A 144,179-nucleotide genomic window follows, 5' to 3' on the forward strand; every position below is an offset into this window, starting at 1 on the left:
GTGCTGGTTCCCAATTTTGATCCGTATCATCAGAAGGAGGTGTGCTTGAAGAAGATGTAGACACCACCCTTGATCTCTTCCTTGCTAGGGGTGTGGAAGACAATGAATGATCATCAGGAGGAGTGTCTTCCTCAAATGATACCTCACCTTGATTGTCGATTTCCTGATGTGCCCCTACTTCGGGAGGAACAACTATTGTGGGCACTTGTGACCCTCCATGCACCTCTGCTTGCGCATCTCCTTAGGCTGCCTCTCCTTCCACATGTACTTGGGCTTGTACTTGCACATGTGATAGTTGTTGCGGCTGTCGTTGTTCAACACTCGTCAGATGAGCTACAACAACCTGTGTTGATTGAGGGACATTGCTGCTGCTTTCTTGCGATGAGCCAACATCACTGGTCGATGGTGATTGAACAACTATACTGGCTGCCTCTGCAGCACTCAAGGGCTTGGACTTAAGTTGGCGTGGTGGTGGTGGTGGCACTGAGCCCAATGGAGCGGGGGTGCTGCTCCCAGCTTGGTCCCCAGCAGATCCCGCTGCTGCTGCAGGCATACTTTTTTTTTTACTCCCAAAAAAAGGGGCGGCCGGCACACCAGTCTCCTTGGTAACTTGCTTCTTCTGCTCCTTACTGGCACCTTTCTTGCTAGAGGAGCTACGGGTAACTTTTTTTGGGGCCATCTTCTTCAGAGCAGGTCAGAACAGCAGGCAGCAGTTGCACGAGTTGCAGAGTTGTCTGTGTCCAGACGTGACGTCGCGTGACGTTATGCTGCACACACACACCGCTGCAGGACTTATTCCTGGCACTGGTGGTTCTCTTGAGTCTTGTGCACCTAAAAGCAATGAAAGACAGAGGAACATCAGTTCAGTTATACGCCCCAAAAAATCGACAAAACACAGAAAAATCAGCACAATCCCACGCCATCCATGATGTTTACATTGAAGACACCCCACAGAAAGACTAGGGCCATGCAAGTATGCAACACTCACTACCCCTGGGCATAATGGATGAAAAGTAGGCAAAATAAGTGCAGGCCTCAGACACTGCCTCTCTTCAAAATGGCACCTTACACCCCAAGCCAGTCCACATCAACAGTACACCCCAAAAAAACAGAAAAACAGCCAAAAATCACCACAATCCAATGCCATCCAGGATGTTTACATTAAAGAGAGTGAGACCCCACAGGCACACTCAGTCCATGCATCACTACCCTTTGAAAAAGGCCACACCAGCAGCCCCAAAAAAACGACAAAAAACACAAAAAACAGCACAATCCCAGCCCATCCATGGCCTCAATGGTGTTTAACTTCAAGAGGACACCCCACAGAAAGACTAGGCCCATGCAACACTCACCACCCCTGGTCAAAGGGCCCCACCAGCAGCCCCAAAAAACGACAAAATTCAGCACAATCCCAGCCCATCCATGGCCTCAATGGTGTTTAAATTCAAGAAGACACCCCACAGAAAGACTAGGCCCATGCAACACTCACTACCCCTGGGCATAATGGATGAAAAGTAGGCAAAATAAGTGCAGGCCTCAGACACTGCCTCTCCTCAAAATGGCCCCTTACACCCCAAGCCAGTCCACATCAACAGTACACCCCAAAAAAACAGAAAAACAGCCAAAAATCACCACAATCCAATGCCATCCAGGATGTTTACATTAAAGAGAGTGAGACCCCACAGGCACACTCAGTCCATGCATCACTACCCCTTGGCAAAAGGCCACACCAGCAGCCCCAAAAAAACGACAAAAAACAGCACAATCCCAGCCCATCCATGGCCTCAATGGTGTTTAACTTCAAGAGGACACCCCACAGAAAGACTAGGCCCATGCAACACTCACCACCCCTGGTCAAAGGGCCCCACCAGCAGCCCCAAAAAACGACAAAAACGACAAAATTCAGCACAATCCCAGCCCATCCATGGCCTCAATGGTGTTTAAATTCAAGAAGACACCCCACAGAAAGACTAGGCCCATGCAACACTCACTACCCCTGGGCATAATGGATGAAAAGTAGGCAAAATAAGTGCAGGCCTCAGACACTGCCTCTCTTCAAAATGGCCCCTTACACCCCAAGCCAGTCCACATCAACAGTACACCCCAAAAAAACAGAAAAACAGCCAAAAATCACCACAATCCAATGCCATCCAGGATGTTTACTTTAAAGAGAGTGAGACCCCACAGGCACACTCAGTCCATGCATCACTACCCCTTGGCAAAAGGCCACACCAGCAGCCCCAAAAAAACGACAAAAAACAGCACAATCCCAGCCCATCCATGGCCTCAATGGTGTTTAACTTCAAGAGGACACCCCACAGAAAGACTAGGCCCATGCACCACTCACCACCCCTGGTCAAAGGGCCCCACCAGCAGCCCCAAAAAACGACAAAAATGACAAAATTCAGCACAATCCCAGCCCATCCATGGCCTCAATGGTGTTTAAATTCAAGAAGACACCCCACAGAAAGACTAGGCCCATGCAACACTCACTACCCCTGGGCATAATGGATGAAAAGTAGGCAAAATAAGTGCAGGCCTCAGACACTGCCTCTCTTCAAAATGGCCCCTTACACCCCAAGCCAGTCCACATCAACAGTACACCCCAAAAAAACAGAAAAACATCCAAAAATCACCACAATCCAATGCCATCCAGGATGTTTACATTAAAGAGAGTGAGACCACACAACAGGCACACTCAGTCCATGCACCACTACCCCTAGGCAAAAGGCCACACCAGCAGCCCAAAAAAAACGACAAAAAACAATAAAATAAGCACAATCCCAGCCCATCCATGGCCTCAATGATGTTTAAATTCAAGAAGACACCCCACAGAAAGACTAGGCCCATGCAACACTCACCACCCCTGGGCAAAGGGCCCCACCAGCAGCCCCAAAAAAACGACAAAAACAACAAAAATCAGCACAATCCCAGCCCATCCATGGCCTCAATGGTGTTTAAATTCAACAAAACAGTTGTATCATGCACCCATAACCAACCCTGGTCCTACTGGATACTGTGGCTACCCACAATATAATTTATTTAATGTTCTGAACAAGTTCCAAAATTGTAGTTGCAGCAACTGTAATGCCCCAAACAAACTTACTTGTGAAAGTTTATTTCTAATCCAAAAGTGATCCAAAGAAAGTCAAAAAGGCCTCAAATCCAAATATCCAGCAGCACCCACAAAAAGTAATCCTTCCAGCTCCAGATCCAAATGAAAGTGACCAGGAGATGGACAAAGCACTGGGAGGAGCCTGCTGGACAGGAACAGGAAGTTGGAGACTGTGGGGCACTTCCTTCCCCCCCCCCCCAAAAATGGACTCCTTGCAAAAAAAAAGGCCATGCAAATGTCAACTTGAGGAGTGATTCTGATAAAAATCATCATTTTCTGAAGGTTTATCCTGTTTGCTGGTGGATTTCTTGTGCAGAATTGCAAAATCTCTATTTCGCGAGTGCGAGATTGTTCCTTTCCGCCGCAACTACGTGTTCGCAATTGCGAACTCTCGCGAGGTGTGCTGTGCAAGGTGGCAAGCTGCGATTACGTATTCGCGGGCGCCAAACTCCCGCGGGATCACGCAGCAAGATCCAAAATGGCGCTGCACTCGCAAAATATGATCGAGAAAAACAACTCGGCAAACGCTTATTGACGGAAAGTGAACTCCGTGCACCACGCCGCGCGCCGCAACCAAGCAAAAAATCCGCCGCGAGCGGATTCACGGATTTTCGACAAATTCGCGAGAGTTCGCGGATTGCGAATTTGCCGAAAATCCGAAAAATACGCGAGCGGAGCGGATTTTACGCCCATGCTTATGCACATCCTTCTCGCTCACTGCAATATAGTTCAAACTCCTTCTCATAATCAGGCATTCCCAATGCTGGTGCTTCACACAAACTGGTTTTTAGTTGTTCAAAAGCTTCCATTTCCGTTTTATTCAGTTGTATGGGGTCTTTCACATCTGCTCTTCTCAGCCTCTAAAATGGTTTTGCTATCAGTGAAAATCCTCTGATCCATTGTCGACAGTAACCTACCATTCCTAGGAACATTCTCACTTGTCTCTGAGTTTTAGGAGGTTTCATTCCCTGTATCTTTCTTATTCTCTCTATAGTGACTTGTCTAATTCCTTGGGCAATCTTGTGACCTAAATATTGCACTTCTTTCTGAAAGAACTGTAACTTTGATAGGGACACCTTATGTCCTCTGTCTGCCAAATGATTCAGTAATGCAATGGTATCTGAAACACATGCATCCTTAGTTCATGATGCCACTAATAGGTCATTAATGTATTAAACCAGTACTGAATTTCCAGGCATGTTCAAACTTTCAAATGTTTTCTTTAGCAACTGATTAAAGATGGAGGGTCTCTCAGTATACCCCTGAGGAATTCGGCACCATGCCAAAATACTGTCTCCAAACCAGAAAGAAAATATTGGCTGGCTATCTGGGTGTGATGGAACAGTAAAGAACGCATTACATAGATCAATGATTGTATACCAATCTGCATCATGTGGAATTTGGTACAGGATCACTGCTGGATTTGGTACAATTGGACAACATGGGACAACAATTTTATTAATTCTTCTCAAATCCTGTACTATTCTAAATTTTCCATTCGGCTTTTTCAATCCCATTATAGGTGAATTACATGGACTGCATACTATTTCTCTCAGAATTCCTTGTTCAATCATCTTGTTTATCTCTGGAGTTATTCCTTCAATTATTTCTGCTGTCATTTTGTACTGGGGAGTGTTTGGGTAACTCACTCCTTCCTTTACAGAAACTTTCACAGGATCTACACATTTCATTAGTCCAATATCCTCTCCTGTGAAATCCCACACTTTTTCTTTGACTGACTCTTTCAATTCAACAGGTATCTTCTCTCTGTCAAATACAGGAAACATACTACTTTGTTCTGAATCTATCAGTGACATAGTCATTTTACACAAGCTGTCTTCATCTGGGGTTTGATGTTCATTGCCATCTGGTGAACAGTAATTGGAACAATTCATTTTACACAGTATGTCCCTGCCAAGAAGGTTAACATGACTACTGTTACACACTACAAATCGATGCATATCTTTGACATTTCATATTTCCACTTCAACTGGTTCTGTCAGAGATATTTTGATCTGTCTGTTTGCTACACCTACAACTTGGATGCTTTCTCCAGAAAGAGAGGAAGATTTTGAACTTCTGATGATCTAAGAGTAGAACGGGTAGCACCTGTGTCCACTAGGAAAGTCACATTTACATCATTCACCTTTCCATTCACAAAAGAACCAGATTGATCGACCTCTAGAGTTGTGCCAAGTATGCACTCTTCTCCCTCTCTAAGACACCGTCATAAGCTGTCATCCGACTCACTCCCATCTTCCTTCAACCAATACTTCGAACTCATATGCACTCTAGGTGATCTTGTTACGTGTTCTCCTCCGAAGAATCCTGTCTCTGCACTGTATTTCTGTAGATTTACACTGTGTGGAAGTGGTGGCTGTGGCACCTGACTCTGTTGGGTAACTACCTGCTGCTGTGGCGATAGCTGTTAAATTACCTCATTCTGCACCTCTGGATTCAATGATGTATTTTCGGGATTAACTCCTGGTGGACACTCTTTCTTCTAATGCCCTAACCTGCCGCAATTGTGACAAGGAAACTTTTTCTTGGCCTCATCCAAATTACCTATTACTTTTGTTTTGTTATATTTTCCTTTCATTCTTGCCTGACCTACTTCTGAGCTTTTATTTTCTAATTGAGCTACTTGATTTTCAGCCACTTTTACCTGTGCCCACATTGCTTTCTCTTTAAGCTTTCTTTGCTTAACCTTAATCTCATCACTGCAATATTTTGCATGCCTCAAAACTTCATCCACCGAGCATGACTGCATCCCATCAAATTATGCTTAATCATGTCTCCTAACTCTGGTCTTAATCCAAAAACGAAGCGATACACAAAATGGCTCATGTCATTTTCATTTAATTCCTCATATCCATTGTATTGCTTAAATACTAGCAGCAATCTCTCATAAAAGGCATCTACTGATTCTTTAGGTTCCTGCAATGTCCTGTCAATTTTTACCCAATCTGTCTCTTTTTGCGGAATTTTATTCTTCAAGAATACTATTACTTGTTCATACTTTCGTATTACTTCAGGTCCAGGAGCACCTGTTCTAGTGTCTCTAGGATATTCAGTTTTTCGCCAGTCCACTGTAATTTTACACTCAGACTATAGGTCTGCTGGTACTTCTATGTCCATCTATATCTTCCTATAGTACTTTTGAAACCTTTACAAATCGATCCACTTGTCGGTACCATTCTACTGGTTTCTCTCTCAATCTAGGGAAATCATTTGTGAACGACAATATATCCTGTCTAGTCCAGGGAACATGTACATACCCTCCTCCCGGTATTTCTCTCATAGGGAATTCATTTGCTACAGACTCCATTTCTCTAACTGGGAACGCTAACAATGTTTTATCATTGCTCTCTTCCCTTTTCTTTGTCCATTTAGCCTTATCCACATCTCTCCACTTTCTCAGCAGCACAATTATTTCTTTTATCTGGGTTAATCTTCCAGAAGTATTCATGTTGTCAATATCCTTTTTAGTAAAATCTACTCTGTATTCTTTCTTTCTTTGCAAAGTCTACATTGAGTTCACTTGCCAAACCTTCTAGTGAATCATTCAGGTTTTTTCGCTCTCTATGTAATGCTTTTACACATAAACATTAATTCATCATCTTGGTATGCTTTAACCTATCTGTTCCATTTGTTCCAATTATTAATTTTTCCAAATCGATTTTCAACCTGACCTCATCTAATACTTCAGGTTCTTGGTCTTTTACTTTTAATGTTTTAGGCCAATCACTTAATTCCTGCTCTGTTGACCCTACTGGATTTTGTGACAAATTGAGTTTCTCTATACTTCTTTTGGGTGTCGCAGAACCTGATTCCGCACCCATTGGAAACTTCCATGGGAGACTTTGATTAAAAGTCAAGTCAGGCGGTGTCATATGACTAGTACGCCGAACCTCACACAAGTCTGGATAAACCTTTTCTCTTACTTTCTGTAAACTTTGATTCAAAGGGATAGTTAACAATGGTTCTTTTATTTTCTGGTTTTCAAACACAGGAATTACAGGACCTATTGTTACTGGGGTAGTTACAGCTTCTATATTTTTAGTGAGTTCCTGTATCTTTTCAGTCAATTCATTAGTAGACCGCACATATTCTGAAGTACTTGGGTGTTCTTCAATTCTCCTCTCTACTCTAGCCACACTGCATCTAATTTCATCATTTTGTCTGGGAGTACCAGCAAGTCTGGTTTCCATTAATGGGGCATTAGAATCATATCTCATTTCCTCTTTTTCCGGAAGGTCTTTGAATTCAGAAAATCGCCTTGGGGTACCATTAAATCGGGTCTCCATTGGCGGAGCATTTGGAATCACAGTTACAGAACTCGGTTGATACGGAGGGGGTCTTCTATTTAATATCTCCTCCAGTACAACATCCTCTGTCTCACAATCCTCATAACTCTTCCTTTCTGACTCCACATTATTTCTTTTCTCCGTACACTTCTGTCGTACCATTTCTTCAACTGCCCTCACCGGATACATTCCAACACACATATCTGGGTTTCTCCATCTCCGCATCCTACTCTCATGAGTCGTTCCCCATAACCCTCACAATCTGCCTCTAGGTCCTCTGAACTCTTCAAACCTTTCTTGCTTTAATTCATGTGTTTCATCTTCCCACTCAACCAATGCCTCAAATTGAGTCGGTCTAGGTCTTGGTTCAAGCTTAGTCATATTTTCTCTCAAATTTTGCAGTACAGCAGTGCTAAAAGATCCTACTTCTGGAAATGCTAATACACCATCCTTCTAAGTATATTTAGACAAATTTTCTAACCATATACATGTATGGTAGCCATATTTTGTCATCATGTACGATGCATGTGTTTGAGGCGGAGGAAGCAATTTTCCCTCTCTCGTCATTATTTCCTTATCCTTTTTTATCACATTCTTTAATTTCTTAAACCTTGTAGTTTTTCTCTTACTTCTCCATGATAAAACTCCATTTTCTGGATGTTTTCCCTGACTTTGAAACAATCACGCACTCTTCTACAAACTGCTTTGCTGCACCAACCTATCGCAGCGCTGTTCACACTAACGCACTAATCAGAACAAGATGCGTTTCAATCACTTACAAACAATGCTTGTACAGCCTTTGCTAACGCACCAATCAGCGCTTACTCCGTTCTAGCCACGTGGACCAATCCCAGCGCGACACTTCTTACGTCAGCCCTGCTCCAGTTTCTGCAGCTTCGGCTGACCCCTCCTTTACAAAACATATCGGCACACTGTGTTTACACCTTTATACAACTAAATTCGGTTAGTAACCACATAAAACATCTCCATTCGTCTGTTTCGCTAAAATCCAAAGTCAAACTCACAAGTATTCTGTATTTCCGGTAGACAGCGCTTACCTCTTCTCTACCACAGAATATTAGTTTTGCCGACAAAGTAGCACATCTCTCTACCTTACCCTTCTCTCAAGCTTAGATGAAAACTCTATTACTCTCGCAGGGATAAGTTTTAATTCAGAATACACATTGATTCCCGTACTTAAGCCCAACATTGTATAGGTTGCCTTTGTTATACATTCACCACTTTTACACGTAAAGGACCCTCACTTGTAACATACGACGATGTCACTACTTTGAAACAGATTATGTGATGTGTGACTCACATGCGACACTTGTTTAACTTACATGACACACGTTCCTCTTCCTAGGCAGAGTAACCAGCATCCTACTTCCCAGAAGCCTCAAATTCCAGACTACATATAACGCAATACAGACTCAACATATAATGTTAGTCTATATACATTGCTCTACTAATTCTATACATTACCTATCCAAGTTAACCTACAGCAACCAACCTCTGCTACCTAGAAAAACTGATCCAGCGCAGCTCACAACAAAACTTCCAAACCGTCACTATACTTCCGAAGAGCTAATCACACTTTACTAGTCAGTGGAGGCCATAACACTGCAAGTCATTCATACAAACAAAATCACCCTGCTCCCAGGATTAGTAAAGACAAGAGGTAAGGTGCTGGATTTTAGCGGAGTGTCTTATTTCATTCTAAAAATGTATACACTATATACATCTGCAGACTATCAATATTACCATGGTTTTATTCTTAGAGAAAAACACCCCACCATTTGGTCAATGGATCAGCTAGTAAAAATTAACTAATGAACAACAAGACCAGCTTAATTCTCCATTTATTGAATCTTAATTTAGAGACTAGATCTCCTAGCATGACCTTAATTTATTTAGCTTTTGTTTCAATAATCAATAAAACATTTAATAACCTGAAAGAGAAAATTAAATTCAAACAGTCACATTTATTAGCAGAATAGTTCAGAAAAAAAGTGGAGACCATATTACCAAGATTTCGATAAATGAACATCAGAGTAAGGACTGCATACTTCCCAAAAACCACCTCTCTATTGTTTCTTGATGTTCACCTCCCATCCGTACTCCGCACCCATCAAAAGTTAAAGTCAAGAAAAATTTCAAAGTCTTTGCACCATAGGAAAAGTTAATCAGTCCGACAGCATGTCGTGGTGTGAAAATAAAAGCAAGCTTTTTTCTTACTTCCAAACGTCCTCTTTTATACCCTTTTTCCCTAACTTATATATCTAAGATTTGAAAGTTTTAGGGTCCTTGTTCACTCTCATTGGTCCTTGTAAGGGGTGGATGAGCATAACCTCATCTCCTCATTGTCCATATTTCCGCCAAGTCATCGTTATAATAAAAAAAATAAGGTCTTGATTGTTCTTTAACAGTTTATTCACTTGTGTCCTTTAAATTGTCACTTCAGGCTTGTTTCCCATGCTCACGATGTGGACATACAAATTTTTGGCACACATCTACTCCAAAGGCCACGCTGACATTGACCCACGCTATATAGGCACTTCTCTCGAGCACAGTCGCGCATGCGTAGATCACCACAATTTTGGAGTCTCGCAAACTTCTATTTTGGAACAGGACTCATGGGCCATAATGGGAACTATTATGTTATATGTTATATGCTAGAAATGCTTATATAGCGCTCTATTGCCGAGGCGTCTTGGCGCTGGGGTGTGCAGTTAAGCCATAGTCGAGAAACCTGATCATTTAGCCAGCATTGAAAAGATAAGTTTTAAGCTCTTTCCTGAAGTGAGTATGACTAAGCTGTAATCTTAGGTGGACCGGCAACTTGTTCCATAGTAGAGCTGCCTGGTAAGTTAGCCGTAGTCCACCCTATCTCGCTAGCCTAAACTTTGGGACACATATGAAACCAAGCCTAGAAGATCTAAGTTCACGCGGTGGAGCATATGACAGGAACAGTGTCTCGGCAGAAGGTGGAGATAGCATTGTCCAAGGCAGACAAGGCCCATTCAGGTGCAAGGTAATTTCCTCCCACTACTCTAAATGCAGCCCAAGTCTATTCAGCCCAGCACTGGCTCATCCAGGAAAGGCAGGACCACCTCAACCCTCCAGTGGTTGTCTGAAGAAACTGCATATCCCCTGCCCCAGTCACTCCAAAGCTAGACAGTTAATTCACAAACTCAGCTGAGGCACACAGAATGGCTGAGCAAAAAAATACCTACTTTCTAAAACTGGTATTTTCAAACACAGAACATAAAATTCATCTTTACTAAAAGGTGCATTTTTATATTCTGAGTCCAGGCATGCTAAACTCAATTTTAGTATTGTGTCCTAAAGTGAAGTTATGCTTATAAGATGTTATAAGTATACCCCCATTCAATCCCATGGGACAGATGGCCTATCCATAGTGAAAAACGAAATACACTGTAGTTCACTCCCAGGACATGTCAGACACACCAGTACATGTCCTACCTTTAACTTACACAGCACCCTGCCCACAGGGGTACCTTGGGCCTACACTAGAGGCGACTTATATGTACGAAAAGGAAAGATTAGGGCCGGCAAGTGGGTGCACTTGCAGGTCGACATGACAGTTACAAACTGCACCCAGACACTGCAATGGCAGGTGTGAGAAACCTTTTCAGGGCTGCTTGTGTGGGTGGCACAATCAGTGCTTCTGGGCCACCAGCAACATTTGATTTACAGGCCTTAGCACTCTCACTAGCGACTAGGGACTTACTTGTAAATCAAATATGCCAAACATGAAAACACAAATCCTTAATATAATTTACAACAGGAGCACTAGCACTTTAACACTAAACAGCAGTAAGAAAGTGTGCAGAGACACTAAACCAGCAAAAACAGTCACAGCCAGGAGGTCAGAAAACAAAAAGACAGGGGAAACACGGAAAAAAATGTCAGGTCTAACTTGGAACCACACTGGTCCTGTAAAGCATATTACGGCCTCAAGACCACCATGCTACTGCCAGGGAATGGCAGTTCCCTGGCAGTGGTCCCATGAAGATCCTTCCGCGCAAGTCATATTGGAGTAGTCGGAGTGCCAGTGTGGCAGTGGCTGGAATGCCACCGCCATGCATACACGAATCTGGTGGTCCTTTGACTGCCATTCATAATGGATCCTTAAAACATACCACTATGACTTCTGACCTCTCACTCAGGATTTTTGATAGTGGGTAAGGTATTAGAGGTTTTGAAGGGAAGGCATACAACTAGCACCTTGGTGTCTGCCTTAACAGACCGTCTGTACTCATTGATAAATGATTCTATAAACTTGAGGTGTACTGATGAATGAGGGCATTGTGATCATTTGCAAATAAATTTACTTCTGAATTCTTTAACCTCTTGCACATTTCCAGAAGCAGCTTTGGTAAAAGATTAAGACTATTTGACGAGGGAAAAATCCGATTCATAGAATCAAATACTACATTGAATTTCCCTTGAATGTGCCATAAGAGACTTCCGTTTTCTTTCTAACCACTTCAAAATCTGCTGCCCTAAAACAGTGAGGGCAGGTACTTGTCCCAAACTGGTGGTTCAAACATGAACATTCTGTAGATTTGTCTATTCTGATGACCAATGCTGAATTATGAATGTCTTTCAAAAAAGTCTAAAAAACCATCCATTCTGCCATCAGTTTTCTCCACTTGGTTTGAACCTGCAGATCGGTTGAACATTGACCTTGTGCTGTCTTTGAATCACAAACATCAACCCATTCCATAATGCTTGCATCCATCATCATAATCCTCACTAAGAAGGATTCAGAAATACTTTCAACTCTAGAGTTCCCCATTCCGACCAACAATGTAGTTGCTCTCTTACCACTTAGCCCTCAAGGATTAAAACATCATAGACTTGAAAGATTGGGTTCTAAAGCTAAATAATGCTCTGAATTAAAGGACTCATTACTTATGGTACTGAAAGAGCCAAACTACCTGAAGATCCAACATAACACTGATATGAGGAGAGCTATAAATTCATGCCATATCCACTTGCATCTGAAGCCACTCTCTGACTGAGGCTTGCTCCTTCCACAACTGTTCCAACCTCACTCTAATTTCTTTCTCCTTGTTAAAGGAACATATACTTTTCCTTCATCCTCTGGGAATCATGAACCTCTGCATTCCAGTTTCTGTGATGGCTTCATGTGAGAGTTCTGAATATTTATTATAAATAGAAATCCTCTTGAAGGTGAACATTCCTCACTGAGTCTCCTGGAGCCTGTGATTTGATGGGAATTAGTAGATCATCTAATTTTTTCATGAATAATCACCATCAGCTCTGCCAGAACCTGGTGAATATTGTGAGAGATGCTTTGAGAATAAAGAAAAGGACCTGCATTTTCCAATTCAGGCCCCCTACTACGAACATCAGGTACTTCTGATAATCTCTCTGTTTCAGTATGCGTGTTGTAAAGCTATTGATGTTAAATAATTACCCCTTGATACCAATGGAATCACTTGCTACAATTGTTCATCTTGAAATCCATTGTCTGAGAAACAAATTCAAGTATTTTAAGTCTGTAACTAGTCAGTATTGACCTGAGGATTCTTTCACCAGAGAGTATTACAGTCGCTTTCTCTTTGAACAGGAACTATGCATTAGTGGTAGTACATTGGTCTGCAAAGGACATTTCTTGCCTATGTCTCTGGGAATCTGAGGGATATGAAATCTAGAATCTGGAGGGTATACCTAAAAGTCCAATGTAAGTAAAACTTTATTGTTTAGTTAATTAAAACCATAACAAACGGGCTAGTGAAAATTGTCTTTTGCAATAAGAGAGAACAGTAAAATTCATCAGAATACAATTTTAAACACAAGATTTAAAAAGAATATAGCTTTTTATCAAGCTACATGTTAGTAAGACAATTAATGATATCAAAAACCTTATTATTTTAAAAGTTCATATTGCTTTCAAGCGCTTTTCAAAGGCTGTAAGGAACTTTATCAGCTTGCAGTTGATTATAGGGGCTGTTGGGTCCAGAGCACCAATATTAGCAGACCTGAAGGTACGTAGTCTTTTAATCCTGAAAAAGCTCTTTAAAAAGTACGTGCGCTCCTGGTTCAGAAACTTACAGTGGCATATAATATGGATTAAGTTCTCTTTTGAGGAGCCACATAACCGACAAGCGTATGAGACTGAACGTATCCAGGACGGTTCGTCTGCCAAGGTTGGCGATTTTCCGAGTCTCAGGGCCATCAGCCTTTTTTTATAAAAACCGAATATGTTGTGTCAAGATACGTAGCAGGGGCGAGTTTTTTATAACTGTTAATCACAGACCAGGAGTGGGAACGGCTTGAAAAAATTGCTTTGTCTGTAATCAGCGAGTGAAATTTGGCCGCCTTATTTAATGTCTGTTTAAAGGAAGTGAATGGCAAGTTTTTTTCCCACAGGTTGGCAGTACATGTTTGCTCCAGAGCGCCAGTCAGATATTTTTTGGCTACTGAGTTTTGTTGGCTTTCTAGTTCCTGCCATAAGAATCTGTTTATAGTATTGTTTGTGGAGTTCATTTTAATTTGGTACCATACTCTGATGCATGTATAGAGTCTTCCCAGTAACTCGTTCGTTAGACCAAATTCTAGTCGCATCTGCGCTGGTGAAGATGAGCTCGGGAGTTGTAAAACCTTCTTATAGATTTTTGTAATGAGGTTATTTAACATGATTGCGTCCTTGCCCTGCATTGCAATACTAGCATACGATAAAGTAGGAAGTACTTTGGTGGCCATCACTGCCAATAGGGGTTTAAATGAGGGGCCTTCCAGTTTTTTTGCCAGTGTACTTAGCGCAAATGTTAAGGCTCCAGCTCTTTGCTTCAAGTAGTTTTTTTGGGCATTTAAGGTGAGTTTGTCGTCGATATAGTATCCTAGATATTTATAATTTGATACTCGTTCCAGCTGTTTACCTTCAAGCATGATCTTAAGATGCGCCGAACGACGGTTGGTTATTAGCATTGTTTTTGTCTTAGACAGATTTAGAGCAAGATTGTTTATCGCCAGAAATTCTGTCATTACTGCTAATAGTCGAGATAGGCCCACTTTAGTTAAACTCAGAAGCACAATGTCATCAGCGTAAGCCATGTGAGTAAGTAAGAGGTTGCCAAGTTTCGGTGCATGAGCATTGCAATCGTTTAATTTACCCGAAAGATCAGAAATGAATAGGTTAAATAAATATGGTGCTAAAACGCAACCCTGTTTTAGTCCAATTGATGTATATACTTTTCTTGATAGATGTGAGCCGTCCCCTATCTTGATTTGTGTCCAGGTGTCTGAGTAGAATAAGAGTAGGCCCCTAAGTATGCTCTCCGGTATAGACCATGCTTTCAGCTTTGCCCATAGTATCTTGCGATCCACACTGTCAAATGCCGCTTGCAGATCAATGAAGCACAGGTTCAAGTCCTGTTTAACGCGCCGGCATTTCTCTGCTATCATGGTTATTGACAATATGTTCGACGTTGTTCCGATACCGGGTCTAAATCCAGTTTGGTTAATTGGAATGAGTGCTTTGTCTTCTGCCCAATTTACCAGGTCTTTTAGGAGGAGAGAAGCAAAATATTTAGCTTCTATGTCCTGGAGTGTTATTAGACGGTAATTTAGAGGGTTAGCTCTGTCTCCTCCTTTATATATAGGTGTAATAATAGAGCCTTTCCAGCTTTCGGGGATGTGATTACAGGTTCGAACATCTGCGAAAAGTTTTTCGAGAGGTGGGCCCCAAAATTCTGGTGCGTGTTTGAATGCCATTTGCTGGATACCGTTCGGGCCCGGCGCTCCGTTGCTTTTACCCTTTCTAATGATGGTGATTATCTCTTCAGCCGAGTAGCAGCCGTCTGTGGTTTGAGGGTATGCAGTATTCCTTGGGACTAATGTTGTTAGGTGGCTACAGTGCTGTTCATCGTTGCTGTATTTTTGGGGAACCTCAGGAGGGAATTGCTGCCCAAGAGCCTTCTTTGGATTGTCTTTAAACTTTGCCAACAAAAAAGTTGCCCATTCATTTTCTTGGATGAACGATGTTAGTACGTTTTGTGGTCTTATTAGTTGGTTTATTATTTTCCAAAATTTGCTTGAGTCCTGGATCTTAGAGCTCGCCAACAGGTTGATCCAGAATTCATCATTCGTCTTCTTTTTATATTCCCAGATCCTTTTTTTATATAACTTTCTTTGAACAAGGAAGGTATCCAAGTATCGCCGGTCATTTGATTTTAGTTGCAGGATTTTTTGACTTCTGCGTAAAACCCTTCTTAGATCTTGTAACTCCAACGGCAATTTCTTTGTTGGGTGCTTTCTATTAACCGTTATTTTGAATGGTTTCATTTTTGTCTTCAGTTTCTCTAAAAAAAGGGACCAGGCTTGTGTCTTATCCATTGTTGTCCTGCCCAATTCTTGCAGTGTGGCCTCTATTATTGAGATCCACTTCTCTTTATTGGAGCTATTCCAGTATATTCGTTTTAGGTTAGTTATACCTGGTTGGCCCTCTAGGGAGTACGCAGGTTGCAGTGTTTCTGCAAGAAAATTAAGTTTAAGGTGTTGCATGGCGTGATCACTCATTGGTGTATATTCGATGTAGAAGGTGAGTAATATTGGAATCAATGGTAGGCTTACAATGGTAAAGTCCAATATTGAATGATTGTAAGGACCATAGTAAGTTTTTTTCGGTGGTCTGTCTTCCTCTGTCCTGCCGTTCAGTACCCTCATACCTAGGTACTCTAGCTCCGTTACTAAGTGTATGGCTAAGATGTCCTTTCGACTCCTTGTCACTCCATGTGACTGCTCAGGGACGTTCCAGTGCGTATTCTCTGTGGTTAATATCTCGTCTTCCTCTGGTGTGTATATCAGGTTGGAGTTGAAATCTCCAGTTAATATAATGTTCCATGTTGGTTCTGTACTTCGTAGATGTAATATTTCCTTGCATAACAGAGCGTTTTTTATCTTTTTTGCTTGAAGATTAGGTTGAATATAATAATTAATCAGAATTATCGTTTTATGGTCGTGTGGGTTTTGTCCTGATAGTTTGATTAGCTGGATGCTTGGATCTGGAGATTTGAGTTGTTCTGTATTAATTTTTAGAGCGGTAGACACATAGACTGAGAGACCTCCTATAGCGCGGCCATAGGTTTTACACTTTTTCGCGGGTACAGTGTAGTGAATGAATCCGGCCAGTGCGATGTCTTCCTGCAGCCATGTCTCCTGAAGGGCAAATATGTCGGCATTGTCCCAATCGTCCAGTGCGAGACCATCCTCCAGCCATCTTTTTGCACCAGCTATATTCCATGAAATTATATGTATATTCTTATTGACTGCTTTATTTCTTTCTAGATCGTTCGGTCAATTCATCCGGTGGTTATTTAACACGCTGGGAAGCCATTTCCAGGCATCGGGTGGCGTTGGCAGGTCCCCCGCTCTCTCTGTATCGGGTACTTTGTATGTAATGGCCGCCTCACATCTGCCTTTGGCATTGTATAAAATAGAATATACTGTTTTTTTCGGGGCAAGGTCCGCCAAACTCCTTGTGAGTTGCGGCCGGATGTTTTTCTTTAGAGGAAGCGGATATCTTGGGGAGATTGGCTGCGATAGTTGAATACCCCACTTTTGAAATGCGGCCGATTTCCCAAGTATTAATTGCACTAATGCGGCAGTTTTCCAGGTTGTCATCGTTTGTTCGTTCTCAGTTTCATTAGTGCTACTTAGGAATTGAACCTGAACTAAGTCGGACGATTTGATGGCACTCAGGTCCTCAATTTCCGCCATCAATTTTAAGATATTACTCCTGTTTAGAATATCGTGTCGGCCTTCAGTCTGGTACTCCGGGGTGAAAATAATTTGGAAACTGACGTCTTCTAACTTAGAGCTATCTAACGTTGGCTTTTTTGCCGCCTCATGATTTAGTTGCGTGTTTTCATTATTGACTACGCAGAAGCTCAATTTTGTCTGGACCAGATGGCGCCGTGTGGCTGTTGGTGGGTTTTGAGGGATTGCCCTGGAGTTTTGAGGAGTAACTTGTATTCCCCTTTGGGGAGCTGTTTTTAGATTGTTATCTTTCAAGCTCGAATTTACCGCTTCGCTCTGTGATGGCTTTTGCAATTGGCTGCTAGCGCATTCATGTGCTTCTTTGTTTTCCTTGTGATGTGCCCCCGATTGGGCATTTACGAGAGTTGATTTTGGTGATATGTTGATCGAATAACTGTGCCATTCTGCGTTTTTTGATACCCGGACTGGCACCAGGTCTTGGGATTTTAACCCGTTTAAAATGTTCTTAGACTGATCGGTAGCCTCTTGATCGATAATATTGTTGTTATCCCTTGTTGTGGGTGTTTTGTGTTCTATCCCTTTTGCCAACAGGCTGGTCAGTTTTACAGCAGCGTTTTGTTTGGGTATTGGCAATTGGGGGCTGTTAGTCGGACTTCTTGGTAAACCTGGAGCCTTGGGGTCCTTTGTTGATGAGGTATTATTAGTAGGATGCCTACTGGCTCCTGCTATTGGGTCTTGACTTGTTCCCCTTAAGCCAGGCTCCAAAGTTTTTTTGTGTGTGTTGATTTGAGAATATCGGATACATACTGGGACATTGATGGGTGTCATTTTCAGTTTTTTTGTTTCTCGCTTTTCGTTCTTTTTTCTTTTGTCTTTTTGTTAGTATTTCTTTTATTGGCAACGCAGTGGTATGTTCCGTCGTTAAGTCGTCCAGAGTGTCATCGCTACTTATATTGTTCACGTTCTTAGGTGTCAGATCTTCGATCTTTTTTTCCGAGCAGAACTTGTTACTGCCTGTTTGATGTTCAACGGATATTGCGATATTCGGGCAATCTGTGGCTCTTTCACGGTTAATAGCTTGTTTGTTTAGATTAATGATCTGTTCTAGAACCGTTGGTAAGGTGCTTATTTTGTCAAGGATTGGGCCGCAGGGGCAAGATGGTGTCAGATCGGTGGTGTTAGCTTGGGCTCTTTTAATTAGGGTGTTAGGATTATCTAATTTAGTATTTATCCCAGCTATGTAGGAGGCAATTATATTCATTAAGTCAATTTGGATGTCCAGCTTGTCGGATTGCATTATGAGCGTTGCCGTAGCTGTTTGTAGAGCATGCAGAAGGGGAGCTACAAGGATTGGCGAATCTTCGTCTTTGCATGATGTAATGACTGATTCATTTGTTGAAGGTTTATCTTGCCGCCTTGTGTTTTCTGCTAGGGCAGGGGCCATTAATCCGTGTGAGAGTATGTTATTACTCAAAGCTGGTAAGTGTAATACCGCGTCCTCCTTGAGCGCTACAGGCTCTACAATATGCACTACCTGATTCAACCGTTGGTCTGGGCCTGTTTCAGGCAGTTGATCACTCTCTTTAGATTTTTCATGCAATTTGTTGGTATCAGACCATAGTTGTGGTAGCTCGTCATGGCTAGGGAGGAATGGATAAATATGATTTTGTGGTGTTGTATCCGTTATAACCATACTTAGGATGGGAAACTCTCTTATTTGATTGCCTTGAGGATTTTTTTGTTTACAGGTATCTAAGTCTACGTCATCCGGGCGGGAAGAGTGTATTAATGCTGTTGTGATTAAACTTGTTTTTCTGTTAGGCGAAATTTTATTTTGAGCTCCGTTTAATTGATGAACTTGAACTTTTATGGCAGGGTTGTCTTCGCTGGCTTGAGCAAGTAAATTCACGTCTGCCGTCTGATTGTTAGCTTCAAATTCCCTAGAGGGGTCCAGTGGGGATAATAATCCCTCAACATCAGCTGTCGTGGAAAACAGTGCTGAGCCCGGGTCTTTCAAGAAATGGAAACGTAAGTCCTGTAAAGAATTCTTGTTCGCTATTGATTTTTCAAAAAGCGTTGCAATTGGTGAAATTAAAGGGTTTTTTAAGGTTTTGTTAGCCTTATTTGCAGTTGTTCTTTCAAGTTTTCTCCGTTTCGCTGCACCCTTCAATGTTGTTGATTTCTCGCCAGGGGCTTTTCTAATTTTGCCGGACCTCATGTTTAGGCTGGGACAGCTACGGCTTGATACTAGCTGCTCCTCAACGCTATATCCCCTTGAGGAGCCCCTTCGCTATTAACCCTTAAACACTGTGGCTTCAAGTGTCTATTCCTCAACGACTTTGCTCCCCGCTCGCCCTCCCAAGCCTGTCTGCCCCAGGAAGGACAGCTGCCGTCGGGGAGGGAGAGGAGGTCGGTGTCGCGGTAACGTGGTGATTAGTGGGTCTGTGTGACTGCTCTTGTTTGTATTGTAACGGCTACTGAATGAATGCTTTATTGGGTATACGATGGAGCTCGGATGTGGCTCAGTCCCACTAGCGTAAGCAGCTAAGTCACTTTTGGATTTATTGTTTAGTTGAATTAGTTAGAGTTAGTTTATTGTTTATTGTTCGTTGTATGTTGTATGTTGTAATGTTGACCTCTGCTGCGGGGGACAATGCAACATGCGTGGTTAGGCTTGGCTGGGCTCCACTCCTCCACTTCCTTATGACGATATTCAGTGACCAGCCGCGGCTTCTGCCACCGCGTCAGCCCTTGCTTCAGTCTATTCCCCAGTCTATTCCCTGGCCCCTCGTGCAAGTGAGTGGGGACCCCCCTGAGGGTTAGTTGATCATGGGGCGATATATGATGTCTAATGTCTGGCTGGTAGGCTGGTGTAGGTGGTGGGTACAATCCTCTTCTTCTTCTCCCACCCACTCAGCTCAGATCAGCTGCAGCGGCACTCTGCTAACCAGGACAGCCAGAATAGTGTCGCTCTGCGAGTCCCCCCCCTCCCCCGCAGCTCTCACCGTATCTTAGCAGCAACAGGGCGGGGGACTCGTGCAGGTCTCTCGGCACTGAAGTCCGCTCGCGGCTCTCAGCTTGCTCTCAGCTTTGCTTGACTCGGCTGTAGCCCGGGATTTTATAGCGTGCTCCTCGCTCCTCGCTACTCGCTCTGGGGCCGTCTCGCAGGGTGCTGCCTTTGAGGCTGTTGTTTTTTTCCGCAGAGGCGGCTACGGGGTATGGCGTACACAGCTGCGGTAGCGGCCTTTCCCTTTACCCTCGATGCTGGTTCCAGGCCGCACTGACCGCCGTCCGCTAACCGCTAACCGCCGGCCGCTGACCGTACTCCCGTACTGCTGCTGACTGACTCTCTGACTCTCTGGCGCCACCGGAAACTCAGACTCCTGTGTGCGTTCAAGATTGACATTTGTTCAAATGCCTACCTAAATGACCCAATTGTATTTGACGATCTTCCTCCACTTTTATTGAAATAAAACGTACCCCCACCCTCACTTGTGGGCCCTACACTTTCTTAAAATCGGGACTACTGGGGTGGCTTCTTCTTAGAATCCCGTTGACCTTTTCCCATGTTTCCTTGGATTTAATCATGACTTAAGGCCTGATTACGATCTTGGCAGATGGGCTTACTCTGTAACAAACGTGATGTTCCATCGTATTACAATTCCATTATATCCTAAGGAATTTATAATACAGTAGACAGGATATCTGTCATGTTTGTGACAGAATATCTCATTCTCCAAGATCGTAATCAGGCCTTACTAAATGTTGAATGAAAGTTCAGTTGTTTTGATTGATCATATGATTTACTTTCCCTAATCAATAGCCAAAAGGCTGTGCATTGTTTTCATTTTTAAATGATTTGTGAATCGCACTTTCTATCCCCTCTCCAAACTGGAAATGAAATTTTTAAAAGACCCAATTTTTGGGCTATATCCACGTTTCATCCCCTTAAATAAAGTTGCCTTCGAGATGCTACCCAATCCATAGCTGCCATTAAAAATAGCTCCAAATTGTCAAATTGAATACCCCTAAAATATTTTGCTAGGATTTCCAGAGCCACTTATAGTTGTGCTGCATCTTCCCTTCTTTGGAGATTATGTTATGCTAATTGTATTTAATATAACGCTCAAATCACTCATTGGGCATCTTGGAACTGTCTACAGTTGCAAGCAAGCAACTCCAAGGACAGGTCACTTTAAAATAGCCACTGACGGACATTTAAAATGCTTTAAAAAGGATTGTGATGTGTCCACTGCATCTCGAGATTAAGGCCAGCAAAACCTTTTTTCAAAGAGGCTTCTACCTTCATGTCTAATCATCTGTAATTATCACAGTCTCAGTTAACATGAATTGATATCTGCCCCGCAAGTTTTGCCAATAATGGATCTGTTACCAGTTTTTGAGGAAGGTCTATCTCACTATTCAATAATGGATACATTCATTTCATGAATCTAATAAGCGAAGCAGTTTCAGGGTCTCTCCATTCTCGTTTCAAAAGTCCAGATAGAACTGGAATTTGTGGTAGCTGAAACGTTTTTTAAACTGTCTAAAAACATTTCTCATATGTTTCCCATTTGTTGAAGGTTGTTCATTATTTTCAGGAAGTTGAAGATTTTCCGGCAATTAAGAAAGTAAGCCTTGCCTTTCCGCTGTTTGAGTATACTTCCCCCAATGGAACCACAAACTCATCCTTTTCACCATCATCATAGTTAGACCTGGAAGAAGAAACCGAAGACGGTAATCAACATGATTTTTAGAATGAATCAGATCTTAAAGGAGCAACATATTCCCACGGTTCTTCTGCTATCTATTAAAGGCCTCTGAGACAAGATAGATTCCAGCAAGGCCTGTGATCTCTTCTCTGACATGATGTTTTCTTTCCTTTTGTTGAGTGAGCATTCTAAAGAGCCCTACGATGCTTCTCTTCTGCATGCAGAGGATGCATAAATCCCTCTGCTTCTGAAATTGCTTCCCCATCTTATCAGTTGGACAAACACTAACAGGCTCACTTACTAAATTTGTTAACTGCAGCTTCTCTCTCGCTCTCTCCTTTGTCAAGGAACCAACATATGTCAGGGTAAAGTGCCCTCTTTTTTACCCAACATATTAATTTGTAAATCACAAAACATAAGGGCCATGATAGGAGATCAAAAGGTAAAACAATGTGTAAACTTTACTTTTATTACATGCATTCCTTAAGGCATTATCCCCCAAAGTTGTATAGTCATTGTAATGACCAATACAAAAAAAGGCTACTGCCCCAGCTCTCTTTGAGCCCCGTGCTGCCAGGAGGAATCAGAGGCAACTTAGAAAGGAAATGCTTTCCCTCCTGTGAAGACAAAGTGTTTTATTTCAGAGGGCCGCTACACCAACAAAGATTCAAAGGTAGCCACGGCCCATGCAGGTAAGAGCGGTAGGGCGGTGGGGCTGGGTTGTGGGGGGATTCGACAGATAACCACAAGGGCAAATTAAATAAAGAATTAATTTTACCTCATCATCTGTTGAAATCGCCCCCACCCTGCCAAATCACCCCACCGCTCTTACCTGCATGGGCCGTGACCGTTCAAAGGTAATTGCCAAAATAACACCTTCTCTCTGCATGCTCTGCAGGATAACAGGATCAACCAGACAGCATCAAACATTTGAAATATTTGTGAGCCAATGCACTGTCAGCATCCAAACTAACTTGCACATGCACTGTATCTTACAAACAGGTAGGACAATGTTCCTCTTATAGCTTATTGTACATAGCTGTTGTCTTATAGCTGCATTGCATTTACAATAAGGAGACCTGACACTCTATTTATCACTATCATATGGAAACATGGGCTCTTGCAAAATGTATATAAAAAATTGCGCCGATATTCACCTATACAATGAGAAAGTGGATTATTAATTGTGAGTAATGAGATCATAGTTCTTATTCGGTATAGTAAAGGTTTCAATATTTTAAACCTGAGCTCAACTCCCACTAGTTGTGGCACAGAAATGACAACTTAACTTAAGATAAAGTGTAAAGCATTAAGGTGTATCAAACAATTAAAAAAATTAAAGATCCCTGTCCAATTAGAAAAATATATAGAATATTCTGATCATCAAATTGACACAAAAAAAGCAAAAAGTGTAAAAATTCACAAAGCGCCAACCACTTGCAACAGGTCGTGCTAGACCAGGACCAGGGTAAGGTTTGTGGTCTGCAGAAATGGAGTGCAGGGTGGATATGAGGAACAGGTTGGTACTGGTTAGCCAGTTACCCCCGACGTAGAAGCTTTAATGAGAACAAAGCTGTTGTCAACAAGTCATCATGGGGAAAGCTGAAGTTGGACCGAAAGCTGAGCTCCACAATGGTAGGCTGCTGAAGTGTGGGATTCTGGTATGGTCGTCGATGAAGGCATGAAGGTTCCGAGCAAGCAAAGTCTGAAATCTATACCCTGGAATGCCTTGACATGGTTTGGATGCTGATTGGCATCAGTCGTGGTAAAGTCCTCGTACGCTCGGATTTAGAAACCTTTCTGGATACAGATTTCCTTCAGATGGGCAAACCAGTAAGTTGAGTTAAAGTAGGAGGCTGTGGCCTCAACAGAGACCCTAGTTTCCATCGGTTCTCCAGGCAGAAAGCTAGCAAAATGTTTCTAAATGTCAGCTTTTGCAGCGTAGACAGGATGAGTACACTTCATAACCAACCAAGATTTCCAGGACCTTAGGAACAGCACTTGGAGGCCACGACTTACTCTAACAGAAACCACCAGCAAAGTTCAGGGCAGGTCCAGTTGAAAATTGGCCAGATGGGCTCTTCACAAAGGTGGACTTCTTGTAGCTTTTATGTCTCTGTAGCTTACTAGCAGGTCAGTCAACTGCCCTTTGAGTTCACTTCTTTGTCCTGTTTGCAGGTGGTAACTGGTCCTGCCATAGTGTTCTCCTTAAAGGTCACAAAATCAGGTGCAGTCCTTCCTCTGACTTCCATAGGCCCTGCAATATTCTGAAGCAGTGTGACTCCTGGCCTCTTCCTAATCAATAGAGAAAAAGTTCAAAGGGGAAACCCAAACCACCTTTGCAACAGTTCCTATTTGCCTTATTGCAAACACCTCCACAGTATCCCTCTCGACCTAAAGCCAATTATGACACCTTTCTTCACCTGTGCAGAGATCATGTGCCAAATCTAGAGCTCTGGTCACTTAAAACTGTTTCTGAGCGCAGCTCCTGTACCGCTGGGATTGGTACCTTGGTAACTATAAGGACAGTAGAGGAGCAACTGCCAGTGAAAGGGAAGGTATCCTTTGAAGATATGCAAGTGGCTGAGCATGGCACACAGGCCAACCTGTCAGGGCAAATTCACCTTCTCTCCTCACCCAATGCCTTCATTTCAGCTGTGGGAGCCAATTCTCACTTAATGAGGGATCTACTCTAGTCCTGGGTGAAAATTGGAAGCTCAGGAAAATGGACTTCTAGAAGATTTAGGCAGCCTAAAGGTAACTTAATAAAAATAATTTCTGAAATATGTGCAACAAATCTTACTTTACCATCAAATTTGATTTGCAATAAATATTTTACAAAGCCCAAGTCTAAACATTTTATCTGGTTTCTAGATTATGATAATAGTATTAACTTTATTAAAGTATCCCAATGCTTTCCTACAGAACAGCTTACGCTGATATATAGAAAATTATTTTTAGGACATAGTCACTTTAAGGATATGTTTTACTAAAATAGTACATGCACTACTTTTTTATATCATGCACCCTGCCTTATTGGAGTTCAAAGGCTACTTAGGGGTGAAACATTAATATTTAAAAGGAACATTTAGACATCTCAAAAGGAGCTATTTTCACAGGTTGAATTCGCACTTTAAACCTGCAAAGGCAAGTTAGTGGTGACAAGCCTACAGTCCTGTTTTGCATTGTCTCTTCAGTGGAGGCTCAATATGTGCCACAGTCCATATTACTGACATTTAACTTACATTTTCAACCATATGTGTTGAATATGTTAGTTAAGAGTATAGTTTTTCTGACATTTTTAAGGATCAAAGCACATGCACAGAGGTAAGGTTACCAGGGCAGGGTTTCTCTGCACTGAGGGAGAACTGCAGCATCATCCAAACAAATTAGGGGTGATTATGCCAAAAGAGGCAATGCCCAAAAGAGGCATTTTTTTACATACATCATCAAAGATGTGTGCATCCAATTTTAGCTAATTTGGGTGTTAAGAATGGGGGTTTCTGTTTGGCAGGTTTACACCCTGTCCAAGTTGGGAAGCTTCCTTCTAATCAGGATAGGGGGATAAACACTTCTAACATAACCCCTGTTCACCCCTTTGGTAGCGTGGCACAAGCAGTCAGGCTTATCTCAGAGGCAATTTTCAAACCATTTGCACATAACAGAAAAGTAATACAGTGAAAACACTCCAAAAGGACACCACTACAGGTTTAGTAAAAAATAACCAATATTTATCTGTGTAAAACAAGACCAAATAGATAAAAATCCAAGATACAGTAATAAAGATATGAATTGTGCAATAATCAGCTTAAAATACAGTCCCTTGAAGTCGATAGCTCCGGCTGGGCTATCACTGCGTCGTGAACAAACAAATCCCAAAATTCAGGCCGACTGCTAGGTCGTAGGCTGTCTATGGTGCTCGGAAGACCCACTGGTAGTACCCTGATAATGCAGGGCATCATTGACCTTGCAATGAGCTCTGAAGAGGCGGTGTGTCGGCGTCGGTTCTGGACGTCGGTACAGGAGTTGTCAGGCCCTTGAAGTCCCACTCGTAGCAGATCAAACTATGTGACGTTGATGTCAGGAGCACTGACGTCAGCAAGCATTGGGGCTGTGGTGCAAAGTGGAGCAGTGTGGCATGCGATGTCCTCAGGTTGCGGGGCAGGCAGCTGCTTGGTGATGTTTCCATCAGCATCGGTGAGACCAGGGCTGTGGTGCAAAGTGAGGGCAGTATCCTTGCAGTATCCAAAAACTCGATCAGTAGTAATTCATTATCAATTTCCATTAGACAGCCAACAGTGGTGTTTCTGGACAGCACTGGTCAAATATATCAATCTTATAGTTCTCTTATGCCCACACCTGGAGTTCTGACTGCGCACAAGACTCAATCCTCGGTAACTGTTTTCACAATATTACGAGGCAACATCATTTCTTTGTTCATATTGAACTTTCCAATTCGAATTGCATGTATCTGTAATTACTCTTTTATTTTTAATTACTTTCCATATTTCGTTTTTCAATACATTTCAAGAAGGTGTCTTTTTCCATGAAGTTCTTTTCTAAAGTATCCAATTCCATCACACTTAAAACAGACCCATCCAACGTGTTTCATCCCTTATAGGGACTTCATCAAGGCCTAAACATTTTTTTAAAAACATGCAATCAATACATTTCACTTATTAAAATCAATAACTCTGGTTCTTATTTTTACATGAAATGTTCTAAATGTTTCTATTTTTTTGTGTTATTTTTAATCTAACATGAACCACTTCCATTTCATGGAATGTATCGATCAACATTTCTGTACAAACCTCTGTGAGGTATTCAAACTAATATATACACATCATCTCCAAAAATGAAATTAATCTGTGTGAGCCTTAAGCCAAAGGACACAGCTTTTTAAAGAGTAATTGCAGTTACCAAGCGCATACTGCTGAACTAACACCTCTAGTACTCCTCAAATGCGCATACAAGAAGATCATACCTTTACTTAAAATGTTATTTATATTCTTTCTCAAAATTCTTCTCTTCCGTTCATTTTTTATTTAAATGTCTGGGCTCCTATTGTCAAGAAAATAGTTTCTGTGTCAATACGCCTAAAGCCATTCCATCTCTTCCTCTTGATTATTAAAACAAGTTTCTCCCTGTTTCTTTCTAACCTGCTTGACCCAGTGTTAGCGAGCCAACCTCTGATTAACTTCCAACCCCTACAACAGAGTAAACCAATATTCCGGGCAGACCTAAAATTCCCCAACTCTCATATCCTGAATCATTTCTCCAACATATCATTAAATTATACTAGCATCATCTTATAAAGTCCCTTTAGACCCCATACTCCTTCTTTTGATCCTTGTCCCTCTCATGTAGTAGCTCACATATCTCCCGAGGTTTCTTACCTTTCTAGCAGCCTTTTGGCGTGTGTTTCTTAGTCCTAGCTGATCAATCTGAATTAGGTGCTCTCATCCCGACTACCTCCAATTTCAGTAACCAGTTTCAGCTGTGCCCTGTCTGAGTCTCGACTGGCAATCCATTATTTTATGGCAGCCATCTTGAAAGTTCTTCCTCCTGCACTCATCCTCCATAATCACATTCAAGTATCCTGACACTCCAGTCTATCATACCTTTCATTTAAAAAACTGAGCGTCTATCTCTAGCCTTTACTGGGCGTTTATATATTTGCTGTATATTATAATGCCAGAGCCCACGCTTCCGATACTTATACATGGTCGCCATCTTGTATCGGCTATTTTGATAAACTCAAGAGTGGCTGCCATCTTATAATGGGTTTCTTGTTATTAACCTAACACTACCCAGAGTCACGACTGCCAATCCATTATTCAACGTCAGCCATCTTAAAAGTTCTTCCTAAAGTATTTGTCCTCCATAATCTCATTCAATATCTTGAAACTATACCTTATCGCTCCCTTCCTTACAAAAACCATGGGGCATATTATCAACAAACATATTGCCGCTTTTGCGGCACATAGTGCCGGAAGAGCAGCAATTTCAGTAAATCTCTATTTACAAGGGCTCACTAAAGCCAGGTTCCTTGATTTAGCTGCTTTTTTTCCCCCACTTTGCATGTCAGCGATGAACATTGCTAATGACACAAAGCGGGCATTCCTGCCCACAACCCCATGTAAATACTAGTGTGCATGGTTTTGCGATATTTACAACCCTGCTTTAGATCCGCGAACCGATTTAAAAAACGCGCTAACAGCGGTTATCACTGTAATTTAACATCTCCTTTCAAATTGACTTAGCTATACTGATAATGGGAGGTGGATTGCCTGGTTAGGTCCACACTCCCCTATTAGCAAACATTTCAGTAGCGCTTTGAAATCTTCGCTGGATTTCACGCGCTAATGACGATTCTCACCGTGTATCGCTGGAAATCACATCACCTGTGCACTAAGCATTGCTAATACGCCTCTAACACAGCGATGTCAACCAGCGATACATGGTGATATTGAAAAACGTGCTATTCTAGTTTAGCGATAAATATCGCTACTTGTTGTTGCTATACCCCCAAGAGTTTACCTTCGTCCGATGATTTGATAACTGCCTGACCCCCACTTATGATACATATATGTGGCTGACATCTTAAAATGCCTATCTCACTACTCTCAAGATTGGCCGACATCCAACAACGGGTTTCTTATAATACATATATGTGGCTGCCATCTTGTAATAGCTGTCTCAATACATCTTATAACGGTGTGACTGTGGTGAAGCAGACAGGGACAATATATAGTGAATTACAGGCTTTATTGATACTAAGCAGTCAAACAATAAGGTATTCGTTCAAATATTCAAAAAGAAAATATTAATAATTGTCGGGTCCAATGTCTTTCCATCTTTCCGTCAGAGGGAGCTCAGGGGTATCCGATAATGCAGTCCTAGCGGCGAAGTTCTCTCAAGTTATATTAGGTCAGCCCAGGGACAGTAGTTGTAACATGGAAAAAAGAAAAGAAAAGAAATGCTTTATAAGAAAGCTATCCGGGTTTAAATTAAGTGAAGAAGGATTGGGGAGTGCAGGGAAATCACCCAAGACCTTCACCAGTGAGCGTACGCAGCTTTGCCCGAACAGCCCCTCAGGTGGCTGGCCCTTCCCCACCCTCGTTGGTCTTTGTAGCTGTGGCACCCTTTCCCCAAGAGAACCCAAATCGGCCCCGTACCTTGGAAAGCCACGTCCTTCCAGGGACGTGGCTGGCTCCTTCACGGTACCGAATAAGGTCTGTTTCCAACACGGGGTCTCATCAGGCGGAGACAGCCTCTTCTGGTGGTTGCTTCTTGGCTTCGCTCTCGAGTATTCCAGGAAACGCCGACCCTGGGGGCAAAACAAAGGTCTCGGCTCTCCTCGATTCTTCTTCCCGCTTCTGCTCCTGGGTCGCATAGACGTGTGTTTGATGAGCCGCGTCTTGTACCACCTCTTCCGGTCTTATTTCCCCTGGTGGCTTCGCGGTGGTCATGTGATACGGGAAAGGAGACGGTGCTGGTGCGTTCTTAAAGTGATAGGGCCACTTTTCTTCAAAGGGGGGAGCCTGAAAGTAAAGTAGGGAAGAGGAGGATCGGGAAGTGGGGACCGATGCTGGTTTTAACGCTGGAGCATGACTCTGAAATGGTAGCGCTTCCTCCCGAACGGGTTTCTTGTTGTTAGTCTAAGACTATCCCCATCCTATTCATATGAGGCATACCTCTGACCTGTACCTTATCCATTATATTTCTAATATTTATTTCCCATTAACATTGTCTTTGGCCTTTATACCAAGCCCTGTTCCTACCTCATATCTTAATGCTAGCACATAATGCACGGTAGTATCTTCCCTATAAAGTTTCAAAACTCAATGTGTCATTTAGCTCATTACCCTCCCTTACTGTTATTGAGCAGTGCTCTGTGCACACAAAACGGTGTATTGTACCATATCATGCATTTTTAAAGGAAGTAATGAAGTTCCTATTCAGTATTCATCCCCTTCTCTACAGACCGCAATCTCGCTATCCATTTGGCCTCTGTTTGTCTTACTAAAAGTTCCCGATCTACTCCCCTCAGCCTCGGGTGCAGACTTTGAATACCATGGAAAGTAAAACCAGTCACAAATGAATAGCCAGATTGCAGTCTTAGGTTGGTACAAACATTGTGATTGATAGACTACTTGAAACTGAAGTGGTTCATGATATACTGCAAATTACACACACAACATATAGAACTATTAAAAAAATGTAATGTAAAAATACGAACCGGAGTTGTTGAATTTACTAAGTGAAAAGTATTGATTACATGTGTTTTTTAAAGTTGTTTAGGCACTGATGAAGTCCTTATAAGGGATGAAGTGCAATGGCTGGGTCTATTTTAAGTGTGATGGAATTGGATACTAAATAAAAAGAACTTCATATGAAAAGACACCAATATCTGGACATAAATTGAAAAACAAAATATGGAAAGTAATTGAAAACAAAAGAGTAATTATAGATACATGCAATTCGAATTGGAAAGTTCAATGTGAACAAGAAAATTAGGTTGCCCTCCTAATATTGTGAAAGTCCTACCTTCACACAGACTGAACGTTGGCCACAGGGATACCTTGGGCCTACATTAGGGGTGACTTATATGGAAGCACAGGGAAGGTTAGGGTCCTGCAAGTGGGTGTACTTGCCAGGTCCTTATGGAAGCGAAAACTGTGCAGAGACACTGCAGCAGCAGATCTGAGACACCTGTTAAAGGCTATGTGTGTGGGTGACACAGCCAGTGCTGCAGGCCCACTAGTAGAATTTGATTTACTGGCCCTGGGCACACACAATGCACTATACTAGGGAATTAATTGTAAATCAAATATGCTAATCATGGAACACCAATCAAACACAATTTATAGTAGGAATACTTGCACTTTAGCACTGAATAGCATTGAAAATGTAGACAGAGATATTAAACCAGAAAAAGCAAAGTCCAGCATACTAGCAAAAAAAAGGGGACAGAACGCAAAAAGACAGGTGAAACACGCAAGAATATGCCAGCTCTAACATATGTACCCTCCAGCTCAAAGTAGGGAGAACTATCCCACCACCTGGGGGTTCTCTTCACTGAGGAGGAAAAAGTTGGAAAGATCATCAGTGTTAGATGATCTGTGCCAGGGCAGTGTTCCACCACAAAGTCCATTTCCTGTAGGGAGATGGACCACCTCAACAGGTTTGAGTTTATGCCCCTCATCTACATTAACCATCTGAGGGGCCTATGGCCTGTCTTTACTCGGATCTGAGTCACAAACAACTAGGGTCTTAGCTTCTTCAGCGCTAAGACCACATCAAAAGGTTCTTGGTCATTTGCATGCCACCTCTGTTCCCTGTGGTGTAGTCTCCTGCTAAAGCACATTACAGTTTTACCTAGGCCCTCTTATTTCAGTTGTTAGTGCACTGCTTCCACACTATGCTCTGAAGAATCTGTCTGCGTGACAAATTCTGTTTGAGAAACCGGTTGCCTTGAGCATGGGTGCTATGCACATGGCTGTAATCAGGGCATCAAAAGCTGTCTGAAAGGCATCAGTCCAAATCACTTTCCTTGGATGCTTAGTCAAGGGGGCATCAATTGTACCATAGCCCTTGACAAATCCCCTACAATAACCAGTGATATCTGAAAAGGCTCTCACCTCTGTCTGATTCTGGGGGTGAGCGGCTCCAAAGCCAGAATGGTATCAATCTTAGGTTGTAGGGGTACCCTAAGTACACCACAGACCCCTGCCCTATCTGGCACTTACTGGCCTTGATAGTGAGGCCTACCTTCTGTAGAGCCTTCAACACTATCCAGAGGTGGTGCAATTGATCTTCCCAGCTGTAACTGAACATTGCAATGCCATACAGGTAGGCAGCACTGACATCCTCCAGCCCAACCAACACCTCGTTGACCAACCTCTGAAAGGTGACAGGGCATTCTTCAGCCCAAAGGGAATAACCCAGGACTGGTAGTGGCCCTCTGAGGTTAAGAATGCAGATCCTTCCTTGGCCCCATCTGTCAAGGCAATCTGTCAGTAACCAGATGTTAAATCAAACGCACTGAGGAACTTGGAAGCTCCCAACTGATCTATGAGCTCATCAACTCTGAGGATGGGATGCACATCATTCCTAACTGAAGTTCAGGAGTTATGGACCAAGACCATTGGGCTGGCCCAAGCAATGTTTGAGGGCTCTATCACCTCTAATGCCAGCATCTTATGAACATTTTCCTTGATTTTGGCTTTGACCCTGTCAGTCAACCTGTAAATTATGTGCTTTACTGAAGGAATATCCTCAGTGTCTACATCATGACACCAGTGGGGCACACCTGGTGTCAGGGTGAATAAAGTGGCAAACTTCCCCAGAACCTGGTGACAGTTACTCTGCTGCTCTGGAGTCAGTGTAGGGGAGAGGGTCACACCTTCTACTGACCCGTATTGCTCCTTGGCAGACAGAAGATCAGGGAGAGGTTCACTCTCCTCTTCCACCCATCTGTTGCCAAGAGCATGCTTACTTCAGACCTCTCAAAATGAGATTTGAGGCAGTTCACATGGGTGACCCTCAAAGGGTTCCTTGGAGTCATGTTCACCAATTAGGCAACATCACTCTTGCGCTCCAACACGTCAAAAGGCCCAGTCCACTTGTCCTTGAAAGCTCAAAGCTCTACTGGGGCCATGACCCTCACTTTCTGGCCAGGGTAAAACTCAACCAGAGCGGTATTCTGGTTTTAGCTGCATTTTATCTCTACCTGTCAGGCTTCAAGTTTCCCCTAAGCAAGTTTTCTGAAGCACGCAGTCTGGTTTCTAAGGGGCAGCATGTAGCTAAATAGATCCTGGGGGTTTTCTTGGGAGCTGGCTCTCAGCCGTCTTTCCCCAGACTAAGCGGTACTCTTACAGGGAGCCCAAACAATAACTCAAATTGACTGAATCCTAATGACTTCTGTAGCACCTCCCTGTAAGCAAGGAAAAGGTGTGGCAAGATGACATTCTACTTATGCCTCATCGGGTTGGTCAGACCCTGAGTAAACCATTACCTTGGGGATGGTGAACTTGTTGGTTACACCACACTCCTCCCACAAGGATGTCATATACTTGGATATGAAATTAGTACCCCAGTCAGGTAACACCATGCTGAAAAATATCCCCATCAATACCTGGCCCACCATGGGTGCTGTCGTTATCCAGAGATGGATATTATCTGGGTATGGGGTGCCATGGTCCACCAAGACCAGGATGTATTTCTTGCCCATGGCTGTCTTGGGTTCCAGAGGTCCCAAAATGTCCATCCCCACCCTCTAAAAAGTGGTGCCTAGAACTGGAAAAGATAGGAGAGGAGCCTTATACTTCCTTCCACTCTTTCAACTTGCCAGGCAAGGTTAGCAAGACTTGCAATGTGCTACAGACTACCTTTGCATGAGTGGCCCAAATAAGTGGGTGACAATCCTGTCAAAGGTTATGTTCTGCCCAAAATGTCCTGCCAAAGGCACACCATGATCCAGACCCAGTAGTAAGATCCTGAAGGGCTGGTGTACCACCAGCTCACGGGCTGACCCAGGCTCTGCGACCTTATGCTTGCTGTATGGAAGACCATTCTCCTAGTAGATACAGTGTGATCCAGACTGATGAGTAGCTGCCTGGTCTGCAGCCTGCTGCTGTAAACCCACCAGAGGAGACCATTCTCTCTACTCCCTGCAGAACTCTTCCCTGGTCGGACCCCCGTCTTGCTGCCAATGGGTAAGCTCAGATAAGTCTCCCAGTTCAGCCACTTGTTCCTTTGTAGGTTTCGGGACGTACCCCTTGAGGTCTGCCTCGTCCCAGACCATGGGCACTTCAGAAGCTGGTTTCCACTGCCGCTTGGCCTTTCTCTTGGCAGGCAACTGGGGTACTGTTTCAGGCTCCGAGTCCATCTGATCTCCCTGTGTGACTGCCATGGACCGAGTGGTTATGCAGACCCACTCTGGCAACTGAAGCATCTCCAAGTGAGACCTGAGCTCCACATACTTCCACAAGGACTGTTCAAGGTCATTTACCAGCAGACAATCTACAGGCATGGTAGGGATCACAACCCTCAAGGCTCCTGAGACCCCCCACTCAAATGGAACCTGCGCCTCCTTACCCCGGTGCACAGAATTGTCTACCACAATTACTTGGTGGAATGCACCAGGACTACTTGCTCCTCAGATACCAGGTGACACCGGACTGAGGTTACACTGGCTACAGTCCCTCAGAGAGCCTCTACCTGTCTCCCATTGATGGTCATCAAGGCGCCGTACTTCTTAGTATTTTCAGTTACCTGGCTTCCTGGGACCATTTCACAGTCCCCTAGTGAGACAAGGGTAATTTCTGTGGGATCCCCACCTTCCTCTGGCTCCTCCTCCTCCCCAAATGCTACACTATCCATCACCTTGGACTGCCCACAGATGGGTGGCTGTGCCACATTTGGGCACTTGGGATCCTCCTTCAGGTGAACCACCTGCTCTCATGTTTAGCACTTATGGGGCTCTGTCCCTGCAGGCTTTCCTGAAGAGACCCAAGGATTCTTATCTCCTGCGGGGGGGGGGGGGGTGAATCCTTACCCTGGATACTAGTTTGGGGCCCTTTAGAGAATTCCTTCCCTTTACCCTTGCCTCCCCATTTCTGCTGTGGACCCTACCCACATTTTGCAAAATCTCCCCCATACACCTTCTTGTGGACCTTTGTACTCATCCAGCTGTCTGTCTCCGCCACAGGCTTCCTGGAGTCAGACAGCTTACTATCTGTTAAGTGCTGGCACAGCTCTGCAAAACATAGGCTGGACAAATGCTCCCACACATTCAAATTTCACAGCCCCTGAAAATCTGCCACACTGCTACCCTTCATCAAACCATCCAGTGCCTGCAAAAAGAATCTACACATTCTAGCCATGTCTGGGACTCCGTTGTCTTGCTGTTTCTACACTGATCCCTGTACTTTTCTGGAGTTAGATCACACATAAGGAGAAGAGCCTCCTTCATGTCATTGTAGGTGAGGATGTACACCCTACTCAAAACCAAAAAAGTGTCCTTTCCCTCTTCTTAGAAATGAGGCCTCAATCCTGCTCCCCAACTCTTTTCAGGAACCCCTTTCATGTGAATAGATGCCTCATAGCTCTGAAACTACCTTTGTACGTCATCCCCCATCTTTTACTCTTTTCCTACATTCCTGGGGCTGTGCACTATCTGAGTGCACTGAGGAATTGTCCAAAAGGATGATAGGCAACACACTTCCAAATCAAATTGTTTTACTTATCAATCCAATTTCCATGTAATGTGCAATTTCGTCCATTATTCTGATCTTTGATGAACAAATTGTAATTTTTATTGTTCTTCTTTTTCTTCTTTTCATACTTGATTCTTCACATACGATGCAGCCAATGCATTTTGCCCAAAAACGAAGGCTTCTTCAGGGCACCACAACTCTTGCTTTAAAACCCATTAGAACGTACAGAGTAAATTAAGGAACTAATCACGTTCCCCACCTTTCTTTGCTTGCTTCCATATGTCATCCAACAGGTGTCCACAATCCAATGACACATTTTCAGTAGTCATTAATACCTTGAAAAATAACATATGTTAATTTTCAATCAAAAGCGCTCCATGTCTATTCGAGAAACAAAATCACATAGCAGAGAGAACTGTGCATAGGCCCACGTCCTGCTCCTCCTACCTGCCTCTTATTGCTCCTTCTCATGGGACGGGGAACTGGGGGTTGGGCATGGGGATTTAGGCTCCTCTTCTGGGGCAAGGATCCTCAAATGGCTGTTGCTCTAGAGTCAGGCTTATCGCAGAGGCATTGTGTAAAGCATTTGTACAAAACATAACGTAAAACAGTGAAAACACTACAAATGGAAACCACACGAGTTTTAGAAAAATATCCAATATTTGTACAAGTAAAACAAGACCAAAACGATAAAAAATCCATCATACAGTTATTTAAAAGTACTCTTTTTTTGTCAACAATATTTTTATTAAAATGTATCATTACATAGTGCCATTACAGTCCCATCTCTTATATCATATAGAATCAGGCTATAAAGTGGTACAGTTGCTTCTTGTCAGAGACAATATATATAAACTGTTGCAACAAACACAGTACAGTAGCACTGCCAATGTTCATCATGCATGAATCAAATAAACGCCCAGTCCCTCACAACCCCCTCACACTCCCCTCCCCCCAAACATAAAGGGTACAGTAGTGGTGGTTAATGCCCACTTAGGTGCAGGGACTGCACAGCGTGGTTAGGGATATCCTTGAGAACTCCAACCCCGGTCCCCTTTCCAACACTTTAAGGCCCGGACCGGTTTAGGACATGTCAACAGGGGGAGGCCCTGTGACAGGTATTCCACCAATGGAACCCATGTATACTCAAAGATCTCGAAGGTGTCTGTTAACACACTTGCCATTCTTTCCATAGTGAGACCCTGCCATAGGCGAGCATGCCATTGTGTCTGGGATGGGGCCTCCTTCGCGTCCAAGCTGCTACTACCACTGTTTTGGCTGCCCCTAGACACAGCCATAAAATGGTTCTGTCACTAACTGCCTGGCATTTGAGAGCCTCAGCCTGAAGCCCCAGCAGGGTCACCCTAGATCGGAAGGAATGGGGTAAACCAGGATGTAACCCTGGGCGTAGGACAACAATACGCTCGCGGAGCGTGCGCAGTTGCTCAACTACGCGCTACACTAATTACACTTAGCACGGTGCAAAAACGTGTAGCGTAGCAGGCATTTTTTGCTTGCTCGCGGCCCTCAACCACAAGTTGGTGACCGCGAGCGAGCAAAATAACATCCCGGCGAGACTTTTTCCTCGCTTTTCGATCCGCAACATCAAGTTGCTGATCGCGAGCATGGAAAATAAACCTCCCAGCGAGATACTCAACACAGGGGAGGTCAGGTTTCTCATTGCGAGTGTGCAAGATGCGGTTTGCAATGATTGCACAGAGCAATCAGTGCAAACAGCATTTTCCCTACCGCACTACGCAGTTCGGGTAGCTACGCGTAGCTTGCATAGTGCGAAGTGCTCTTCTCATAGCTACACGTAGCGCTACTACGCAAACTATGCCCAGGGTTACCAGGATGTCCTTAATTGGTGCCAACATTTCCGACTAGACTGGCCAGATTGTTGGGGAGTCCCACCAGATGTGTCTGAAATCTCCACGTAGGCCACAGCCTCTCCAGCAAAAATCAGTAGTCTCAGGGTAAATTCTTTTGCGTTTCGAGGGATAGCAATATCAATCAGTGAGTACTTTATAGTGACCCTCCTGTGTTCCCATCGAGTGATTAAATTTGTGTACATCCGTATATAATTTGTCCCACTGTTTATCTGTGGGGATCACCCCCAAGACCTACTCAGATAAGACTCTGTGTCTGGGTTGTTCGGTGTGTAGGGCTGCCTGGAGTATTTTGTAGAGATCTGAGATCAGGCCCTTTGTACCTTTTTCTAATTTTGGCAGTTTCTCTATTGGCGTGAGCCTCCCAAATACCCCTCATCAGTACCTAATGTCGAAGTTGGGTGTAGTGGTACCATTCATTTGCTAGGAGATTGAACTCCCTCTGGCAATTCTCAAATGTGAGGATGTCCCTTCCCTTGGAACAGATTAGAAATCGTGAGGCACCTCCCTCCCCTCATGTGTCAAAAAGGCCGGGTTCTCTGCTGGAGGAAATGCTGGGTTATAGTGTATGGGGTAAACAGTGAGGGGAAAGTGGTCAGGGCCGTAAATGTTAGGCGGGCGGTCCACTTTAGGTTTCCAGAGGAGATCCCAGATGCTTCTCACTGTTGCTGCTCTATCCATTGGGACCCAGTGTTTATCTGACTCTCTAGAGGACCATTCTGTGATAACCTGGACCTGGGCTGCTTAATAGTATAGGTTTATATCCGGCAGTGCCAGGCCCCCCCTTATTTTTAGGAAGTCAAAGTTAGCGATAAGATAATCTTGCCCTTTTCCCTCCCCATATGAAGCGAGTGAGCACTGATTTTGATGCTGTGAAATACCCCTGTTCTACTTCAATTGGAAGGCCCTGGAAGAGATATAACACTTTGTGCGTTATCATCATCATAATCGCCTGGATTCTGCCTATCCATGAGAGGAATGCGGGGGACCACCTTTAAAGCTTCTTTTTCATTTGCTGGAGACGTGGGGGGTAGTTTGCCCTGTAAAGGCCTTGAAGCTTGGGGCTCATTCTAATTCCCAAGCAGACAATCTTGTTCTTACCCCATTGGAAGGGCGTGGAATCCACAAGACTCCCCATATCCCTCTGCGGCAGTGTGAGGTTCAGCAGGTATGATTTAGACAGGTTAACCGGCAGACCTGCTACTGGTTAAAACCCCTGCAGTTCCTCAATTACCCTGGCCAAAGACGTCTCCGGTGCTGTGACTGACAGGAGCATATCATCCACAAAGAGAGAAATCTTATGTTCCTCTCCTTCGAACGGGATGCCTCAGATCTCGGGCGTCATGCGAATTCTAGCAGCCAACGGCTCTATTCTGAGAGCAAACAGCAAAGTTAGAGGGGGCATCCCTGGCGAGACCCCCTCTCTAGACCGAATACCGCGGAGCTCACCCCATTGACTAGAACCCTGGTGCTAGAACATGCATAATTCACTTTTATCATGACTATGAATCTATCATTGAACCAGAATTTTTTTTAAACCTGGAAGAGAAAGGGCCAGTCCACATGGTCACAGGCCTTCTCGGCATCTAGTGCCATGAGGACGGCCAGTAACGATCTTTTATTAGCTTTTTCCAACAGGTGGAAGATCCTCCGCCAGTTGTCATGGATTTGCCAGCCATTTTATTTATGGATGAACCCAGGCTGGTCCAGGTGGATAAGCTCTGGCATCAAGGATTCCAGCCTATTGGGCGGATGTATGATGTTACAACGCATACTTTTACAACGCATACCTTTACAACACATTTTTTACAACGCAACATCCATTACAACGCATTCCATTACAACGCATGCCATTACAACGAATTTTTAAAAACTACCTTTACAACGCATTCCATTACAACGCATACTACCTTTACAATGCATACCATTGCAACGCATAACATTACATTGCATGTATGGTGAGTATTGGATAGTGTAGGGGTAAAAATGACTATTCTAACTCCAGGGGGGTGCAACAGTAGGGTAAGTGTTGGGTAGTGTAGGGGTAAAAATTACTATTCTAACTCCAGGGGGGTGCAACAGTAGGGTAAGTGTTGGATAGTATAGGGGTAAAAATTACTATTCTAGCTCCAGGGGGTGCAACAGTAGGTTAAGTGTTGGAAAGTGTAAGGGTACTATGCATTGTAATGTTATGCGTTGTAATGATATGCGTTGTAATGACATGCGTTGTAGTGGTATGCGTTGTAGTGTCATGCGTTGTAATTGTTGCGTTGTAATGACATGCGATGTAATGGATGTTGCGTTGTAAAAGTTTTGTTGTAATGGTACTGCGTTGTAAAAGTTCATTGTAAAGGTTGTTTCCCTATTGGGCAATATCTTTATATACATTTTTGTATCTATGGTACGAAATGCTATTGGGCGGTAGGACCCGCACAGTTGGGGATCCTTCCCTGGCTTGGGAAGCTCCGATATGATAGCCTCCCCCATAGAGTTTGTCACCCTCTGCCATAGAATTGTATAAATTCACCAAGTCTGGTACAATCTCTGCCCCGTATGTCTTATAGAATTGGGCCGTCATGCCTTCCAGACCCGGTGATTTGTGTGGTTTTAAATGAGCTATAGCTTTATTGACTTCCTCAGCTGTTTTCGGACCCCCAGGTCATTGTTCTGGGACGACAAAACCTTAGAGAGAACAATCTCCTTTAAGTATCGCTTTTGTGCTGCTGCATCGTAGCGGTCCGCTTGATAAAGTTGTTGGTAAAAGTGGCCAAAGGCTTGCCCCCTCTCAGTCTCCGTGGTTAGCTTATCCCCCATTGTGTATATATATATATATATCTCCTATATAGACTTGTTACCTCTTGATCCTCAAATGCCTAGCCAGATGCGCTCCCACCTTATTACCCTTCTCATATGTGGAACACTCAAGGAGTAGGAGGGCCCGTTCTACTCTGTTGCTGTGTATGACGTTTAATTTACCCCAAAGGGCAGTAACATTTCTTTGCAAGCTAAAAATGGGTCCCTTTTGTGTTCCCTTTCTGCCTCTATCAATTCCGCCTCCAGCATTAATCTCTCCTGTACTCTACACCTGGTCGGTTCCGCATACAGGTTAGTGCATTGTTCTCTGAGGACTGCTTAAAGGCGTCCCAGTTAGTGGCCTGGGAATTGTACCAGGGGTCATTATTTAGAAAATACTCCTTAATAGGCCTACTTATCTCATCCCGCAGTAAGTGATCCCTTGTGATAGCCACTGGAAAGAACCATCTCCTGTATTTGGAGCGGGGACTATCCCATGTTAGAATAAGGATGCACGTGCGTGGTCTGAAATAGTAATGGGGTGTATGGATGTAGCCTGCAGTGCGGAAGTTAAGGTTTTATTCAAGTAGATATAATCTAGCCTAGAGTAGGATCTATGCATATGAGAGAAGAAAGTGCAATCCCTGTCATTAGGGTGCATCGATCGCCACACATCCAGTAGCCCCAGCTCATTAAAATATTTTTTCAAGGCGTTGGTGAAGGTGCTCGATGTTGCCCTTTGGGATTGTATGCCTCCATCTTCAAATTAAAATTATCTTGTAAGAAGATGTCTCTTTCTGCGACCCCCCTCCCCCTACCCCCAGCTAGTACAAGACCTTGGAGATAAATGTAGTTTGATTTGAGTTGGGCACGTAAATGAAGGCAAATGTGCAGATTTGCCCCCGTAGTTTCCCCTTAATCATAACTACCCTGCCCTCCTTATCCATTTTACTGTCCTCTGGCTGAAAACCTGAGGAGCTATGAAAGAGCAGTGCAACCCCATTGTTCTTTGTTGTGGCAGATGAGCGGTAGACAAATGGATATGCCCTGTGTTTCAGCCTATGGTCCTCTGCCCTCTTCATGGGCATTTCCTGCAATGCCATGACACCATGCCTTTGGTCCTGAAGATATTTCTAAGGTTTCTGGAACTAAGGGGCCGATTATGATGTCGGACGGACCTGAGTCCGTTCGCCACAATAGAGAAGGAGGGAACCTCCGCATGGACTGCGGAGTTCCCTCCTGTGCATCCGCCGCAATGGCTGACGGTTTCTGAGAGACACCGTCACCATATTAGAGCTTTTCCGCCGCGGTTGTAAGCCAACCGCGGCGGAAAAGCTGCGGACGGAAACCAGGACCCACCAGACATTCTAATGTCACGGTGGGTCTTTGGTAGGTCCGCTGCGGTTTTTCCACATCCTCTGGGCTGGTGGTGGCTTCCGACGGCCCGGAGGATGCGGAAAACCCGCAATCGTAATAGGCCCCTTAGTCTGGGAATTAACCCCCTTCACATTCCATGTGAGTAATGTGAGCACCATTGGTGATGAATATGTAGGAGTTGATACTCGATGTACAGCCATAGGGTATGCCCTTCTCCAAGGCCCCTTCCCTCACTGTCGCATGGGATGTCTTGTTCAGGCTCCCCTCCCTCCCTGCAACTGTCCCATAAAGTGGTAATGTCCCCAGTGCATCCCAAACAGAACAACAAAAGAAACCCAAACATAAATATTTAAGGTCAACTTGACCCAACATCTTGGAAAAGAAATTTGTGAAGTACATTTGCGTGTACCTACCATGGACGTATTGGTCCATGTCCGCTTATGGCAATCTATAAAAAGCTGAAATCAAGTCACCTGCTCCTGAGCGGGTATCCTCAGGCCTCCAACGAAGCATGCCCCCTATCAGAGACCCCTCAATCTTTGTGTGGTATCCCAATTTGATAATGATAAGTCCCATCCACCCTCTCTTCAATTCTGCCCCATGGCTCCAGTCCCAGTTATTCTCTTTTGGCAGCCCTGTTGACCGCTAGGGCTCAACACAGCCCCAGGGGGGCTACTCCTCCACCTCCAACATCTCTAGTCCCCCAGTGAATATCAAGTCTCGCTGCATTCTAGCCCAGCTCCAGCATCATGGTCATAGTAGAACAATTGCTAGTAAGCAAGGTCTGTAAGCCAAGGCTCGGTGGTCAGTTAACACACAGAGTTCCCCTCTGGCATGTTCCGTCTCATCCCAGCAATGTCACTACCGTTTTTGTGATTTTTCTCTTCTTTGTTGTTGCCACAGCCCATATCCTTGAGGTTCCACCGGTCCTGACCTTGCGTTGTCTTGCAGGGCACTTTCTTCCGGATCTTCAGATGAAGCCAGGCCTAGTACCTCTTCTGCTTTGACATATTTGATACAGTGGTGCTGCTTATTGTGTAGAGAGAAGGCAATGCCAAATGGGTAGGTCCACCTATATTTTATTTTATCTTGCCTCAGATTTTCTGTAATTGTGCAAAGCATATGTCTGTGCACTCGCGTCGCTGGTGAGACATCCTGATAGAGATCACATTTGAAGCCTTTTGACCTAGCGACCATGAGAATAGCCTTCCACATCTTGCGAGAGTGTAATTTCGCCAAGACATCTCTTGGACACTTCTGTCCCTCGGGTTGTGGTGAACCCACCTATGTATCCTGTCAATTTTTTATCTTCATGCCTCCCGGGCACAACACCTCCCAAAACATTCCCATGATGAATGCCTCCAAGTCTGGCCCCTCTACCACTTCTTCCAGATTCCTTAAGCGAACATTGTCCCTAAGGACCCTGTTCTCAAGATCTTCACATTTGAGGCTATTCACTTGTAACTGCTCATGGAGTACGTTTGTCTTGTTTTCCAATGCTGCCATTTTGGGTTCCAGCTCCTGCATCTTAGATTGCACCTCGAGAGTACGGGTGCTCACCGAGTCGACATCTTGTTGTAGCGTTGTCAATTTGCCCTGAATGTCAGAGCATAGGGTCTCCATTGACCCCTCAAACTCGACCTTGATTTCTTCCCTGAGATCCTTCTTAAATTTTCTCAAGGAGGCCAATAGGTCCTCCTTGATGTGTGCTATTTCTCCCCCTCATCCGCCATCTTGCGGACTCCCTCTCATTTCCATGGGGGTAACGTAGCTTGATACTATATTTGTCTGCGTCTTTTTAAGTGGCATAACGTCCGCAGTATTTTCTGAGCATCCCCCTCGAGGCAGAGTGATGCTTCTGGAATCCTTCACCTGGACAATACCACTGATACCTGGTCTTCTTAGTCGTCTCGCAGAGAACTCCGCTGTCAGTGACCGCTACACGTGGCTGCAGGCTCAATGTCCATCACTAACTGCTTATGAGCTCTCATGAAGGTCCCCTCATCTCCGTTTCTGCTGGCAATGTGTAGATGCACTGCTAGCCTTCACATGTTGAGAGGCCGAAAGTGCCCCGGCAAGTCTCCCAGGTGTGCTGTCACTTATACAGCCTGTGTATCCATGCTAGATTGTAAGGCCGCTGACCATGCTGCAGAAGATGGAGGCCCACCCTCTCTGCACCCCCAGTGCTTTTTAGTGTGATCTGTGCAGCTCTAGGATTCCACATGTTGAGGTCAGTCGCAAATGTGCTTCTGACCAGTGTTGTGGTGCTATTTGGAGCTACCCACACTCCTTTACTCCTCATGCAGGCCAACCCCGTCTTACTGCTGGTCCTCGCCTCAGTGTGAGCATGCCTCAAGACCTTTGTCTCTCTTACTGGAGCTCCTCTGTACACCATCTTGAAGTCAGGCAATTGCCCGTCGCCTCCACATGGCCTCCAGGTGGTTGACCCAGTAACCAGAGGTGGTCAATGGGGGACAACCCCTCTCACAAGTATTTTGGTGACCTGGTTCCTCTACTCACCGCGGAGCCTCGGTGGATTAAGTTCACTCGGCAATCTTGATTGGCCAGGCCCCCCCATTTTTTTTCAAATACATCTGTTTATTGAGTTTTCAATTGTGTTGTAATTACAGATAGTTATGCATGCACCATTCTCATATCATTATAGAAAATTGGCATCACCAGGAAATTTTGGAAGTTCTTTGTATACATGCTTGACAGTTGCCACAACTGTTCCTATAACATTACATTCCTGTAAGCTTATCAAGTCTAAATTTGAGTCCAAACAGTTTCTTGCACTACTTGGTCTGTAACAGATGGTTGTTATGACAAAGTTTAACACTAACAGCAACAACTTCTGAGCATTTTCCAGTAATGACTTCTCTGGACCTATTAGATAGTATCTATGGTGCTCGATTCTCCCATTGGGATGCAGAGTGCTATGTCAGCTGGTTAGGAAGTGTGTGCGGCATAGTGTGTATGGACATCTGTTGGCAAGGTGCACCTTTGTGATGCATGCTGTATAAATGTATGCTGGGTGTGTGTGACAACACGCACTGCTACCACAAGTCCCAACCCCCTCTACGCACTGTAGAGATGCTCACAGCAAATATCAGGAGTGGAGAGGGGGAGTTCTGAGCAACACAGACCCCTCACTAAGTGAGATGACTAATCAACCCATGGTTCCCTTCTCTCGACCAGAAAGAAGGTCAGAAGAGGCTGCTGCTTATGCCGCTCAGTTACCTGCCTGCAGCCCCTGGAACTTGTGCATGAAGGCCTCAGACTGTGCTGCAATAGATTTTTTGAAGACCTCTAATATCTTTGATATGGAGTGCTTTAACCTCTGCTCTGCCCCACGCTAGCAGTGACTTCAGCCATGTCATTGACACAGGGGCATCAGGCTTCTTCTACCATTTTGTGATCATTAGCATGGCAGTCAACATACCTAAATCAAGGAAGCTAGAGGTGACTTTCAGTCTCTTACCTCGAGGGTAGAGATGTAACATGCAATCCTCCCATGTGCATTCCAGTGGACGTCTCCCTGGCCACCACCAGGGCTGCACAGATTTGCTACCAGTAAGTATGCAAGGCTGAGCAGGACCACAGCTTGTGCAACAGGTCAACGTCTAATTGCTGACATCTGGGGCACACCACATCTGTCCTTCTATAAAACGTATACATTGTTGCTGAAGTGAGATAGGCCCTATGTATTACATACAATTGGATGAGCCTAAAATGTGAGTTACGCAGGATGTATGTGGGGCTATTCAGTATCCCTGTCCACTCCTTATCTGTGAATGGGTGTTCCTTGTCTGCTTCCCACCATTGACTGGTCGGTGCCATTATTGTTGCTGTGTGAAGTCATAGCGAGTCTGCGAACCACCTGGTAAGATGTCTGCCCCTGCCCATCATATGCAAGTATTGTATGGTGAGGTACGTAGGCTGCTCTGCACTTATGTCACCCCATTTACCTCTAAGGGCCGCTAAGACAGAGTGGTATCGTGTAAACTGGCCAGGCGGTAGACTATTTATTTCAACCAATTCCTCATATGGTAGGAACACCCCTTTCTGATTGAGCTCCCCCAGCGTCTGCACTCCAACAGCTAGCCAGGTTGTCATGGCCGCTGCAGTCACCTCGCCACTCCTATGGGGTTTGCCTTGTAGTGCCTGGGCTGGGGGCATGCGGATTTGACGTACCTGTACTGTACAGACTTCTTTGATAAGCTTTATGCACAAGGTCAAGAAGGAGTTGCACAGGCCGCTTACATCTAGCACATGGATGGAATATGCAAAGTATGTCAGCTAGGGACCACGGTGGATCTGCTGTGGCAATGTCAGATAGTTGCAACCCTGCCATCCACTTCACCACCCATTTAAGCTGTGATGCTTAGTAATACTGTTACATGCTGGGAACTGTGAAGCCACCTCTATCAAGTGCTACTAGACCGCGACATTCATTCTAGATGAACTCCCTAATCACAGATTCAAATCTCCTGAACAAGGCTGGCACCACATAATGGGGTATGTTCGTGAAAAAATACAGCAACCTAGGCAGTACCAGCATCTTCAGTAGGGCAACCAGCAAGCGACCGATAATGGGATTGTGTACCAGTAGGATATTTATCAGCGCAACGTGGTAATTGCTCTCCCTAGATTGCCCTCCAGTAAGTCTTCCTGTTGATGGTAAATACAGATTCCTAAATAGCGGAACGTATCGAGTTGCCAGTTAATGCATATCCCAGTAAAATGGAGTAATGTGTCCATATGCCCTTGATTAAAGGGGTATTGACAAGACTTGTCCCAATTTACAAGCAGTCCGACAAGGTCGCAAATGTCACAAGTATGTGCATTAAAGTAGCCGGGAGAGGGCATACATCCCTAAGGTAAATCAGAAAATCATCTGCTTATAGGGAAACTGCATTACGCAGGGGGACACCGGACTCTGTGCTACTCTCTCTAAGCACCACTGTCAATGGTTCTGCTGCCAGTGCAAATATCAACGGGGATAGGGGGTACCCCTGATGGGTGCCACGGCTGATCGGTATGGGTTTAGAGATGTGGTAACCTGTCTGCAGCCTGGCTGTCTGGTGCATGTACAATAACGGGCCAGACGAAGGTAATGGCCCATGATTCCAAATTTGGGAAGGAATGGAAAGAGAAAATGCTATTACAAAGAATCAAATGATGTTTCCAGGTCGAGGACCAGTGAAGGAAGTGGCCCGATTGGGGTCACCCGGGTCACTAATGACCACCTCTCAGCCTTCCATACTAAATGAAGAGTCGGTCAGACAGTAGGGAATACAAACCAATGACTGTTTATTAATATGCACTCAGCTCGGAGCCCAGTCAGCCCAGTTGCTAGGAGTGCTGCAGAGGGACTGAAATCACCAAGCATAAAGATACATTATGCACATATCGTAACTGGGCTAAAACATGCCCAAAGTGGAATTTTCCAGGCAGGTGCAGCTAAACAGTAAAGTACAAAAAAACGCTTTCATCTCTTCTATCATTTACAAAATATCTAAATTCCAAGGTAGTTCCGTCCGGGCCCGCCACTAGACAAGTGGGAGAGGGCATTTAGCTAGCGAGAAAGGTATGCGCTAATAGGAACACTGTAATCATTACAGGAACAAGTCTAACTTGGCAGAAACTAAACTTATAGTGTAGCATTTCTCTGAATTGAACCAGATCAGTTTTGAACAGCCTAAAATGACACCTGTAAAGAAAATGGTGCATCGAATGCTAACTTACATAGTGCAATGCGCAAACATGAGCATTTATATTCTAATAGACCCTCCATTTAGCATAAGCTAAAACATTTTCTAACATTAACAAGAAAACAGGAAACCATAAACAGTTATACAAATTCACAACAACAAATCCTTATGAGCACTCCATGTTATCAACATCAGGAAGGGACACTGTAAGGAGGGAAGAATTCTCAAAAATGCCCTAGTCTATATTAATGAGATCCTCAATGTCTGATTGTGACAGAATTGTGGCATTGGTATCATGAATCGATGTTTTCCTTTTAGGGGTGAGAATTGTGGTGCATTTGGAGGAACATAAGGGAAGGCACTGAATAAGAGCACCGCAAAGCAACAATTCCACAATCAAGTAAATCACTTTTTCAAGAATCCAACCCCAGCTACCAAAAAGAGACCAACTCTAATTTCTACTTTCCATTCCTTTGACATTCTCGAAGATGTCTAAGATGTGTTAAGTAATATTCTTTTCCATATTCTTGATCCCAACTACACACTGATATCCCACTACCGGGCATACACCACCACTCATAGCTAAAATAAAATCAACTGCATATCTGGTCTGGTCTGAATTATATGCATACTCTCCAACTGAGTGGTGATGTTGCGTAAAGCTGCCACGGTAGTATTAGATAACATTTGTAATTTGGACCTGAAATATTCTCTAGCTTTTTCACCCTGAGCCTAGAGGTACCACTCAATGTAAAAATGGATGAGAGGATGTATCCAAAAGTGATCCCATTACTATAATATTGACCTCCATATCGGTTACTCCCTCACAGAATACCTTTGTTAAGGTACGTTTATCCCAGCGGACATTAGACTTAGCATATTTACAGGGCACACCAAAGGGCAACACCATCCCAAGAGCTACATCATCTGTCCTGTTATGGAAGTTGGAATATGTTCCATTAGACAAGAAGTAGAAACCGGTTGTGCATAAACTGGTCCTTCATAATCTACTGCAGCATATCTAGTATTAATTCCAAAAGTACTCGGATCTTTGTCATTTACTAAAGGGATTGTATTCTGAACAGTTGATATACAAAGAGGTGTCTATTCATGATAGGGCATCAAGCAGGATAATAACCAGCCTCTCAGGTGACTATCACTTCCGTGTAATGTCAGCCCTCCAAAGTAACATTATATTCTTCCATACAAAAATGGTCATAATATGTATTGTTATCACAACCAGAATAAGCCATTTCCAGTGGTTTTCTATAATATAGGTAAGGTCCTGGATAGCCTAAACCTAAAACTCCCTTCACTTATGTGAATTGCGGTGGACAAGTATGTGTATAGTTTACAAGTGACAATGGATATTCAGCCAATAAACTAGCGACAGATTCAGTGGGGTAACAAGCTGTCCCCTCTATAACGAATCTCCTGTGTGTGTCTAGAAATACATTACTCAAAGCTGTTCTTTCATTTATTTTGGGGAATAACCTTAGCCTTACTGCTTGGAGGCATAGTTTGATCATTTTCCAAGACCCATGACACTCCACACAATATTAATATCAGCAAAACCAACAGAGCAGAACATCCTGTTTTCCTTTTTAGCGTTCACACCATATCATGTTGGGCAACACGAACCATTGGCTGCTCTTCCTCGGCAACCTGTCTACTAAAGGTATGCATAACATATAAAAGGCACGAGATATCCAAGTCCCAAGTGTTCTTCAGAGCCTCACTGGTACAGGCTCCTATTGTACATCAATAGGTTGGTGCTCTTGGGCACCGGCGGTGGAGCTTGCTCTGTCCTAATCTCTTTCATGTATCCCACGTCGATCCAGATGGTATACCTTCAAGGTATACTCCAGTCTTCTCTAACTAATGTTTGAGCAACTACGATAAAGAAAGCAGAACATTCTTCACTAGCTTCTGTTAATTATGTTGGTACTGTAACTCAGTACTAGCTATCTTATGCAGTCCATACCTAACCTTTTTTCTCTTTAGACTCAGTATCCCTCAGCCAAAGGTGCAAATTGTACATGGTAGCCCCAGGCACCGTGTGATCAGTGAACAAGGGCTCTTGAATAGCTCGTATTTCTGGAGGAACAGCTTCGTTCAAAGCATTCTCATTCTCATTGTCCGTTTGCATCCAGGTCACGTGGGCGTAGCTGAGAGGAACACACCTGGGCACCTGTTCACACTCCATATCCCCTATGCTGTCTTTGACCCACTGGTCATATGGTAACAGCAAGGGAATCCTCCAACAAAATATAGCATGTACCCAGTTCTTTCAGCCAGCAAACTTTACAGCTGTCCGTGTCACCAAGAGAACCTGCTCAGGACCCTTTCAACATAGCTCCAAACTTTTCTTCCTCTGAAAATTATGAAGCAATACATAATCACCAGGCTGGATGTCATGTCCGGGTCCCTCTGGTGTGCAAGGTAGGGATTCCCACACCTGTTGGTGAATAGAATGCAAACTTTCTGTTAACTGGCCAGGGTAATCAAGTAACACAGGGTAATCAATATCGGAGTACTTACGAGGATGCAGGAAGCCCCAGACATTTGCTGGGCACCTGAATACAACCTCTTAAGGAGACAATCCTGTCCTAGAATAAGCTGTTGTTCTTGTTGATAAAAGAGCTATTGGTAAAGCATCTGGCCACTTTAACCCACTTGTCTCCTGATTTTTTTTCCAATTTCAGTGTGAGTACCATTGTACTTCTCAACCAAACCCGCTGACTGTGGATGATTGGCAGCATCACATTTCTGTTTCACATGGAGACCTCCTCAAATCAATTTAATAACTTTCCCATTAAAATGACTTCTGTTGTCACTCCAGAAAATTCTGGGCAAGCAGAAACGTGGAAAGAACTCCTTAAGGAGTACCTTTGCTGTTGTAATGGCTGTGTTATCTTTAGTGGGGTAAGCCTCAACCCATTTATTGAATGCATGTACTACCACCAAAATGTATTTAAGATTATTGCATCTTTTCAATTCTATATAATCCAATTGAAGAACTTCAAAAACCTTTACACTCTCAAGGGTATTTTTAAACATAACAACTTCTGGAACTTACTTAGCCGGACCTGCTACCAACATGTGTTTCATCTTTGTTCGGGCCATTTCCTTAGCTGTCTGATCTGCAAAATAATTTCCTCTACCCACATCATCAGTAACAATCCTGGGGGTTCTGCATTTAATTATGGCCAAGTCAAATAACAGCAGTGAGTTCAGCAGCTTGAGCCAACAGATAAGGAACCCATGATGTGCAAAGTAGTAATAGCATAAGCTGAAGTGGTGGTGCCATTGGGTAATTTAAAACAAGACCCATCGACTCATAGTTCTCCTTGGGGTCAGATAAGAGAACATCAGTCAGGTCTACCCATCCCTTTGTCTCTTCTTCCATGCGGACAATGCAATCATTTTTATCAACTGCATCATTTTCAGAAGGGAGGGGTAGTAACGTGGATGGATTCAGACTGGCACGTCTTTTAAGCATGATATGCTCAGCAAACAATGTCAACTTATAACCAGTAAGACGTGCACTGGTGAAGTGCTGTGTCTTTGTCTTATTCATAAGTGTATCTACAGCATGGGGTACCTTAACTGTTAGGTCAGTATCAAGTATGAGTTCAGTCAATTGTCTGATCGAAGTGGCCACAGCCGCAACCGATCTCAGACAACTCGGGAGGGCCCTTGCGACAGGATCAAGCACAGCAGAGAAATAAGCACAGGGCCTCTGCTTATCCCCAAACTTTTGTGTTAGGATAGAGAGAATGCAACCAAACATAGAGCATAAATGGTTTATTATAGTTGGGTATGCCCTGCACTAGAGCCGAACAAAGCACAGTTTTCGTTTGCTTTAAAGAGTGCTGGCATTCGGGCGTACAAGGCAAAGGCTCATGCACTGCTTTCGTTGTTAATGTAAGGAAAGGTTTGATTAGTAACGAGTAGTTTGGTATACACTGGCGACAGTAGTAATTAATACCTATAAAAGCATATAAATCTTTCTGAGTTTGTGGAATGGGCATTTTAACTAATGGTACTAATGTACTCTGAGGTAAACCTCCTACCCTACTTGGACAGTAGGTGACCTAAGTAGGTGACCTCATGTCGACAATACTGAAATTTAGAAAGAGAAACCTTAGGTCCTTGATGGGCCAAATGTAACAACAATTTGAGTGTACTATCTTTACGACCTAGTTCTGTATCAGAAGCTATGAGTAGATCATCAACATACTGCACCAATACATTGCATGAGGGAAGTGATAAGGAATCCAACTAACTTTTTAATGTTTGACTATAAATACTAGGACTCTCTGCATAACCCTGAGGAGCACAACACAATCTAATACTCCTACCAGACAGTGTGAACCCAAAGTAATATCTATTATCTGAATGGATAGGAATACTAAAAAAAACATTTTTCAGATCAACAACAGAAAAAAATTTAGCAGTAGATGGAATCATCGTCGAAAGCGGAGTGATATCGGGAACCACCAGGAACTGTGGAATTACTATTTTATCAACCTAGCTCAAATCAATCACAAAACGGTAAACACTATCACTGTCGTCAGAGGAGCTGGAGGATGACTTTTTAAGAATCAGAAGAATAGAACTATTACAAATATTGGCAGATGTTTCTTCAACTATTGATTCAAAACCTGAATAAACTGAAGACGAGCCAGTTCTCTTCTGCCTGAGGTATTTTATACTGAAGAATGCTAGGCAAACTAGCATGATCCTTGACCTGTATAAAAACTGATGGTATATGCAACAGACCTACATCCGTGTCACCTGTTGCCCATAGAGTGGGTGGGACATCAGCAAATTCAGCTGTGAGGGGTGCATCCTGTGACAAACACTATTTAGTACTCACATCCGGTCCTATGGTAATATAGAAACCTGCAGGAGAGCAATAGATAGTAGCATGCAACTTTTTCAACATATCCAGAACCATCAAATGTTTACCACAATTTGATGTCAGCAAAAATGGAGATTCCACAGTGAAAGGACCAACAGTAAATGCAAAGGAGCGTGAAATGGGGCTTACATCCGGTACACCTGAAAAACCTACTGAATCATTATTGTGGCCAGACCGAGCTGCCCGGGAACCACATGTCGAGAAACAGAACTCTCTGTTGTACCTGTGTCCACCAAAAATTCCTTAGTCGAGCCTTGCAAATCCGCTGTGACATAAGGAACATGCTGATCTACAAGTATCAGAACTGGTCCCTCATCCTGTCCCTGGCTCTCCTAGCTATAAGACAAACCTGTCACTTCGTCCATATCGTAAACATCATGATAATACTGTCCACCACAAGGATCATCAAAGTAATTATTATCAGAGCAACCATGAGAAACCATATAATTCAGAGCTCTATCAGTCCCACGACCTGTCCGACCAGAATCTCACCCTCTAGGAGACGCAACTTTCTGAAAAAGCACTTGGCACTAGCTATCCCAATGACCTTCCCTCTTACAATACGCACAATGATTTGGCCCTAAAGGTGTCATCGAATGCTGCCTGCTAGTATGTGGAAGGTATCTGGAAGGACCACCCATCCCCTATTATCCCCCCAAAATGCTTGCTGCAACAACACCTTCGTCTTGTGATCTTTATGTTTCTTAAAAGTCTTGTCTTTCTCCTCCTGATTGCGATGTTCATAATATTTGGCCATATTCAAAATAACAGAGGGGGAAGACATGGACTAAGTATTTTCAGATGCTTGCAAATGATTCATTATCTCAGGAAGAAGTGGACATATCCTGCCCGCTATAATCCAAAAATGTACCTTTAAACCAGGTAAAGAAGTCAGATTCACTTGCATCCTTCTTCTGTCGACAAGCCCTCAATCTAACCCAGCTTACCTTCTTGGGCGGAATAAGAGTATGCATGTAAGGAATAATATGACTAGGCAAAGCAAGTATCTCTGCACGGGGCGTATCTCCTGGCTTCCAGTCCTGGTTCCATCCGTTAATCACATCCCATGCACCACCCAATTCGGCAACATGATCTTGAATGTGCACCCGACGCCAAATATCAACAGGAACAAGAAGACCAATAACATTTCAATATCAGCAAGAGTCATTACAGTAGAAGAAGCAGCCTCTGTTCATTCCTTATAATAAGCTGTGGGATTCTTCCTAGGGTTTGCCAGGTTAGCCTTAAGGGCCAAAAACTCGCTCCTTTTCCATTAAGTATAGACCCATTGTTCCTGTTAACGAGTCTTCTGCTGCTCTATAGACATTACCACACTGATCCGTTAGCTCTGGAATATCTGGATAATATATTGGATGAACCTCTCGCAAAGGGAATTGAGTCATTTAAGGGAGACTCTTTTCAAACAACCGAACTCTGTAGGAAACTATGGTGTTAATATTTGCGAGCACCTGTCCTGGGGCTAAATCAGCAATGTAAACCCAATCTTTAAAACAAATAACACTTGTGGAGCCTTAATTTTAATATGTGTGTGCCAGAGATTGATCAATGTAGCAGACATATGCTTGATAACATGCTGCTGCAGAAAAGGTTAAAACTCACACACAGCCTGCCAAAGGGAAAAATCCTTTACCACAAAACCATTACAACACAGTATGGTGACTTCGTGGTTTTAACAACTCAAGTTGTTACATCGACTTGCACTGGAGGGCGCTCTAGAATAAGGAATAGTGTGAATTACTATTCCAACACCTTCCCTACTGTACGTAGACTGGAGTTGGAATAGTAATTCAGACATTTTCTAAGTCCAGCGCCCTCCAGCGCAAGTCCATGTAACAACTTGCGTTGTCAAAACCGCGATGTAACATACCGCGTTGTGATGGTATGTGTTGTATCATCATACATCCCCTGCCAAATATCTTCAGCGCCATAAACTGGATTACTAGCCAACTTCATAATCTGCCTGGCCAGCACCTCTTTCTCATCTTCACCTACTTTAGAGCGCACTAATGGACACATTAGTTCCCTGAATTTTATCCAATCCCTTTCTTCAAACCCACGCACTGGCGTCTCAGCAGTCAAAAGTGTCAGAGGATGAAAGAGCATAGAAGGAGAAGAGGCAGAGGTAACAGGCACAATCGTAGTTAATGCTTGCACCGGAGGAGAAAGAACAAAAGATACAGAAGTCAAAATAGTAAATGTACTAGGGGTCACAGTGGTCAAAGATGGAGAGTCCAAAGAATGGCCAGGAGGTGCCATAGCCAAAGCCATCGAAACAACAGCCCTAGATACGGGAACAGCCGAAGCAGAAGTAACAGACTGCTGTGACTATAGGGGAATAGTAGTATATGTCCTCTGTGGGGAATAAGGAGGCAGAGGCCGAGTGTCTAACAGCTCTTCTATGAAAGTATCATATTCCTCCTTGTCCAGATAAGATTTATCAATGTGTAGCCAAAATCTTCTAGCTTCACATTCAACTCCTACCTCCTGTTTTTCTCCGTCATATGCTACAGCTTTCTGCATTAATGTTTGCATTATCCCCTTCCGTGCATCCCTCTCCATCCTTAACCATCTCAGTCAAGCCTCCTTCTGCCAAGTTTGAAGAGAATTAAACATCAACTGCCTACTTCGTCTCTTAAACAACTGTTCCTGTAAAAACCCAATATTTTGTTCATCAAAAGTGCCCGTCAACGGAAACTGCCACTCGGCATTGTCCCTCGTATATTTGTGCCATAATGTACTAAGCATAATAGGGTCAAGGTCATTTTTCACATACATATCAAAATTAGGGCTGACTTCAGGAGGTGTCAGCTGAGCAACTGCAGAACAACAACACAAATTCCAAACGTTTTCCAAAGCCAGGCTACAGTTGTTTATATCAAAACAGTCCTCAGACCGTACCAAACTCAAACCACAATGGTACCATATCCACGAAGAACCAAAACAAACTCACCTGATATCAGCAGTACAAATGAACCAGTTCTCCACTGCCGACTCTTCAGACCAAACGGTCAGATCCAAGGACTTTACTGTTCAGGACTCCAGTTGGGATGACCACTGGGCGAGGCACCAACGGGCAGGACAGAAGGGGCAGCTGCAAAAAAATAAAAACTCTTCGTGCTGGGATCCCTGAGCCGTCAGTCTGACCCAATGATGTCCTCGGCCTCCCCACGTCTGCAGAAAGGGGATGGATCAATCATCCGAAGGAGTCCCTGTTCGGGCACCAACTGAAGGAAGTGGCCAGATAAGGGTCACCTGGTTCACTAATGACCACCTCTCAGCCTTCCATACTAAATTGAGAGTTGGTCAGGCAGTAGAGAATACAAACGAATGACTGTTTTTTTAATATACACTCAGAGCGGAGCCCGGCACCCCCAGTCACTAAGTGCTGCAGAGGGGACTGAAATCGCCAAACATAAAGATACATTTTGTGCATTTCGTAACTGGGCTAAAGCACACCCACACTGGAATTTTCCAGGCAGGTGCAGCTAAACAGTAAAATACAAAAAAAGGTTTCAGCGCTTCTATCGTTTACAAAGTATCTTAATTCCAGGTCTTTCCATCCAGGTCCGCCACTAGACAAGTGGGAGAGGGCCTCTATCTAGCGAGAAAGGTATGCACTAATAGGTACAGTGTACTCATTACGGGAACAAGTATAACGTGGCAGAAATTACATTTATAGAGGAGCATTTCTTGGAATTGAACTAGATCAGTTTCGAATAGCCTTAAATGGCGCCTTTAGGGAACATGTCACAGCTAATGCTAACTTATATAGGGCAATGTACAAACATGAGCATTTCTATTCTAACACCAGGCAGCCCGAATATGGCCAATGCTGGGGGAAGTAGGCGGAGACTCCTAATAAAGTGACAGAGGTACATTGAAATGTTATGTGCTGGGACAAAGCCATTCTGGTCGAAGCCCACCAATGCCGGCACCAGTGGATCTAGCCTATCAGCTAGCACCTTAGCCAGTATTTTGTAATATGTATTTAGCAAGGGCAATGGGTGTTATGAACAGGGGTCAGATTGGTCTTTGTCTGATTTGGGCAGGGAAACAAGCAGTACCTCCTGCATAGAAGGGGGTAGAATGCCTGTGTCAAGTGTTGTGTTAAATAACAGCTGTAGGCGTGGTGTCACAATATGTGCGTAGGCTTTGTAATAATCGTATGGAAGACCGTCTGTGCCTGGCGACATGCCTGTGGCAAGGGCGCGTATCATTGCAGCAATCTTCAAGGGTGTCATAAGCTCTTCCAGCTCTATTAGCTATGCCTGATCTGTGACTGTAAGTGTTCTTGGGGACATGAAGGCACTCAATTGTGATTCACTAAATGCGCTTCTCGATGTGTATAAGGTTCTATAGTAGTGGTTCAGTTCTGCATGTATAGCAGCTTGCGCATAAAGTAGCCAACCACTTTTGTCTCGGAGGGCTCGTATAGGGTGCAATATCTGCTCTTGTCTTATGAGCCATGCTAGAAGACGGCCCACATGGTCCGATTATGCATGTACTCTGGCAGAGTGTGCTGAGTAATTTACTCCATCTAAGTTGATCCAGTAATTCTGCCAATTCATCTCACTTTACTTCTAGGTCCGCTAACTTATCTGGATTATACACCTATTTTGCTCTAAGTGCATAAGCTCACTTTCTATCTTCCCCACAACTTCCTCTATATTTTTCCAGATATTCCAGTTATTTGCAAAGCATTGATACCTTATGGTCACTTTAAAGGCCTCCCATTCCCTCAGCCTATTCCCCACGGATCCCTCATTGAGTTCAAAGTATTCAGCCGTGGCAGCACCCACTGCCTCCCGAAATGGTGCATTTTCCAAAGATGACAGCTGGAGGCACCAACAGCCATTGCCAGGTGCCAGGCCCCCCATTTCTTATGTAACTGCAGTGGTTATGGTCTGAGTGCATATGACCAAGGTACTCCATGTGATCTATCATATGATAAAGTGTTGGAGAGCCCACTATCCGGTCTATGAGTACATGTAGCCCATGAGTAATAGGAGTATATTCTCATGTTAGGTTACCGTTTCTACCATAGGTCTGACAGCATCCATTGATGCAACTAGTCTTTCAAAGCTCTGGCATTAGTCAGGGAGTGTGTACTAGCCAGTGGTGGAATGGAACGATCCAGGGATGTATCAATAACTGCATTGTAATCTCCACCAATCAACCACAGAAGCCTGCTCCAGTCAGCCAGTATAGCCGACAAAGACAGAAAGAATTGCTTCTGCTCTACATTAGGGGAATATATTACACCTAGTATCAGCTGTGTGCCATTCAAGCGCACCCTTGTGAACACATATCTCCCGTTCTGGTCAGCTTTAACTTCCTCCACTGCACAGGGGGTCCCCACCCTCATCGAGATCAGCACCCCTCTTACATAGGAGGAGCAGCCAGCAGCAAAGTCATGTCCATGTCAGTGGAGACTCAAGCAGTCAGCCTCCAAGGCAATCAGGTGGTTTTCCTGAAGCAAGGCTATATGGGTAGACCTACGTTTAAGGTAGGAGTATATGGAATAGCGACGCACAGTTGTGTGCATGCCCTGCAAATTCCATTTTATTATATTTGTGTGTGCCATTGTCACTGCAGTGGTGTGCAACCTGCGCCCCCCTGTCCTCCCACACAGTGATTGCACGCATGCCTACCTGTGCTGTATGTGATCACGGCATGTTAGAAATAGGGGTCTTTAGCTGGCAAGGCTTTGCACCTTTGTCCAAATAGGGGCCCTACCTTCTAGTCAGGAGGAGGGGGATACACTCCTAAAATAACCACTGTTCACCCCCTTGGTAGCTTGGCACGAGCAGTCAAGCTTATCTCAGAGGCAGTGTGTAAAGCTTTTGCACATAACAGCAACAGTAACACAGTGAAAACACTACAAAATAACACCACACCAGTTTTGAAAAATATCCAATACTTTATGTTTACAAAACAAGATCAAAATGATAAGAATCCAACATACAGTACTTAAATATATGCACTTTGCAAAAATAACCTTAAGATGCAGTTCCTTGAAGTCAGTAGCTCTGTCTGGTGTTATCATGCTGCTGAAAAAAACAGAATCCAACAGTTCCGTCCGACCACGTCGGTTGTGGTGTAAACCGTACCTTTTCTTTGCGTCTGAACACGTTGGTGCGGGCTGGTCATGGCAATTCCTGCGGTTGAATTGTGAAGTGTAGCGGTGCGGTGTACGGTTGCCTCAAGTTGCGGTTCAGGCAGAGGGTTGGTGACGGTGATCCAGTGGCGTCGGTGAGACTAGGGTTGCGGTGCGGAGTAAAGGCGGTGCTTGTTGCAGTTCTGACAGATCATGGTGCAGGTGACAGTGACAGTTGTGGTGAGTTATCGTTGGTCAGTCCAGACTGCGGTGTGGGATGAGGCTGTGCTTCGAGAGACTTATGGGCAGTGACTCCAAGCCACGGTGCAGTCATAGGTGTTGAAGTCAGCGGGCGTTTCTGTGACCAGGGTGGCAAAGTGAAGCGCAGTGGTGCACAGTGCGGTGCCCACAGGTCACGGTGCAAACATCGGCTTGGTAGTGGTGGTTGTCATCTGTGAGACCAGGGTTGTGGTATGAGATGCGGTGGTGCCCTCTGCGGTGCCTTCAGGACACGGAGCCAGTGATAATGTAGGTGACTGAGTCATTGCCTTTCCCCCTCTGCGGCAACTGAAACCAAGGTTCCAGAAGTGATACCCAAGGGTCGGTAAAGTCTTTGCAGTCCCTGAGACTTCATAACCGGAGGTAAGCTCTTCTTCAACTACTTAGAGAAAACTCTAACATGGTGAAAGTACAATCCAGTCCTTTCACTGCCCAAGACAGAAGCAGCAAACAGCAGGCCAACACAGCAGAGCACGCAGCAAAGTGGCAGCTCCTCCTGACAGCTTTTCCAGGTCGTCTTCCTGGCAGATTCCTTAGTTCAGCATTAATCTACAGTTTTGGGATCTGGGCCCCAATATTTAATCTGCATTTCTCTTTGTTCTCTGGGGAAGAGATTATCTGTAATTAGTCAAAACCAGTTTGGTCCTCTCTGGCACAGCTTCCTGGCACGAGGTGGAGACGACATTATCCAAGGCAGACAGGCCTATTCAGGTACAAGGAAATCTCCTCCCACTACTTTAAATGCAGACCAGGCCTATTCAGGTGTAAGGAAATCTCTTCCCCTACTCTAAATGCAGTTAAGGTCTATTCAGCCCTGTTCTGTCTCTTTAAGGAAAGGCATGACACATCACTGCCCCCAGTGGCTGTCTGAGAGAATGCACATCTTCAGTCCCCGTCACTCCAAAGCCAGACATTCAATCCACAAATCAGCTGAGGCACACAGGATGGCGAAGCAAGAAAATACCCACTTTCAAAGTGGTATTTTTAAACACACAATACAAAAACCATCTTTACTAAAAGATGCATTTTTATATTCTGAGTTTATGGATACTAAACTCCATTTCTCAATATTGTCCCAATGAAAAGTTATACTTGTAAGATTTTAGAAAGTATTCCCCATTCTGTCCTATGGGACAGATAGGTTTTCAATAGTAAAAAACGAAATACACTGTATTTGACTATCTGGACATGTCACATGTCCTACCTTTCACATATACTGCACCCTGTCCACAGGGATTCCTCGGGCTTACCTTAGGGCTGTCTTTCATGTAAGAAAAGAGGAGTTTAGGGCCTGGCAAGTGGGTGCACTTCCCAAGTCAACGTAGAATATCTGCTTGATAATGGGTCATGGAGATGGAGCCTCAAGCAGGAGTATCTGCCAACATCACGTAAAAGTACTAACAAAGCAAAAATGGATATGAAAAACAGTTCCTTGAAGTGAGGAGCTCCATCATGGCTACCACAGAGCTGTGGATCAACAAATCCCAAGGTTTCAGCTGACCGTGGCACTGCAGCCTAGCTGTGGTATCGAAAGACTCTTTAAATAGTGCATTTTTGTTCTGGCTGACCACGACGTTGCGGGATGGCAGTGTCAGGAATCAAGGTAGCAGTGTGAAGCGCAGTGGTGTGGTGTGCAGTGTTCTCATATCGAAGTGTAGGCAGCGGCTCTGTGGCAGTTGTCCAGCGGCATCGGGGAGACCAGGGCTGTGGTGCAAAGTGGGGCAGTGCTGATGGTCACGGTACAAGCAACGGCGTCCGTCGAAGATTGGCGGTTGTTTGGGCTGGCATTGGGGGGCCGAAGCTGCAGTGTGGAATGGGGCAGTGCTTTTTGTAGTTTATGAGTGGGGCCCCCAGACCATGGTGGAGACCGCAGTGGCAATGTCAGCTGGCAGCGTTGACGCCAGTGAGAACAGGGTGGTGGAGTGAAGTGAGGCGATGCGGAGGGTGTTGCCCACAGATCACCGTGCAAGCAGCAGACGGGTGGCAGTGGTGGACCTCGTTGTCTGTGAGACCAGGGTTGCAGTGTGTAGAGTGGTGGTGCCCTCTGCAGTGACTTCAGGTCACGGAACAGCTGGCGGTCATGGTGATGTTATCGGGACACGCTGTCTCAGAGGTGCTATACAGAGAAAGGTGACTTATTTTCTGTTCCTGAGACTTCTCAAACAGGGGCAAACTCTACTTCAATCCCTTGAAGACACTCAGAAAGAAGATTGCAAAAAACGTAGTCCAGTCCTTTCTCTGCCCAAGACTGAAGCAGCTACTGCAGGCCAACACAGCAAACCACACAGCAAAGTGTTAGTCTCTCCTTATAGCTTTTTCGACTCTTCTTTTTGGGAGGTTCCTTTATCCAAAAGAGTTTTAAAGTTCTGGGGTCAGGGCCCCAATGTTTATACCACATTTACCTTTGAAGTTGAAGTACCACTGGCACACATAAACAGTTCTGCCTGGCCCAAGCCAGGTTCACTCCAGGAGGTGGAGACAGCTTTGTAATTTTTTTGAAACGTGCCCCTGAATTTAGGATTGACATACCCTGACAGGGAAAATACTATTTTGGAAAATGTTAAGAAGTTATACCAGAAGAATAGATGTGCCAACTAGTGAAGTTGTCAAGTGACAGACCCAAAGATTCCAGTGCAAGTAGATCAAAGAAATTGGACTTCTTTCTGTCTCATATTTATCTTTGAGAGCAAGACTAACATAGTTAAGGATATGCCTTCTATAAACACCTTTGCATGCCTTATTAGATTATTAATTAAAATTGAACCATATGTTACATCTGCCTACCTTATGGGGGTATATGATACACTAACCCAAAGGAGATTATTTTACCACAATGTTATTACTATTTTACTCCAGATACTGAATCTTTACATAATAGATCTCTTTTTTAATTGCCGGTAACTTTCCAGCTTTATCTTTTTTCCTGCAGATAGATAAATGTCTATAGGTTCTCCCACATATCAACTACGTCACAATGATAGCAGTAAGTCTTGGTTCCCTAATTAAGATGTCGTGAAAAAAGAGATTTTCATAAAATCTATGTCAATCAAGAGAAAATGGCTAAAGATATAAATATGTACAGTCATATCTCATTAGGCCACCTCTAGATCCAAACAGTATATATGCGGTAAAGCCTGGGTAGCTATAAGTCATTACCTCCCAGTGGTAGTCAGAATATTCCTCCCGGGTGGTGTGCATCAGACATGCCTCCTTATGTATCAAAGATGAAATAAATCATTATACTTATACTGACCAATGGATGTATTGCATTGAATTTGATTTTGTCCATGCACTGTATACATGTACATATAGATTATTCAGCGTGTATCCTCTGTCTGTTTTAGGCTCCTCTATAATTACTGAAATAGAGGGAGGATATATATCTTCAGCGCTTAAGAAGTTACAATACTGAATTAGGCATATGTATGTATTCTTTGTAATGGGAATCATTACAATGTTACCCTCCCTCTTTACAGGGCTAGTTAGTCAAGCATATGTTTGTGTTGTTTGTTATGGGACTTATTACGATGTTGACCTCCCTCTTTACAGGGCTAGTTAATGATACCTATCTAGTAACAACATATGTATTCTAATTAGTAATTCTGAATCGCATCTCTTGTCTTTAGGGGTTGCACGTATGCTCCTTACTTCTCAAGGATCGTAATCGGAGGTCTTATCTCGCATACAAAATTACTACCCTGAGACAACAAGTTAGTTGCACAGGAATATAGTGTACACAGGGACGACCAACCGCTTGACTACTGGTGAATACTCTTCCAACTGCGATTAAATGCACATGATACCCTCTCCAACGTCTGATTTTATCAGTTAGAAATTAGTGTCTCCAATATCAAATAATCATCTGTTCGGAATAGCCAACTAACTGGTTTAAGGCTTACCGACAATAACGGGCACTTGATCTCACCGCTTTCACAACGCCAAAACTAGACTAATGGCATGGTTCCTTCTTTTAAATCCTGCCACTACTTGTGTTGACCTGATGATGTCATATTTCAGGGTCGTACAACATTGTCTGGTCCCTATAGCTAGTTATATGGGCGCCATCTTAAAATTCCCTGAGCTGTATGTGTTTCAGTGACACCTCACCAGCTTTGTAATCGATAGCCACAGTCCATTGAGGTGCAAGCAACAACTCCTCCCACTAATCTAAAGGCAGCCAGGTTTATTCAGCCTGACTCTGAATCACCCATGAAAGGCTTGTCACACCAAACACCCCCCCCTTGGGTCTGTGTAATGTGAATGCACACACCAGCCTCTGTCAGTCTAAACCCCAGACCCCTAATGCACAAAAGAGGCAAAGGAACATGGATAGTTAGAGAAGAAAATACTCACTTTCTAAATGTGGCATTTCCAAACACACAATATAAAAATCATTTTTATTAAGAGATGTATTTTTAAATCCTGAGTTCAGGCATACTAAACTCCACTTTTGTATCAGCTCCCCTTGGCCAGCTACATTTGTAAAAGTGTTACACAGCATCTCCCATGTTACCCTATAGGATAGATAGCCTTTCAACAGTGAAAATGAAATGCACAGTATTTCACTATCAGGACATGTACAACACACCAGTCCCTCCTTTCACATACACTGCACCATGCCCACAGGAGTACCTTGGGCCTACCTTAAGGGTGTCTTACATGTAAGAAAATGGAAGGTTAGGACCTGGCAAGTAGGTGTACCTGCCAGGCGACATGGCAGTAACAACTGTGTGCAGACAATGCAGTGACAGGTCTGAGACACCTTTGAAAGGCTGCTTGTGTGGGTGGTATAATCAGTGCTGCAGGTTCTCTAGCGAAATTTGATTTACAGGTCCTGGGCACATACAGTGCACTGTACTAGGGGCTTGAAAGTAAAACAAATATCCCAAACATGGAAACACTAATTCATAAACACAATTTACATTAGGTTCGCTTTCAATTTAACATTGAACAGCAGTGTGAACTTTTAAAGGGGCTCAAAACCAGCAAAACAAAGTCCAATATACCATTTATATCAGGAGGTCAGAGAGCAAAAAGACAGGGGAAACACGCCAAAAGATGCCAGATGTAACAGACATGCTATATTTAGGGCTATCAAGTCATGGTTGTGGACATTTATTACCTTTGATATCTCTGTGCCATCTTTTACAGCAGACCTGCAGTTATGTAATAGGCATCTTGAGGGGTTTACTAATTGTTCAATTTAGGAATTGTTACTCTTTTCACTTCTAATTTGTAGTTATGAATAATGCATTTATTTTGGCTAACATCTTCTTTTCCAATTATACTCTTAATATATAGGACGTCAAAGCCATAATGACTGCCTGTAACATTAAAAGTTGCATTATATTCACCTGTAAGTTCTTACTTTCAATTCTGGAGCAGTAATTGTTATTTTATGATCTGGGACAAAGTAGCATCTTTGGAGTGGTGTGTGGTCAAATTGTGTTCCCTGGAGTGGACTACTTGTAGTAAGTTCTTGATGGGTTGACTCCAAAAGTATATATTACCCGCTTAGGGTATCAGCATTGCGTTGGTGGCAGATTGAGGCTACCTATTCTCCGTATCAGGGTTATTAAAGTGTTTAGGTACAGTAACATTTTAATGGCATGTTTTTGTGCAGTCTAGATGCAGGTTTAGGTTTTTTTTAAGATAGGTGGAGAAATAGTAATGGGGCATGCTTCGGAGTAGTGTATCATTGAGGAAGAAGTTGTGGAAGAATAATTGGTGCCTGTGTTGGAATAAGGGATGTTGTGAGGTACATATTTTGTGCATGAAGTGCTTTAATGCCGCATAGAAGTGGGGTACAGATGTAGGGGGGGTGGCAAAAACATACTAATGACAATAATTCCGGTCTCCCTCTCAGAGATTTCTTGGGGCTTGTCGCTGAACTGTTGATTCATTTCTGAAGGAGCCAAAAGTAGACCTAAGCCAAAAGCTTAGAACATTGTGATTAGGTTTTAATGGTTAAGTTGAGGATGAGCATCAATAGTGTAGTCTTCTCCCAATATGTAGTCACCACCCCATTTGTTTTCTGAAATAGTTTTGTTGATGTCAGGAATCTGTGCACTGTACCGCTACTGATGTGTGCTAAAATGCTTGTACTATCTCACTAAGTTTAACATTCATAACTCCAGTTCTACTGATTGTATGTAATTTGTTTTGTTGTCATTTTTCAATTACAGTTTAAACATGTTTTCTCAATTGGTTTGAGATTTGTCTTGTATTGTGTTTTTACTCTAATACAGTAACATGTGGGAAAGTTATGTTGCATATTGCCTCTTAGTCTGACTGCTTTGTGTAAAGCTACCAGAGAGTTAGGCACAAGTTCATTTAGTGACATTTGTGGGTTATCCTGACAAGGAGTGGTGTTTTTGCCAGAGTAGGGCTTTCACCCCCCCCCCCACTCGATACAATAACACAGTTTCTTACAAAGTTCTCCTTGCATGTATTGCTTGTATATTCTGCAATATTTCCCTAATGTTTAGCCACATCTGGCAATATGAGCCTTGGGTTTGAGGCTTGGTTTATGTCTTCCAGTCGTCATGCACAGAAGTAGACATTTCAGCTTGATGATGTGGCTCATTTCAAAGGGTGAGTTCAGAGTTTTGGGTAACATTTGAGTTTAAATCCATTTAGTGGGGTTATGTGTATAAAACAAAAAGGCTCATTTGAAATGTTTCTTTAAGGTGAAGTATGCTAATCCTGTCATAAATTTCTTTTGACTTGCCCAAAATATTGTGCGTTTGAAGATGTAAATATCTGTGTATTGATATTGGAGTGAGCATTTTTATGCTAGGTGTGATATTGATGGTATGATTTCTTTTCAGTTACCATTGTAGTGGTGGATTTTGTTATTGTGTTGAAGATAGGTAATATAATACAGGTGGAGGATGGTAAGGCAGGGTATGTTGTAGAGAGATATGTTTGGGAAGGATGAATGGCATATGTGTTGTGAAGAGGGTGATGGAATAATAGGTTCCTTTGTGATTAGCACATACATGAAGCCTGAGACGGCCTTAATCGGTTCTCCTCGACTGAGTGAAAAGAAATCTCATATGGTGTATTTGACTGAATTGAAATCTATTTCTCCTCCATTCTGATATGCTTATTCTTTTTCACATATACAGTATGTTCCTTTTCTTAAGAGACTGTCCCTAAATTTTCCTTCCCCTTTAGTTACCATTCTATCTTTTTACCCTCCCGTCCATTCTTGTGTAGTTTCAAATTAATTCTCTTTTCATTTCAATTATGTATTTGCTGTGAATGTCTACCAAAATTGCTCTTCCATGTACAAAATAAAGTGTCCCTGAGAAAAGCGTATTTGTTCAATTAATTTTATAGACTACAAAAAGAAGCAGTAATAACCCTTATTGGTTGCTTCATTCTTTTTATGACATTGAGAAGATAAAATAACAATTCCCTTTGACCAATCAGATGTGGTTACCAATTTTTGATTGTGTTCACTTGATTTATTCGTCTGACCATTTCTAATATATTGCAATTATATAATTACAAGGAGATATACAGTTTATGTTCATTTATCAAACTTGTTTCCTAAAAGAACAACAAGACAAAATGCAATTGTCCAGTGTCCTGAAAAACATTTGCATGGCAACAGTTTGTTCCATTTTATGTGCATTTGCATAATATATAATATTTAAAAAAAGATAAAACTATTACAACTGTAGCATTCCTTTATGTTTACTTTATTTTGATCATGAATAAGACGTGCAATAAAAAATACACCCTCAGAAGAATAGTTTATCTCATTGTTACATCTATTGATGCAACATAAAATTGACAAATATTATATTGAAATACATTAAACCTTTCCTGCTACAAACAAATTAATTAGGCCTTACTAACCAATGGAGGTCCACTAACCTGTATCTAAAATGTTACATTTTAAACTTGTAAAAACACTGAAATTCCCCAGGTATAGTTAACTGAAGAAACTATAACTCACACCCTAACCATGCACTGCTTAATTCACATATTTCATCACTCATGAAATCTCCTATGACATCCAAGATTACTTCTCTGATGACATCCAAAGTGATATAATTGATGACAACACTATGCATGGCGGGGGCACAGTTTATAGTTGTTTTCAGTTAGCTATAACTGGTGAATTTGAGTGTTGTTCGAGGTTAAAATGTTAAGATTTAACTGACATTTTAATCTAACCATAACGTCACTATAACCTTTGTTTTTTTCTGAGAATAGGCAGTTATTTAGGACCTAATTTCCATAGGAAAATCATTTTTTGTATTCCATATAACATTGGCCCTCTTTTATGTATCTTCATGAAACTTTCCCAATAAAAAGGTTTACCCTTCTCCACTCCTTCCTTGAAGGGTTTGGAGTGATTTGTCAAGCAGGCACTTGGAAAAAGGGGAGTCCCAAAACTTGTTGTCCCCATAAAACTTTTCCCATTGAAAATTAGACACCGCTACAGCCAAAACCGCTGAACTGAAGTGCATCAAATCTGCCGGAAAGCCAAGTCCGGGGGATGCTGCAAATTATTCTTTTGGGGAATGGACATGCTGCTCCCCGAGCCTTTGGGGGCACACATTAAAGTGATGTTATTGTTAGGGATTGTAATAATATTTTACTTTATATTAAATAAAAGAATTAGAAATTCATCGACACATCAAAGGTTAAAAGGATGTGATAATGAATACAAATATACCATTTTAAATTAACAAATAACTGAAATTCACCAGTTATATTGATCCCAAGTAGCTATAACTCAAGCCCTAAAGTAACATTAAACTGTACCTTCCCACTGCACTGCCTAAACCCTCACATATTACATCCCTCTTGGCATGTAAAATGACAACATGGATAGCATCACTGATGATATCTGAAATTACATCATTTCTGACAACATTGCGCATTGCGAGGGCACGAGGTCTGTGGGCCTTTGGGGCTACCCCCATACCACCAACAAAAATGAAGTATGTGACTGTACCAGGTGGGCCCCGGGACAGCCCAAAAAAAATCCTAAAGAAATTAATAATAAATGAGTGGCAAGAGCTGTTTATTTATTATTCACCGCTACAAGCAAATAGTGCTCCATAATGCTCCATGAGGGCTTTTAATTAATTGTTTCGCCTGATGCTACCCCTACAAGGGACTACTGCACCACTCAAGCATTTTTTATTATATTGTGGGGTCTGCAGGAAATGCATTAAGTCTCCTGGGACATTAAATCCATGACCCCAGGAGAGTTACCGTATTTGTTTCAGAACTCTTGGCTGGTGCTTTATGTTCTTCAGCTGGAGTTCAGGACCCTCTTGTGGTTGCTATTATGCCTGCATTTGGTAAGTTAAAAAATGCTAAAAGAAAGACTGAAAGACATGTTGACTTTTTAATTTTTTAAAATGTTTAATTTTTTATGATAATCACTGTTATCAAACATTGCATTGTGAAAATTCATGAAATATAAATGTTATTATAGTTATTGGTAATTTTCTCACAAAGGCAATAGGTTTGATTTATATATGTTGATATGCTGACCTCTTGATAAAGCCAATAGGCTTGCTTTTCAGTTTTTGGTGTTCTGATCCTTTGTCAAAATCAGTATGTCTGCCTTACTTAATATATCACCATTTATATTGTAACAACACAAAGTCCGCCTCCGGGGGTTTGGCCGAAGGCCATGCACAGTGGGGAGTTGGGTCCAAAGAGGTGTTGGATGCAGGGCCTGGCCAGAGGGCAGACCGTGATCACACATCCATGTCACGGATTGCGATCAACTTCTTACTTTATGTTAAAAAACATAGATATACACTCAAAAAAACAAAGGTTGAAGAACGCTATAGTTAATGTTCGAAATAGGGTTTCTGGTTGGCTAAGGTATGCATCTAAGCCAGTCAGAACTCACCACTTTCATCAGGTTAAGACAGATACACATTTTAGATGACCTGTGCTCACCCTGTGGTTTGTTGGCACAGAGCAGTCAGGCTTATCTAAAGAGGCAATGTATAAAGCATTTGTGCAATGAACACACCACAAAAGAGAAACCGCACAGGATTATATAAAAAAATATTATATCTTTCTATATTGTACATCACAAGAAACCAATCCAACATGTATCACATAAGTACTTTGCCAATAATGCAGGCTGTTAGGGTAAGTTACATAAGTTGTAGTGAAAGCAGAGGGCATAGTGCACCTGCACACCTAATATACTAAACACAGTAATTTCTGTGAGCCCTGTGGAAACAGTTGCATTAGAGAAGAACATAGGGCACAGGAGCACATGTGTGCCTACTAAATCTTATACTATACTTGTTATGTCCTTAAGCAGTTCAGTCCCTAGCAGTGGTTCTATGCCACTCTTGGGGTCCTCCTCTGTGGTTTCTAACCCACAATCCATGAAACAGATTAGGTGCCCCCAGGTCAGTGCATGGAAGGAGAAGGAGGTGCACAAACTTAAGGGCCATGTGGGAGACCTTGTTGGGTCCCTCACTATCAGATCACAAATGCAGGTACCTGCCAGAATGTGGTGCAGATGGAAAATCACAGTACATTCCAGGCCAGGCACCACAGAGGTCTCTTCGGGCCTGGGTAAAGCCATGGGCCTTACGGGCTGTCCTCAGTGGCATCCTTGCAGTGGGATCCTCAGACAGGGAGCTCCTTTGGCCTGATAAGAGGTCTGCGGGCCTCAGAAGTGGGACCAGCATTGTCAGTTTGCCATACATGCTGATCTCAGGGGCGTGGCCTGCCAGCATGAGCCTTGTATGCCTAACCATCCCCTGGTTGCTGGTCAACCTGTCACTGATGGTGTTGCACTGAAAGGCGCTGTGGCAGGTCGTTTTCATGGTGGTAATTTCACTCTACTCCCACCATAATTTAGGTTCACCCAGACTGCTCTGCCCTGTGTCTGAAGTGCTTGACAGGCGCTGATGAGACACTTTTGCACCAAACAAGCTTCTCCTTTCAACCTTGGGGGTAAATCTAGAGCGCTCACCATGCAATGGTTTGTAACATCTTTCCAAAAGTGCCAACACTTTAGGTTTGCACAGAACGAAGTGCTCCACATGCACTCTGCTGGTTTGAAAAACATGCAGAACAAGGAGAGTTAGTAACTGCTTCTTTGTCAGCACATTGTTGCAATAAATCACAAGTCAAGGAGTCTAACAGTGGAGGTGCTGAGGCAATCTAAGATGGTACTGAGAGTACAAAAATGGGGGCAAGCCAACAAGCCCTTGAAGCACATTGGTAAGGTACAAAAGCAGGTATACAGGCAGCAGGCAGGCACATAAGGCAGACTGCAAAGTGGCAGTCCCTCCTGCAGCCCAAAAAATGGTGTTTCTACTGGCATTACAGCAGTCCTACTGGGACTGGGCATATGTAGAACCTGCAGCATCTGTTTACAAGTCAAAAAACAGTGTCTAAAACATGGGGTCAGAACCCCAGCACTTATACTAAAAAATATCTGTAATGTTGGGGGTGACTTCAAATGAACCTTCAGAAGTATGTAATAATACTTTAAGCCCAGCCCTGGCTCCTGACAATTAGTGGGGGTAAAATCAGCCCTTTGAGTGAGGGAGGGGCCCAACCTTTTCAAATGTAATGGTGAACCACCTCTCCTACTGCCCTCCCAGGAAGACTATCAGCAGGCAGATGAACACATATCTATCCCCTGTAACACCCAGCACTTCCTGTGATGTGGCTTTCTAGAGAGTATGCACAAGTATAACAGTCCCCCAGCCAGACATGCATTGGAGAGAGGCCTCAAAGCAAAGTGGCATTTCTAAAATAGTAATGTGAAATGCAACTATACCAGTAAGTAGTATTTATCACTACTATTCTAACCATGCCAAACATGACAAAGCCACTCATTTTTCATCAAGAACTACAACTTAAAAGCATTGAAGGAATTCCCTATGCTATTCTATGAGAGGAGTAGGCCTCACAGGAGTGCAAAATAAAGAAGGCTGTTTTTCACTACCAGCAAATGCAAAACATAAAGGTAATGTCCAACCTTTTACTTACACAATACCCTTCCCATAGGAAGGTCTGGGACAGGTTTCAAAGGCTACTTCTGTGGTTAGCACAAGCAGTGCTGCAGGCCCTCTAATATCATTTAATTTACAGGCCCTGGGTATATGGTATAAGTAAATCAAATATGCCAAACAGGTGTAAACTACTCATACCATGTTTAGCGGAGAGAGCATATCCACTTTCCACTGATTAGCAGTGCTAAAGTATTCAGAAACTAAAGCCAACAAAGAAGGTCAGAAAAATAGGCAGAGGAATCTAAAAGGTTTGGGGATAACCCAGCAAAAAGGGCCAGTTCCAACAGTTAGGTATTCACTGAAAAGAACAATGAGTAAAGCAACATGACAGTTGGGTGAAAATGTCAGTTAAAATTACAGTTTCAAATTATTTAAAGAATTGAAATTCACCAGTTATAGTTATCTCAACTCACGCTTTAAAGTAATGAGCACTCACAATCTTTCCAAGCACTGCTTGTTACCACCCATATTACATCCGTCATGACGTTCTATGACTTAATTGACAATATCAATGAAACATCTGGAATGACATCATTGATGACAAATCTTTGCATGGAGGCAGAGAACATATATATATATATACAGATATTCACTGAACAAACCACAGGTTTCAAGGATGTTATAGTTAGTTGGACATTTCACTTGTACAAAACCACAGAAATTCATCCGTTATAGTTAGTTGAGCTAGGTATAACCCGCGCCCCGCAACGCACTGCTGATGACGTCACATATTACATCACTCATGACATGGTTGGTGACATTACTGATGACATCTCTAATGACATCACTGATGACTTCTTCCAGTGACTGTCTGTTTCTGAAAAGTTTAAGTATCCTTTATATACATATACTCCAAGGTGTATTGAAGAATGGTTAAACATGTCTTAGTGAATGCATGGGTTAGTGACAAAGCTGTGTGAATGTCTGTATCTGTCTTTCAGTTGCAGTGTAAGTGGCTGCATGGGTTGGTGAGTAGCTATATGACTGTCTATATGAGTTAATTATTGGTTGTCTGAGTACCTGTATTTGTGTCTGAGTATCTGTGTGGGTGGGTGTGGGGTGTGTGACTCCCTGCATGGATGTGTGAGTGGGTGATTTACTGGGTGTATGTGTTCATGAGTATGTCTGTTAAGGGCTGTATGGGTGGGTAAGTGTTTGTATGGCTGTGTTGGTGAGTGAATGGATGTCTTAGTGGTACATGTGCGAGTAACTACATATCTGAAAGGCAGCATATGTGAGTGTTGGAGTATATAAGTGACTATATGTGAGAGTGAGTGATTGTGAGAGGAGCTGTATGGATGATTGTGTGCGTGTGTCAGTGAGTACGTTTGTGTAAGTATCTGTATGAATAAGTGAGGTGGTGTGTGTATAACTGTATAGTGAGTAAATAGCAGTGTGATTTATTCTTTGGGTGACTGACTAGGTGTGTCAGTAACTCTATGGGTGAGTGGCAGTGTGTGAGTATTTGTATAGGTGTATGAGTGCAAATATTAGTGGCTGTATTGATGAGTGACTGCATGTATGAGTGACTGTAAGGGTGAGTGGATGTGTGTGTAGACCTATGAATCAGTGAGTAGGTATTTACTAACTGGTATCGGTGTGTCTATGGTTTTGAGAATGGTAGTCTGCATTTTAGAGTAGGTGTATGAAAGGTTATATTAGGTTGTGAGGAGGTGATTCAGATGATATCATCACTGATGTCATTTGAGATGTCATCAGTGATGTCACTGACCATGTAATGAGTGATGTAATATGTGAAATCATCAGAAGTGCGTTGCGGGGGCGTGAGTTATAGTTAGCTCAACTAACTATAATGGACGAATTTCTCTGGTTTTGTACAAGTGAAACATCCAACTAACTATAACGTCCCTGAGGCCTGTAGGTTTTTAAATGAATTTCTAAGGTTTTTTAACTGCTAATTTCTAACTATAACGTCCCTGAAACTTATGTTTTTTCAGTGAATGTATAAGGTTTTTTAAATGCTAATTTATAACTTTAACATAGTAGTCACATTTACAGAGTGGTGCAGAAAGGAGGCTGGGCCTCCGACTAGCGCTCAGGAATTCTGCTGCGGAGGAGTTACAGGAGGTACCAGGAGGGCTATTGTTCCCCAAAGTCCCTCAGGAGTAAAGTGGACTTCATCCCTCAACCCGTATAGTGCCAGGAGGTGTGTTTGCAGAGTGGTTGAGAAAGGAGGGCAGGCCTCCAAAGACCTATTCACAATACCACAGTGTGGGACTTACTAAAGGTAACAGGAGGGGTAGTTGGACCCCAAGGACATCCGTGGGAACCAAATACCCCTTCTATTACCTCCAGCAGGTCCAAAACAGCAGCATTGGTAAATTCTCATAGCAAGCCACGCCCCCTTTGCTCACCATTCAGCTAATCAGCTAACGCACTCCCTGGCGTGTTCTTCGATGGGGATTAAAGTCCCCTTCGATGCTGAGAGTCCCTAGTGGCCAACTAGCCTACCTGACACCTCCAGTAAGCCCCAGGTAGTGGGATTGCTGAGAGGTGGACACAGGCCATTCCCCTTTCTGCAACACTCTGCAACCGCACCTCCTGGCATGCTCTTGGTTGGGCGATGAAGTCCCCTTTCCTCCTGAGGGTCCCTGGAGGCCAACAAGCCCTTTTGTTATCTCTAGTAAGCCGCACATAGCTGGATTGAAGAAAGTGCTCTGAGGCCATGCCCCCCTTTTACACCACTCTGTAAACACGCCTCCTGATGCACTGTTGCTCCAGGGTTGAAGTCCACTTTAGTCCTGAGGTCCTGAGAACCTCATCCCCCACCAGCAGTGCACCAAGAGGTTCGCTTGCAGAGTGGATTAAAAAGGGGCATGGCCTTGGACGACCTCTCAGCATTCCCAATGTGTGGGGCTTGCTGGAGGTACCTGGTGGGCTAGTTGGCCCCTAAGGACCCTTAAGATTCTAGAGGACTTAATCCCCCAACCCAGAACATGCCAGGAAACACATTTGCAGAGTGGTGCAGGGAGGGGGCAGGGCCTCCGGCTCATTTTTTTCTTTTCTTTTGTTAGAAGGGGGACTGTGTGGCTCCCCTTCTCTCAATATTTTGTGGGCCCCGAGGATCCCCCAGGACCTGGGGCATTTTATTTGTTTTTTATTTTTAAAAAACAGGAAGGGGATGCTTTTGGACCGGGGATTCCCATCCCCCAGGGCGCAGGCACATATATATATTTTTTTCAAATATAAATCATTTTAAATGATGGGGCCATACTACCCCCATCATGAGGCCATTATTGGCCCCAGGGACTCCGTCCCCCAGGGCTTTGCTTCTTTATATATATATATTTTTTATTGATATTATTGGAGGGGGCCCCATGGCCCCCAATCCCTGGCCCACTTCTGGCCGAGGGGACCCCATCCCCCGTGGCCTGGCCTCATACTTGGGGACTGCAAGAGGAGCCTCAATGCCCCTGCAGTCCCTGCTGAATCCCCACCTTATGCGGATGCCGGCATTGCTTTTGGGAAAAGGGAGCTGGTAACATGCGGCTCCCTTTGCCCAAAAGCAATTCTGCTTTACTTCGTGGAAGCGAGAGCAGGTTTTCATGATGTGTGACATCATCAACAGTGGATTGCGGGCTCGCGAGTTATAGTTAGTAGAACTAACTATAACAGAAAATTTCAATGGTTTTGTACAAGTGAAATGTCCAGCTAACTATAACCGCTCTGAAACCTTTGGGTTTTTCAGTGAATTTCTAAGGTTTTTTAAATGCTAATTCCTAACTATAACTTGTCTGAAACCTATGTTTTTTTCAGTGAATTTCAAAGGTTTTTTAAATGACAATTTTTTAATGCAATAATAGTTATATTTATTTTTCAATACTGATTTTCTACATTTGTTTAACTATTTATTTTTACATATTTTATTTTTTAAATTACATGATATATTTTTTATATAAATGGAAAAAACATATTTTTAAGAATATTGAAACTCAAATCTTTTTTTTTTGTTTTATATTTTAATTGTAATATATTTATATTATTTTCTTTATTGTTTTTTTTTTTTTCCAAATTTTTGGGGGGAGTCGCACACCCAAAGCGTACCTTTCAGGATCCGCGTAGGGTGTGCGATGGGTGCGTAGTTTCATGCATGATCGCAATACGACCGATACGCGACTCCAGGCGCATACGCGACACATGCCCATTAGTTTACATGACGCTCTCACGCTTCTGTGTGACATCATATACATGTTCGACACGGTGGGTGCATGACTCCCACAAAATTTTAAATGTCTAAAATGATATATATATTTGTATTTAATATACATATTAGGGCAAGACGTTATCTAAGCTAATAATAAAAATAAGAAATTTTTACTTTTAATAAACATATATTCCTTTCAAATGCAATGCAAATGCACAACGAAGTCACGTTTGGTGCGTGCTTCCTGTGCACATGGTGCGCAGACCCCATGTGACCTGAAAAAAAATATTTGATTGGTTCATAACATTTCCCATTGTAACTATTGAAGGACCCTACCCATTTCAATCATTCTTCTTAGAGCTTCTTTGGAGACACATCTCTCAGCTGAGTAGAACTTTTTTTGGATCATTTCTTTTCTGATATTTTCCAAATTGAGGACCCAATGGCTTCAGGAAAGCAGCCACCGCAAGAATCTGACCATTCTTCAGAGGAAGAGTTTGTTGCTGAACCTCCACGTCCTCAGAGACCTATATCAGTGGTGTGGAAGTTTGTTACATTCCCTTAAGGGCAAAAAAAGGTGAATGCAACCAAAATCACCTGTAAAATTTGTGAAAGGGTTCTATCGAGAGGCAGTGCCTATAAAAAGTATTCCTGCTGTACTGCCAGTATGTACGAGCATCTCAAGACCCTGCACCCTGTGAATCTGGCTCGGGAGTAGTGCAGGCGACTTCAAGACAACCCTCCGACTGCAGTGTCTAGTAATTCTGGCACTTTCTCTTCTCCAGCACTTCCAGACATACGTGCAGAATATGTTGAACTCAAGATGCACTGCATCAAGTGCAACCAACTTCTCTACTATGGAGAGCAGTCAGTGGACTCGGTCTGTACAGCACAACGAAACCATCGATGTTAGACTTTATTTTCAGGGCTGTTAATTCCTGAAGTTGACTGCTTTTTTCATCCTTTTTCCTTTTGAAAAAACAACACAAAAATCACAAAATCGTTCACAAAACTACAAAAAAATATGTTATTTTCAGAACTAACTTCTCTGGTTAAAAAAAGAGCTATATTTGTATGATAGTGTGTGAAAGTTTGGTTGAATCTATGCATAGCGCAGAGCGCATAATTTACTGAAAGAATGCATTAGTAGGGTATGGTGGATGTATAAGTGCAGAACTATAAGGAATTGCTGCAGCATGACACTGTTAGCTCTTTAGCTGCAGTGTGCTGTATACTTCCAAAGCACAGGGATTCAACATATTTACATCATATATACATCAATATGTTGCAAGTCTATGCTTCCCTCTGCACTGCTGCTTAAACTGCAGCCATGTGGTGACACAGGCACCCTTGCACCATGTGCAAGGATATCTGTGTCATGTAGAATTTGTTTTTGTGCAGGAAGACACAAAAACAATCAGTGAAGGCATTTTTCTCCTTCAATGTATGCTGTGTTATGTAGCATATATTGAACGAGAAAAAACGAGGAGAAATTAAAACAATTCTCCTTGTTGTACCTTGCTACACCAACTGGAAGATGGTTCAGCATTCACACACATCTCCAGATTTATGATTTATGATAAATCTGGAGATGTGTCTGTTCTATGAGTGTTGTGTGCAAACACCCAGAGCAACATCTATAAAATGCCCCTTGAACGCAAAGTGGTGTGTATGATGAGGTTGTATTTCTATGGAGAAGAAAAGCTACACAGAGTGCCTTTTCCTCTTCTTGTAAATAAGGAGTGCCTGGCGCCATCACTATGTTACAAACAGTGAAATATTGTTGGTACAGGATACTTCTAAATCTACCCCATAAGTGTTTAGGTATTGGCAGACTGTTACAATTAGAACATATTGCTAGTTGATTGATTGAAAAATTGCATGAGAGTGACAGGAGGTAAGCACCGAGATATTTCCCAAAAGATGCTTAAAGTACAATTGAAATGCTTGCAGTCCTTCAATAGGTACAATGGAAAATGTTATGAACCAATCAAATATTTTTTTTTCAGGTCACTTGTGATCCTCCCCCACTTTATTCACCAGTGTGCTAAAACAGTCCATTGTGCGTTTTAATACTTAGTTAATCTTACCTGGAGAGTAGTCGATTTCAAAAAATGCTAAACATTTTTTTCCGATATTTTTTATAATTTAAATTTTTAAAAATGTCATACTTAAGAATTAGGATCTGTGAAAGAAAAGAAAAAATCAGTATAATATAAAACATTATATTTTTTATAACACAACATAATTTGAACATTATATAAAATATTTTATTTGCCTTTGTTGCTGTTGTCAAAATATATTGAATTTCACTACAAACAGTGCTTTTAATGTTACTCATCACATAACAGCAGGCAATTTCAAATAACTGAATCAATAATTAAATGAACAATTCTTTATCATTTTCATATACATTAAATGATGTTCTTTTATAATATATGCTGTAAGAATATCCAAGAAAAAGTCCTTAATTTAAATGTATACCTTTCCTCTTGGCCAAATGGTATTACTGAAATCCTTTATACTGGAATTGTCCAATAGTATTTGTATTAATACTTTTTAACATATTCCTCATATGCTGAATTATCTTCTGAAAACTTTGGCTGTAAAAATATTAGATATGAATTTGGTAATTCACTAGGTAAACATTGTTCAAAAACCAATTGAGCATCATTACAATATGTCCATCCTTTACTGCATTTTAAATAGACAGTGTAATGTCCGTATGTTGTTGAAGGACCATCATGGAAAATAATTGCTAGTGCTACAAAAGTTCTTCCTGCTATTAATACTTGACTTGCTACAAAATGTTTAATTAAAGTTTCCCATTTTCTTCCATCAGCTGTTCAACATTGTATCATTAAAATTATATATTGTCCATATCTTCTCATAAATAATGTTGATAACATTTCTGATCTGCATTGGCCACACTCCATGTTTTGATTTGCTGCTTTAACTAGTTTGTTGAAAGACACTGTTTTACAGTCTTGTAAAGTCAAATATATAAATCTTTCAGTATCCATGTTAATGCTACATGTAAACATACAATTTTCACATTGATAGTCCCATTTATAACAATGGCCAAAAAGATTTTCAATTTCTATTCCTTCATTTTCCAATTCGACAAGCATATACATTAGAAATTCCTAAGCATCTTGTTGGATATTCTGTGTAAATTGTATAGAACAAGAACATATTCCCAAAAGATTACGAATATCAAAAACGTTTAGCATTTTACTTTTATCAGTTCTCAATTTTTCATAAATACAATGCAACAAGGAACAAAATCTTTTTTCAAGATTCTCCATAATTTGCTGTTGTGAACTTCCAAGAAAAAAACAGCATTGACCACTACATTAGCATAGCAGTTGATACCCGAACTATTTTCTAACTGATAACCGACAATTTCTTCAATAGTGTACTTTTTCTTTCTGCTTGCAATCTCAACCTTACCTTGATTTTTTTCCTTTCCTATAACCTCACTACAGATATTCTCATATCTTCTTTTTTGACCTACTTCACGGTTTTCAAACTCAGGAGATTCACCTAAATTGGGAGCTTACGCTCTTCTCAACCTTTTATACTCTTTTACACAGTTTGCATCTGCAGTAATCTTTGTCTCATCAAAATCAATTAAAAACAAACCAGATAAAGTTCTGACTCGGGACAAAGCAACATATGCCATACTCTCTTTAAATATGGTACTTCCAATGTTCACCAAAGCACTGTCTACACTTAATCCTTGAGATTTATGAATAGTCACTGCATATGCCAGAGAAAATGGAAACTGTTTTCTACGGACATATACATCTTTAACAAGCAAAAAATAAACAAAACAATTACCAATTTGTTTTATTTCTTCAATTTGATCAAATTTGATTTTTTTAAATTCAATTGCATCTCTATTTTGATAATTAACAAAATCAAAAACTTTACCCATTTCTCCATTTACTAAACCTTTTTCTACATCCAAATTACATCTTAAATTACCCGACAGTTTATACTTACGTATAGATTCTAAATCCGCAGTTTTAGATATCGATTTTTCCAAAGATTACAATTTTGTTTTCAATTATTCTGTCAAAATAATAGTGATTCCTTCAAATGCTATTTTATCAATGGCTTCCTTTTTTACTATTTCTCCATTTTCCAGCTTTAAAAGTTCTTCATTGAATGTAGAACACTCGCGCAGTGTTGGCATTAAGCAGATTTATTTTCTGCAATTTTCATAAATATTTTCTCAGGAACTATATTTTCATTTGGAAACAAATTCAAAAGTAGTCGACTTCGCAAAGCTTGTTTGCCATGTTCTGTCAGTACTCCAATTCTTATATCTTGAAGAATAGTTCCATAATCAACATCATTTGCCTGTTGCATATTTGTAATGAGTTCTTTGTATTTAAAATATGACCAAATATTAACGTTTCCAACACTTCCCAAAGACTTTCTGTTTTCTTCATGCACAAGTGTTTTAAATACTGGTTGTCCTTTTACCGGAGTACGTTGCAGTAGATCTCCAAAAACTATGACATGCTTCCCTCCAAATAAGACATCATACTCTGTTTTAAGAATTTGCTGCATTCTTAAATTCACAAAAGCACTCTTGAAACTTCATAACTAGCTTCTCCAGATAGCTTGTGATATTCCAATTTGTTTTCATGCTTTACAAGTAGCATAAGTAAATCATGCAATGGGATTCCTTTAATGTTGTGTGCTGCCAACCCAGTTGGAGGCAGTTACAACACAAGACAAATGTGAATCAGTTATTTTCTTTAGAAAACTGGTCAAAACTTTAATTAAGAAACTTTTTCCTGTTCCAGCTTGACCACTAACATACATTCGGATAGGTTGAAATGATGTGCAAATGCATTTTTTCTTTTCATGAAGAAATCCATGGTCAATCTGTTGTCTCACTTGGTGATATATTTCTTTTGGTTCAACATTTAGTTGTTCTTCCAAATTTCCTAAGTCCATAATATCTTCTTGAGCTTGATGCATTGCCGTTTCCACTTCAATCATGGTGATTGCCACTTCATTTTCAAGAATTGGTTGTCCTAGTGGATCTTGACTCAGTGGAGCAGAACTTTGACTGTCTTGAGAACTGTCTCTAGCAATCTCAGCTGCAATAGTGGCTTTTTGAAAAATTTCATCGTTCAACATTTTGAGATAATTTGCAAAAACAGTACATTCTATGGTATCTTTACAAACATTAAAGCAATCTTCATAGCTTTGAAATCTACACGTAATTCCAATTCTGAACGCCACGGTTTAAACAGTTGCAAAAGTGCCAACTAGTAAAATTCCCTTTCATCAGGAGTATCACAACTCAGTTTTATGTGATTGATCAAATTTCCTTTCCTTTGTTTCACCAAACATCCTTCTTAACCAATCACTGCATATTTTCCATCATTTATGTATTCAGTAGTATTCCGTTTAAAATTGTAATATTGCAGTACTTCATAGACACATGTGTTCTCAAGATGATGACTTCTATTTGGATATAATGTATCCAACATGTTTGTTTTGACAATATCTGTACTTTCTGGATCTTTTCTGCTAAATATTTAATATCTTGTACAGATTTAGGTGCTTGATTTTGCATTGCAGCAAGACCTAGACTCACCCAAATGATTCTTCTAGATTTTGAGTATAAACTTGCAGATGATAACTGATCTGAGCATTCATACGCTCCAATTTCTCGATGTGATAATATCTTCAAACTGAAACTGTATAATTTCTTACTAAGACTCTTCTTGCAAGAAATTTCTTCCCACATTTCTTTCAATTCCGTCTTTTCTGATTTTGTAATGTAGGATGTCACATACCGGGCAACAGCAATGGAATTATCCGCATATTAGCATTCCACATTGAGAGAATAACTGGATTATAATCATTTATGTATTTTGATTCTTCACTTCTTCTCAAATTGTATGTAGTTTTGGAGATTTTCTAGTGATGGTATGTCTCATAGCTGACATAAAACTGTTTACTCTTCCTTTGGATATTACAGGACGTGGAAATCCAAAATGACATTTGGTATAAAACTTTTCCTTAGACTTGTACTTTCGTCAACAGCATTTTCCACATTGATGACTTTGGAATCGTAAGACTTGTTGTCTTAAGTTGTTTTCTTCTGTTCTATCTGGTATAGCACATGTGGCATATTCTTCAATAAAAGACAAAACAGTATCATCCAAATCAGTTCCAAATTTGGGTGCATCCTTGATCCATATCAGCATATGTATATGAGGAGCACCTCTATCTTGATACTCCTTTCTCCAAAAGAAATCCACACCTTCTCCAAGAGGAGGATTCTTTTTATTGCAGATAAAAGAATCATAGCTTCAAATCTATGATTGAAATATCTGCATCCATTAACAGGATCCAAAGAGCACAATTCTCCAGGTGTCTTGTATTCAATATTTTTTATATTCGAATTTGCCTCTAGAAGAAATTCAAGTAAATCATCCCAAGCGTATTCAGCACAGCTTAGGGTAAGGAACCACGTCGGAGTTCCTAGGTTTCTTAGCATACATTTAAGTTCTCCATGACAACGGTACCAATACTCATTAGTACCACGCTGACATGCCATCAAATTAATCAGCTGAGATTCTAAATGATCATCTCTCAGATGTACTTTATCCATAAAATCCTTTGCAGAAACATTTTGCAGCTGTACTCCTGTTTTCAATATGTGGTTAACTGCATATGAAAGTCCAGACAAGTCACTCTCAAACAAAAGATGAAATATATATGGGATACATTGTCAAAATCTTGGATCTTCTACAGACAATCTTGTTGTCCGATATTCAGATGCAGGAATCTGCACTGATCGTTCATCATATCGTCCACCTGGAAACAATTGCGGAAAACAACAAGCTTCCAAACTTTTTTCCCATACACTCATGGGACTTCCCTTTGTTTTTTTCATTTAGAATAATTCAATAGTATTCCCTATCACTTCTTTTGAAAGAAGTGGATGTACACTATAATGTTCATAGATTTCTTCACTTTTGGACATGTCCACTTTTTCAATTTTACCACTTGACATTTCAGTATCATCTCCTAAAAGTGGATGTACATTGTTACAACACATGCTTTTACTACGCATGCCTTTTCAACGAAGGTTTTTCAACGCAAGTCGTTACAACGACTTGCGTTTGGGGGCGCTGGGGAATAGTTTAATTTACTATTCCAACTCCAGTCCCCGTGGATAGTAGGGTAGGTGTTGGATAGTAATTAAACTATTCCCTATCCTAGAGCGCCCCCAGCGCAATTTGTTGTAATAACTTGCGTTGTAAAAGTTGCATCGTAATAGTAGTGCATTGTAAAAGTTGCGTTGTAAAGGATGTTTCCCCGAAAGTATTTCTTCTTCTCCCAAATACACATTTGTATAGTACTAATTGTTTTTATCAGATACAATGCTGCCTTTTGCACTTTCCTAACATCCATTAATTCTTGTCAGATTTTCTTATTCTTAGGTGGAACACCATTTACTAGAAAAACTAGTGGTTCATTTTCTGCATTCTCTACACCAATAGTTTCAATATTTTCTTTAATTCTAAAGGTAAATATACAACTCTTCCTTTTAATCCTATCTGTAAATTTGTAGGAGGAAATATACCTGTTTTAGGCCCCATACGAACAATAGCCTGAAATGGGTGCACACATTGAATTAGAATAGACACATACTTATTTAAATCCATAATTTCTGGAGGAATAGTTACCACCTCTAGATTATTATGGACAGCTCTAGCGGGCATTTTATTCTCATCTAATTTGTTATAACAATATTTACAAATACACTGAACAGAACCCAATTCAAAACAATTCTCTACCAACAAATGAGTTGAAAATTCCTTCCACTTATCATTATTTTCTTTTTCATTTTTTGAATACAGATCAACACTCCTAGTCTGATTTTTATAGTGAGTTCGCCGGCAACAAATACAAGAATAATTTGGCCTTTCACCTGAAATCACCTTAAACTTTGTAATTTGTTCTTCAAAATGTATTGAAGTAGTATGCTGCACATTCTCCTCAACATTTTCCTCTATTAATATGTCATTTTCTGCGCACTCTTGTTCAGGAGCAAAGTAACAAAACTCAATTTCATCACAAACTTTCTTCACATATGATACTGACCCCCGCAAAAGAGCACTGCTCAACTCATTTAACAGTAATACAATCTTCTGACTAACTTCCGCATTTGAGAATGATGTACTGCTAACATCCTGAAATGATAAAAAGCACTTTGACATACTTTTCTAGAAAGGCAAGCCAGAGAATGACCTTGCAAAACTGTTTTTTTCTCACTCTGCAAGGATCTAGTCTAGGCAACATCTTAATCTTTTGTGTAACACTTTTTTTTACTATATTGTCGTAAGAAATTGCATAAAATATCAATAGATTCCTCTCGTATACTACAAATACTACTGCAGTCCCAAGTGTACACTGGGGCTTTAGGACGTCTCCCTCGAAATTTATCAACTATTACTTGTTCTGCATTTCTGGGAACCATCTTCTCTTTGTCATTTCGACAACCATTTCTAACCTCATTAGCTCGACCACTGGTATCAACTGCATGCAACAAATTATTGGTCTGAAAGTTACTCTCTTCATTAAAAAAAGGCTCTGAACTTGAACTGTGTTTCAATTCACCCCAAAAAATATCACAAAAATTAGTTCTGTTAATTACTCTTTTCCTCTAACTTTTGGCCTACATAAAATGGATTGGTTTATCTAGTGATCGAATTCTGTTTAAAACTAAAATTAATAATTTCCTTTTCAATTCAAAAGCCTTCGCTACAATGATTTCTCTTTCCTTCTTATTTTAATAAAACACTGCTCTTTTTTTGTATTTCTTCACATCTTTTATCAAATTAGAAACAACTTTTTCTAATTTCTGCATACTGTTTTTTTCTCTTTTTATTATACATATTGTCTTTTGAATGTGATTTCCTTTAATGTGAATTTCTTTCCTTAATATACTTTTTAGTTGTTGAAGCATTCTTTGAACTTTCATCAATGTGCACATTCTTTGTAGGCTTTGAAAGGTTTTTTGATAATTTATTTGGTTCTATTACCGGAACACTTATTGTTTTTCCCCACATGGGGGTCGATTCCGAAACGGTAAAATGCGCTCCGAATCGTCGTACGGAGCGTTTTTTGCCCGTACGAATCGTACCCGTAAACGTCCCGTACGTACGACGAAGTACGATCCGTACCAGGAGGCGAACTCCGTACGAGTCGTACAGGACTCCGTACGAATCAAATCTCCGTACGAGTCTCACTCGGAACCCGCTGTACGCGACATCACTACGGTTCGCGGCTGGTTTTTACGACCCAGCAAGTACGATTCGTGTCGGGTACGCACCGTACGACCCTTTTCCTACGGGAGCTGAAAACAGTCGTACACGCAGAGTTCGTGCCGAAAAAGGTACGGAACGCCCCCCCCGGGTACGGCACGTACCCCCCATGATCGCAGGGGTACGCGCCGTACCCCTGTGAGCATGCGGGGTACGTGCCGTACACCCAGCGTACATGGGGTACGCACCGTACCCCATGTACGGTGGGTGTACGGCACGTACCCCATGTACGCTGGGTGTACGGCACGTACCCCGCATGCTCACAGGGGTACGCCGCGTACCCCTGCGATCATGGGGGTACGCGCCGTACGGTGTGTAGGTGATCGTGCGCTTTTCCGTACGAATCGACGTGTACCGTACGAATCGCGTCCTGGTCGGCCGATCGGGATCGGAATCGTCCGGTCGTACGGCGTCCGTACGAGTCGTACGGAAACGGCTCCGGATACGATTCGTACGGACGGGGATTTTACCGGATCGGAATCGACACCATGGTGTTGGTCATCCAATACTTGTTGTGGAATATTCTTGACATAACTGTCCCTTTCTCTTTCTTGATTTCTCAGCCATGATTAGTTTATTTTAATGAGGATAAACAATACATTTATTTTAATACATTTATAAATTATACTTTTCGGTTACTATACCAAAACATTGTATATAAAAAACATTTAACCACTTCCTTTTGTAATCACTAATTGAACTTGTAATTAAAGGTGTAAAGATAAACGTGTAGTTGGTTACAGGTCTGCATGTGTAATGGACAAGTGTTTGTGTTAAGCCCTAGGACATTGTATGAGTACTTAGGTACTGACTAAATGATTAGAGTACTGCAAGGAGAGTGCCTGGGTGAATTTATAAGTGGGTGGGTTTTGGCGTAGTAAATGGATTAGTACATGGTGCTCAATGGGTCACTGGAGGAGTGCAAAGGGAGTGCCAGGATGTTTCCTGGAGTCTATGGACACTGACTGGGGAATTGAAGGTGTGAAAGACAAATGTGTAGGTGGTTAGAAGACTGTATGCATAGTGGATAGGGGTTTGAAGCAGTCCATGTGGTAAGGCCTGAGTCATTTGCATGAGTACTTGGGTACTGAGTGAAAGATTAGAATGCTGCAAGGAAACTGCCTAGACGAATCTATAAGTGGATGGGTTATGGTGCAGTGAATGGATTAGTACATGGTGCTGAATGGGTCACTAGAGGAGTGCAGAGGGAGTGGCAGGTTACAAAAGTTGGCCATCTCTTATAAACAATAAAACATCAATTTAAAAGGCTAATAGCCACAGTTAAAAACACACATTGAGATTGCTGAAAAGATCCACTCCACGGCCTTAGTGACCCATAGTCCTATTTCTTAATTTTTGTTGCAGAGATTAGCAGCAGTTCATGAAATAAAATTCCCCCCTTGCCAGAGTCTTGGCTACAAAATGAGGGCAGGCACATAAGTGAAAGTTTAAAGTGCATAGTGCAGCATCCACATCCATGAATTTTTGCAAAAATATCCTATGGTTAGCCTGTTGATGCTTTTCCTTGAGGCTTGAGTGTGCAAAAATGCTAACAAATATGTGCTTAAAACACTGTTGCAGTTGTTGCGTAAAGGGTTAACAGGATGTCTCCAACTCAGATCCAGTGCAACTTCTCTGATGATCCGCCGGTATCTGTTATAGTCGGAGGTCAGCAGCAGATAAAAATTTTACCAGGCAGCAGCTTAGTTGAATGTCTTCGCCAGAGAAGCTTGCAAGCACCGCTTGTCTGCGCAACCGTATTTTGTTTTTGTTAAAGATGGGTCTGAGTAGTAACCGGCACTCCCGCATCAGCTCATGGCAAATGGTTATGATATGCACTATGTTCTCCTCTCCTTCCCCGCAAAGACGGCACATTGCTGGCTTCGGAGGGCGCAACCAACGGGGCAGATGGTATGCAGATGGTAAAAAACCTAACCAGAGTTTCAGAAACTTCTTTTTGGTGGTTTTGGAGAAGTTAGAAAGGAGGTAACCTTGAGGATTCACTTTACTGTAGGATTGTATAGTGAGCCAGCCATGTGAGTGTTCTGTCAAGCCTGCTTTGTCTTGTAAGATAGATTCTTTTTTGACAATGTTATTTACAAATTTCTTGAAGCTTGCCATGGTCCCTGACGATGCCCAGAGTTGCCGTAACCCCAACTGGTCCAGTGCAGTGTCCAAGAAGTGTCTAGCTGGGCAGGTTTCTACATGGTGCTGAATGGGTCACTAGAGGAGTGCAAAGGGAGTGGTAGGATGGTTCCGGGAGTCTATGGAGTCTATGGACACTGACTGGGGAATTGAAGGTGTGAAATACAGATGTGTAGGTGATTAGAAGACTGCATGCATAGTGGATAAGGGTTTGAAGCAGTCTATGTGGTAAGGCCTGAGTCATTGCATGAGTACTTGGGTACTGACTAAATGATTAAAATACTGCAAGAAAACTTCTTGGGTGAATTTGTAAGTGGTTAGGCTTTGGCGCAGTGATAGGATTAGCACATGGTGCTGAATGGGTTACTAGAGGAGTGCAAAGGGAGTGACAGGGTGTTTGCTGTAGTGTGCGGATACTGACTGGGGAATTGAACGTGTAAAAAACAAATGTGTAGGTGGTTAGGGGACTGCATGCATAATGGATAGGTGTTTGAAGCAGTGCACGTGCTAAGTCATTGCATGAGTACTTGAATACTGACCGAATGATTAGAATACTGCAAAGAAACTGCCTGGGTGAATTTATAAGTGGTTACGTTTTGGCACAGTGAATGGATTGGTACATGGTGCTTAATGGGTCACTAGAGGAGTGCAAGAGGAGTGACAGAGTGTTTGCTGGAGTGTATGGACACTGAATGGGATATTGATAGGTGGTTAGAAGACTGAATTCATAGTGGATAGGTGTTTGAAGCAGTCTATGTTCTAAGACGTGAGTCATTGCATGAGTACTTCGGTACTGACTAAATGATTAAAATACTGCAAGAACACGTCCTGGGTGAATTTATAAGTGGTTAGGTTTTGGCGCAGTGATTGGATTAGTACATGGTGCAAAACGGGTTACTAGAGTAGTGCAAAGGAAGTGGCAGGGTGTTTGTTTAAGTGTATGGACACTGACTGGGGAATTGAACGTGTAAAAAACAAATGTGTGGTGGTTAGAGGACTGCGTGCATAGTGGATAGGTGCAGGGCGTCCATCCAGCACATGCCGAATAACTTCAAGGGCCTTTTTCTGTGGGATGCTGATGTAAGTCAAGTCAAGTCAGAGAATTTATATAGCGCACTACATACCCAGAGGGTCTCAAGGCGCTGAGGAGGGGGGGGGGGGGCGGATTACTTGTCAAATATCCACGTTTTAAGTTGCTTTCTGAAAGCTAGGTGGTTCTGGGTAAGGCGAAGGTGAGTGGGGAGTGAGTTCCATGTTTTAGCAGCCAGGTAGGAGAAGGATCTGCCTCCCATAGTGGATTTGTTGATGCGAGGTATAGTGGCGAGGGCTTGGCTGGAGGAGCGTAGTTGGCGGGAGGGGGTGTAGAAGGTCAGTCTTGAATTGAGGCATTCTGGTCCGATGTCGTAGAGTGATTTGTGTGCGTGGGTTAGCAGTCGGAAAGTGATTCTCTTATTGACGGGTAGCCAGTGGAGGTCTTTCAGGTGACCAGAGATGTGTTCGTTGCGTGGGATGTCTAATATGATTCTGGCTGAGGCGTTTTGGATTCGTTGGAGTTTCTTTTGGAGTTTAGCGGTAGTGCCTGCGTAGAGGGTGTTTCCGTAGTCCAGTCGGCTCGTGACCAGAGCATGGGTGACTGTTTTCCTGGTTTCGGTGGGGATCCAGCGAAATGTTTTTTTGAGCATGCGAAGAATGTTGAAGCAGGATGAGGATACGGCGCTGACTTGTCTGTTCATTGAGAGTGTAGAGTCCAGGATAACGCCTAGGTTCCGTGCGTGGTCTGTCGGGATGGGTGCTTTTCCAAGAGATTCCGCCCACCAAGAGTCGTCCCATGCAGAGGGGGATGTACCTAGGATGAGGACTTCTGTTTTATCTGAGTTCAGTTTCAGACGGCTGTGTTTCATCCATTCAGCAACTTCTTTCATTCCTTCGTGTAGGTTGGTTTTGGCGGTGTTGGGGTCCTTGGTGAGAGAAAGGATCAGTTGGGTGTCATCCGCGTAAGAGATGATGTTGAGGTTGTGTTGGCGGGCGATGGTCGCGAGGGGGCTCATGTATACGTTGAAGAGGGTGGGGCTGAGAGAGGATCCTTGTGGTACTCCGCAGATGACTTCGGAGGCCTCGGACATGAATGGTGGAAGGCGGAGTGCTTTTCCATGTATTCCGATGTTGCTGAGGCGTTGTAAAAGGGTGCTGTGGCAGACTGTGTCGAATGCTGCAGAGAGGTCGAGGAGGATGAGGGCGACTGTGTCTCCATTGTCCAGTAGAGTTCGAATGTCATCTGTTGCTGCGATGAGGGCAGTTTCAGTGCTGTGTTTTGCTCGGAAGCCCGATTGTGAGGAGTCGAGGGATTTGTTGGCTTCGAGAAAAGCGGCGAGCTGGTTGTTGACCGCTTTCTCGATGACTTTGGCCGGGAATGGAAGGAGCGAGATGGGGCGGTAATTTTTTAGTTCGGTGGGGTCCGCTGTGGGTTTTTTCAGAAGGGCGGTGAGTTCAGCGTGTTTCCAGTTTTCCGGAAAGGTGGCGGAGTTGAAGGAGCAGTTGATGACGTCTCGGAGGTACGGTGCTATGGCGGAGTCTGCTTTGTTGAAGATGTGGTGCGGGCATGGGTCTGTGGGGGATCCTGAGTGGATGGAGTTCATTAGGCGGATGGTGTCCTCAGTGGAGATTGGGTTCCAGTCGTTAAGGGTGTTCGCGGGGGGAGAGTGTTTAGCAATTGGTTGGGTGAGTTGCGTTCCAGGTTGGTTGTCGAAGCTGTTGTGGATGTCTGCAATCTTGTTGTGGAAGAATGAGGCTAGGGAGTCGCAGAGGGCTTGGGAGGGGGTGATGTCGTTGGAGTTGGCCGAGGGATTGGAAAACTCCTTGACGATGTTGAAAAGTTCCTTGCTGTTGTGGGCGTTGTTGTTGAGTCGATCCTTGAATGCTGTTTTCTTGGCCTTTCGGATTAGTTGGTGGTGAGTGCGGGTGGCGGTTTTGAAGGCGTCCTTGGTACTGGTGGTTGGGTCTTTTTTCCACGCTTTTTCAAGGGTGCGGCAGAGTTTCTTGGACTTTTTAAGATCATCGTTGAACCACGAGGCCTTCTTGTTGCCAGGTTTGCTTTGACGTTTTTTCATTGGTGCTAAGGTGTCGGCGGTGTTGGATAACCATAGGGTGAAGTTGGTGGCGGCTAGGTTTGGGTCCGAGGAGTGGGCTGGGGTGTTTAGAAGGAGCGATGAGGAGATCTGGTCGGTGGTGATTTTGTTCCAGTTTCTTTGTAGAGTTGGTTGGAGGTGGTTAGTGGGTTTGGGCTTGTTGTAGGTGAAGTGAACGCAGCTGTGGTCAGTCCAGAGCAGATCTGTAGTGTGGCTGAAGGAGACATGATTGCTGGAGGTGAAGATGGGGTCGAGTGTGTGACCTGCGATGTGGGTGGGGGAAGTGACCAGTTGTTTAAGTCCGAGGTTGGCGAGGTTGTCCAGGAGCGTGGTGGTGTTGCGGTCGTTGATCTTTTCAAGGTGAAAGTTGAGGTCACCTAGAAGGATGTATTCTTTGGAGGGGAGTGCGTGTGGAGTGATGAAGTCCGTGATGTCTTCACTGAATTTTGCGCGGGGTCCAGGTGGTCTGTAAAGGAGGGTGCCTCTGAGTGTTGTTTTGGGGTCGATGTGGATCTGGAAGTGAAGGTGTTCGGAGTTGGCGAGGTTGGCGTCAGAGCTGGTTGAGATGCGGATTGATTTTTTATGGACGATGGCGATTCCTCCTCCTGTGTGGCTGGTACGGTCTTTGCGAGTGATCTTATAGTCTTCAGGGATGGCAATGGTGATGTCTGGTGCGGAGGAAGCATTCATCCATGTTTCCGTTAGGAAGGCGATGTCTGGAGAAATGGTGTCTAGTAGATTCCAAAGGTCAATGGCGTGCCTGTGGACTGAACGGGTATTGAGAAGAATGCATTGTAGGTGGTTGGGGTTGGGAGTTAGTGGTGTGGTCGTAGCGGAGATGTTGTCGTTGCCGCAGAATTTGCAGGAGTAGCAGGAGAAAGGTCCATGGGTTAGTCCAGGGGCGGCTTGGACGCAGTAGGGGGCGCGGCCGGGGTTAAGGGCTAGGAGGCTGGAGGCATCGTAGATAATGCGGGAGGGCTGGGCAGCGCTAGGGGCAGGGGGTCTGGCGCTGGGCGCGGTCCAGGCGCGGACGGGCGTAGACGGGCTTACCTTTGGCGCACCTTCGGCGTGTACGTAGCGCGTGGACGCTGCGCGTGGGGGCATTGGCCATAAATGGATGGTGGGGGGGAGGGGCGAGGGCGTCTCAGCTGGGAGGCGGGGCGGGCACAAGAGGGCAACAACAACAACAGTCAAGATGGAGGCGGAGGGGGGAGCACAGCGCTACAGTAATACGCGCAAAACAATCACCAAGCGCTCTATAAGGACCAAACAGTGTAAAACAATTCAAATAAGCAAAGAGGCAGGCAGCAGGCAAATGAAGCCGGTACAGGCACAGGCAAAGCAGCGCTACGATACCGGGAACCAGCAGGGGACGCTGGGAGCGACCACTCGGCTCGAGGAGAGGAGTGAGTCACAGCGCGCTGAGGGGGAGAAGCGCTCTATAAGGTTCGTGGGAGGGCGTCTCAGCTGGGAGGCGGGGCGGGCACACGAGGGCAACAACAACAACAGTCAAGATGGAGGCGGAGGGGGGAGCACAGCGCTACAGTAATACGCGCAAAACAATCACCAAGCGCTCTATAAGGACCAAACAGTGTAAAACAATTCAAATAAGCAAAGAGGCAGGCAGCAGGCAAATGAAGCCGGTACAGGCACAGGCAAAGCAGCGCTACGATACCGGGAACCAGCAGGGGACGCTGGGAGCGACCACTCAGCTCGAGGAGAGGAGTGAGTCACAGCGCGCTGAGGGGGAGAAGCGCTCTATAAGGTTCGTGGGAGGGCGTCTCAGCTGGGAGGCGGGGCGGGCACACGAGGGCAACAACAACAACAGTCAAGATGGAGGCGGAGGGGGGAGCACAGCGCTACAGTAATACGCGCAAAACAATCACCAAGCGCTCTATAAGGACCAAACAGTGTAAAACAATTCAAATAAGCAAAGAGGCAGGCAGCAGGCAAATGAAGCCGGTACAGGCACAGGCAAAGCAGCGCTACGATACCGGGAACCAGCAGGGGACGCTGGGAGCGACCACTCGGCTCGAGGAGAGGAGTGAGTCACAGCGCGCTGAGGGGGAGAAGCGCTCTATAAGGTTCGTGGGAGGGCGTCTCAGCTGGGAGGCGGGGCGGGCACACGAGGGCAACAACAACAACAGTCAAGATGGAGGCGGAGGGGGGAGCACAGCGCTACAGTAATACGCGCAAAACAATCACCAAGCGCTCTATAAGGACCAAACAGTGTAAAACAATTCAAATAAGCAAAGAGGCAGGCAGCAGGCAAATGAAGCCGGTACAGGCACAGGCAAAGCAGCGCTACGATACCGGGAACCAGCAGGGGACGCTGGGAGCGACCACTTGGCTCGAGGAGAGGAGTGAGTCACAGTGACACGATGTCACAGGTGACAAGTAGTTGATTCTCATTGTCGAAGGAGTGACTATCCACCAAGTTGATTGTCTGGAGCGTATCACGTAGGTAAGTTGCAGTTGATTCGGCAATTGGTTTAAAAAATACATCTACGTATTTACACAGTGGTTCCAAGAGCAACCCACATCCTGACACAATAGAGCTCCCCGGTGGTAGCTGCATATTCTTATGAACTTTGGGTAGGGTGTATATTGTGGGTAAGCGAGGGTCCCACTGGTTAAGGTAGAGGAATTTGTGATTGCTCAGAAAACCTTGCTCTTTGCCTTCCTTTGTCAGGGTGAGGATCTCCGCTGCCAGATCGTTAGAGGGGTCAGTCCATAGGCTCTGGTAGCTCACTCCATCCCCTAGCTGGTTGAAGATTTCCAACTTGTAGTTTTTAACATCTTCCACCACAATTGCTCCCCCTTTATCAGCAGGCTTGATGACAATGTCTTTGTTATTTTTGAGTGCCATTAATGCTGTCTTATCATCTTTGGTTATGTTGAGCCTGGTGTGTTTATATGCTTCAAGGGTCTTAGATACATCCTTAAGTACAGTTTGTTCGTAAGCCAAACTTTGGTTGGTCATTGAGTTGGATGGTGGGAAGAAGGTTGAGGGTGGTCTGAGCCCGGTGTTAGATGTTTTGTGGGATGGTGGACTATTCCTGAAGTAGTATCTGAGTCTAATTTTGCAAAAGAATTTCATGAGTTCAGTCTTGATAGCAAAGGGAACCGGGTGGGCAGTGGGCACGAAAGATAGTCCCTTGCTAAGAATATTAATCTTGTCATTCTTCAAGATGTAGGAGGAGATATTAATCACAGGATTAGACTGTTTCTCTACCATCTGTATACTTTCCTGCGGGTGGGTATTTCCCGTGGCTCTCTGGCGGGAAGTGAACTTGTTTCTGAACCATGCCCCATCCCCTCTCCCAGTTGGGGTTGGGTTGGTGTTGTCCTCGGGGTTGCCTCTCTGCAAATTGCTACCTCTGCCTCTCGGTGGTCGCCTGGCCTTCCCCTAAAAAAGGAAAAGTGCCTTGTGGTTAATTCCAGTCACCCTGGTATCCGTGGCTTGTGCTTGGAACTCCTTGCTCGTTATCACTCTCTGCACTGTACGAGGAACGGGCTGCGGTGATGCGGTAGTCTGTCAGCATTTTGCTCAGGTCCCCTGGCCTGAAAAGACAAAATAAACGCAGTATAAAGATAGGAGCTCCGCTCCTTGCAAATCAGATCCAGTTTTGACCACGACGAACCACTGCCTGACTAGAAGGACCGAGAGAAGCTGAAGAACGGAAACCAGTCTGTATCCTGTAAGACTAGCCTGCAGTGGTGCCTTGCTGAGAACGGAGAGGAAAAGACCAGATAGGACTTTGAAGACTTGTGCCTGAAACGATCTCCAAGGGCTTGATATCGAGCTTGCCCCCTGACCAGAACCCCAGGACCATTGGGTTCTATTCTTCTTGTGCCCGTCTGCTGTTGGGCCTTAAGTTCTTAATCCCTCGCCGGAGTTGTGACTCGGGTGCCTTCGCCCTCCAAGGTCGTGACAGCTCGGAGCCTGGCCGCCCCGCCGCAGAGAGCCCCGCTCATCCCTGAGTCACTCTTTGCTTCAGTGCCGGGCCGCCCGCTCTCCTGTAACCACGCCTGCTAACCGAGCACGTTGTGCGCCTCTCATCTTCCCCCGCCGGAATCTGCACGGAGAGCATCCCATAACCTCGATGGTCCGTACGTCGACACGTACCCGACTGTCTCGCTTTGCCCTCCTGCATACCAAGGCTCGTGCCGCACCTCAAGAAAGGCCTTCCGTACGTTGGTACCGGAGGCCTGGTGCTGCACCCGTCTGCCCGAGAACGCGACGCCCTACCCAGATCCACAAGTACGACCTGGCGTGCTAAGAAGTAGTACGTCCCGCAGGCCTGAACGGCGCCTCGCCCCGTGAGCTGCATCAGACCCCGGATCGCCACAACCCTCCACAGTCCTGCTCATCTGCCTCGCACCTCGAGGGGCCCGAACCAGAGAGATCCTCTGGAGAACCGTCGGCCTCGTCCCGGGTCCGCCCTCACCAGTAGCCGTGCCTGAAACGCCTCGGACTCCCACAGCAAGGTACACTTGAACTCCGTCTCGAGTTCATATCGGATCCAGGGTCCGCAACATTCTGTTTTCCCAGTCATCATACCTTGCTGAACAACGAACATTGTAAGACTAATTGCCTATTTAAATCTGGTGGCCTCAAATCGCTAAACGTTATATGGGCTTGTGATAATTTGGCTTGAGTATATCTTTTATATAAAGTCTACGTATTTTTTATACAATCTTACGACTGGTGTCCATTTGTGGTGGGTCAGTGGGTTTACTGTGCGTGATCATAAATGCTTAACTAAGTATCGCCCTGAGGATTAGCCTTGTCTGCTCGCGCCACACTACCTAGAGGGTGAGCAGGGGTTATTCGAAGGAGTAGTTCCCTTACCCTGACTAGAGGAGAGGGTCCCTGTTTGTCGCAAGTGCATACCTGTGCCAACCAGAGACCCCCGAGTCTAACATTGGTGGCAGCGGTGGGATTCGAACCTACGCCTCCGGAGAGACTGGAGCCTGAAGGAGAGGCCCAAGAACCGGCCTTAGGGAGAAGGCGCAGGGGGCGCGGACAGCCGGCCCCCGAAGTTCCCAGGGCCCAGGAGGAGGCAGACCCCGAGGGGGATGCCCTGGAGCCTACCGGGGAACAGATCGCTGAACTGGGGGACCTGCCTGAGCTGACCCATTGGCAGCAAGCAGGAGGCCCCTCCAGGGAAGAATTCTGCAGGGAGCAGAAAGAATGCCCTTCTCTCGTGGGTCTGCTGCAGCAGGCTGTAGACCAGGCCAATGGTGTTCAGTCCGGAAAACACTTGATCTACTGGGAGAACGACCTCTTATACTCAGAGCCTAAGGCTGCTGAACCTGGGTCAGCCCGTGTGCTGGTGGTACCCCAGAAGTTCAGAGCCTTCCTAATGGGGCTGGCTCACGATATACCTTTAGCAGGACATTTGGGGATGGACAAGACCTATGACAGGCTTGTCACCCACTTCTATTGGCCCTAAATGCACAAGAGCTCAGATGCTCACTGTAGGACCTGCCAGACTTGCCACGCAAGTGGTAAGAGCGGAGGGAGGAATAAGGCCCCCCTCCAACCATTCCCCGTCGTCAGTACCCCATTCCAACGAGTGGGCATTGACATTGTGGGGCCTCTGGACTCCAAGACAGCCATGGGCAACAGGTTCATCCTGGTCTTGGTGGACCATGCCACCCGGTACCCTGAAGCTATCCCTCTGAGGACAGTGACGGCCCCCGTGGTGGGACGAGCACTGATTGGAATTTTCTCCCGAGTGGGATTCCCTCTAGAGGTGGTGTCTGACAGAGGCACCAATTTTATATCCCAGTATATGAAGTCCCTTTGGCAAGAGTGTGGTGTAACCTACAAGTTCACCACCCCTTACCACCCCCAAGGAAACGGGTTGGTTGAGAGATTCAACTGAACCCTGAAAGGCATGATCATGGGCCTAGAAGGACCGATGAGGCGTAAGTGGGACGTCCTCTTGCCAAGCCTACTCTTTGCGTACCGAGAGGTGCCACAGAAGTCGCTCAGGTTCAGTCCCTTCGAACTCCTGTACGGTCACCCGGTCCGAGGACCTCTGAGTCTGGTTAGGGAAGGCTGGGAGCAATCTCCCAGGAAACCTCCCCAGTCTGTATACAGTTACATGCTGGCCTTCCGAAACCAGACCAGGCGATTCAGGCAACTTGCTGGGGCAAACCTGGAAGCCAGCCAGGAAGAGATGAAGCGGTGGTACGATCAGAATGCCACTCTGGTGGAGCTTCAACCTGGACAAAAGGTGTGGGTCTTGGCCCCAGTGGCGCCCTGTGCACTTCAGGATAAGTGGACGGGTCCATTTGAGGTTGTAGAGCGCAAGAGTCCTGTCACCTACCTGGTGAACTTGCAATCTCCCAGGAACCCTTTAAGGGTCCTACATGTTAACCGCCTTAAGCCCCACTTGGAGAGGTCCGAAGTGGGCATGCTGTTGGCAACCGATGACAGAATGGAGGAGGAGACCGAGCCTCTTCCGGACCTCTTGGTGGCCTCCGAGCATGATGGGTCAGTGGATGGAGTTAACCTCTCACCCTCCCTGACCCCGGAGCAGCAGAGTGATTGCCGCCAGTTGCTGGGGAAATTCTCTGACTTGTTCTCCCTGGTTCCGGGTGTCACAGATTGGTGCGTCCATGATGTGGACACGGGAGACAGTTTGCCGGTGAAGCACAAGGCTTACCGCGTGACTGACAGGGTAAGAGCCGGCATCAAAGAGGAAGTCTCAAAGATGTTTGCTCTTGGGGTGATTGAGTCCTCTGGCAGTCCTTGGGCCAGCCCAGTGGTCTTGGTCCCGAAGGCTGCGGGGCCGGGAGCCACACCTTAACTCCGGTTCTGTGTGGACTATCGAGGACTCAATTTGGTCATGAAGACTGATGCGCACCCCATCCCCAGAGCTGATGAGCTCATCGATCGGATGGGGGCTGCTCGGTACCTCAGCACGTTCGACTTAACGTCTGGGTACTGGCAGATCGCCTTAACTGATGGGGCCAAAGAGAGTTCCGCGTTTTCAACACCAGATGGGCATTACCAGTTCCGGGTCATGCCATTTGGGATGAAAAACGCCCCTGCCACCTTCCAGAGACTGGTCAACCAGGTGTTGGCAGGCCTGACCGAGTTCAGCGCTGCCAACCTGGACGACATCGCGGTGTTCAGCGGCACATGGGAAGAACGCTTGCGACACCTCTGGGAAGTGTTGGCGGCACTGCGCAAGGCAGGCCTCACGATCAAGGCAAGCAAATGTCAGATCGGGCAGGGTTCAGGGGTGTATTTGGGACACCAAGTTGGGAGCGGCCAGGTGGTGCCCCTTCAGCCCAAAATTCAGACCATCCTGGCTTGGGACCTTCCAAGACCCAAACGGAGGTGAGGGCCTTCCTAGGACTCACTGGGTAATACAGGAGGTTTGTCAAGGGATATGGTACCATCGTTACCCCCTTGACAGAGCTGACTTTGAAGAAGCAGCCCCGGAAAGTGATCTGGACAGACGCCTGTCAGGAAGCATTCGACACCCTGAAGACGGCCATGTGCACGGCGCCCGTGCTCCTGGCTCCTGATTTCTCCAAAGAGTTCTTAGTGCAGACAGACGCTTCAGAGCATGGGGTAGGGGCTGTCCTTTCACAGATGACTGAGGAGGGCTGGGACCAACCTGTAGCCTTCATCAGTCGGAGGTTACTTCCACGGGAACAGAGGTGGAGTGCGATCGAGCGAAAAGCTTTTGCGGTGGTCTGGGCCCTAAAGAAGCTAAGACCCTACTTGTTTGGGTCTCACTTCCGAGTTCAGACAGACCACCGGCCCCTCAGATGGTTGATGCAGATGAGGGGTGAGAACCCGAAACTGTTGAGGTGGTCCATTTCTCTACAGAGTATGGACTTCACGGTGGAACACCGCCCTGGCCTAGACCACGCCAATGCTGACGGTCTGTCAAGATTTTTCCGCCTTAGTGATGAGGAACTCCCTGGGGTAGGGTAGTTCTCCCCACATTTCAGCTGGAGGGGACACGTGTTAGACCTGGCACTTTGGCGTGAGTCTGACTTCCACTTTTTGCTGATGTGCCTCAGATGTCTTGTTGGTGTTCGCTGCTCAGGGCACTGCGCCACGGCTGATCCGTGCCACATTGCAAGTGCTCCCAATGTAAAATGTATCCATGATTGGCTTATTTGGTTTACTGTCAGTCCCCAGTAGAGGGCACGAGGAGTGCCGGGGCTTGTAAATACAAATGCCGCTAGTGGGCTTGCAGCCTCGTAACATGTGCCTCGGGTCCGCCATTGCAGACCCTGCGTGCAGTCTGGTACTGTCGCGCCGGCTGTGCAAGTGCCAGAGCACATAACCAGTCGAATGTTGTATTAGAAGGTACATCAAAAGGATTATAAAGCACCTGCTAGACCGGTAGTTATCAGAGCGCTATAACAGAGGAACATTGCGTTACAATTTACATCAGTTACAATAGTGTAGGAAGGTACAGTAAACAAACAGCTAGGTTGAGGGAATTTATAGGAAAGGAGGGGAGGAAGGAGCCATAGCAGAAAGACGAAGAAGAACTGTGCCCAATGTCCGGAGAGACAAATAGAGAGGGAAAGGGGAGAGGTAGAGTGAGAAGGGAGAGTATGAGAGGGAAAATGGAAAAGCACCATCTTCAACAACTTCGAATTCCCAACCCACCATGCTCAGCCTCAACAGTCACAATTAACCAGTGAACACCACCTCAATGATAACCACTTGGTCTCCGCTCACCACTCAGGCTATCACAGCCATCATGTCGCACAACTCTAGGGTACCCACCAACCCCTGTCCCCACCATCACTTCAACCTCAGAACCAACCCAATCAGTACGGAAATCACCTGCATCCTCAGCGGTTCTAAAGATAGGAACACACCGAGATCAGACCTCTCCTAAAGAAGCCCACGGCCGACCCCAGGGGACTAAAAAATTACAGACCGTTCTCCCTTCTCCCCTACCCAGCCAAAGTACTCGAGAAAGCCATCAACCAGCAGCTCACCGAATACCTGGAACAAAACCACCTACTCGACGCCTCACAATAAAGATTCTGTGACAACCACAGCACTGTGACTGAGCTGATCACCAGCACAGACCACATCAGAATTATACTCGACCACGGAGAAACTGCAGGCCTGCTTCATCTCGACCTCCCTGCTGCGTTCGACACCGTCGCCCACTGCATCCTCTTCCACAGACTCTACAACGTTGGTATACAGCAAAATGTCCACAAGTGGATTTCCTCCTTCCTCCCAGGATGCATACCAAGCATACGACTACCTCCCTGAGCCCAAGATAGATCCGATACTCCGGGCAGTTTTTCACCATGGAACAAATGTGGACCACGTGGAAGTAAATGCATTCATTGCAGCAGCCAGTGCACAGTGATGTGTTGAAAAATTATCCCTGGGTGGACAACACAGAAGCACACTTGCCAAAAATAAAATATTCAAATCCTAATAAAAGTCTAAGCACAAGATCTACATGGTGTGCCCACCATTGGTCCTCGAGGTAGAGATCCACAAATGATTTAAGAATATTCATATGAGGCAATACATGCACTGACAATGTACATCACAATGGGCGCGCTGCATTGGAGAGTCTGTGCATAAACTGTAAGAGAGCCGGCTGCCCTATCTCTTTAAAATGCCACCCCCAACACTTTGAAATAAAATGTGCTCACTCACCCTTCTTGGAAGTGATGCAGGTATGCACATTCCCTCACCGGTCTGTCTGCTGCACCTCCTCGAGTCCAGCCTCCGTTGTTTGCACAGCTAGTGGTTAGCCTAAAAATCTTGCATGGAGTCGGGCATGAAAGGCCAACATTGGAGACGGTTGAGCTAAAGTATTTGCAGCAAACCACAGGTATATTTTCTTCCACATGAGGCAGAGGGCACTCACCTCTACGACCACCTCGTGCTGTTCTTGGAAGGAGCTGCAGGCCCTGCCAAGCCGACCCTGATGCAATGGACGTTCACACCGCGGGGAGTTTCAGCTGAGCCGCCGGTCTGGTCGCAGGATCATTTTTAAGGAAATTTAAATTGCACCCCGAGTTGTGCCGTGGTTTGGTTTTTAAGGTTTATGAACACTTGCTTTTTCATAATGTTTATAAGTACTTACTTGCTTGAATGGCACACTCAAAAAAACAAAATCCACTCCAGAGCATTCAATCTGAGGTTCTCATTTCAGAGTCTAGCTTGAGTTAAAGGACCCACAAAGTTCAGTGGAGAGAAGACGAATCTCCATTGCGTGCATTTCAACGAAACACCAGAGCCATTTGACTCGACTATTTGTCATATGGCATTGTGACCACAGCATTCTCAAAGCATTCCTTCATGCATCCCTTAATACAGTTCCGTTATTGTCATTCTCCCCCACACCTCCCAGATAGTCAGGGACATTTCGTTAGTTTCACACAGGCACTTGCTTTCTGCTTCTTGTCTATTACCAGCGAGAGAGATTCTCAGCAGGCTCTAAACGTCCCTGAGGTGTGCTCCTGGGCAACGTTTCTGAATTCTCTGTGCATGATGCTAGATCTGTGAGACAGTTACCTACAGTAGCTATGTCCCCTACCCATGACATAGCCACACCTCTTTTTCTAGCAGCCGGGCCAGCCCAACAAGTTTTCTAGAGTGTGTCATCAACTCAGGCGTTTATTCTCCGAGTCCCAAGGTTATTGAGTATAATTACATTAGGTAACAGTAATACCTGTTATTTACAGCACTCAGATCGAGTAGACGTGGGAGACATGAAATAGTTGTGGTTATCTGGATAAATGTCACAGAAGCAGCACTCTTTAACAGAATATCCGGATAAATGGTGCCGAAATGCACGCATCCCGATTATCAGGCAAATCTGTGCCATTTAACATAGATAGCAGCACATAGCTTATTAATTTACAAGTCGCCTTCGTAAATAACGCAGTGTCACGTCTTTCAAATACAAGTCGAATAAACAGTAATATATTTGTGCTTTTTGCCGGCATTATGGGCGGGTAGGGGGGTGGTGGAAATGGGGTTGTCGCGCCGTGGAGGGCATGGGGGGGCCGCGGAATAAATAATAAAAGTAAAAGTAAACTTACCTTCCCGTTCCCGAGACTCCAGACTCCCGCCGTCACTTCGTTTGAATTCCTCTGGGCTCATCGTCATCAGGAAGGCTGCAGGCAGCCTCCCTCCTCTCCAGCGCAACCTTTTTGATTGGTGCGGCCGCTGCTCCACCCGCGTCATTTTCTCTCTGTATGCTGCAGCATACAGAGAGAATAGGGAGAGTGGGCGGTGTTACTCGAGGGCAGGGGGGAGTGGCTTGTGAACTGTTGGTAATACTGTCTGTTTGGGAGACCTCAGGCTGCCCAAACAGACATATTAACAACAGTGGGCAAGCTACTCCCCCCTGCCCTCGAGTAACACCGCCCACTCTCAACCAGGAACTTCTGCTTTCTTGCCGTGCGAGAAGGCAGAAACAAATGGTAATTACGGTAATAACTACCATTTGTTTCTGCCTTATCGCACGGCGAGAAAGCAGGGTGGCGGCGCCCAAACACCCCCATAGAGGAGCCGCCACTGATACCAGTGCAGCACAAAGTAGATAGAATTCCTTTAGTAGCTCATGCAGAGGTTAAATACATTCTTAAAGATATTGTGTCATCTGGTGTGATTGAACCTGTTGAAATCGCTATGTGGGTATCCCCTGTTGTGATTACTGAAAAGGCTGATGGTAAACTCAGATTTTGTATTGATTTGAAAGCGTTCAACCAGAATCTAGTAGTTGACACCTATACCTTGCCTAATATTAAGGAACTAATTTTGGCCCTGGGTGGTGGGAGATATTTCTCCAAGCAAGATTTAAAGTATGGGTACCATCAAATCAAGCAGTACAAGCAATCCAAACCAATCATGGCATTCAATACTATGGAGTGGATTTTTCAATGTACCAAAATGCTGCTTGGTTTGTGTTCAGCTGTGAGCCTTTCTGAACACATGATGAGTGAATTGTTCGGAGACATGACCAACATTGTTTACTTTCAAGATTACATCCTTGTGTTTGGGAGTACCGTTGACCAACACAACATGATTCTCAGACAGGCCCTGCACAAGATAAAGGAAGCAGAGTTGTCACTTAGATGAGAATAGTGAAACTTTTAGTTGCCAGAGTGGAGTTTTTAGGATATGATAGATCTGCTGAAGCTCTTTGACCAAAACTAAAACTTTTTAGATGCCATCAAGGTGGCCCCCATGCCTTCTTAGGTCTTGGAGAATATTATTAACCATGTTCTACAACCATTTTATAAAAAAACTGAAGCTCTACGATTGCTCTTAAAGAAAGGTACTACTTTTGAGTGGGACGAGAAACAACAATATTAATTTAATTAAGAAATACATTTGTGAGGCTCGTATTCTACCGCCATTTGACACTAACTTGAAATCCATCCTTACAGTGGATGCCAGCACCATGGGTATTGCTGCTGTACTAGCACAAATTCATTGTAGGCAAGAAAAAACGGGGGTGTTTGCATCCAGGACATTGACCTATTCTGAGAGAAACCACTCCGTTATTGAATGGGAGACCTTAGCAGCAGCGTGGGGTTGTGAGTACATTATAGAGTTCCAAATTTATTTTATGGTCTGATCATAAGCCTTTGGTGTAGGTGTTGTTGCTGGGTGGAACGGATAAATGCTCAGCCAAACTTGCCAGATTGATTGATCCTTTACAGTACTGTTTTTATGTGGAGTATATCCAGGGATGGAAAAACACCCAGGCAGACTGTTTATCGAGACTGTCTTGGGAATGGCAGAAATTGGATGGCCCAGCTGTTGTAGCAAAAGAAAATGCGGAGGCTGTAGCTTCAGTCCAGGATGTTTGGAGGCTGGTGGGAGTGAATGCTATTACAAAACAAGATTCGATCAAAGAGATGGAATCCGATTTTACCCTAAAGGAAGTGAAATGTTTAGTGTTGCAAGGAAGTAGGAGGAAGAGTATTAGTTTCTCTCTCTGTCAGGTCTTATCTCAAAATGTTGAATGAGTTATCTGTTTATGATGGTATTTTGATGATGAGAAGTGAGTAATGTATTCCCCCTCAGGGCTTGAGATAGCGCATGAGTGGTATTTAGGTCAAACCAGAAAAAAGCAAACATTGCATGTAGACTGGTGGTGGCCTGGGATGGATGTTGAGGTGGATAAGTGGTTGGAAAGGAGTGGGGTTTACAAGGAGTGAGAAATGTTTGAGAATGGCGTGCAAGCAGATTTGGGGTGTATAACTGGTCCTGATCAACCTTGGCATACCATCTGCATAGATTTTATTCGTTCTATGAATGAGTTGAGAGGGGAATTAAGGTTTGCCATGGTAGTTGCGGATGCGCACACTAAGTGGCTAGCCATAACATTTATGAAGGAGATTACCACGAAAGTTACTGTGACTACATTGAAGGACATTTGGATTGAGGAAGATGTACCATTTGTTATCTTACACATAATGGCACACAAATGACTTCTCAGGAAAAGTGAGGGTTTCTGGAGGCTTCCGGTGTTAAGGATAACTGCACATTGCTTTACAATCCTCAAGGGAATGGTATATCTGAGAGGGCAAACCGCATGGTTAAAGGTACCACTGAGATGGCACTAGCAAGTGGAAGCGATGTTGGCAGTATGGTTTCAGAAATATTGTGGGCATATCGCTCGAGTGCACATGGAGTGACTTCTAAGACACCCTTCTAGTTGATGCATGGTAGATTACCAGGCTCAACATTTGTTCGTGCATGGATTAAGAAAATAGTATGGCAAGCAGGCAGCCAAGGATTGGTGATGAGGGACAGGTATTCACTGCTATGCAGAGGCCTAGCGCAAGCCAGGTCTGAAAGCCGGGAGCTCACCTATTTGTCACTAAGGTTTCAGGTAAGTTCATACACTAGTAACATTTATTCATAAATTCAAAAGAGAAACTTAAATCATTTTAATTAGAGCCAATTTTTGGCTTGTTTAGTAACCATTGCTTCAGTTGTATTCAAAACATGTCAAAAAATATTATATTTACATACAAGAAATAAAATCAATTTTGTAATCAAATTGTTCTCATACACGAAAAATGTAACAACAAAAATTTCAACATTTCCCAATGCATTTCGGGTCAAATCGACCCTTCTTCAGGGGAATTGCACTTGTAGATATGAATCAGTGAAATGTAAATCAATTTCGTGCACATCAGTCCGATGGGAGGCACTGCAAAGTTAATAGAAACAGTTGGTTTCCTTATCAAACGAAGTCTTATACATTTAAGCCGTAACATTAGAATTAACAATCATTCCCAAATGAATGTGCAGTTTCGAAACATGTGTGTGGTCCATGGTCGGTACCAAGTGAAAATAAACGTGAATAAAACACCATACACGAAAAGTGTATCATCTACAAATTGCTGTGAACAAAAACGGAAAGGTGCTTACAGAGATAGACCACTCCCTAGTGATTGAAAGAAATCTACAAAATACAGTGAACAAAAACGGAAAGGTGCTTACAAAGATAGACCACTCCCTAGTGATTGAAAGAAATGATCTCGGACATGCTTAATGGGGTATAAGTGTGGGGACTGCAGGGTATGTACCTGTCAGTAGATTCAAAACAGATACTCAGGTTTGGTGAAGTAATGTTAAAGTCCAAACCTGAGAAAATGATATGAAGGGCAATAAGTACACGCGAGACTATCGTATATTTTAGAGTGTCAATGGTAGGTAAACTAATCTTACCAAAAACTGTGTAGCCGGGTACTTAGTGAGAAAATGGTGAAATATGAAGTGGGACGTCTGCTGTTATGGAGTCTGACCACTGCAAAAAATGTAGCGAACACCGTTATAACTATTGTCACGATTTAAGTGAAAAGTGAATAACCAACACGAGAATCTGTGAATTATCTTACCGCTATTCCGTTTATCGGCGGTATACAAAAAACTCTTCCCCGGTTCTGACAAAGCCTGCTTGCGAGGCAACCTATTTTGAAGGACAGAAGAAGTGGGGTGAAACCCAACCGCTAAACTGTGATTGAGCGGAGTTGTAAAAGAAACGCCATGAATGTGCAAACGCCTACCTTCCTTCTCAAACAAATCACGACCTCTGGCTTCTGAATTACTTCCGGCGTAAACATCCGGTTCAGGCGATGTGGCCTTAAGTGCTAGGACGTGACGTAAAACGTACTGACTATGTGTAACTATACGTAAAGACAAAGAACGTCCTAAGCATGCGTGTACTAGAATAAAGCTGGCCAAAAGTGTAATAGAAACGTGAGGATAAAACAACAATCCAACTACCAAGTAACATCCAGCATAAACATCCGGTTCAGGTGATGTAGCCTTGAGTGCTAGCCTGCAAAGTGGTAACTCTACGTGACTCTGCATTACGTGGATATAATGTAGAGACCAAATATGTTTTATGTGTGCATATATTAGAATGGAGCTTAACAGATTAAAATAATTAAAGCATCACAGAAACGTTAGGGTCAAACAATACAAGAGAAAGTAACCGGAAATAACATAAATAAATAATATTGCGTGCTGCCACCGATGTGAAACACTATGTCCTGGTGAACGGGGGATAGATTGTCAATCCTGTACAATAGTGATCACACAGAACAAACAGTCAACGTTATAACAAGATGAGTACAGGTATTCACAACAGATTTGTCAGGGTGATTAGGTGAAACTACGGATTGGAAGTTGTGGAAGTGGTTGTCCAAGTTTAAAGGGCAGTTCAATGTAGTTTGTGTCCTACGTCATGGTGTGGTGTTAGGAAATGATTAAAGGTGGAATTATAGGCCTGTGGAATTGTATCAAAGAAGGGGTTCTTGTGATGCAGGATAGTCGGTCTGCAAACAGTGCCTTTATGTTAATGTCAGGCAATGATTTAACACTTACTTCACGGGTTGGTGCTAGTACACAGACATCTTCTCTAGACAGAGGAGATGCCCTTGTTAATTTGGATCATTACCATCCCACTGTAGAGAGGACAAGGGTTAGGAGAGCTCGTCATCAACCAGGGTATCTTGATGATTATGTTAGTACCTGAATACTTGATATTATTTATGACTATGCTAGTTATTTGTTTGTTTTTTATCTTATTTACTTATTTATTATTGTTTTCTTGGAACAAATTGTTGTTTCAATGTAATAAGAGATGGTGATGTGCTATACCCTTGCATTGCCTTTCCTTACCTTGTCGAGTACTGTACTTATGTTCCAGTGAAGTAAGCTGAATACCGCTGACAGTGGGATGGCTACTAATATGTTGCAGAGAGCAAAGTACAATAAATGCTCACTTCACATATACCTGGTGTGTGGACAAGCTTCTTTCCGACACAAGAATTCCGTTTTGGTTTCTGCTTTATTTCACTGTGTTGTTAGCCTCTTGACGTCAATATCTGTTTTTTTGTGCTGATATTTAAATAGCAGTGGGACTATGAAAAGACTAGGTCAAGAAACCGGAATGTGTATTGCATATTTGCTGTCAGTTTCACAGTAGGTTCAGGAGCTTCTTTCTACAGAACTCTATTTATTTTAACTATGAACATCAATTGACATTGAGAGACAGGTCCATGTAGTAGCTTCCATGCTTAGAAGAGTGCATAAGATGTGGAAGACATTGGTATAAATGAGGAAGAAGGAAGGCAAATGATTAAATGAAATGCATGCAATCGTAAGCTACATCTTGTAGTGTGTCGCAAAATAACCATGTAGTACCAATAAGTGACGATACCCACACAAAGAAGATACAATTTGCAAACTAGGAGGGGGTGAAGAGGGGGATCTGAAAATAAAAAATGTAGCGGCATATTATCAAAGGGCCGATATAAAATTATTGCCGCTTAAGCGTCCGTTTTTGGCCGAAAAGCGGCAATAATTTTATCACAATATTAGCAAGGACACGCTAGCGCGTGTTTCGGTGATTTAGCACCCGCTGTGCATCGCCTTGTTAATAAGATGCAAAGTAGGCGTGCCTCAATAGACTACATGGGGAAATATCGCGAAGGCAGCTTCGCGATATTTACAACAATGCCCCGGCTGGCGTAGAGATATACAAAATTGCGCTAACCGGCCTTTAACGCTGGATTTTAATGTCTGCTAAAATCCATTGTTAGGTATTCTTTGCATGGGAGGTGGAATGTGGGGTTACGACCACAGGGTCGTATCAGCAAGGTCATCGCTGTTTAGCAGGGAACATCGCTCGGTTTCCAGCGATGTTGGGACATATCCCTGCTATCGCTTGAATTTTCATCGCCAATGCGCTAAGCGTTGTAAATACAGTGCTAGCTTGGTGATGAATTCCAGCGATAGAGAAACTAGGGCTAGGCGCGGCCAGCGATAATTATCGCTGCCGCTTGTTAATATGCCCCGTACTTTTATTGAGGAATCACTCATACTTTTTGCAAACAGCAAGTCTGATGCTTTTCTAGTGGATAAGACGAGAACTTGTTTTTTACTAATATGGGGCTCATTTACAAGCCGCTTGCGTCACTTTTGCGTCATTTTTAACATGGGAAAAGTGATGTACGGGTGGCGCAAAGGGCTTGTAAATAAGGCCCTCTGTCTGCAATAATTCCACTAAATAGATTGTTCAATGTACTTTCTTTGGAGGGTACAATTGTAGATAAGATTTTACACTGCCATTCATAGCAGTGAAATAAAGTGCCTGCACTTGCACAGTTGAATGTTAGAACGTACGTTTTAAATGAGAAATGTCTGTCTTCTAAATCCGCGTTCAACTAACAGAAGTACATCTCTTTGCATCTTGTGCAGCTCATTTTGTAAGGTGGATAGAATTTCGAACACAGAGCGGCATCCTAAAATAAATACACACATTTCCCGTTATATGTTTAGAACAGGGAGCCTATTTTCTAACCCTACACAATTTTGGAAATGTCTTCCCATTAGAATAAGGTTTTTATTTTTTGTTGCAAATAGTTCCGCAACAAGTATTGATCACCCGATGTGATAACATTTGAACATTACATTGTCCTTCCTGCTTTAGTGCTGCTGTATTCTTGCCTTGGGTGCTTTGGTTTGTGATTTATCCGTGTCTAATCCTATTGTTGCTATTACCTTAGATTACTTTCTGCATGCCTTTCAGTCATGGACTAGAAAAAATATCTCTCTTATCGGCGATATTGCCATTCGCACTGTTTTCAATGACCATGTCCACACGTTTTGCACACAGTGGGATGATGAAACTGTGATCACCCGCTTAGCCAGACTGATTGAGTTGCAGAAAAGCGTGATCTCCAGATAATTTATGTTTACAATTTATATGGGTCTATGCTATAAATATGTCTAGTCTGGTAAAGGTCCCTCGCCATCCGTACTTGTCGTTAAGACCTGCAAACACACATGAAAGATTACAAGGAGTGAACTCGCCATGATATATTCCACCACTGAACTGACTGAAGCGAATATGTGCATTCATTTTTTGATTAAACATTCATAACAGGCAAGAATATAGCCCGATAAGCACATCAGATCACGGGTCTGTGTACCCATCTCTTTAGGAGAGATTATATTGATCCCTTGCAAGTGTTGTCTTTCTGAAAGGAGTAGTGACATTTCTTTCAGTAACTGTAGCTCTGCTCACACTTCATATGATGCTTTCTTCGTGCAGAATGCTATGCCCATACTTGACTTTGAGGACCTGACTTACTATCATTACCATGCTTTACCTCCCCTCCATGGGGGCAGAAGCGGCGCCCTAAGGCCAAATGGCAAAGGGAAACATATGTTCTATCATGCTTCACTTCAAATCCCAAGCTGTTTAATTATGTTCAAACACATGCAAACTGATAGAGTCCATGACTAATATATTCTAATTCATGTCCAACATGCTCAGCCGAGTCCCTCTGAGACAGACCTTTAGAGAAGTCATTATGTTGTTGTTATTTCAATCAGCAGGGCTTTTAATGAACCACTAGCAAGACACTGGCAACAATTAAATTAGATTAAATTAAAAAAAAAAACTTGGAGACTGTGCTGGAAAGAAAGATCAGTAGCGAGCAAGTGCCAAAGAAATGCTGTAATCATTGTGCTAACTGACAAGGAATCTGCCAGAGATTCCAATAGCAATCGGTAATCGTTTCAACAAACAGAGTAACTTGTTGTTTTTCCTGAGTGGAGCTGACATGTTCATCCTGGCCCAGAATGTGTGGATCTGCTTTTTCATAATTCATGGATTGTCGTATTTGAAGTGTGCGTAACAGAACTAGATTCATAGATAAGTTAATTTTTTCCAATCCAGAAATATTCATTTTTGACTCCGGATAAAAGGAAAAGTGACGGGTACTAAAAATTAAAAATATGTTGCAATTTCCAGGGTGTAAAAAAAAGTTGGTTGACGTAATTTTTGAATGCATACATGTGTCGGGGTTAATTTAATTCATTTTGAACCTGATGTACTAAGATTCCATTTGCATTTGAATAAATAGCTTTTTGACTACCAAACCTCTAGGAAACCTTCTAAAAAAAACACCAAGGAAAGTTAAACGATCACTACGGCAGACCACTACACTACTTTGGGCAACTCACCTCAGAACAGGCCTGCCTCTATCCAGCCTGGTTATGGCAGGCGGAGGGCATCCGGAACTCTTCGAGTCCACGGAACTGAGGTCACCTGATACAGTGATCACTCAGATAATGATGCTATCCCCAAGCTGCTCTGGTGTAACCCTGACTACCTCCGTCGATGCCTTAAGAGATGAGGGTTCTTGCAGCTGCCATCTTCCCTCCTTTCCCTGTCGAATGCTAAAGACTGCGTTGGTTGCACCTCACCAGGCCGGATGCCACGGAACATATCCTGCTCTGCTTCTGGCTCATGGCTCCCAGCTCGCACGGTTAAGATGCCTGGATGGTCCTGACAGGTGACCTGCAACATTCATTGCTGCCCAGAGTAATGTGAGTTTTCTGTCCATCATCTCCTCTCGTCATGCACGTGTGTGCAGTCTCCCACTGCACAGCTACAGCCACAGCAACTAAGCATGCAGCCTCCCGGTACAAGGGCACGTGTATCAGGTCCATAGCACAAAACCACCATGCTCAGGAGACCCACTGATCTTCTCTGCTGCCTCACTTAATGGTCATGTGGCTTATTTCAGCCCCTACACTGCACGGCGGTTTACTTCAACTGTACTGGACAATACTTAGGTGTGCCTTGCCTGGATCGGGGTACGGAGGCCAGAGTTCCTAGCAGTCCCTAATATATGTCGGATTGCCTCCTTAGTGGCCTTTAGAGATGAAGTGCCCCTGCATTAACCTTCTTCTCCTTTCTCCTTGTCAGGGAGTCTGAGGTTATTGTGGAGTCCGTATGAGCTGCACTTCTAAAAAGGATGCCAGAAGACAACTTCTACCACGTCTATGGCTCCAAGATCCTAAACACGTTCACCTCTATCAGAGCCGCTTTCATTTGCCCCAGACCAGGATATGGTTTCCCAGTAAATACCTGCGAGACAAATGTTTCTGGTTGGTGAAGTATAACCCCATCCAAGCAGGAGCCACATTCCTCGTCAGGGTTAGTCAGATATATATCCTAAATTTACCTGTGCTCCCCCTCTGGTACCTTGGCACAGAGCAGTCAGGCTTATCTTAAGAGGCAATGTGCAAAGTGAAAACACCACAAAAAGTCTCCACAGCAGTTTAGAAAACTAGAGAATATATATCTGAGTAAAACAAGAACAAAATGACAAAAATCCAATAAGTAGAACTTAAGATGTGCATTTTTAACCATTACATTCAGAAACAGTGCTTAAAAGTCAATAGCACTAAAAGGTTACTTGACTTTGCACTAGACCTGGGTAAATCCAGAGTTCCAGGCCGATCGTGATGGAGGCCAGGCCGGCTACGGGACCCACACAAGGCCCACTGAAAACATACCTTTGGATGGAGCAAGCATCCGCATCTAAGACTTGGTGCATGGGTTCAAATTCATGCAGTTTGGCCGCTGCTTCAAAGTCGAGCCTCGCAGCGGTGTCTTCGAATCAGCACTGCATCAGCATCATACCCTGCAGACAGGACCTCGAGTCGGTGCTGCGTCATCATCAAAAGTCGCAGTCAGGACAATGCATTGGTGTTGAGCCGTGCAGAGAAGTCCACAGCGACGGAGGGCACTGTTTAGTTCCGATCGGCCTAGCGGTAACAATGCATTGATCTTTGTAGAACCATCTGCAGTACCCACTTCTAAGGACCAGGACTAGAGGGGGCACCTATGGAAAGGGTAGGACTCACATATGGCAGAATCCAGCAACACCAGCAGAATTGCAAGAAGCCTTTTATGACTCCGAGGCTTCAGAAAACATGAGGCAAGCCAGCAAGCCCTTGGAGAAAGCTGGGTTCAAGGATTTACAGAACAGGTCCAGTCCTTCTTACTCCCAGGCAAGAAGCAGCAGGCAGTAGGCCAACACAGCAGAGCACGTAGCAAAGTGGCAAGCCTTCCTACAGCACAGCAGCTCCTCTTCCAGGCATAATGTCCTTGGTAACGGCAAAGTTCTGATTTGGTGGGGTCAGGGGTCCAGTACTTATACTCAAGTGTGCCTTGATACCAAGGACCCTGCCTTTCTTGCCCTTGCTCCAGACTCACTACAAGGGGTTGCACAGCTATTTGTGTAGGAACAGGCACATGCCTATTCAAGTGCAAGTGTCAGCTCCTCCATCCCAATCGACCTCTGGAAGGCCCATGGGCCTTGTGACCATCATCTGGATCCAAATGTCACACCCCTGTGCATAGAGGCATTGTACAAAGTCCAGCTGTCACCCAACCCAGATGTGTATTCATCGACTGACAGACGCATAGAATGGTTAATGTAACAAAATGCCAGCTTCCTAAAAGTGGCATTTTCAGACCTATCATTTAAAATTTGACTTCACAATAAGGTGTGATTTTAAGAGTCCAGAGACACCAAACACCAAATCTTTATTTTTTTCCCAATTGGAAAAAATACTTAAAAGAGGTTTTAAGACAATCCCAATGTTAACCTATAGGACAGATAGGCCTGGCAGTACTGATAAACCGATTTAGCATTTTTTTCCACCTGAATATGTAAATCTCAAAAGTACATGTACTACCTTTTAAATGCGCAAGATTTTCCCATAGGGCTGCCTATGCCCTACCTTAGGGATGTCGTATATGCAATAAAAGGGAAGGTTTGGGCCTGGCAAGTAGGTTAACTTGCCAGGTCCAAATGGCAGTTTAAAACTGGACACACAGGCTCTTCGATGGCCAGCCTGAGCCATTTTTAAAGAGCTATGGAAGTGGGTTGCACAATCATTGCTGCAGGTCCACTAGTAGCATTAATTTACAGGCCATGGCCAAGTAAATAAATATGCCAATTGTGGATAACCGATTGTTACCATGCTTAGAGTACTGTGTCTCAATATTTTTTCACCACTTCCCAGCAGCCCATAAATTCAGCTTTGTAAGTGATTATTGACTTTGCAAGAAACATCCCGACTGCTTCATTGTCCTCAACAGCTCTGAACATGGGAGACACCCACTTTAACACCAACAGAAAAAGAGAGCCATTGCGATCACCTTCCTCTGCAACCACAGGGACTTGTTATTAATGTAAGATACGTGATTGTCAGCTTCCAATGGGGGGCTGACAGTATAAATATTGGGCAAACCCTACAGCCCTTTAAGGTCATCCCTCCAACAAACAGCAACTGTTACTTCATGTTTCCCCTTAAGATGACCACTTACCAATGGCCTCTGAGATACGCCTACACTCAAGAAGATTCTAACATCCACTCTGGGGGAGACTATTAGCTACAGCCACAGCTTACAAAAATTGGAAACGTCAGCCTCAAATTTTACTGTCCCTTTCATGCTTCCAAAAACCTATATCTCTAACTCAGCATATAAGGTCAACTGATTATCAGATCCTTATACCAGTAATCTAGCACAATCTGCTATGAACACCTTTAGCTAGTTTCCAAATTCCCAGCAACATCTTCCTAGCATGAAGTTAAGATGCCATTGACCCTAATCCACTGACAACAGCTGATGTTAAATGATCCTTGGTTGGGTCTGAATGCCCCTCACCCCTTATCTTTACCTTGGCAGTGACACCATCTGAATTGATGTAGTCAGTTGCTGACAAGGTCAACCACACTCCCTACTCTGAACAAGGTTCTCAATTGTTCTACCCTCGAGTCCCATCTAGCTCAAACTGACCTGGCTTACCCAGATAACCTCATCTTTCGTTTAAGCTTAGGCCACATCTTTGCATATACTTTCTGAGTTTTGCTCCTGGAGGGTCTGGGTCATGCACAGTGGATTCCTGCAATGTAAAGACCAATCACAAGTCAAATATGCTACCATAACAAAACCTCCTCCACAGGTAATATTGGTTTTAATCTCAGACTATTTTTTACACCATCTCCAAACCATCCTGAACCTCTCTCTGTGTAACCCCAGGGAACTTGTAACTGAGAAAAATGTCTGGATTACTTACATTCACCCTCTACCTTGATTATGAAACAGTCCCTAGTTAACACTGGTTCTCTATCCTAGATCCTGTTATCCTGTACTGCCCCTTTTATAAAAACAGCGACATCTTTATCCATGCCTCCGAAAAGAACATCAACATGTTTTATCTCTGTTTCTCTACTCTGTCAAATTATCTAACAAAACCTAGTCCCCACTTTGCTCAGCCCCCTTGAGATCACTTTATTGGATGCTTATTCCCTCTCGCAACCCTTTGGGTACTGTACTCTCCATATTAGCTTCCCATACCATCACTCCTCTGTTCCAAGTGACTGCTCCAAGCCTATAGTACCCCAAGTTCTATACCATTCTCCCCTGGTCAAACCACATCAAATGACCCCTGCCCTCAACCTCACTCCATTGTAAGAGTCTATGGTCTTGCAGCCTCCTGCCAACTCTGTGTGATTATCTTGCTGCACCTTACCCTCTCTCTTCCCATCTAAGTACTCTCTGCTGACACTAAACCCCCCTGCCAGTTATACACGGTACGTTGTGGTGCCGCTGCCCCTTCATTCCTTCAACCTACTCTGCATAGTCAGCTTTCTGCCCATCTCCGCTGCCCCCCTTTTTTCCATTTTCCATTCCGCACCACTCCTCTGCCTTCCATGGTTTACTGCGCTGCCACTCCTTCTTACGTTTGCCCTGCATGGTCCATTGTGCTGTCATTGCCTCACCCATCTGCACTGCCTGATTAGCTTGTTGCCCCTGCCCTTGCCACACTACCCTCTGTTGTTTGAGTCTGAGCCCTATTACTTTCCTCCTACCCTCCAAGGTTTGTTGGCATGCACCTGCCTAATTCTGCCTGCCCTCCATCATCTGCTGTGCCACCCCTACCCTTCCTAGCTGCACTGCATGGTCAGCTTGGTGCACTTGCCTCCCTCCCCGGAACTCCTCTGTTATCTGTGTGCATTCCCCTACCCCCTCCTTCCTGTTCGCCTTTGTATTTTGTGCTGCCAGAGTCCCTCTCATCTGCCTTGTGTGGTCAGCTTGCTGCTACTGACCCCATGGTCTCGGGGTGTGCCCCTGCCCATACCCTCTTGCTCTCCACATTCCATTGTACTTCCACCACTCTCCCACTTACCCTGTGTGGTCGTTTGTATGGCCACTGACCCTGCCACCTGACCTGTGAATTCAGTGTGTTGTCCTTGCCCCCTCCCTCCTGCAAACCATTGTCTGAGTCTGTGCCCCTACCCCATCCCTCCTGCCCTCCTTCAATCTTTGTGCTGCTGCAACCCCTCTCACCTGTCTTGCACGGTTGGCTTGCTGCCCTTGATCATCTCCCTCCTGCCTTTCATGGTCTGTTTTTCTGCCACTGTCCCTACTGCCTGTCCTGTATTGTCCATTGTGCTGCCACTGCCCCGCCCATCTGTCCTGTAATGTCTGTTCGGCTGCCACTGGCCCTCCCGCCTGACAGTATTCTAAAACATTAACATTTTCTGCATATTTAGCAAAAGTTCACTCAATATAGGGCAGCAAGCAAAGTTGTCATGCAATGGCAGAGAGCTGTCAAGTCAAGTCAAATATACTTTGATTGGATTTCTCAAAAAATCATAAAAGAGTGGGAAAACCTCCATTAAGAAAGAATGCATGAAATGTACATTTTAAAAACTTGTGTCAAAAAGTGAAAAGACAAGAAGATTGTTCTGCGAGCAGTTGACACTGATTGAGTTAAATAGGTTAGGACATACTTTCAGGGCAATATAAATAGGAAAATGTATAGACTGTATATACTAGAGATACTCAAGTTAGTTCAATTTTATTGTCCATTTCTTTTGACACAATTTTCTGGAATTTTATGGCTCTACAAGACAGTTGAATCAATGACCCTCCAAGACTTTAAATAACTGCGGCTCTGCAAGTTCTTATTTGTTCCTTCTTTAAAACTTCCCGAAGGACAATTTTTCGGATTTCTAATAGGAAGGGGCAGACACAAATTAGGTGCAATAATGACTCATCCCCTTGTCCGCACAGGGGGCATTCCTTGGATTGCCAGGCATATTTCCATTTCGGAGTCAGGTCTTTCGTTTGGAATAACCCTAGCCACAGCAGCATCAAGAAATGCTTTTTCTGGAAAGAAAAGTGATCCAACAAGTATGGTTAAGGTTTCAGTATCTGATATCATTGAATCACTGTCCATGCATGATGATTCTTTGAAAAAGCTGTTTTATCTGTTAGTAAGGAAATCCGTTTGATTGCTTTGTTCACTAAGTATTTGAAGGTGGATTACGTTGTGAGGGTGAGCCAGGCCTCTTCCAGCTGTAATGCCAAGAGGGATTCCGTTAGATCTTTAATAATTGAGTTGTTAAGCCTAGCTGGGTTTTCAATTGCTACCCAAAAATGATGTTCTAGTGTGTTGTCGTCAGCATCCCTCCTCCTCCAATAGTACTTCACTCGTACACCTTGTCTGACAGGAATCTGATTTTTTAAACCATATTCTAGTCGGATTTGAGCTTGTGAAATGTGTCTTGGGATTGAAAACAGTCTCTTGAAGAAAGTGGATTGAACTCTGGAGTCTTTCAGATTCAAAATTTCTGAGCCATATTGTTAGACCTGGCATCTTTGGCGTGGTTTCCCCCTATGTTTTTGCCTCTACCTCCGGTATTTTAGATGCTGTGCTGGATTTCGTTTTTGCTGGTTTAGATGCTTTGGGCACTTTGCCTCTGCTGTTCAGTGTCAAAGTGCAAGTGCCCACTGTGTAAATTGTTATTATGATTGGTTATCCATGATTGGCATATTTGTGTCACCAAGAAGTCCCTAGTAAAAGTGCCCTGAGTGTGCCAGGGCTGGTGATAACAAATGCTACTTGTGGCCTGCAGCACTGATTGTGCAACTCACAGGAGTAGCCCTAAAATGGTGTCTCAGGCCTGTCTTGAGTCTGAATTGCGGCTCTTCGAGACAACGACGGACCTGAACTTAATGTATATTCGTTTGGGTGCCACGACATTGACGGATTTGTGGCAGCGACTTCATCTAACAGTTGGTTGCTAAATTACTGGAACCAAGTTACGGACGAACCTTATCGAAGTCAGTGGAACCTTTAAACTGACTCTTTAGCGGTTTGCTATTTTATTGGTTGCTGATAAAGCTCAGTTAAATATTTGTCCTGAGGATGACCATGTACTAATGACAACGGTCGAAACGCCGTCGACGCTATTGTGGCCACAACTTAAGGAGGACACATTGTTCTGTGTACAGGAGTTCTTGTATGGTTTTAGAACTCTTATGTCCATGTAACCTCTATGTGTTTGCCACTTGTCTGATTTTATATATGTTTTGTAATGTTTTTTGTTATACCGACAATACATCTGAGCTTTATATAACCTTTTAAATCTAAATAAATTTTGTATTTTTCTATAATTACACGTATATTTCTTTCAGAATCATTTTTCTCATGGGCCAAAACACCTTTATTCTTTTTTCATTTCTTTTTCCTTGTATACATTTTATTGTCTATATGATATGTTAATGATTGTTGTACATTCTGAACCTTTGTTTGGAAAAAATAATTACAGCCCCTGGTTCAGGTGGTTAGGGCTGCCCCTGTGGTGGTGAATATATTGTTAGACCTGGCATCTTTGGCGTGGTTTCCCCCTATGTTTTTGCTTCTACCTCCGGTATTTTAGATGCTGTGCTGGATTTCGTTGTTGCTGGTTTAGATGCTTTGGGCACTTTGCCTCGGCTGTTCAGTGTCAAAGTGCAAGTGCACCCTGTATAAATTGTTATTATGATTGGTTATCCATGATTGGCATATTTGTGTCACCAGGAAGTCCCTAGTAAAGTGCCCTGAGTGTGCCAGGGCTGGTGATAACAAATGCTACTAGTGGCCTGCAGCACTGATTGTGCAACCCACAGGAGTAGCCCTAAAATGGTGTCTCAGGCCTGCCACCGCAGTGCCTGTGTGCAGTTTGTGACTGCCATGTCCTCCTGGTCAGTGTCCCCACTGGCCAGGCCTATCCTTTCCTTTCTGTATACATTGGTCACCTCTATGGAAGGCCCAAGGTAGCCCCCTGGGCAGGGTGCAGTGTATGTGAAAGGTAGAGCATGTACTTGTGCAAGTGAGATGCTCTGGTAGTGAATTACAGCCATTTTCGTTTTTCACTATTGCAAGGCTATCTTGCCCCATAGGCTATCATGGGGGATGCTGGCTACAGTGGCTACCAGCATATCTTCCCAAAGGAGCAAGATAGAACATAAAAGTCTGGAATCCCTGAACTCAGAATTTAATAACACATCTTTTAGGAAAGGTCGTTTTTAAATCCTGTGTTTGAGAACAGCACTTTTAGAAAGTTGCTGTTCTATTGTCTGACTTTTCTGTGTGCCTTGGCCTGTTTGTGAATTGACTGTCTGGTTTGTGAGTGACAGGGGCTGGGTGGCTCCCAGAGTCTGAGTGGGCCATCCCTGGGCTGAATAGCTCCATCTGCATCTAGAGTAGTGGGAGGGGAAAGCACCTGGCCTGAATAGGGCTGAGCCTGCCTTCCACAATGCTGGCTCCACCTCCTGCTGGGCGGCTGATGACCCTGCCCCTCTCCCTGAAAGGAAAGGAGAAGCCAGGAAAACAAAGTGCTCAAGGAACACCCAGAACTGGTTCAGACCTGGCTCAGAGCCCTCCTGCACAAAGGGATCAAAGACTTTTAGGGGTATAAGTACAGGACCCCTGACTACAGAAAATTAGATCATCCTTTAATCAAGAAGGAACCTCTGCCAAGGAGAAAGCTGAAACTGAAGAAAGAAGACTGTCCTGCTGTTGCTCTGCTGGACTGACCTGCTGTTGCTTTGATGCCAAAGAGAGGGAAAGGACTTTGCTTTTGGTGCTGTATCCCCTGTCTTGAAGGAATCTTCAAGGGCCTGAGAAGAGCTGGCTCCCTGTTTTTGAAGTCCCAGCTTCCCTGAACTCTGCTGATAGAGTTTTGTCCTTCCTAGAGTGCTTGGGCCAGTTGTGGTTCCTCTGGAAGTTATACCTTTGTAGGGAAGCTGGAAACTAAGCTTTTAAAGACTTTCTGCAAGTTTTGTTGCATCGCTCGCTTGCGGAGCGCATCCCCGACAGTGCGAGGAAATTCCTGCCGCTATGAAGGTCGAGATTGTCGCAGAGCCTGTGGCCACTGCCAGAGCCGTCGCACCCTTCGTTTGCATGACTCACCAGAACGGTGCGGGAATACTACCATCGCTGGGAGTGTCGTCGCAGAGCCTGTCGTCGCTGGGTGAGCTCGTCGCACCGCTTGCTTGCGGACCGCATCAGGTCACTGCGAGTGTCGTCGCAGAGCCATCGCATCAAGGAGCTGCAAGACGAAGATCACCGTTGGTCCGCGCATCGTCACCCAGGAGAACGTCGCTGCACCTACAGATCATCGCATCGTGCCTTTGCGAGAGTAAACTTCCTACGGAACCTACACACTGGAATCCATACAAGTCAGCGCCTTCCTCCCCATACAGACTGGATTCGTCACAACACGCCCACTGCTGCAGTGGGGTTGTCGCATCTCCTCCCTGGGGTCTCAGGAGCAACGCATCACTTGTTTTCCACCGCACCAGCTTCTGCTTTGGAACTTTGTCTCAGTTAAAGGTACTGTTGGCTAAACGTGAAGCAACTGTGAACGTTTCACGCAGCTGTGGATTATTTTTATCGCAACCTTAAGAACTCTTTTGCAACCATATTCTTGAACTGTGTATGTTGGATTTTTGTCGGTTTGGTCTTGTGTAGTTTAAATTAAATACCTTTATTTTTCTAAACTGTTGTGGAGTCAGTTTGTGGTGTTTTCACTGTGTTACTGTGAGTGTTGGTACAAATACTTTACACATTGCTTTTGGATAAGCCTGACTGCTTGTGCCAAGCTACCAAGGGGGTGAGCAGAGGTTATCTAAAGAGTGTTTCCTCCTTAACCTGACTAGAAGCAAGGGTCCCTATTTGGACAGTGGTACCTACCTCTGCCAACTAGAGACCCCCAGTTCTAACAGATATGATATGTAGGGTAGCAGTTTAGCTGCTATGACTTTTAACAGGTGCCAGGTAGAGTAGCCTATGAGCTTATTTTTTAGTATATTAAATGTGAACTGCAGTTATTTAGCTTCCGTACGTCCTTGATCCAGGTGTAGCTTAGAATTGAGGATATGATCTATTTGAAATCCTAGGTATTTATACAAATCCACCCGGGTTAAGGGTTGCTCATCCAGTTTCCAAATTAATTTGAGGATTTTCGTTATTTTGGAATGTTTGGAGAAACACAACACCTTGGTTTTTTGATGGTTGATAGTTAGTAAGGCCGACGCTATATAGGCTCCTAAGCTGGTAATTAGTTGCTGCAGGCCTACTGGTGTTTGCGCTAATCGGAAAGAGCTGAAAAACAACATATCTACTAATATCTAGCACTCTTCATCTCTTTCTCTCCAAAGTGCACTTGTGACTGCCTAGCGGCTATGCAGGCATTCTTGCACCAGAATGCAAGGGTACCTGCATTATGGGCAGGATTTTATTTGTTCATGAAGGGATATCTTACTGCACGAAAACTATCCAAATAGCAGTGTTGCAGAATGCCTCATGCATAGAAAGAGTAAATAACTTGGAGATATAAACATGTTTCTTGGCGGAAGATTCTCTGTGGTAGATATCCCAATTTTACACAATTTTATTGCTACAAATCTTAGTAAATCGAGAATTATGTGAAATCAATGAGTGTATGCATAGGTACATCCATTCCCCACCCATGAAACTCCTATGACTATAAAATATAACACAACACAAAACAAGCTGCTGTGTTGCTTTGCATTTTTTACAAAACAACTCAAGGCCATGCAAATCAGACCTTGCATGGCTTTTTAAATTTGCAGAGAAGCCTTTGCAAAGTCTTAGCAAATCTGGGCCTTGGTATCTGACAAAAAAAGTGGCACACCTGAAATCATATTGATGGACTCAAAACTATAAAACCTACAGTGTTTCCTTTTGAAATGAAGAAAATATAAGGGTTCATTTACTCGCAGAAAATAAGGTTAGTTCTCTTGAAAGCCACAAGAGGGACTTGCACCACAGCTGAAGAGTATAAAGCACCAGCTAGGAATGTTTTAAACAATATTGCACTCTCTCCTAGTGACTAGCTTTCAATTACCCAATGGACCAAAAGCACTTCCTGGTGCACCACAGAACAATTTAAAAAAATGTGTGGTTGGGCCTCTGCCCATTCCAGGGGTACCACCCAGCTAAAAAATAAATCATTTACTGCCCTTGCAGGATATTATGGAGTGCTGCTTGCTTGGAGCAATGATTAATAAATGATTGCATCCTGCCCCTCATTTATGATTCATTTTTCAGTTTTTTTTAAGTATGGGCGTAAAATCTGTTGTGCTTGCGGAATTTGCGGATTTTTGGCAATTTTGCGGACCGCGAATCCCGTGAATTTGCCCAAAAATCCGCAATTCGCAAGCTGGCGTTTTTGTTTTGCTTGGTCGCGCTTGAAAAATACAATATCCTGCGCATGGCATTGCCTATTTTTTTTTTTTTTTACTTTGAAAATAATTATTTTTATTATTTCAAAGCATGAAATATTTCACTGCCAACAGTGGCAGCGCAGAGTTAATAAAAAAAAAAAAACATGAGATGCCATTAGTAGTAGTACATATACATTATTACGATCAGTGTATATCAAAACTGTAGCATGAAGTGCTCGCTGGCTCAGTCCAATTGGCGCGACCACCCCCATAATCATCATTCACTCAGGCATTACGAAAGGTTCATCATCATCTACAAGTTCTGGAATAGCAAGAAATTGGTCAAGAGGGCCCCAGATGTCTTTTGGCCTGGGCGGCACAGGGAGCTCTTCCGCATAGCTTGCCAGATTTTCTTTACAGTAAACCATATCCTTCACCCAATCTTCAGGCTTGGGAGTCAATGCACATTCCCATGTGAATAATATGCAGCGTTTTGCTAGCAAAAGGGCGACCCTGACGAATCTACCCATGATGCCCTTAAAGTGTGCGACATGACGCAACAGGCATACCAATGGTGAACATGGCAACTGTGTGCCGGTCATGATGTGTAAACGGTTCAGTACTTCCTCCCAGTACCTGTATACAGGGCCTCAGCTCCAAGCCAAATATATAAAGTCTGCACCTGGTTGTTTACTGCGCATAAATGATCCGAATCCCTGAGGCCCATTCGGAGTAATTTGGAGGGGGTGTGATATGTCTGATGCAGGAATTTGAAATGGATTATTCGTAGATTCCCGTTGGAAGTAAGTAAGCTGACATATTTCCTCCCAGTCATCCCTGGTTATGTGAGGGTCTAATATTTCGTTCCACTTATCCAGACTCTTGTCTGATCCTCTGCTAGTCTCCTCCTGAACTGATCTGTAGAGTCTAGTAATCAGTTTTTTCTTTGTTGGTAGTACCAATAACAACTGCAAAGACGTAAGTGTCGGAGGCTCTGTAGGAAAGTCAGGGTAGTGATCCCGTATGGCCCGTTTCAGGAGGTAACAGGTATACAAAAATAAGGAGGTAGGGTTCTGTATGTATTCCAAGTCGCTATGTGCTAGGTATTGCCCATCTGAGTAGAGATCGCCCATCTGCGCGATGCCGGCCTCCCTGAGCGACTTAAGAGGTCCTGCTTCCTGGGTGACCGACAATGTGGCGTGATGAGCCAGCGGGAGTGCAAGTGCATACAGTGTTAGCTTCCCCACCCATGCGCCTATCGCCTGCCAAGCCCAACCGTCGTGTCTAATGTATTGATTTACGTCTTAGGAGTTTGTCTAGCTACATGGGTGAGCATGCTACCTAGTGGGGTTGGATAGGCATCTCCACCCCCCACTGCTACGTGTGGTGTAAAGGTATGCGGCCTGACCCAGTAATATTCATACTGCGCCTGGGCGCAAAGGTAGTACACATAAAAATCTGGTGCTGTAAACCCACCCCTATCATAGGGAAGCGTCAGCGTCTGCCAGCTAATTCTCGGCTGCCCTGTGCCCCAGATCAGTCGCAGAATCAAAGGCCTCAGTGCTCTAAAAAAGTGTTGAGTTAATTTAATGGGTACATTGCTAAAGAGGTAGAGAAAATGAGGGAGCACAACCATCTTTATTACAGCAATGTGATCGGCCAGGGATAGGGGCAAGTGCATCCATCTATTCACCTGCTGTTCCCGGCTATAATTCTCCCTAACCACCACCTCAGGGTCACGATGTACCCAGACACACAGGTATTTAACTGGGTCTGTTGTCTAGTGTAGGGGATATGCCAGAGATGGCTGAGATGTTATCGTGGTGAGTGGGATGATGACCGACGTATCCCAATTGATCATGAGACCAGATAGCCGCCCAAACAGTATATATTCGCTCAGGACAGGGGACAGGTGCTGCTGAGGATGTCTAACTAATGAACAGGACCATATCATCAGCATACATCGAGTTGCCGACTGGTCTGTGCTGGAAGTTAAGGGCAGTAGCTCTGTGCTTTTGGCGAATCTTGCAGGCAAGCGGTTCTAATACCATAACAAAAAGGAGGGGGAGAGAGGACAACCCTGTCTGGTACCACACTGTATGTTAAGTGGCACAGAGATGGGACCGCCAACACGTACCCTGGCTGTCGTGTCCATATAGAGAATCTTGATCCACTGCAGTATAACACTAGGGAACCCCATTTTGCATAGTATGTGGAACACTATATGGAGTCAAATGCCTTTGCCACGTCGAGCAAGACCGCGGCCGCAGGTAAATCAGGATTAAGGACATGAAACATGGAGAATATAGTGCGCAAATTATGGGCAGTGAATCTGTCTGGTATGAATCCAGACTGATCTGGAAGCTCAAGAAGAGGCATAAGCAGTTGAATCTTGGTGGGCAATATTTTTGCCAAAAGTTTTGCATCCAGATTGATGAGCGATAGGGGATGGTATGAGTCGACAGAAGTAGAGGGTTTATCTTTTTTTAGAAGCGTAATAATCAGGGCCTGACAAAGAGAAGGGGGAAGACACCGAGACTCCTGTGCTTCTGTATACATTTCTAAAAGGCGGGGCACAAGGAGGTCGGTGTACGCCTTGTAAAATTATGCAGTCAGCCCATCTGGGCCTTGCCATTTGGAAGGGAAAGGATAGCGCCTCTAATATCCGTCTCATCTATAGGAAGGGAGAGGTATTTACGATGTATGTCCGAGAGCCACGCGCATGCAATATCCGATAGGTAGTCTGCCATAGCTCCCTCCTCTTCACAGCCACGAGTGAGGTACAGTGCCTCATAGTATTCCCTGAACTGTTCTACGATCGCCTGTGGGGTGAAATGTTGCGATCCACTGCTGTCCACAATCTTATCTATATGATGATGTTGCTCCCGAAACAGCAATTTGGTGGCCAGAACCCTGCCGGGTCTGCCCCCACTCTGAACGCCCTGGCTACGTATCTCCTGCCCCTATAGCGCTTCTGTTTCTGCCATGTCATTGTTATTTTTCAACACTTCTCTAATGCGGGCAAGCAGTGCAGTCAAAGGCGCCGACCAGTATTCCCTCTCTAGTCCCTCCAGCTCATTCTCCACTATGGAGAGTTGTCCCCTTATATCCTTCAATATCCCCGACGAGGTGCCAATGCACACTCCTCTAATCGTTACTTTAAACGCTTCCCATAGGGATGCCTGACTATCCACAGAGCCCGTATTCTCCTCAAAGTAGTGAACTATGGCAGATCTAATAGCTTCATTAAAAATCGGATCAAGCAGCGCCTCGGCGCGGAAGCGCCATGTGAACGAGCGGTGTGGGTTGGTGGGAATACGCATCCGCAACACCACCGGATTATAATCCGACAGAGTGCGGAGCAGTGTGTGTATGTGCAGGACCCAGTCATTGGCACCTTCATTTAGCAACCAATAGTCCAATCGGGACCAGCTATTATGAGCGGGAGTAATATGTGTGCCTTCCTGAACATGTTCATTGCGCAATCTCCAGACATCTACCAGTCCTAATTCCGACATGGCATCACGGATACACTGGGCAATCTTAAGTGTGCGGGCCTCTGATGGGTTGGACTTGTCTACCTGCGGGTCTAGATGTGTATTATGATCTCCACCCCAGAGCACCGCTGTCTCGGGCTAGGACCGCAGAATGGCGAGCATCTGTGCAAAGGGAGTAGCATCATCAACCACAGGCCCGTACATGTTAATGATAGTTAGAGTAGTCACACCCAGCTTCCCCTGTACCATAGCACAGCGGCCCTCCGTGTCCATGTAAGTGTGTGTGGGATGAAAGGGGATACCCTTCTCAACTAAGAGAAGCACACCTCGTGCATAAGAGGAGTATGATGATGCAAGACGAAACCACGACCACCTACTGTCCACCTTAGAGTTGGTATGTCTACTCAGGTGGGTCTCCTGCAGTAATGTGATCTGCACAGCCTGTCTGTCTAGGTAAGCCAGTACCTGTCTTATCTCCTTCGGTGAGTTAAGACCCCGAACATTCCATGTCATACATCGATATTCCTCACCCATCATTGTTACCTATTGCAAAAAAAAAATGTAGTGCATGTCGAGGAAGTAGCCAACCGCACCCACTGAGTGACCCTTCTGCAAACAGAATTGTGACACACAAACTGATCTCATACATGACATTCTCAGAAACCCCTCCCCTAGTCCACCCCCACCCACTCCAACAATCCAATCTTGCCAAAGACATATCCCCGAAACATAAATAAACTACAGAACAAAGCAGTGGTAGCGGGGTGCACCCAATAGGGGACGCGGAGGCTGTAACCACTCTCAGAAATGCCAGGGAAGGGCCGTACTAGGAGATCCATCGCCCTTGCCCACTCTTCCAACGTGCCAATACTGCGAGTGCAACTTGAATGCAGCCTGTAAACCTCCTGCCACACCAGACATTCTGGCAGCCCAGTAAAGTAATCAGAGCAAGAGGAAGTAGCGTCCCGGAAGTCCATGCTGTCCCTCGCCACCAATGTGCTACTAGTGGTCTTATGGGTGCCGCACAGTGCCCGTTACAATCCACAGCGTAAGATTACATCTGGCCGTCAAGTTGCATAAAATCAAATGGCAAGCATTAAAACACTTCCCAGCCATAGTAGCAGATCACAAACACAACGCATACCAACCTAGGGAAGAACCACAAGGCCACCAGCAAACATACAACCACCCTAAGTGAACAAAGGATATAATGTGAGACAAAAAGAACTGCTCCAGTCACTCATCAATGTCCGACGTCGGTGCAGGGGCACGTTGATTTCTCCTCAGCTGTTTGGGGTGGTCCATGGCGAGTTTCAGGTTTGAGAAAATCTTGGCCTCCCGGTCTGCACCTATCCGCAGTCTAGCCGGGTACAGCATAGCATACGGTATCTTATCCTTCATAAGAAGTTTCTTGACGCCCTGGAATTCCTTTCGAGCTGCCTGCACCTTGGCCGTGAAGTCCAGAAAAAAGGACAGGATATTGCCCTGGTGATTAGTTGTGCCTTTCTGCCGGGTGATGCGCAGTATGGTATCTCGGTCCCTGAAGTTTAACAACCTTGCAATAATGGGGCGAGGTGGGGCTCCGGGTTTTGGGCGCGGCGCTAGGGACCTGTGCGCGCGTTCGACAGCGAACATGGAAGAGAGGCTCTCAGACCCGCAAAGGTCCCGAATCATTGACTCCATGAAGTCCTCCAATCCCCCAAAGTTTGTTGATTCCGGTAAACCTAAAATGCGCACATTGTTGCGCCTCGACGCGCTTCGATGTCATAATTTTTGGCCTGAATCACCGCCAGGAGCTGCGCTATATCATTGGTTTTCGCCGCCACTTGCTGGAGGCCATCTTCTGTGTCCGAAATCCGTTGTTCAGCCTCGCCAATTCGTGCCGCCTGCTTATCAAGTTTCGCGGACATGTGGTCCATCCGGCCACTCAGTGCTTCTATCTTGCCATCTATAGATTGCAGGCTGGCCTGATTGGCGGGGAGCGTCTTCTCCAGTGCGGACGGGGCCTGCGTAGCAGAGTCCACCTCAGAGTCCGAGGCTGCGTTGTGTTGCCTCTTGCCCCCTTTACGCAGCTCAAAGGTGAGTTTAGGCTGATTCTTCTCCGGCTTACCCATGGTCCTACGCGGTGGTTGAGCAGAGTAACCGCCAGGGGCAGAGCCAAATCCCTTAGTAGCAGATCACCCACCCAGCTTGCTGTGCAATGTATTTTAATGAGGGACTCCAACAAGTATGTCTGCGCCGAACAATGTCAGGTAGGCACCACTATGCATGCGCGCCTCCAAATTGTCCAGTTAACACCAGAACAAGACGCCAACCAGCCCAGTGGAGGAGGCTCAGCAGCTGACAATGACCGTGTACCAAATCTGGAAGGCAGCAACACACACTCCTATGCACGGTCCTATCGCTGTGTATGTCCACTGGGTGCCATTATTACCAGCAGTTCCCCAAGAGCGGTGCACCCAGCACACCTAGGCAGCGTGGGCCCCAGCACACGATCAGCTCCGCTCAGTAGACTACCTCAGGCAGCAGCTCTCCTTCACAATGGTGTCCGATATGCCATAGGGCTTGTAGCAAGAATATGGCCGCTGTCCGCACAGGTCAGAGTATAGGGGAAGCCAGCAGTGTCCCAGAGCAGGTCAGATAAGTAAAGTTCTTGAACTCCAGCACAGTTCGATTACTCACATAAATGTAATGCGCCACTCGCGCAGCAGCGGGCACAGGCAGCGAGAGCAGGGCCGGCGCACCTCCCATTGCCGCACCTGTACTTAGCTCGGTCACCGAAGTGTCAGGCGGCACCCGCTCACAGCTCGCTCCAAGGTCGCCTCCTCATCCACAGATGGCACCCGCTGCGTGCAGAAGTCAGCCCGCCGGCTCCGCTTCAGGATGGGTCAGGCTGCCGGTCGGGCTTACATAGTCGGCACAGCCCAGCGGCTCACGCAATCGGAGTGCGCCACAATCTCAGCAGCCACCCCGAGGACTCACCTCAGCAACGGCGGCTCCCACACCCCGAGCACCAAAGGGTCACCTTGCCGGTCCGTCAACACAGGGAGCCCTCCGCCAGTATCGCTCCACCCAGTTCTCTCCGGACCGCAGGATAGTGCCGCCACGAGTCAGCCACGCCAGCCCGCAGCGACATCGCCAATGGCCCGAGATGCGGCCGCTCCGTCGCACCGCCGCCGCACCTCTGAATCTAGGAGGCTCCATCAGGCGATATGATGACTGTGTCCAGCAGCTTATCGCGGAGGCTACAAAGTCTGCACAGTGGCCCAGAGTATAAGGCAATTAGGATGAAGGATATTTGAAGATATTCAGGGCGGCCGGCGGAGCAGCACTAGAATGCGGCCATTTTGCCGTGTGCACGCGTGGCGTTGACTTACCGTGATTCTGAGTTCGCCAAGTTGTTTTTCTCCTGTTTTGTGTGCTGCGCCATTTTGGATCTTGCTGCGTGATCACGCAAGAGTTTTTCGACCGCGAGTACGCCATCGCGGCCCGCCATCTTGCACAGCGAGAGTTTTACAACGCGAGTATGTCATAAGGGCCCGCGATCATGCATCGCAGAAGTAAACAATTGCGAACACGTACATGCAGCGCGCAGCTGACTTCCGGGGGGAGATTTGAACAGCTCACTTTCCTGAACTTGCAAAAATTGCAATTCTGCACAAGAAATCCACCACAGGCAGCATAAACCTTCTGAAAATGATGATTTTGATCAGAATAACTCCTCAGATTGACATTTGGCTGAACTTTTTTGTGCAGGGAGTCCATTTTTGGGGGGGTGGAAGGAAGGAAGTGCCCCAGAGTCTCCAACGTCCTGTTCCTGTCCAGCAGGCTCCTCCCAGTGCTTTGTCCATGTGCTGGTCACTTTTCATTTGGATCTGGAGCTGGAAGGATTAATTTTTGTGGCTGCTGTTGGATATTTGTATTTAGGACTTTTTGCACTTTGGAGGGTTTTTTTTTAAATTTCTTTATTGGATTTTTCTCATTTTATGCAAGAAGAACAGAACACATATGACAGCATCAGAAAAAAAAACTCAGGCAAAACAAGGGAAAAGAAAAAAGCAAGACAAAGAAAAGATGAATGATAAAGAAAAAAGAAAACAGAGAGCAGAAATAAATAACAATTCAACAAAAGGGGACATAGGTCAATTCCGTCCAATTGAGGAGTTAACAACCTTTTACATTCTCAACAACCAATGCAAAAAGGAGATAACAGGGAAACAAGCATGAGAGTTGAGTACTTATTACAACCCAAGAAGAACGATGAATTAATCCAGTTCCCCTTGGATCCACCGCCGAACCGGTGCCCAGATCTTCATACCTAAAGTTCTCTTTTTTTCGACCCTTCGTTCTATATATAGCCACTTCTATAGTGTATGTAGCTAAGAGACGGGCCCTCCAGCTCTCAAAAGAGGTGAGAACTGGGTTGATCCACTCTTGCGTGATACATGCCTGAAGCAATGCCATACATATAAATAATAGACTTTTCTTCCCCTCTGCTAATGCATCAACCCCAATTAAAACAAACTCCCCTGTCAAATTGACTGATGAACAAAATAATAGTGCCAGAAATGTCTGGATTGTGGAAAGAAATAAAGATAGTCGGGGGCAGAGAAAAAACATGTGTAATGCATCAGCTGCAAACGCCCCGCATCTGCTACAGATATTCCTGCAGTTGTCCCCCATTTAGAAATTTTTAAATTCGTATAATATAGGTTAAATATAGCCATGTAATGCTGTGAGCGTGATCTGCCAGTGATCAAAATGCTATTCGATAATACAATAGATTCCTCTAACTGTATAACATCAGTACCCAGCTTTTCAGCCCATCTCCTTTGATAATCCTCTATATCGTCTGTACATGAGGAAATGAATAAATTATAGTAATGTCCAATCAAACTTTTTGCAAACATGCTATCAATGAGCGGAATCCTCCGCAGACCAGAACGCTGCTGAGGCATTGCAATATTAAAGAAGCTGTGGATCTGCAGATACTTAAAATAATCATTCCTCATTAACTTATATTTATCTAGGAGATCTGCGAAAGGAATCAACCGATCATTCTGCCACAGATCGGCCACACACTGAATTCCGCAGTTACACCATCTAGTCATTACATGATCTTGAAAAACTGAAGGAAGAATACGTGGAGCTGAGAGAGGTGTATACAGTAGAATTCTCTGAATTCCTAGTTGACGCTTAATTATTTTCCATACCCTATATGCTGCTTTCAAAATCTTAAAGCGAGTTTTTTTAAAATAGCTAGGCTCTATATTTTTACCCAGACATCCACGGCGTTCTTCACCCAGTGCAAATTCATATATTGATGGTGAATGGCTGAGTGGAATCCGTGCTTTGACACCAATTATCAATGGACTAATAACATGTATTACAGCTGCAAGATAGTAATACAGAAAATGCGGGACACCCCAGCATCCCCTGGGCTTAGAAAGTATCATCTTCTTGAATGACCTGTGCTGACGTTTATACCCCCACAGGAATCTAGCTGACATTCTTTCTAATTGTTTAAAACAGCTAAGGGGAAATTCGAGCGCGAATGCTCGAAACATATATAAAAATTAGGACGTTATTCCGGCCATATAAAGAAAGATGCAGATGGTCAATTCGCTCAAGCGAGGAGTTGGCTTTTTTTAAAACTGTATTAAGATTTAGCTCTGGAATAGGAGACACTGGAGTTGTAATTTGAATACCAAGATATGGTGCCACGGGTACTATTTTATTCTGTGCTGGCGGATTCTGACCTACAAATAAAACTTGTGTTTTTGAAATGTTTAATTTATAACCAGAGAAGGCACCAAATTGATTGGCTAGATCCTCAGTTCTTGGAAAAGCCCTCTGGATATCTGTTGTAGTCACTACTATGTCATCCGCTTACGCGAGAGCTCTATAATTAGTGTGCGCAACTTGTACCGGTAGAATATCCTCAACTTGGTTCAGTTTATTTAAAAAAATATCAATGTACAAAGCAAACAATAGTGGTGAAGACGGGCAACCCTGTCGGGTACCACATGAAATAGAAAAGGAAACATATTTTTTCCCTGCAATTTTAATACATGCCACTGGAGAGGTATACAAGGCTTTCACAGCTGAGATTAGATGAGGGCCAAAACCTTTCAAGGACAATAGATCCCAGAGATACGGCCATGCTATCCTGTTGAATGCCTTCTCGGCATCCAACAGGGTAATACCAAGTGCCGTCTTAGTCTCTTGAGCCCAGTCCATTAAGGCAATCACGCGCCGTACATGATCCGTAGTATCCCGATTAGGGATAAACCCGTGCTGCCAGTGTGAGACAATTGATGTAATTTTACCAGAGATTCGAGTAGCTATTATTTTCGAATACATTTTGCTGTCGGCATTTATCAATGAAATTGGCCTGTAGGAGGCTGGCTGCGGAGGAGACTTATCTTTTTTAAGAAAGGCCATGATGGTCGATTGCCGCCAGGATACTGGTGCCATCCCTTTATTAGCTTCCAAAACGGTTGAAAGAAGATCTTGTTTTAACAAGTGGCAGAATACCCTATAAAACTCAAGAGGTATACCGTCCGGCCCCATAGCCTTACCGGTCGCAAGAGAGAGAATGGCCGAGTCTATTTCTGCTCATGTGAAATCTGACTCTAACACTGCAGCTTGTGCAGTAGTCAATTTAGATATATTTGCAAAGTCACAGAAATTCAGAATACAGTCAGATGAATAATTTGACACTTCCTCTTGATACAGTTTACTGTAGAAGGCTCGGAAAACCTCTAAAATTTCATCTGGTTGAGGATGAATTTGACCCGCCTCATCCTGAATATTATTAATAACGTTGAAAGCTTCTTTTTGCCTGATCTTTTTAGCAAGAATACGTCCTGAATTTTCCCCAACTTCATACACTTGTGCTCGAGAGACTGCTACCTGTTCTGCTAAATTCGTAGCAAAAATCTCATATAACCTAGATTTATGTATTGAGAGCCTAGATTTAATGTGTTCAGTATCTAGCGAAGAATTAGTGGCTGTTACTAGCTTAATTTCCCATTCCCGTACTTCATTGTAATAAGAAACGAGTTTATCCTGAGATATTCTTTGCTTGTTAATAGAATAAGATAACGTCTCTCCACGAGGACTTTGGAGTTTGGATTACTTTTGGATTTGAGATTTTACAAGTAAGTTGGTGTTGTTTGTTTGGGGCATTGCAGTTGCTGCAACTACAATTTTCAAACTTTTTCACAACTTTAAAAAATATATATTGTGGGTAGCCACAGTATGCAGTAGGCCCAGGGTTAGTCATGGGTGCATGATACAACTGTTTCTGTGAGTTTAGTTGAACTTAAATCTCATTTATGTCATGGAATTTTAGCTCACTGTTATATGTGGAATTTTTATTTTTATTTTGGGGTGCCTGTAAAGCCACACTAGCCAGTAGGCCCAGGGGGAGTGAGTGGTGCATGGACCAAGTCGTTCTGTGGGGTGTCTTGAATTTAAATATTATTGAGGGCATGGATGGCATTGGATTGTGGTGTTTTTTGTGTGTTTTTAGACTTTTTGGGGTGTTGTTGGGGCCTGGCCATGTGGGTGGGGGGTATTTTGAGGCCTGGTACAGGCAGGGCCTGGCCATGTGGTGTGGTTCAAGACACAAGGGGGCATTTTAAAGCCAGGCAGTGTGCTCAGGCCTGCACCCAGTTTGCCTTGCTTTCATCCATTATGCCCAGGGGCACTCAGTGGTGCATGGGCCAAGTCTTTCTGTGGGGTCTCTTAAATTTAAACATCATTAAGGGCATGGATGGCATTGGATTGTATTGGTTTTGGTGTGTTTTTCGACTTTTTGGGGTGTTGTTGGGGCCTGGCCATGTGGGTGGGGGGCATTTTGAGGCCTGGTACAGGCAGTGCCTGGCCATGTGGGTGGGAGTAAAGGGGCCATTTTGAAGCCAGGCAGTGTGCTCAGGCCTGCACCCAGTTTGCCTTGCTTTCATCCATTTTGCCCAGGGGTACTCAGTGGTGCATGGACCAAGTCTTTCTGTGGGGTGTCTTGAATTTAATCATCATTGAGGGCATGGATGGCATTGGATTGTGGTGATTTTTGTGTGTTTTTCAACTTTTTGGGGTGTTGTTCGGGCCTGTCCATGTGGGTGGGGGCATTTTGAGGCCTGGTTCAGGCAGGGCCTGGCCATGTGGGTGGGGGTCGAGGGGCCATTTTGAAGCCAGGCAGTGTGCTCAGGCCTTCACCCAGTTTGCATTGCTTTCATCCATTATGCCCAGGGGTACTCAGTGGTGCATGGACCAAGTCTTTCTGTGGGGTGCCTCTTCTATTAATGTAAACATTCATTTTTTATTAGAATTGCAATTTTTATTTTGTGTCTTTCCGTTTTTGGGTGTGTTGTAAAAATCAATGCCTAGTTGCAAATATTAATTGATGCAGGACATATGCAACATTTATTTTGCTGATGTTCCTCTGGCTTCCTTTGCTTTTAGGTGCACAAGAGAACCACAAATCAGTCATCGTTCATCATCAGTGCCGGGAAGAAGTCCTGCTGCGGTGTGTGCAGCACAACGTCACGTGACGTCACGTGTTGCCACAGACAACTCTGCAACTCGTGCAACTGGGGCCTGCTGTTCTGACATCTGAAGAAGATGGGCCCAAAGAAAGGTGGCCGTAGCTCCTCTACCAAGAAAGTTGCCAGTGCCACTGCCAGTAAGAAGGAGCAGAAGAAGCAAGTGGCACCACTTACCAAGGAGACTGGTGTGCCTACAGACACTTTTTTGGGGGAAAAAAACTACGCCTGCTGCAGCGGGGTCCGCCGGGGACCAAGCTGGGAGCAGCACCTCCGCTTCATTGGGCTCAGTGCCACCACGCCAAGTTAGGTCCAAGGCCATGAGTGCTGCAGAGGCAGCCACTTTAATTGTTCAATCACCATCGACCAGTGATGTTGGCTCATCGCAAGAAAGTAGCATCCAATCAATGCAGGGTGTAACTCATCTGACGAGTGTTCAACAACCACAGCCGCAACGACAACCACAGGTGCAACTAGTACAAGCGCAAGTACATGCGCAAGGATAGGCGCAAGGAGAGGCGCAAGTAGAGGCGCATGGAGAGGCGCATGGAGAGGCGCATGGAGAGGCACATGGACAGGCGCATGGAGAGGTGCAAGGAGAGGCACATGGAGAGGCGCATGGAGAGGCGATTAGGGAGGCTTAACTAGAGGCGCATGGAGCGGCACAACTGCCCACAATGCTTCTTCCTCCAGAAGTAGGGGCACATCAGGAAATCGAGATTCAAGCGGAGGTATCATCCGAGGAAGCCACTCCTCCTGATGATGATCTATTGTCTTCCAGATCCCCAGCAAGAAAAAGGTCAAGGAGGGCTACTACAAGTTCTTCTTCAAGCCCCCTTCCTTCCGATGATCTTGATGTTGATTGGAACCCACCAATGCAGTCTGAGAGTGAGGCACGCCTTGAGCCGACAAAGGTAGCTAAGTCTAAAAGGAAGGTTCCCCCAAGGCTTCCACTTATGGGTGATGACGACGAACAAAAAGTGGTGTATTCTGCTGCTGATGAACAGTCTGACGACGACCCAGTAATCACAGACATCACTCCAGCCCCAGCGGGCATGCAGCAGATAGACATTTTGACCTTATCTTGAATTGCTGCTGAGCGTGATGTGGGCGGCGTGGCACTGGTACCACCACCAATGCAGTTAACTACTACACCAACTCGACCTACAGCTTCCATATCAGAAGGGCCGGCAGGGACCTCCATCCAGCTCAACCTCCATTACCTCAAGTAGTGGTGCTGTAAATGCACAACAGAGTCAAATTCAGCCACGCCCATCCTCCATTTCATCTGGCATTGAAAGTAGCACCTCCACCACCAGCAGACATCTCCAGTACCCAGTTTGGGACTTCTTTAGTGTTAGCAAAAAGGTGGAAAACATGGTCGTTTGTTCGATTTGTAAAACTGTAGTTAGTCGGGGTAAGCTTGGTACCATCCATGGTACCGGAGGCCAGAGAGGTCATCTCCAAAAACACCACACTATCATTTGGGAGGCGCACATAAGGAAGATCTGGGAAGCCAAAAGTACAACAAATCCAAATGTATCCATTCATATTGCATCTGATGATGACGAGGGGCTGATCATGCAGGGGGGGGAGTGATGAAGCAACAGACATTTTTTCTGGTACACCCAGTACCCCTGGGAGCAGCACTGCAGTGGTAGCGCCCACACCCTCTACCACAGCAACATGTATGAGGCACACTAAGAGTCTGGGAGAGACACCAATGCGAAAAAGTACATCAATGAGCCTAACTGGGATGAAGAAGTCTGGATCATCATCATCACATATGAAAACGGTCCAGACCACCATTAAAAGCATGTTTTGGTCGGAGGCACCATTTGAATGCAACCACCACACGACCCGTCTGTATAACGCAAAGCTGGCTAAAATGCTAGCACTGGACCGTCTCCCTTTTTCTTTCGTCGAAGGGGTGGGTTTTCTAGAATTTGTGGCAACAGTATGCCCTAAATGGAAGGTTCCTAGCCGGTCCTATTTTGCCAGAGTTGTTGTTCCAGCACTACATGAAGATGTGTTGGAAGTGATTGGGTCAGCTTTGCAGAAGAGTGCTGTTCACACTATCCACCTGACAACAGACATGTGGACCAGTTGCCAAGCCGTGGATTACATGTGCATCACTGCACACTGGGTCTCTTTTGCAGGGGTTAGAGAAAAGATGTCTACAGGTGTTGACCATGCCACAATTTTTCAAGCAAGTCGGAAACATGCAACAGTAGCCATGTTTGCAATGGAGAAATCTCATACTGCATTAAACATTTTGGATGAGTTTAAGAGTAAGGTCTCTAAATGGCTGGTGCCAAGAAGTTGCATGATTGGTTATGGTTCCACGGATAATGTCAGTAATATAGTTAAGGCCATGCATGATGGTGGCTACTTCAGAGTGCCGTGTTTGGCGCACTGCATTATCATTATTGTTCAAGATTTCTTGAAAAGAGAAAACACAGTCAGCAAGTTACTGACCACCTGCCAAAGAATCTCCACACATTTCAGCCATTCTTTTAAGGCCCGGAAGCAGATGAGGATCATTCAACGTAGCCGTGGAGTGCCAGTCAAATAACTCATCCAGGAGGTGGCAACACGTTGGAACTCAACCTTCTACATGCTTGAACGTCTGTTTGAGCAATACTTGGTAGTCAATGAGTATGTCAATAGCATTAACATACGGTCTGCTGCTATGAAAGACATGAGGCTAGAGCCGGAGGAATAGGACCAAGTTAAAAGCCTGACAGACATGCTTCGTCCTTTTGAGGTCTTCACCCGTGTAGTCAGCAGGGAGGACTGTAGTTTGGGCAAAGCTATCCCATTGTTGTTCATGCTAGAGCAACAATTGAAGGCTGTGTCTTCAATGTTCCGAGCTGATGTTCACAAACAAGACGCATATCGGTTGGCGGAGAGCTTATTAAGCCCCCTACTTGTCAATGAAAGGCTTAAAAAAATACATTCAGAACAAGATTACATTTGTGGCACTATTCTGGATCCACTGTACAAAAGGCACTGACCAGCAAAGTATTAATTCCTTTTGATGAAGAAGATCTTTCAAAGTGCCAACATTGGCTAGCTGTGTCCTTCACTCGGTTTGAAAAGATAATTGTCGGAAGCGGAATGGATAACTCGGCAAGGATTTGCTCGCTCCAGTGTTGATGCAAAGGAAACACATGGTACGCAAAGTGGAGCACCACCCAGGGAGGCCCTTGAGTGGATGGTGCAGGCCTATCTGGATGACCCAACAAAGGTCTACATTGCTCGTGACCCATTGGTGTATTGGTATGGGTGAAGGCCTCACTCGCCACTGCTCAGCAGGCTGGCTATAAATTATTAAACTGGTTCCAAGCGTGTCTTCGGAATGAGTTTTTAGTGCTTCTGGTGCCATTGTCACTTCCAAAAGGTCCCGCCTCTTGCCCAAAAATAAGGAGAGATTACCAATGATCAAGATGAATCAGCACTTCATACCACCAGATTTCAAAATACTTGAATCCACGCAGGAAGAAGAGGACACCGACTTAGAAGACTGAAGCTCTACTCTGTTAGCTGACCTACTGTGTTCAATTCACAGAGTTTGAGGACGAGCTCTACTTCCCTGTCAACTAGGCTTGAAAAACTACTTTTTATTTTCTTCCGTCCTTTTTGACTTTTATTTCTGATTGTCTTTCTTTGATTTGCAACTTTTAGCACAACAAAACTTTAATCACAACAAATCCATCAGCAGCACTGTCTTCGTCTGATTTTCCAAATTGAAGGTGCTGCTGTCTGCATTCTTGAAGTTCACAACTCAGTCATGCTCCTCTATCCTCCTCCTCCAGACTCCCCTATCCATTTCCCTCAAAGGAGATGGCCGGATTACGCAGAATCTAGAAACTGTCGCTTGAGTCCGTACACAAGTCCCCTCAAAAGAAGTGGGACTGGAATGACTCACTATGCTGACTGCACCTTCTGAAATTGACAGGTGAGGCTGCCCTGTGGCCCTTCACTGAAGAATAAGATGATGACAAGTGGAAAAGGTAATGAATGATGAGATGGCATGCAGTGGTGGACAGCACTGGCTGTCTGGCTCTGATGAAAGTAATTGTTGTTTGTTTGTTGTGCATGAAGTGAATCCTATCTATGTGTTCTGTATTATTTAATCTTTTACACACTAAATGTAACTCAAGTTTACTCTGTTACCTTGTTTAATACAAATTGTACTTCTACTGCAGGGGCCAGCCACGTCGTTGCATTTTTCAATATGGAATATGTCCATGCACTCAGTGTGTGCATGGACAACATTGAGTTTGCCAATAACATACCATGATGATGATGAGTCTTAATGATGGCCGTTTCATGAGTGACAAACAACAGGTAAACAAGTCAACAACAACGACAGCAGACCTACATGTCTGTCTAGTCGTGGTATGGGAGTGGTCGAGCCAGTGGCCGAGCCAGGGTAATGTATGCCAGAGACCAGATAGCAGTTCATGTAAAATTGTGGCTATGTGGCTTGCTGCATAAAATTAGATATGCTTTGTCTGTCTGTGTCAAAGAGGTATGCTACAGCATCAGGGTGGTTCACTCAGTGGTGCCTGCCTTGACCGTCTGCATGGCACTGGCCTGCTGTGCGCAATTACTATCCTTGAAAAGGAGACTTAGAGTACACACTTTAGAAATGATGCCTGTATGTAATACTGTTGACTCTGAAAGTGTTATTTCTGCACTACACATCGTACCTTATATTTTTTCTCAGTGCTGTTTTAATATCCCTTCCTGTTTTTCCATCAACAATTGCAGGCCGGCTTTTACCTTGTGTCATGGGAACAACATCAATCCGCAATTCCGCATCCGCCGGGCAGGCAGTGGACAGTGTGTCTGGTCACAAGATTGATCAACGGAGCGTCAGATGGAATCGAGGAGTTCCGAGAATAAGAGGAATGGCTGGATGCATGCAACTTCCCAAATTGAACAGGACAACAACAACATACAGTTACAGTATCCTCTTCACTTCTCCTTATCTTTTAAATAACTTATTGTTGTGAACTTCTATGAGTGTGACTCTCTGATTCAAATTCATCCCTACAGCTATTTCATAACTTTCTTTGCTATTTTTAAAACTAATGTAATGTACTACTAAGTCATTCTCTCTCTGAGTGAAATTGAGTAATTACAGCAGCTCTGTACTGTCTAATAGTTTAGTACTACTTAGTAAGTTGTAGTTAGTACTACTGTTCAGTAACCGAACCATCCATTTAGCAAACAACTTGATGCATGCACTTCCTTTATGTCCCCTAAAAGATTTATGGATATCTTCATATCCAAAGATTTGTTTTTCTTCATTTGTTGTTTGCCCATGCTGTTTATTTTCTTCCTCTCTCCACAAAACTTTCCCAAAAAAAACCCTTTGCTATCCAATTTTCAAACCCTAACCCTGTATGTAAAATAAATAATTATATATTTACCCTAACAAAAATAAACTAGTCCAAAGACCCAAACCACCCCCCCCCTAACCCCAACAAATGTTCATTTCAATGTCCCGCAAAAAGTCCCTCTGAATCCCCAACTCCCAATTCCCACCCCCCCAACAGTCTTTAAATAATGGGCAAGGGACACAGTCACTTCCGGCGGTGTCCTGTGGTCAGGTGGCCCCGCAGCTCTCTGCGGAGGTCCTGGAGCTGGTGCTTCTGCTTCTCCATCGTGCGCTTCAGGTAGTCCACTCGGCGGCTTAGCCGGCGCAGGCATGCCATCCAGGCTCTGGGGGGTGGCAGATGCTAGTTTTGTTGCAGCTGAGCGGCGGCGGCGGCGGGAGGCTGTCGGACTACGGCACCGTACTGGAGGCTGCTGGCTGGTGGGCCCGGGGGCACTGAAGGAGGATGCAGCTGTTGCCGTCTCCTCCTCCTGTTCCCAAGCCCACAGCCGGCGATATTCTGCACAAATGGCCTCCAGCTTTTGGGCCCTGGCCCAGACAGCAATCTCCTTTCTGGTGAGCTTTTCTGGAGCATCTATATGAAGAAAGAAAATAAAATACTGTAACCAATACTCTTTTACAATAACACAAAATAATTCAACAGAAAGTTGTCTCACAGTAACACTAGCAACTTGCAAGCACAGTATAACATTTTGGCATGTATTTTTCCGCCGTCTTTGTAGGCCTGTAACATTAGTGGGAGTTTCAGGAATTCTACTAGCAGCACAATGGATTCACTACATAGTAAGAGAGGCAGAGAGTACACCAGTCTTCTTCTTTTTTTCTCTAGTTTTACAAAAGAAATTACGTGTACGTGAACTTGTGGTAGCCGGCATAATGCCAGCTCAGTCAGCTTTTCAAACCCTAACCCTGTATGTAAAATAAATAATTATATATTTACCCTAACAAAAATAAACTAGTCCAAAGACCCAAACCACCCCCTCCCTAACCCCAACAAATGTTCATTTCAATGTCCCGCAAAAAGTCCCTCTGAATCCCCAACTCCCAATTCCCACCCCCCCAAAAGTCTTTAAAAAATGGGCTAGGGACACAGTCACTTCCGGCGGTGTCCTGTGGTCAGGTGGTCCCGCAGCTCTCTGCGGAGGTCCTGGAGCTGGTGCTTCTGCTTCTCCATCGTGCGCTTCAGGTAGTCCACTCGGCGGCTTAGCCGGCGCAGGCATGCCATCCAGGCTCTGGGGGGTGGCAGATGCTAGTTTTGTTGCAGCTGAGCGGCGGTGGCGGCGGGAGGCTGTCGGACTACGGCACCGTACTGGAGGCTGCTGGCTGGTGGGCCCGGGGGCACTGAAGGAGGATGCAGCTGTTGCCGCCTCCTCCTCCTGTTCCCGAGCCCACAGCCGGCGATATTCTGCACAAATGGCCTCCAGCTTTTGGGCCCTGGCCCAGACAGCAATCTCCTTTCTGGTGAGCTTTTCTGGAGCATCTATATGAAGAAAGAAAATAAAATACTGTAACCAATACTCTTTTACAATAACACAAAATAATTCAACAGAAAGTTGTCTCACAGTAACACTAGCAACTTGCAAGCACAGTATAACATTTTGGCATGTATTTTTCCGCCGTCTTTGTAGGCCTGTAACATTAGTGGGAGTTTCAGGAATTCTACTAGCAGCACAATGGATTCACTACATAGTAAGAGAGGCAGAGAGTACACCAGTCTTCTTCTTTTTTTCTCTAGTTTTACAAAAGAAATTACGTGTACGTGAACTTGTGGTAGCCGGCATAATGCCAGCTCAGTCAGCTTGCACCCAAGAAAAACAGACACAAGCCATGATGACGCAGACTCGCATTACTTTAAGCAGTACATTCAGGTGGGGATAGGGAAGCTCTTACTATTCTATAGGGGTGGCACTGGCCATACTCAGTTACATCAAGGGCTACTAGGTGCTTTGTTAGCATTGATTGAGTGAACAACAGTGATAGTCCACCCATGATTGACACAGCTGAAAGAAAATAAATTATTTACCTAGGGAGTGAGTGTGGTACCCATAATTGCCGGAGGAAGGGACTTGACTTGATATGATGTGAACTATACAATACATACAGAATATATCCTGTGCTTGTAAAGTAAACTACTGTACTGTTAGTCAAGGGAGAATTTCTGAACAATCACAACTTCTAGTATTTGGATTTCCTCTGCTTTGCTACTCTGGCACGGACATGCTGTTCAAACAAAGTAACACTCTTCATCCACTGAGCGTCTGCTCTACATACACCTCTGCTATCTATGAGGAAGAAGATACCATCCATGCTTTCAAAGTAAACTGCTATCATTCTTCTTAATGTCTCAACTGTACCAACTTTACTTTTTCTCAACAACCAACTAACACCCTTTTAATTTTATTTGGTAAACCACTGTCTTGACTTGCATTTCAGTTTCACCCAAATGATATATTGCAATGCACACCACACATGCATTTTCTGATTCACCCACACAGGCAGTCATCTTTTCTTTCTCCTCCAACCATCCTTGCTTCAAGCAGCCATGCATATGATTCCTTCATATCAGCCACCTCTGCATGCATTCAAAAACACGTTTCATTCTTTAGAGTCACAAATGTTACGACTCGCTCGTCCTTCCTTACACCCTTCTTTCCCTTTTAGTTCATCACATCCCTCAAGTTCATCTGATCTGACTTGGCTTCAAGATAAAAGTTTCACAGCTGAGTTGAAGTCAAATAGAGGGGGCCATTGCTTACTTGAGAACTACCGCCGCTCATGCTATGGCTAAGTCAAGGGTGATTGTCTTCTCCCTGATTGGCAAAAATGTAGTTCTAAATTAGTAACTGTTCATAACAGTACAGTGTACTTCTACTAGTGTACTGTCTACTTTACAGTACATCATACACCCCTTTGCGAGCCTACTCTAAAATGTCAATAAGTAAGGAGTATAATAACTTACCACCGTCCCCCGCTGCTGAGCCTTCCCCCGCAGCAGCTCCTCCTGGTGGCACTTGTGGCGCCGCTGCATCCGCCCCTGGAGTGGACCCCTCCGTGCTGCTGGCCCCGGCGCTGGTGGTGGGAAGTGCCGCATCCAATGTTGTGATGACGCCTAGAAAAAACATGTCATATGTTTAGATGCCATACACCACCCCCTATTTCGTCTCGTAATGGAAGAGAAAATGTTAATCCTTAAGCAATTTTTAATTATTGGGACTGAAAAAAAGTCACGGTTTTGGGGATGGTGTTAACTTATATGCTTAGCCATAACATGCAACACTTTTTGGCACAACTGATGAATGCTTGTTTTGTAACGTGCAACATTTTTCTAATTACAGACAGAACCACCTACTCCTCATCACCACCAGGAGGACTTGAAGTTCCAACAAGGTGAGAGCTCCCGAGTCCCGCACAGTTACTATTAATAATTAGATGTGTTAAGTTGAAGTATATAGTAGGGAAGGGTGTTTAGACTTTAACGTCATCTATCACCACTGCTCGTTGGGAATACTGCACTATTAAAAATAAAGAAATTGTTTTTTTATTTCTTATTTGAAAATAAAACTTTAAAACTAAACAACACTGTATGGTTTTTCTTCATGAGTGAGTGAGCGGAAGGGTTTGTAGTTGCACTACTGCACTTTGCAAGCATGCTTTCGTGACTCTGATAGGTCGGGACTCGGTAATCTTCTTCTGTTCTTCTGGGTCGTATAATCACTGGTCAGACACACTAGATAGTCGGTCAGGGGATTGGGGGTTCAACTTCTGTTCTGACTGAGGTATGTGGAAAGTCGAACTACACCTATCATCAACAATGTCCTATTTCTCTTGTCCATACTTCTGTATGTGCAGAATAGTCCCTGAAACACTAGCGGTATGGTATGTGCTACTATTAAATCAAAAAGCCAACTACTAGATTATTCTTGGTGGACATTGACATTTGGTGTTGGAAATTGTCAAAGCACTAACATTAAGAAGACTGGAATAGACAGCAAGGGCAATCCAGAGGACTGCACTCAGTGCCTCTAGAGCTATTGCTGGATCAGAGTTTTGTTTAACACCGTTTGCCGACTGGGCAAGCTTAGCTACCTACACAGACCGACTCATAATAATAATAAATAGTTGTAGCACAGAGAGTGATGGTAGAGACAGGATAAGAATGTAGAAACAGTCTACAAGAAGATCAAAGTCTATTTTGTAAAAAATAGAATTAGGAAACCGTTTGGAATGAATAGGAGCTGTAAAAGTTAGGGAAGTATAATTATTAATATTAACAACAGAACAACTTACTGGGGCCAGCAGAAGAGCCTGCAGAGGACCAATCCTGCCCACCTTGTTCCACCGGAGTCGCAGGTGTTGTCTTCTTGCCCCTGGGAGGTGCTGATGATCATGAAAAAATCACAAACATGGATGCTTGTTTTTATGAAATATTTGATTTCTTTGAGCACAATCTAAAATTACCTTGGGAAAACAAATTACCAACAATTGCACTACATGTATTGATTGACCTATCTGATCTGGTCAACTAGGATATATAGTACAGTATTGCTGGATTCGCAGACCGTCTACTTGGAAAGTTATGTAAATCACTAACTAAACCAACAACAAAAAGGTTCTACTATGACTGCCAGCACTCAGCAGCACACGACGTGACAGACACAGTCCGTCATCATGATTGCAGACCACTAAAAAATGTCCTACTACTAAATAACAAGTCATAATATAATCAACCTATCAATCCACCACTATCTCTTCTTAGTGGCAGCAGGAGTACAAAGAAAGGACTAGACTTGAGTCTCTAGTCTCTCTAGCATTACGCAGTTCTGCTCAAATGAGCACAAAGTTGCAAACAAGTAAGCATAGTAGCAACGCCACTGAGCAGACGAGCACCTGCAATCACAGAAGCTATTTAAACATTAATTTACCTGCAATGTATTCGAATCAGCAGCATTCTTGCTCTTCGGGAAAAACATATATTAGCAATATAACACAGAGCAGAAGAAAACAAAGTAGTTATTAAATAGCTACTCACCAAGGCCAGGGATCTCCACGTCTAGCAGGTGGAGCAGGTCCTGATCCCAGTCAAGGAGGTCAGCCCACCGGTGCGTTGCCTGATGGTAGGTGCGCAGGACCCCCGACTCCCTACGCATGGCCCGACACACCTTATCCCAGAGCTGGTGATGCTCCCGGAGGCCATACCCTGAACCGTGCCTGCCCCCTGCTGCCACTGTCTTCGGAGGTGGCACTGAACATAAAAGATAAGTACGGCCACCTCCACCACGGTAAAGATCTCCTGGGCTACTACTTGCTCCCCCCTTAATGGCCCGCAAGGGAGCCGGGTACGGGGTGCGGGACCATTCCCATTGTTCTTCCCGGCTCCCTTTGCCATGGTCCTGGACAGGAATGGCAATATTAGAAAGAGAATAGGGAAAAGGTAAATAAAAGAAGAGTTAAAAAGTAGTTTTAAAGTAACCAAAAGTAGAAAAAAACCACAAAATATAGATGTAGAAAAAGAGATGGATAGATAATGGGTAGAAAAGATCAAAAAAAAGTTCAAAGAAACAAAGGATTGCAAAGATTAGGGGAGGATTGAAAAAGCATGCCCAGAACCATAGCAATGAATGAAAAACAAGATGTCCGCACCCATTGAGGACCGCGTGGGTAAGTTTGCGCGATATTTCCCCGCGAGCACGCAAAAACGTACGCGACCACGTCATCGCGCCCGGCGCACAACGCGAGAATGCAACTAGTGCCCGGAAATGGAAATGCTCAACGCAAACAAGATGGCCGGGGCCATGTACGACCGCATGGGTAACTTTGCGGTCGGCACACTGAAAGCGGCCCGCGAACACGCAAAGCGCCCCGAGAACACGAAAAAAAAAAATCCGCAAATTCGCGGATTATAGTAAGGAAAGGCACCAACTTGTGCTGCCTCACCTTACTCCATATCTAGAAGGCCATAAAAAGCCATGGATTGTGAATTTACTTGGCCTTATAGATCTGGATATGTCCAGTGTGCCATCGCAACGTCACAGAAAGTGACCTTGCGGCAGTGCACAGGGCTTGAAAATATGCCCCTCAGTTCTCAAGTCCTAAAATGTCTATGTAGATGTGGTGGCAGCCAATAAGATCTTATCTCAAGTACTTTTCGAACCACAGAACTTGTGCATCAACTCCTGCAGCATGAAATATATATTTTTATTGTTAATTTCTCAAAAACTACTGAAAAGATTTAAACCATATCAAAGAAGCACACTTCAAGTTCTAGTTTTCTGTTAAATTTGATGTAATTCCACTGAGATTTACCAAACGGACCTAAAGTTTTAAGCAAACAAAAAAAATATATTCATTTATATTAGCCTGAATTCAGATAATTTGAAAATCTGCCAAACATGCAATCGGTCAAATTTATATTTTTGTATTCAGTCAATTTCAGTTTATTGTTAAATTAAGATGAGTACTGATTATAGCAAATAATCTTTTGGATTTAGATTAGGTTTGAATTATGTCTTTTTGCTGGGTAAGGAATAGTGCAGTTCTTAAGCCTTCAAAATATGATTGTTTCCTCTGCTTCTAACGAGTCCTCCAATGGTCACCTTCCTAAAACTGTTATTTTGACCATATTTAGACTGTTGAGCTGCTTTTATAGTGGGCCATGGCACCATGATTATTTGACCATAATTGGCATTTAGATAGCTGTTGTACTTTGAAGATCCATTGAGGGATCTAAGGGGCCAAGTAAATGCACCTCAGAGCAAATC

Source organism: Lissotriton helveticus, chromosome 4_1 (genome assembly GCF_964261635.1).
Source record: "Lissotriton helveticus chromosome 4_1, aLisHel1.1, whole genome shotgun sequence".
Taxonomy (NCBI): Eukaryota; Metazoa; Chordata; class Amphibia; order Caudata; family Salamandridae; genus Lissotriton; species Lissotriton helveticus.